This window comes from Astatotilapia calliptera, chromosome 23 (genome assembly GCF_964374335.1).
Source record: "Astatotilapia calliptera chromosome 23, fAstCal68.1, whole genome shotgun sequence".
Taxonomy (NCBI): Eukaryota; Metazoa; Chordata; class Actinopteri; order Cichliformes; family Cichlidae; genus Astatotilapia; species Astatotilapia calliptera.
Window position 1 is genome coordinate 44,362,342 of NC_137443.1, and position 112,798 is coordinate 44,475,139.

Sequence of the window (112,798 nt, forward strand, 5' to 3'; positions counted from 1 at the left end):
CACTATCAGCTCCTTTGTCTTACTGATGTTTAGAAGGAGGTTGTTCCTCTGGCACCAGTTCTCCAGATTCCTAATCTCCTTCAGGTAGGCCGTCTCGTTGTTATCAGAGATCAGGCCCACCACGACGGTGTCGTCAGCAAACTTGATGATGGTGGTGGAGCTGGTAGTGGCCACACAGTCATATGTGTACAGAGAGTACAGCAGGGGGCTCAGAACACACCCCTGGGGGGCTCCAGTGCTGAGAGTGGTGGAGGCTGAGACATGTCGGCCCATCCTTACTGCCTGTGGTCTGCCAGTTAGGAAGTTGGAGATCCACTGACACATAGATGAGCTGAGTCCCAGATGCTCCAGCTTGGTGGTGAGTGTGGAGGGAATTATGGTGTTAAATGCAGAGCTGTAGTCTATAATAATAATAATAATAATAATGGATACTTTATTGATCCCCATGAGGAAATTACTTGTTTTTCTCTGCATTTGACCCATTCACTCAGTGAAGCAGTGGGCAGCCCACTAAGCAGGCGCCCGGGGAGCAGTGTGTAGGGACGGTACCTTGCTCAGGGGTACCTCAGGGTAGCCGTTAAGTGGATTCGAACCGCCGACCTTCCGATCATGGGGTGCCCACTTTACCTACTGAGCTATCCCTGCCCCCTATGAAGAGCATTTTAACATAATTCCCCCTTCTAGTGTCCAAGTGAGTAAGTGATGTGTGGAGGAGATGAGAGATGGCATCGTCTGTGGAACGATTTGGACGGTAAGCGAACTGTAGTGGGTCCAGTGTGTCTGGTGGTGAAGAAATGATGAAGTCTCTGACCAGGCGTTCAAAACACTTCATCACTACTGAGGTGAGGGCTACAGGGCGATAGTCATTGAGAGAAGCAGGGTGGGGTTTCTTCGGGACAGGAACAATGATGGACTCTTTGAAGCATGTGGGGATCACCGACTGAGATAAAGAGATGTTGAATATCTCAGTGAACACAGGAGCTAGCTGGTATGCGCAGTCTCTTAGGATACGACCTGGGATGCCGTCTGGTCCTGCTGCTTTCCTGGTGTTCACTCTCTTGAAGGCTCTCCTTACTTCATGCTCGGAGATGACGAGCACGTTTCCGGTGCTGGCAGTATCTTCCTGTCTGCAGCCGTTAGCGCCGCTAGCACTAGCATTGTTGGAGTCCTTAGCTGCAGCCTCAAAGCGAGCATAGAAAGTTACTGGAGCAGCCTTCCTGAAGACAGCAGTGTGTTTTCATGCTTTTAAAGCCAAACTCACCTTTCAGACCTGGCTTTCATTTATTATCTATTTTTATTTGTTTATTATATATTTATTTCTACTGTTTAACTACTGCTCACATCTTTTATCCTCCTTTTTAATTGTTCATTTCTTTTTACCCAGTGTTTCTATATTGCACTTTGTATTTGTCATCTATATTTATCATGCACTACTTTGCTCATTTATTGTTTGGTTTTAATGTTATTAAATTCCGGTTCTTTTGGTATTCGTTGTGGCCAAAAAGACACGGCTCAAAAGTGGTCTTTTTACTTTAAAAGATTATCTTTATTTTACATATCCGGATATGGAGACCTGAACACACAACCCCAGGTCTGAAGCACAAAACAGCAAGCCTAGTCATTTATATAGACATCACACACACTTTAAGTTTCGACCAAACACTCTGCTTAGTTTCACTTTTCGCCTGCAAAAGCATGTAATTTCCTGTCAGTCCTGTCGGCACAGAGTGTACTCAGATTTGGGCCTTTCTTATAAAGCAATATAATCAGCATATAAGTATTTAAGATTATAAATTTAAACCTCAACAATGTTCTTACCTGGGGTCCGTTCTTCGTACCTCGCTTACTACATCCAAGATCAAATCATCGCGCCAACTTTGAGCTTGCTATTCCGGTACTCCGAACACACCTGTTGTTGACGATTAGTATAGCTGGATGAAGTAATGTGAGATCACTGGGTGGCTTAACAGGGGCTACGCATCGATAGTAGAAACATTGATCGGCAACCCTTTGTTTGTTTATTGATTTCACACAGATACATACAGGTCATTTCCTAAAAAAGGGAAATGTACTATTAACATTCTATTACATGTATGTGATTATTACAGATGTAATTCATATTTCAGAGTAGTAATTGCAAATTACTTTGTGTAATCAAGATGAGAGACCACGGCTATAAAAGCGAAGGTGGATTTGGGAAGTCTGTCGCAGCCATGTCCTGTCCGTATACGCGAGCCACCCATTGCGGAAGGTGCAAGATTGATAAGGAGAGTCCTCAGAATCCAGCGTATATTGCGGGACAGACAGGATCCTTTAGCTCAGCGCGACAGTGTGCTCATAGAGAGATATCGATATTCCCGTGAGGGTATTATTTACTTAACCAACTTGTTGACGAGGGGGTGCAGGACCACCACCTGTCTTTTTTGCTCTGCCCTTTTCTTGGTTGCTGTTATGAACAAACAGATTATTCCAGGGTCTCTTTCCAAGAGACGAAAAGCAATATAAGTGATAAATATTACCATTCTGTAGAATATTCTTATATTTCACTTTTGCTTGTTCCCATGTTCTAGTGGGTCCTGTTGTGGCTCTAATGTGAAAGGGGATATAATGTAATATAATATAATATAATGTAATATAATATTGGATAATATAGTGTAATATGATAAATCTACCCTACCGCCTACTGGTGTTGGCCAGAGGGGCCGATGGTGCGATATGGCAGCCTGGCTTCTGTCAGTCTGCCCCAGGGCAGCTGTGGCTACAACTGATTAAACTCTGAAACTCCTGAAATCCCTCACTCAAGAGTTCTTGCTCTGCTGCCGAAAAATACCGAGTGCGCTCCTTCGACATTTCCGCCGACCAATCAGAGGGTTGCCGATCAATGTTTCTGCTATCGATGTGTAGCCCCTTTTACGACACCCAGTGATCTCACATTACTTCATCCAGCTGTACTAATCGTCAACAGCAGGTGTGTTCGGAGAACCGGATTAGCGAGCTCACCGTTAGCGCGATGATTTGGTCTTGGATGTGTCATTTGATCTTGGATGTAGTAAGCGACGTACGAAGAACGGGCCCCAGGTCTCTGGTTTGTTTGTTTGTTTGTTTGTTTGTTTTGCTCAGTTCTGTTTTTCTGAGGTTTTTTAAGTTATTAAATTTGTAACTCTAGTGATTTGTGTGTGTGACAGAGAGGCACTGCTAGGGATTTTTTGACACAAGTTGTTCTTGTAAAATCAGTCTGTGGAGGTTCTCAGACATCCAGGTCACCGTAGTCTAAGGAGCTTGGAAAGAAAAGCGTCTTCTTTAAGTTTCCTTGAAGATGTTTCACCTCTTATGAGAGGGTCAAATGGTGGAGTAGGGCAGTCAGTGAAAGGGCAATGGTGGTGGCTCAGGGTTTGTATGTTTGGGGGGTTCAGAGGGAAAAGATGAATGCAGGTCTGGAGTTGGTGTGTGAGAGCAGGGAGTGAATTCAGCATCCTGACAACCTGGATGAAGCTGTCTCTCAGTCTCCTGGTTCTGGCCCGGAGGCTCTTCAGTCTCCTCCCTGATGGCAGCAGGTCCTGACAAGCATGTTGATAGTGTCACCACCCGATCGTTGGGGGGTGGAGTCTTCTGTGCTGGGGTGTCGTTCTGTGTCTCAAAGCAAGAGAAAATTTCACTTAGCTCTTACGGTAATGTGGTGGACCCGACAGCGGTCTGAGGAGTGGGCTTGTAGTCTGTGATGGTCTGTATCCCTTGCCACAGCCTCTGAGTATCTCTGCTGTCACTGAAGCTTTGCAAAATCCTCCTGGAGCACTGCATTTCCACCTCTCTGATGCACGTGACAGGTTTGCCCTTGCTGTTGTTAGGCTCACCTCATCCCCAGCTTTCAAGGCTGCATTTCTCACCCTCAGGAGCCTGTAGACCTCACCTGTGAGCCATGGTTTCTGATTGGCCTGGACAGTGGTCTCTATGACCTCATCGATGCCTTTTGAGATGTAGCCAATGACAGTTTCTGTATATTCCTGCAGGTCTGTGGTGTTGTCATGTGTGGCGGCCTGTTTAAGGATCTCCCAGTCTGTGGTGGAAAAGCAGTATTGCAGGTCCTTCTGGCCACACACGTACCTGCTTACGAACTGGTTTAGTGACTTTGACCAGGGGCCTGTATGCTGGCATTAGCATAACAGTGATGTGATCAGAGGCACCAAAGTGGGTGGGGGGCTTTGTAATCTCCTCTCTTGGTGGTGAAAACATTATCCAAAAAGTCGTTTCCTTGTGTTGGAAATTCAATGTGTCTATGCAGTAGTAAACATAGGGGGTGTCCAAATTCATGGGCTGCATCCTCCTGAGGACGCATTTGTAGACCGATTACGTCACAGCGACACGATGAAGGCTGTCCAAATTCATAGACTCCTCTGAATGCAGCCGACCAATGCGTCCTCTTTTTCCCCCAAATTAAAGGATGGGTCGGGTGTGTCCTTCGTGGCCCACCATATCCCAGAATTCATAGCGTGGCCCATCCAATTCCACTTTCCGGCAATGGCGGTCGCTACTAAGTTTTCAATATTACTCTTATTACTCTTTCTGGGTCACAAAATAAACTTTTAACATATTTTCAGGTGAGAATGTAGCTGTGTAAACTTTAAATATCTGCTCAGTTTATCAAGATATCGCATATTTGCAAAAGTGCTCCGACGTTTCTGAGACGTCTGTTACCCACCAGCTCGATAGCTAGCCGAGAGCTCGAGGGTCAGTAGAGCCGCCGAGAACAGCAAACTCCCGGCACATCATGTTCAGATCACCGCGGTCTTTCGCTACTCAGGTTAAACGTAATATATAAGTGACTTAGACAACCTAAAAATGTTATTGTTTGACTTTTTTCAGTGTTTTATTTGTTCCTGAGTAAATCAGTTTGGCTGAGATTAAAGTTATTAGATTAGATTAGACAAAATAAACCTTTACAGTGGCAAAAGTATTCGGTCCCCTTGAACTTTCCCACATTTTGTCACGTTACAGCCACAAACATGAATCAATTTTATTGGAATTCCACGTGAAAGACCAACACAAACTGGTGTACACATGAGAAGTGGAATGAAAATCATACATGACTCCAAACATTTTTTACAAATAAATAACTGCAAAGTGGGGTGTGTGTAATTATTCAGTCCCCTTTGGTCTGAGTGCAGTCAGTTGCCCATAGACGTTGCCTGATGAGTGCTAATGACTAAATAGAGTGCACCTGTGTGTAATCTAATGTCAGTACAAATACAGCTGCTCTGCGACGGCCTCAGAGGTTGTCTAAGAGAATATTGAGAGCAACAACACTATGAAGTCCAAAGAACACAGCAGACAGGTCAGGGATAAAGTTATTGAGAAATTTAAAGCAGGCTTAGGCTACAAAAAGATTTCCCAAGCCTTGAACATCCCACGGAGCACTGTTCAATAGTGATGGGCAGATGAAGCCTCATGAAGCACTGAAGCTTTTCATCCAATTGGTTCACCCCAACGCGAAGCTTCTTGAAGCTTCATTTGCTCTAGCAGGACACCTACTGGACGTAAAAATATTAGTTGGCATGAATTTGAAGAGTGTGGCATTTTGCACACAGCCTGTGAATGTCAACAACAAAAGGAGTGTGTAAAACATCTATATTGTAGTGATGGCAGTATACTGTGTATATTTATGCTGGCAGTATGGAAAATGATTATTTGGAAATGCCTAAAATGGAAATGATCATATACTGTGAGGTGAGGTGTGGACAGTGGTTGTGCTTTTGTAACATTGAGGCAAGGACAGTGATTAGTAGGGGTGCAACGATACACAAAATTCACGGTTCGGTTCGGTTCGATACTTTGGTGTCACGGTTCGATATTTTTTCGATACAAATAAAATGTTCATGCCTTTTTAATTTGTCATTTATTAAAATTATAAATATATATTTTAACTCAAAAGTACAGTTTTTAAATTTAACCCTAACCCTTGTGCGTGTTTTTTATTTTGACAGCGAATGCGAACCACTTATGTGCACCCCTGGTTATTTAGCTCGTCATATTGCAGCCACAGAAATTCTTTTGTCCATGAAACCATAAAGCTGCACTTTCTTTTTACCTTATAGTCTGATTTGTCATAACTTCTCCGTTTTGTGGTAAGCTTTTCTTTGGCTGTCACTTCTTCACCCTGACCTGTCTTATTTGGCTCAGCAGAACTAAAATATATATTCTGCTGCTTTTACACACACACACACATAACGCTCAGCGATTCTCTGCGCGATCAACTTCTCACATGTTTAAGCTTGCTGCGGGAGATTTCACTTGTCATGTTTGCATAGTAAGCTAACAATTAATAAGACAATGTCAGAGGAATTGGTGCACAAATTATCATCACTCACAGATCAGTGCTGTCGCTCTCTATACACAGTTCGCACGATTGCAAAGTGAAAGCAAAAAAACAAGCGCAAATTCAAACGCGATTTCAATATGTCACATATTGACAGTGGCTCACCGATGCCAATGACATAATTACCCAGCTACATTTCCGAAAGAATGCAAAAGCATTGACATATATTTTTCCTTCCTACAATAGCCCGACGGGCAGGGCAGAGATAGATTTTGGTAGCCCGACTGAAAAAAATCGCTAGCCCCGGGACGTCGGGCTAGCGATATTGCGAGCCCTGTATCTGATTGAGGAATCACTCATCTTTGTCTTTGCACTAGGATAATGTCGGTGTAAATGTGCAGTCATATTCGTTGTGTTCCCACTAGTGCTTTCAGGTTAATCTTGTTGAAATGACCTTAACGCCACAACACGGCAAATCTCCGTTAACGAGCTACCGCCGATCGCCCCGTGCATGGGGCTAGACGGCCAACACGTTAACGAGCTAACTGCGCTAACACACTAGCTCCCACCCATGTAATTGAGCATTGCATGGCACATACAACATACTGTTTTACTTTAGTCCATGACTCGCTTACCTTCAGGGTCATACGTCACATGAAAACCAAAATAATTCCAAATGCCAGATCTGAATGAGGGTGGGCGAGGTCCAAGTTGCAAGGAGTGCTTAACTTCTGTCTCGCTAGCTTGCCCTGCGCTCTTCCTTCTGATGATGCTGTCTGTGTTGAGCGCTCAGTGGATCTGCGCTGGACAGTACAGCCTAGGCGGAGTAGTCGAACGCAGATTCACTGAGCGCTCAACACAGACAGCATCGTCAGAAGGAAAGTTGATAAAATAAATTACAAATTTTGTATTGTTCGATACATATGCGTACCGAACCGAAAGCACTGTATCGAACGGTTCAATATCGATACGAATATCATTGCACCCCTAGTGATTAGTGTTTAGGGGACACATCATTGGTTTTTATTTAAAAACAACAGTTTCTCCACTGTGGCAGGTCGTAGGCGATTTCTTTTTTTTCCAAACTGTCTCTAACTCTCACTAACCGCAACTCTCCATCAAACGCCCACATTTTGAATGGGGTCTGAGGGGTTTATATCGCTGTCATAGCTCGCGGCAAAGTTTGAACCGCTTCCTGAACCAGTCACGTGGTACAGCCGGACAGCGAGGCTTCGGACGTCATCATTTTCAGCTCCTCCCATAAATGAAGCAAGCCTCGATACGCGCTTCGCGGAAACGCCCCCTCCATTACTCGACACACGCTTCGAAGCCTCGATACAGAACGTCACATCACTACTGTTCAAGCCATCATTCAGAAATGGAAGAAGTATGGAACAACTGTAAACCTACCAAGACAAGGCTGTCCACCTAAACTCACAGGCCGAACAAGGAGAGCGCTGATCAGAAATGCAGCCAAGAGGCCCATGGTGACTCTGGATGAGCTGCAGAGATCTACAGCTCAGGTGGGGAATCTGTCCATAGGACAACTATTAGTCGTGCACTGCACAAAGTTGGCCTTTATGGAAGAGTGGCAAGAAGAAAGCCATTGTTAACAGAAAACCATAAGAAGTGCCGTTTGCAGTTTGCCACAAGCCATGTGGGGGACACAGCAAACATGTGGAAGAAGCTGCTCTGGTCAGATGAGACCAAAATGGAACTTTTTGTTCAAAATGCTCTGTGTGGAAAACTAACACTGCACATCACTCTGAACACACCATCCCCACTGTCAAATATGGTGGCAGCATCATGCTCTGGGGGTGCTTCTCTTCAGCAGGGACAGGGAAGCTGGTCAGAGTTGATGGGAAGATGGATGGAGCCAAATACAGGGCAATCTTGGAAGAAAACCTCTTGGAGTCTGCAAAAGACTTGAGACTGGGGCGGAGCTTCACCTTCCAGCAGGACAACGACCCTAAACATAAAGCCAGGGCAACAATGGAGTGGTTTAAAACAAAACATGTCCATGTGTTAGAACGGCCCAGTCAAAGTCCAGATCTAAATCCAATCAGGAGTCTGTGGCAAGATCTGAAAACTGCTGTTCACAAACGCTGCCCATCTAATCTGACTGAGCTGGAGCTGTTTTGCAAAGAAGAATGGGCAAAGATTTCAGTCTGTAGATGTGCAAAGCTGGTAGAGACAGACCCTAAAAGACTGGCAGCTGTAATTGCAGCAAAAGCTGGTTCTACAAAGTATTGACTCAGGGGGCTGAATAATTACACACACCCCACTTTGCAGTTATTTATTTGTACAAAATGTTTGGAATGATGTATGATTTTCGTTCCACTTCTCACGTGTGCACCACTTTGTGTTGGTCTTTCACCTGGAAGTCCAATAAAAAATGATTCGTGTTTGTGGCTGTAATGTGACAAAATGGGGAAAAGTTCAAGGGGACCGAATACTTTTGCAAGCCACTTTATTAATCCCCCGGGTGGTTTTCACACAGCTGAATAAACGTCAAACAGAAAACTGATTAAGCAGAAGTGTGAGATGGTCGAGAGTTTACTCCAGTGTCCTGTTATATTTTAGATAGCAAGGAGCAGACAGCTTAGTTTATTAAACTCCATCGAGACAGCGGTGATGCTAATCTGAAGGCTAGACCGTCCCATTTCATAGCCGTTTACTTCTGGCCTACCCGACCTTTGGAGGTATAGTTCTCATCACGCTGATTTATGTCCAAGTTTGATTCTAATTCCGACAGCGGTGATGTTAAAATGGGGTGTAACGTCATCATAGCAGCTTTGACTCAGAGTGATGCTGAAAAACTAGTTCATGCATTTATTACGTCCAGGCTGGACGACTGTAATTCATTATTATCAGGATGTCCAAAAAACTCGCTGAAAAGCCTTCAGCTAATCCAAAATGCTGCAGCAAGAGTCCTGACAGGGACTAGAAAGAGAGAGCAGATTTCTCCTGTTTTGGCTTCCCTTCATTGGCTTCCTGTTAAATCCAGAATTGAATTCAAAATCCTGCTCCTCACATACAAGGTCTTAAATAATCAGGCCCCATCTTATCTTAATGACCTTGTAGTACCATATCACCCTATTAGAGCACTTCGCTCTCGCTCTGCAAGCCTACTTGTTGTTCCTAGAGTATTTAAAAGTAGAATGGGAGGCAGAGCCTTCAGTTTTCAGGCCCCTCTTCTGTGGAACCAGCTTCCAGTTTGGATTCGGGAGACAGACACTATCTCTACTTTTAAGATTAGGCTTCAAACTTTCCTTTTTGCTAAAGCATATAGTTAGGGCCAGAGGTGTGGACTCGAGTCACATGACTTGGACTCGAGTCAGACTCGAGTCATTAATTTTATGACTTTAGACTTGACTTGAAAAAATGTTCTAAGACTTGTGACTTGACTTGGACTTTTACACCAATGACTTGGGACTTGAATTGGACTTGAACCGGTTTACTTGAAAAGACTTGATATTTTACCCCAAATATAAAATTTAACATGCATATTATATAGAGATTGAAAATGTGACGTCATTCACGGGTAGAACCGCAAAGGATTCTGGGAACTCGTGGCAAGCGGTACTAGCGCACGCAGGCTTTCAATTGAAACCAGTCACACAGCGATAAAAAGAAACACAAAAATGTCAAGAAGCTGTTGTGTTATTAACTGCAATAGCCGGTCGCATGACAGCCACGGGAAGCCGACGGGTAAAGAGATCGGTTTTTATCGGATTACGTCGTTGAAGAGAAATTGTTCGAGCCATGTTTCCGAAGTAACAAAGATGCGACTGGATTGCAGCCATTCAAAGACCAATTATAACGTCCCAGAACCCTCCAGCTCACAGGTTAGTCTGCTCCAAGCATTTCCACAAAGGTCAGTCTGCTGTTGTAGTTAAGGCGTCATTTTTCTTAACATAATTGGTGATATAGGTTACAAGCAAGTCTGGCGCTGAACAGAAATTGTCGCGCTATGCTCCTTTGTTTATTGTGCATAAATAGTGAATTGTCCTGACACAATATTGTGTTTCGCTTCTGTTATTATGGTACATTGACAAAAACATATACTTTTATTCACAGGGTAAAACTGTTGTTTTGTATCACTAATTGTCCAGTGCGATTACAGCATACAATATTATTGTCACTGCTACATTTCTGTGATGCTACCAGAAATTATTTCCACTGCTAATTAACTACCGTTGAGCTCAAAGGTCCTATTAATAAACGGTTAACGAATGTGTATTTATGACGACGATTTGTGAGACTGGTAAACTTATGATACGTACGATGGTCTTTCGTTCTACACGGTGCGTTTCAAGGTCCTGCACCCATCCGTCGGTAAACTGTACCTGGGCTTGTTGCAGTGACCGGAAGTTACTAAACTTCATGAGTGTGTGCACTCACTCCAAGAAGCGTATAATTATAAATATGCATATAAATATGCTACGATGAGATAGCTGACTTCATCTAACTAGCAAATGTTTTCCAGGCTACGTTGGTGATGCAGTTTTTTTTTAAATTATATTTTTTTTAAAATATCATTTATTTATGTATGATATTTTTGTCATGCGATTTTAAAGTCGGTCCTACAACCGCATCCAAGAATAACATGCAGCTTATCTCAGAACTGTCGGTGAAAATTATTCTTGGAGCTAGGTTTAATTGAGCTGCATTTTAAAGAGGTGCAATTTCACAATTTGTGTATATTTTCTAAGTTCACTATTTTGTCATGTGTTGAGAAAAACACAGATTTAAAAATTACATGGTCTAATATTTACATTTAGCATATAACTGCAACATGCTTTTTTTTCGTTTTTTTTTTAAAGACTAGAAAGGACTTGAAATTCAAAATTTCAGACTTGTGACTTTACTTGGACTTTTACACCAGTGACTTGAGACTCGACTCTGACTTGCCTGACATTACTTGAGACTTGACTTGAGACTTGAAGATAAAGACTTGAGACTTACTTGAGACTTGCAAAACAATGACTTGGTCCCACCTCTGGTTAGGGCTGGACCAGGTGACCCTGAATACTCCCTTAGTTCTGTCATGTTTCGGCCGTGTGGCAGGCAGGATGAGGACCCAAATTGCAAACTCACACACACGGGGGATAAACTCAAAATGCAGCTTTATTGCTGATAAGTGATAAACAATAACGATGATACAAAAAGCAATACAAAACTACACTAAACTGGGAAAAGCTAAAGTAACATATACTGGAAGACACGGGGAGAACCACACACGGCATGAGGGAGAACACGACGCCGAACAGAGGGAGACTCAGACAGAAATACACAGAGGGTAAACGAGGAAAGTGGGCACACACGGGGAACACAGGTGATACTGATAATCATAACAAGACACGGCAGGAGTGAACATAACACTGATGGGAGATGGGCAAAGTAAAGCGGGACGTACACAAAGGTTCAAATAGGAGGAGGGAGAGCACGGGGAGAACGCAGACATAACGGGCTGGGGAAAACATAGAATAAAGCACAAAGGGAGACGAGGGCTCATAAATACATAGAGGACACACAGGGGGGAAGAGCCATGAAGGGAAAACACTTAGGGAACAACACAACAGGGCAACTCAGAAAACATGGCCTAAATAAGGAACAAAATACAAAAATGCATGAAAACTAAGAATACTGGGCCCACATGGCCCAGGACCATGACAAGTTATGCTGCAATAGATGTAGGCTGCCGGGGGATTCCCATGATGCATTGAGTTTTTCCTTTCCAGTCACCTTTCTCACTCACTATGTATTAATAGACCTCTCTGCATTGAATCATATCTGTTATTAACCTCTGTCTCTCTTCCACAGCATGTCTTTTATCCTGTCTTCGTTCTCTCACCCCAACCAGCAGATGGCCGCCCCTCCCTGAGCCTGGTTCTGGGAGGTTTCTTCCTGTTAAAAGGGAGTTTTTCCTTTCCACTGTCGCCAAAGTGCTTGCTCATAGGGGGTCATATGATTGTTGGGTTTTTCTCTGTATCTATGAAGCACCTTGAGACGACTTTTGTTGTGATTTGGCGCTATATAAATAAAATTGAATTGAATTGAATTGAATTGAATTGAATTGAATTGACTGGCAGCTGCAGTCACGGAGAAACTTGCGTATCTCTGTTCGGGAATAGCAGATAGAGGTAGGCTCTGAGAGGACGGCCAGCGTTTACGCTACGAAGACACGACCGAGTGTTTTAACCTGACAGCCTGAGGTGTTCTTCAGTAAACTGGACTACCCGACAGAAGGACCCGAGGCCCCGCTGCACTTTTTCGGTAAGTTAAACGTGTTTGTAAGCTACTCCGTAACTACCGTCCTTAGCTCGGTCCTGAGACCTAGCTAGCTAAGATGAGCACTCGGCCGTCAGGGTTTGTTTAGCTAACCCGTGCAGGTGAATGAATTTACCCTGACTAAAGAAATCAAGAGAAACGCCCCGGGCTGCTCAGTCACTAATTACCGTTACTGTACTTTTATTACAAGTATTATACTGTAAAGGCAACAGGCTGCACCCCGCTGCAGCTCCTGTGCAGAGCTGAATATTAAATATCTTATTAACACTAGGAAGGCCCAGGCTTCTACCTTTCTACCTTTAAAACCCGGAGAGCAGCCAAATGGCTGGTAGGCTTTTAGCTAAGCTTTAGCTTCAGGCAAGTGGAAGCTAAATTGGCTAGTCATTCATATGTAAATTGGGTTGTTACCTGGGAATTCTGGAGGGAGGGGAGTGGGGGTGTGTGGATGAGGGGGTGGGGGAGCTGCTAAAAGCGGTGAGCTTCCTTTTGTTTCATCTTGATGCATTCTCAATCATCCAGGGAAACAAATCTCCAAAAGTCACCAACTTGGAGTGTTTCAGTTTGCCATCTTAGGGAGAAATCAACACACATGGGTGTATGTCCTTTGTTGCTGAGATTTATTGATAAAAACAGTACAAAAAATCAACCATTTGTACACATTTTTACAAATAATTATAAAAAGTGAGTGAGTACATTTCAACATTTTCAGCAATCACTCACAATCCTGGCACTGCCATGGTATCTGTAGTCTGCATTTACCTTGGCTTGGCTTCCTGATCAATTGTCCACTACCAAAAGGAAGCCAAGCCCTGTGATCACACCTTGTTTTGTTGTAAAGGGTGGCAGGGCTTGGCTTCCTTTTGGTAGTGGAGCATTGATCAGTCGTCCATTGTGGCATCAATGTGATCACACCTTGTTTTGTTGTAAAGGGTGGCAGGGCTTGGCTTCCTTTTGGTAGTGGAGCATTGATCAGTCGTCCATTGTGGCATCAATGTGATCACACCTTGTTTTGTTGTAAAGGGTGGCAGGGCTTGGCTTCCTTTTGGTAGTGGAGCATTGATCAGTCGTCCATTGTGGCATCAATGTGATCACACCTTGTTTTGTTGTAAAGGGTGGCAGGGCTTGGCTTCCTTTTGGTAGTGGAGCATTGATCAGTCGTCCATTGTGGCATCAATGTGATCACACCTACAAAGTTACAAAGTTTTCAAAGAAGAACTCAAGCCACTTCTTCTATCTTGCTTCAACTGGACTCTGAATCAGGGAATAGCTCCACCATCATGGGGAGAAGCTATTATAACAATCTTACCCAAAGAAGGAAAAAACAAAGAATACTGCAAGTATTGTAGAGGATATCTCAGAGATGGAAAAAATAACACTCAACATTAGACTGATGGGAGGTAAATACGACAGACTATGGAGGAAGTGGAAAACATTCAGAAGTGACACAAATGAAATAACATAATAGGTTTTCTTTTTTTTTCTGCAATGTGATAAATGGAGAAAGATATGTAAACTCCAGACTCTGTTTGTTTATATGTATGTCTGTTTGTTATTTTCTTTACTGTATGTCCACAATGATAAAATAACCTAATAAAAATCAAAGTAAAAAAAAAAAAAAAAAGGTAGTGGAGCATTGATCAGTCGTCCATTGTGGCATCAATGTGATCACACCTTGTTTTGTTGTAAAGGGTGGCAGGGCTTGGCTTCCTTTTGGTAGTGGAGCATTGATCAGTCGTCCATTGTGGCATCAATGTGATCACACCTACAAAGTTACAAAGTTTTCAAAGAAGAACTCAAGCCACTTCTTCTATCTTGCTTCAACTGGACTCTGAATCAGGGAATAGCTCCACCATCATGGGGAGAAGCTATTATAACAATCTTACCCAAAGAAGGAAAAAACAAAGAATACTGCAAGAATTATAGACCCATTTGTATGTCTGTTTGTTATTTTCTTTACTGTATGTCCACAATGATAAAATAACCTAATAAAAATCAAAGTAAAAAAAAAAAAAAAAAAGGTAGTGGAGCATTGATCAGTCGTCCATTGTGGCATCAATGTGATCACACCTTGTTTTGTTGTAAAGGGTGGCAGGGCTTGGCTTCCTTTTGGTAGTGGAGCATTGATCAGTCGTCCATTGTGGCATCAATGTGATCACACCTTGTTTTGTTGTAAAGGGTGGCAGGGCTTGGCTTCCTTTTGGTAGTGGAGCATTGATCAGTCGTCCATTGTGGCATCAATGTGATCACACCTTGTTTTGTTGTAAAGGGTGGCAGGGCTTGGCTTCCTTTTGGTAGTGGAGCATTGATCAGTCGTCCATTGTGGCATCAATGTGATCACACCTACAAAGTTACAAAGTTTTCAAAGAAGAACTCAAGCCACTTCTTCTATCTTGCTTCAACTGGACTCTGAATCAGGGAATAGCTCCACCATCATGGGGAGAAGCTATTATAACAATCTTACCCAAAGAAGGAAAAAACAAAGAATACTGCAAGAATTATAGACCCATTTGTATGTCTGTTTGTTATTTTCTTTACTGTATGTCCACAATGATAAAATAACCTAATAAAAATCAAAGTAAAAAAAAAAAAAAAAAAGGTAGTGGAGCATTGATCAGTCGTCCATTGTGGCATCAATGTGATCACACCTTGTTTTGTTGTAAAGGGTGGCAGGGCTTGGCTTCCTTTTGGTAGTGGAGCATTGATCAGTCGTCCATTGTGGCATCAATGTGATCACACCTTGTTTTGTTGTAAAGGGTGGCAGGGCTTGGCTTCCTTTTGGTAGTGGAGCATTGATCAGTCGTCCATTGTGGCATCAATGTGATCACACCTTGTTTTGTTGTAAAGGGTGGCAGGGCTTGGCTTCCTTTTGGTAGTGGAGCATTGATCAGTCGTCCATTGTGGCATCAATGTGATCACACCTTGTTTTGTTGTAAAGGGTGGCAGGGCTTGGCTTCCTTTTGGTAGTGGAGCATTGATCAGGAAGCCAAGCCCTATATATATGATACAATCTCACTACACTTAGCCTAATCCTTCATTGCCCTGAAGAATTCTGTGGTGTACGGACCTCCTCTCCAAGGAAAGAAAATGCAGAGAAGACTCACCACTCAGCAGGCCTTGGAAATGATCCTGAGGGAAGTCGACCCTTGTGACTCGGATGGAGAAGACCTACAAGTTCAGCCGGATTCGGACTCAGAGCTGTCTGATCAGTCTTCCGGTTAGTTGCATTTCATGTTATTTCCTATTTCATTTCAAATAAGTAAGTGGATGTAGTTTGTAAGTAAGATATTTCAGACATTATTCTGATACAGAGGAGGAGATACTGGACCTTCCCATTGCTCACAATTTGAATTTGTTCACACTGCAGATGAGGAGACTGCTTCTGCACCTAAAAAGAGAGCTTGTTTGGGGACTGAGACAGCGAAAGATGGCACAGTGTGGCGTGAAGAACAGGTGGGGACCTGTCTCCCTTTCACCCCAATAGAAGCGTACGCTGCAGATGGAGAGCCAACGGCTAAGGCCAGGAGAAATATCACGAGTCGCCTTCGGAGCTTCCTGTGTTTCATCACTCTTGACATGCTTCGTAGCATTCAAGAATGGACTGTTCAACATGCACAGCAAACGGAGCATGTTCATTGGTTCATGGACCTCCCTGAACTAATGGCATTTATTGCAATTGTCATCTTGCGGGGGGTTACCAGGGTTCCATCTCTAAATGACTGCTGGTCAGCAAACCTGGGAAACCCACAGATAATTGGAACTATGGCACGAAACCGCTTCAAAGAAATCATGCAACACCTACGCTTTGATGACAAGTCCACCCGCAGTGATCGAGCAAAGACTGATAAGTTCGCTGCAATTTCCAGTTTGTGGGGATCATTTGTCACCAACTGCATCACGTGCTACAACCCTGGTCTACATATCACCGTTGATGAACAGCTTTTCCCATCAAAGACTCGGTGCAGTTTCCTGCAGTATATTGCAAGTAAGCCGGACAAGTTTGGGATCAAGTTTTGGGTGGCTTGCGACCTAAAATCCAAGTACATTTGCAATGTCTTCCCATATCTTGGCAAGGACCCCAGTCGTCCCACTGGGGAGAGACTTTCTGAAAATGTAGTAATGAGGCTGATGGAACCATTCCTAGACAAGGGCAGAAATGTTACCACGGACAATTTTTTCACATCGCTTTCACTTGCGCAAAAACTTCTTAGACGGAAAACCACCATCCTCGGCACAGTCAACAAGATTCGCAGGGAAATTCCTCAATCCACTAGACAGACAGATCGCAATGAATTCACCACTCAGGTATGTTGCAGGTCTTTTCTGGTTCTATGTTTATGTGTTTCATTGTGTGTAAAAGTGCTATGGAAATAACAATTTATCTTATTTCTTAGGTGTTTTCAACCTCTGCTGCCACGCTGACGGCGTATGCGGCCAAACGGAAGAAGACAGTCTATATTCTTAGCAGCATGCACGGCGTGGTTCAGACTGATAACACTACCAAAAGGAAGCCAAACACTGTCACCCTTTACAACAAAACAAAGTGTGGCGTGGATGTGATGGACCAGATGGTTCGGGAGTACACTGTCCGCAGAGGAACACGGCGCTGGCCAGTTGCCGTGTTTTATAACATGATTGACATGGCAGCACTGAATGCACATGTGCTGTATCAAGCATGCTCCGGGACGAAGGAAAGACGGGTGGACTTCCTGGTGGAGCTTGCAAGGGAGTTAGCTCACTCTCATGTAGCTGCGAAGAAGGCAAGAAAAGAACAGTTGCCTTTGACACAACCCTCCACACCGAGCCCTGGAAAAAGAGCCATGTGTCAGGTCAAACACAATTGCAAGAACAATCATGCCACTGTGCGATGTGTTCACTGCAACAGATACACATGTGGTAAATGCAGACTACAGATACCATGGCAGTGCCAGGATTGTGAGTGATTGCTGAAAATGTTGAAATGTACTCACTCACTTTTTATAATTATTTGTAAAAATGTGTACAAATGGTTGATTTTTTGTACTGTTTTTATCAATAAATCTCAGCAACAAAGGACATACACCCATGTGTGTTGATTTCTCCCTAAGATGGCAAACTGAAACACTCCAAGTTGGTGACTTTTGGAGATTTGTTTCCCTGGATGATTGAGAATGCATCAAGATGAAACAAAAGGAAGCTCACCGCTTTTAGCAGCTCCCCCACCCCCTCATCCACACACCCCCACTCCCCTCCCTCCAGAATTCCCAGGTAACAACCCAATTTACATATGAATGACTAGCCAATTTAGCTTCCACTTGCCTGAAGCTAAAGCTTAGCTAAAAGCCTACCAGCCATTTGGCTGCTCTCCGGGTTTTAAAGGTAGAAAAGCCAAATGGCTGGGCTCTGGGCCTTCCTAGTGTTAAACAGCACCATGTTTTCAGTCTCCACATGTGTAGAGACAGTAACACCAACTTTAAAAACCTGGCACCTCAGTAACTCCTCATTAATCTGTAAAAACCGATCAAATAGCAAAGCCTGATATTTACTGAAACCAACGACTTCCTCTTGGCAGCTTAAGTTAAAATTTTAATTTTTCGACTGATTAATTTTTTAGCACTGACTGTATTTTTTATACTGAGTTTGTTGCAAATATTCAGGTTAAAAACTGTCTGAAATATTGTTAATGAGGTATGTTCACAAAGACACATGTGCAGAACTCTGTACAGCTTCCATCCTTTAAGACAAATAGTTTGAAGCATTAATATTTCTTCTTCAATACCAGTGCTGATACCAGTGCTGATACCAGTGCTGATACCAGTGCTGATACCACCTCCGTATGTTGTGACCAGGATGCAGCAGCACTGAAACCTGCTCCATCATCACATCTTTGCAGATGTCCATTTATAAAGCTCCAACAACTCAAAGGTGACCATGATATAGGAACATCTGTTCGTATATAAGGCTTTTTTAAAATAAACAGCTCATATGTCAGCTGTCAGCAGAACTGTAGGACTGAAAAAATGTAAGAGAAGAGAAGAACACTCCCGAGTGTGTGAGGACAGAAGGATCAGCTTTATTTCAGATTTGAGAGATAAACTTTATTTATTTATTTATTTATTTATTTATTTATTTATTTATTTATTTAGGACAGTGCATGTTAATGAACATAAATGTAAAAAAAAAAAATTACATGAATGTAAACATACCAGATTATAGCCAAGGACTAATTTCCATCTGTTGTCCTTAAGCATAAAAAATAGACATAATAATTCATAAAAATTCATCATTCATTCATAATAAAAACTCCGTCACCAAACTTACACACACACACCATTCTGTTCCCAAATAAAACATTAAAACTGTACAATTCATACATGATCGCACACTTGATTTGTCCATAACCAGTTTTTCACCTTTGCCTTAAACAAACTGAGTGTAGAGCATTCTCTAATGGGTTGAGGAAGACTGTTCCACAGATGGCCTCCCTGGACAGAGAGGACGTTCTGCCCAAATGCTGTCCGTCTGTGGGGTATAAACAAGTCTCCTCGGATTGTAGCTCGAGTGGTCCTGTCTCAGCTTTCTTTATGCCTAATGAACTGCTTTAATGGTGGTGGAGCAAGGGAGTGTAAGACTTTATATATTAAACTCACTCTTTTAAGTTTCACCTAGTTATTGAAGTTCAGTAATTTATGTTTTTTTAACACATGACAGTGGTGGTGGGAAGTCGGTTTTTTGTCAAGTAGTTTTAAACTTCTTTTATAAATGTTTTCAATAGTTTTAAGTGTTGTTGGACAAGCAAGTGACCAGGACGTCAAACAATAGTCCATATGAGAGATGATCATTGAGTAAAAATAAGTTTTTGCAACATTCATATTTAAATTATTACGTATATGATTAAAATTTCGATTATTAAATTTAAGTACCTGGGACACTTTATTTATGTGACTCTTGAAGGATAATGTTGGGTCTAGAATGACCCCAAGATATTTAAATTCTGGAGCTAATTCAAGCTCTACTCCATCATATTTATATTTCAGTTTGTGATGATTGTGTTCTTGTTGTGACTACAGGAGCCGTCCTCAGATTCAGACCTCAGCACCACCCAGTGACAGCAGACAGATCATCCTATAGTTTCACTCTTTGTAGTAACTCCATAATTAACTGATGAAAACAGTCCAAAGGTTAAAGTACCACATGCGCTGTCAGTGACAGCTGCAGCTGTTTAAAGATAAAGTTAAAAGGATGAATCACCCATGTAACTGTGTCACTGTATATCAGCATCAACAGGACCTGAGTTTGGTGTTTCAGAGAGCTGTTGTCTACGTCTGTGTGCTGTCATTGCTCAGTCTGACCGAACGATGGACAGACTCAAGTTTGACTTTGAAACAAACTGTGTTGTTAAACAGTTTCATGGTTCAAAAAACAAAACAATCAAAAACACTTTTTTCATACTTGTGTTAAGTTTTGTATAGAAATGAGACCAAATTGATTGTGAGGTTAAATGTGATAGAAACAGCTCACACTGACATCCATCCTGATCAAACATGAGTGTCATGAAGCCTGTTTGCAGTTGTTTGCACTGTTTTCCACTCTGGATGTTGTTTCTGTTCAGCTGTGAGTATAAAAGGCTCCATTCTACAACCTGTTTGTGTTAGTTGTTCAATAGAAACATTATTTTGTGCTGATGTTGCACTTCTTTTATTCACAACCAAAGAGTTTTTGACGTCCGCATCAAAATACAAAGATCAGTATTGTCTAATGTTTTGGCTGCAGTGTGTTTTTGCAGACAGGTATAACTGAACAGCTTTAGTGTTTAGATTTTTTAAACTTGAGTATGAACTTATACAAAATGCAGCAAGATATTAAAAAACGTTTGATTATAAAATCGACTATATTGGATTCATATCGATATCAGACATAAAAAGTGGCATTGTTCCATCTCTGCTTTGACTAGAGACACAGCTCTAATCAAAGAGGTGGTCCGCTTGCCTCCGCCCCAGAGAGAAGGGTTACATCTCCTGGGTTTAGGTGCGGCTTGCCCCTCTGAGGGCGGGGGTACCTGGACTTGGGATATAGAGTATGTTTGGGGAGTGCGACGGTCTGTGCAGTTTCTATTTGTGTCTGTCTACACGTTGGGTGAGTGCCGAGTATTTGGTTGTGCATATGGGGTGGGAATGCACGTTTGTGTCCGCGTGCGCCTGTCTATGTGTCAGGTTGGGTCTTAGACTCAACCTCTCTGGGTACATCTCAGGCCCTCCAAAGTACGGAGGCCTATCTCCCCTCACCACACTCCCTGCCGGTGGCTGATGCCCTCAGACGTTGGTGTGTTGGTGGTCCTTGTCGTCTGGGGCTGGGCGCTCATGTATGTACCGGCTCACTCCTGGTGGCCGATTGGCGATTCCCCCCCTTTTGGTGGTCCTCCTCGGGTCCTTGTACTCTGGGGCCTCTGGATATCTGGGGCCTGGATCTCCTCCATACCTGCTTCATACCCTGGTGGACGGGGCTATGGCTCCCCACACTCCCTAGCAGATCGTTACATGGAGAAACCTTTGGAATACAAGCATGCTGATCCACACAGGTGTGCACACAGGTGTACACACGGGTGTTCACAGATGCGGACTACACCTTTATGGCTGCTGCCTCTAAGCACATTGTGCGCTGTCTATCTTGCATGCTGCACAATATCGTTTATTATTTAGTATCTACTGTTATCTACTACTAGCTAGTTTATTGTGATGGTGCTGTTTTTATTATGTTGCTTGCTTTCTCTTCTGTTTTTTTTTCTCCATACAGGTGATCCAGGTGTTTTGTTTGTTTTTCTTTTTTTCTTCCCCCTTTCTCACCGTCTCTTCTCCCCTTTGGTTTTCTTTCTCTCCCTCTCTTTCTTTCATTCTCTCTCCCTGTCCTGTCCCCCAGTCATGTCTGTCCCGTTTGTAGCAACAGAAAATAAAATAAATTCATAATTATAATAAAGGTCAATCAAATGGACCAATATGGAAAGGCCATGATGATCCACTTGGTAAAATAAATCCGCTTGGCTTCTTTCTTGGCGTTAAGACAACAATTCTGATGGCTAAAGATCCAAACGGGACACACACAAAAAAAGAGACACAGCTCTGTGTTTTCCAATTTGTCATCGTTTTGAAAGTTTACATTTCTTCAGTGTTGAGCAGCAGAAATGAGACTTTCCTGTCAGAGGTCATTTTTAAAAAAATGAGGTGAATCAACCATGAAGCAACATGTGAACATGAGCTGATGCTGCTGAAGTGAAGCAAAGTTACAGAGCTTTGATTAATATTGAGTAAGAACTGGACTCTCATACAGCGAGACTCAAATGCCTTTAAACATCAGCTTATCCTGCTGATCCAAGTCCAACACTGAGTTTGTAAAAACATGTTTGTCAATCATTTTGTTTGGTTTCTGAGGAAAAAGATTCAATAAGTTGCTGCTAATACACAACATTTCATCATATTTCCTCATAACCCTCTTTTGTCTGACCATTTGATCCCATTTGAATTTGCAATAAAGGATCCACAGAGTTTGGTGACAATAATGACAGTAGATGTTTGTGTGAAAGTGCTGGAAGCAAATGAGTGTGTGATGTTCTTTCAGTGTTGCACTTTGTAGACGCTCCCTGAGCACTGGTCTCACAGCCAGCTGCACATAGAGACCAGTGTTGTTAGTCCAGGTCAGAAGATGACTTGTTGGAATGAAAATGAGCTTGTAGTTTGTCTGCTTTAATAATGTGACTGGAAAAAGGTGTTGGACTTCAAATATGTCCATTTCTGTCACACTTCACCTTTAAAAGTGAAGCCATGTGGTTCCTGGAAGGAAAAACACGACTTTTTCAAGTCTTTGTCCTGTTTTTATGAGAAATGTACGACTTTAATGTGAAACATTCAGAGTTTTTTCTCTTGTTGTGTTTGTTTGAAGCTGCTTCCTGTTGGCTTCAGCTGTTTGGAGTTTCCATTTTCTAAACTTCTACATTCTGAAGCTTCTTCAGCTCTGAACAGATGATGAAACACTGAATGATTTCAAGCACTTTGTCTAATAAACTTACATCTTTCATTCTTTATACAGATTGAGGGGCTGTGGTTTGTCAGAGATCAGCTGTGATTATCTGGCAGCAGCACTGAAGTCCAACCCCTCCCATCTGAGACAGCTGGACCTGAGTAATGACTCCTTGTCTTTGAATAAGAACAAGCTGCAGGATCCAGGAGTGAAGCATCTGTGTGGTTTCCTGCAGAGTCCAGGATGTAAACTTGAAACTCTGAGGTCAGTCAGCATGTTTTAGTTGTGCTGAGATGAATATGATGTGAAAGTTGTGCTGACACTAAACTGCAGACATCAGGCTGATATTATACTGATCCACACTGAGGATCTTCATGGTAAAGTCTGTTTTCTTCTTCTCTGGTTTAGTCCATTGACTGCAGCAGAACAATGTTCACATTTCAAACAGTGATACTCAACGTATGGCCCGCGGCCCACACGCGGCCTGCCCACCTTTCCTGATTCAGAGAGAGGGGACCCTGATTAACTGTGTAGCTTCTTCCTCACAGTTCTAAGTATCAGACACAACAATGAATAATCCACAGCTGACTGTCTTTAGCAGGTCAAAGGTCACGGCACACAGCAGACAGTCAGAAATATTCTAACTCTGATCATTTATCAGTTGTGACACTGTGAGACTTGATCAGAGGTGTGATCATCACAGCAGAGGCCTTTGTGTCAAAGTCACTGAGGATCAAACAGAAACACATGAAGCAGATTTTCCTCTTCTGGCTTTTTATAGCAGATAACCTTCAAAATATTCTGCAGTCGATCAAAAACTGAAGCAAACCATGAAGCAACATGTGAACATGAGCTGATGCTGCTGAAGTGAAGCAAAGTTACAGAGGTTTGATTACAGACACAGCTGAGAGTTTGTAATCTGTCATCATTTTAAAAAGTTTCCATGGAACAGCAGAAATGAGGCTTTACTGTCAGAGGCCGACAGCACTGAACACAACAGCAGACTGGTGGCTAATAAACAGTGAATGATGCAGAAACAGATGTTTGAAGCTGTTCTTGGAGTACACTGAGAGAGAGAGAGCTGTGCAGGCAGGAACAGCCAAAGTCAGAGAGAATTCATGAGCATATTGATCAAACGTGAAGCAGAGTTTGGATCTTCTTTTGCTGCTGCTTCACTCAGTTTTGGTTGGAGACAGATGAAACCTGCAGCTTCAGGATCTGTGAGCTGTCCACTTTCAGCCCCGACGGCGTGTCCGTGTACGTGCCGTCGAGTGAACGATCCACGCTCTGTGTTTCCATCTTTGTGTGTTTAGCTGCTCTCATTTACTGTTTTATCTGTTTGCTGCTTGTTGAAATAGTTTGTGAGCTTTAACCTGAGATTCTGGCAAAATACATTTATATTAAACATCGATTCAGGATTGAATGAATCAACATCGTTTTATTCAAATTAAAACCATTTAAATGGGAACATGAATTTTTTACAGCCGCCTCTAATGCTGGGTAATGTCAGCTGGTCCATGTGCAGCTGGCTGTGAGGCTCAGGGAGCGTCGACAAAGTGCAACACTGAAAGAACATCATCCATAAATATTGAGTAAGAACTGGACTCTCATACAGCGAGACTCAAATGCCTTTAAACATCAGCTTATCCTGCTGATCCAAGTCCAACACTGAGTTTGTAAAAACATGTTTGTCAATCATTTTGTTTGGTTTCTGAGGAAAATGATTCAATAACTTGCTGCTAATACACAACATTTCATCATATTTCCTCATAACCCTCTTTTGTCTGACCATTTGATCCCATTTGAATTTGCAATAAAGGATCCACAGAGTTTGGTGACAATAATGACAGTAGATGTTTGTGTGAAAGTGCTGGAAGCAAATGAGTGTGTGATGTTCTTTCAGTGTTGCACTTTGTAGACGCTCCCTGAGCACTGGTCTCACAGCCAGCTGCACATAGAGACCAGTGTTGTTAGTCCAGGTCAGAAGATGACTTGTTGGAATGAAAATGAGCTTGTAGTTTGTCTGCTTTAATAATGTGACTGGAAAAAGGTGTTGGACTTCAAATATGTCCATTTCTGTCACACTTCACCTTTAAAAGTGAAGCCATGTGGTTCCTGGAAGGAAAAACACGACTTTTTCAAGTCTTTGTCCTGTTTTTATGAGAAATGTACGACTTTAATGTGAAACATTCAGAGTTTTTTCTCTTGTTGTGTTTGTTTGAAGCTGCTTCCTGTTGGCTTCAGCTGTTTGGAGTTTCCATTTTCTAAACTTCTACATTCTGAAGCTTCTTCAGCTCTGAACAGATGATGAAACACTGAATGATTTCAAGCACTTTGTCTAATAAACTTACATCTTTCATTCTTTATACAGATTGTGGCTCTGTGGTTTGTCAGAGATCAGCTGTGATTATCTGGCAGCAGCACTGAAGTCCAACCCCTCCCATCTGAGAGAGCTGGACCTGTTCTACAACTACAACCTGCAGGATCCAGGAGTGAAGCATCTGTGTGGTTTCCTGGAGAGTCCAGGATGTAAACTTGAAACTCTGGGGTCAGTCAGCATGTTTTAGTTGTGCTGAGATGAATATGATGTGAAAGTTGTGCTGACACTAAACTGCAGACATCAGGCTGATATTATACTGATCCACACTGAGGATCTTCATGGTAAAGTCTGTTTTCTTCTTCTCTGGTTTAGTCCATTGACTGCAGCAGAACAATGTTCACATTTCAAACCTTCAAAGAAGAAGAAAAATCCTCCAGTGGAAAATTCACTGTGAAACTCTCAAACTCTTCATTGCACCTTAAAGTCTGTGTGACACTGAAATCCAAAGCAAAATGTGCGTTTGCTTTACAGACAGCAGTCCAACACAAACATACACACATCATCCAAAACACAGTCCAACATCCAAATCTCCTCCACTGCCAGCATGAATGATGGGAAAGAGAAGCAGGAACACTCTGACATTCAGGGTTAGAATGAGTTTCATCAAGCAGACTGTGAAGATCAAAGCTGCATTAGAAAGCTTACATGAATGAATGAGTGGACAGAAGTGGACAGAGATCATCTGAAGCACTTCAAAGGCTTTAAATCAGCACATTTCTCTTTATTCTTTATCAACTCTGTTAGTTTCTCTCAGTTTTCTGTGGAATGAAGCTAACAGCAGGCTAATAAGATGCTGACCAATAGGTTTCTATTAAAGGTTGTAATTTGTATATGAAAAAGTGCTTTGGCTCAGCAGGGATCAGCTTACAGGTAGAATACAGCTGCTGGATGGGATTAGCATGTCATAGCTATCTACCAAACTGCTAACTGGGGGATTTCAGGCCATCTATGGATCATTTTTGCTAACTGTTTATTCAGCTTAGGCTCACAGGGCTGCAGCCTGTGCCCTAGCTGTCATAGGGCAAGAGGCGTGGTCCACCTGCACAGGTGAGCAGTCCATCACAGGGCCAACAGAGAGACAGAGAAGCACTCCCTCACATCCACACCTACAGCCAATGTAGAAGCACCAATGAACCTAAGCAGCATTTCATTGGACTGTGGGAGAACATCCAACCTCCACAGAAAGGCCCAGCTGACCAACAAGCTTCAACCTACAACCTTCTTGCTCTAAGGCACTAGTGCTAACCACTTTTGCCCATTTCAGCCCAAATCCTGCATCTTCCTGTTTCTGACTCCAGGCCAGCTCCACTAACACTTTCTCATCAGACACTGCCACCTAGTGGAGGAAGTCTTAGTTCCATTTGAAGCTTCAGATTACAGTTAGTTCCTTTACAAAGAGGTGGAGGTGGTGGGGCCACAGCACCATCATCACTGAGTGCCATAGGACACTTAACCTTTGTTTCCATATGCTGGGAACTTCCTGTTGTTCCAAGGAGGACTGGAAAATGTGTGAAAATCTCCCAGTCACTTCCTCACAGCACACTTCAATCATTTCCCTCCCACAGCATCAGGACCAGGGCTTTTTCTCTCTTTGGTCCCACTAAGAGATTTCCACACAAACACCTCATCAGTGGGACTCTCAGAGCTACCAGCCCTTTGCTACAATCACAAAGCTCTTCATTGAAATCAATGATATCAAAGCTGGAATCAAATGAGTCCAAGTCTTCTGCTGATTCAGCATCACATTCATCTTTGCTCCTTGTTCTGCATCCCCACCATGGACTTCATTCCTTTCCAAGCCAGCCTTGAGTGTCCTTTATTCAGCTCATCCTCTGCTTTACTTTTACACCTGATTTTAGCTGCTTTATCTCTCTTTCAACAGGTTTCTGTGCCTCAATCTTTTTCTTCTCTCCCTCATAACAAGACAGCTTCTTCTGCCTGAGAACATGTTGGAGTGATTTACTAATCCAGGGCTGCTTATTGGGGAAAATACTTCCTGTTTCCAAAGTAATCCCCATTTTTCCCAGAAAGAAATGTCAGTAGAAATCGATGATCTAAGTGAGAACATGAGCCTTTAAAAAGTCCCAGTGGGTGCAGTCAAAGCAGTCCCTCAGTCCCAGTATAGAGTCTTTGGTCCAGACTGGAACAGCTGTGTGCCCAGTTTGAGCTCTCTTCAGTGCTGTGACCTGACAGACCCAGAGGGGCCATCACATCACATTTAGAAGCTCCCCTGATGGAGCCACAACACATGTCCAATACTTAGTCTGTCTTGTTGGACCAACTGGAAGAAATGATTCAAGGACTTAGTCACAGAACAGAGATTCAAATCTCCAAAATCCAACTGGCTGCATCAGGACATATAGTCTGAAACTCTGCACAGTTTCCTGTTTGAAGCTGCTTCCTGTTGGCTTCAGCTGTTTGGAGTTTCCATTTTCTAAACTTCTACATTCTGAACCTTCTTCAGCTCTGAACAGATGATGAAACACTGAATGATTTCAAGCACTTTGTCTAATAAACTTACATCTTTCATTCTTTATACAGATTGAAGAGCTGTGGTTTGTCAGAGATCAGCTGTGATTATCTGGCAGCAGCACTGAAGTCCAACCCCTCCCATCTGAGAGAGCTGGACCTGGACTTTAACAACCTGAAGGATCCAGATGTGAAGCAGCTGTCTGATCTTAAGAAGAGTCCAGACTACAGACTGGAGACTCTGGAGTAAGTAGAGTGATGGAGTGAGTGGGTGGTGCTGTCAGCAGTATTGTACTAAACACAGTCAGTATGAAACAAAGATCCAGTGTTTCCTGTAAAGCTGCAGCTTCTCAGTGAAGCTGTGAGAGGAGAACGGTGACAGGCTTCAGGATTGGACACAAACACTTCCTGTTTCTCACCTTTATGGTCACCATAGTAACGGCTGACACGCTCTGATCAAACACTGTCAACAGCCAATCAGCTCTCTGAACAAAGCAGCACGCAGACCAATGACTGCATTGATTTCCAAGTTTAAAGCAGTGAAGAACACAGTCTGTAGGTGAGGAAGAATTTAGTGAGAGCAGATGTTTGGATGGAATTCCTCCAGTTAACAGCTGGAACCGTCCATCTGGATTGTTGGGCTTGTTGTTGGGGTTCCTACAGAGCTCAGAGTGGACACACCAAGGTTCTTCTAATGAATGAAAGTCCAAACTCAAACTAGGAAGGAAAAACATTTTCAGCAACTTCAATAAAAATCCAAAGATTAGAAAAAGTGAAGCAACAATGAGTCCTAGTACAGTCCCAGCACTGACGTCCCTGCTGCTCTTTATACTGGATGTGCTGCATCACTGACTGACAGCTGATGAAGAGTCTCTGGAAACACTCGTTTATCTCCTCTGCTCTTCCTCCTTCTCTCTGCAGGTGGAGGTGATGATGGTAAACAGGACGGTGTGTGTGCTGAGAGAGGAGCAGCTGTGTCCTGATGATCCAGAGAGGTTGAAGCAGCAGCAGCTTGTGTGTAGAGACGCTCTGACTGGGCCATGTTACTGGGAGGTGGAGAGGAGAGCTTCATCCAGCAGTGACTGACAGAGGAATGAAGTGCAGATGACTGTCAGTGCTGCAGAGTGAACTGCTCTGAGAACAGCTCCACTGTCAGACACAATGTAGAGTCCAGCATCAGCCCTGTGTGTCCCTCTGGATCTGACAGAGGATCATCAGTGTATCTGGACTGCTCTGCTGCTGCTCTGTCCTTCTACAGTCTCTGCACAGTCTCTGTCTCACTCTGGAAAGATTTTACAACTTGTTGTAATTACAGAACGTTAATATAATATTCAAACATGTGATCTTCTCTTTATTTCTGAATCTTTACCAAATAAAGAAAAACCAAACGAACAAACAGAAGCTGTCGTGTCCTTTTTCACCACATCTGTGAATCTTTTCTGTGTTTTTCCTCTTTTCCTCCTTCCTGCAGCTCCATCTTCATCATTCTGTGTCCAGTATATGTGAACACGTCCAAAGCATCTGAGCCTCATGTTACCCGTTTGTGTGAGTTACGCCTGTCGTTGTGTTGTGGTGTATAAATAAGGGGCAGGAGACAGCGCTGGATCTCTGAGTTCTTTACTCTCAATTTCTGCAACATCTGCAATATATAGAAATGCAAACCTGTGAGCTGTGTGTGTTGTGCGTCTGCTCGGCCACCTCTCCTCCGGCCGTGCTGGAAGCAGCTGTGCGTTTGACAGTTTTATCGACTCGACAATAATCGAACAAATTAAATGTTCAAAAATATCAACTTAAGCACTTCAAAGTCAACAAAAAGCTTAAAACAATGAAATAATATTTCACTGACAAAACAACAGCTCATAAGAACGATACACAAAATAATACAGAAACAAACAAATAAAAGTTATTAACCAGGATCCATGTTTTTGTCACAAACACTGAATCAGCTGATTCACTCTTTATGTTTCTGAGTTTGTTTTGTGATTATAGTTCTGGTTTCTGTTTCTGTGTCTTCACTGTGTCCCACGTCTCCTTACTTTGGACTCTGTGTTATATTTCCTGTTTTACTTTGACAGTCCTGTGTTACTGTTTCCTGTCTCGTGTGTGTAATTGGTCCCAGCTGTGTTTCCCTCCTGTCTCCCGTTCCCTGATTACTAAACTGCGTCCACGCCGCTGGCGCTCCTCTCCACAGCTGGATTCCAGGATTTCAGAGCATCCAGCTGTGGTGAGTGATGGAGACACTTTCTCTGCTCCCTCAGTAATCAGGACAGTTTATTGAACATCAGAGGACATAAAGGACTGTTTTTCACCTGCCCGTTCTGAACCTGGACATTAAAGACTGCTGGCTTCAAGGACATTAATCCCAGTGTCAGCCAGCCAATAACAGCCTGTGTTTTTCAGCTCTTTAGGAGTCAGAAATGAGAAAGACACAGACTGCTAACCGCTCCCTGCAGGAAATAAGCTCCGCCTCTTCCTTTCCTGTATATGAGTGATTCTGACATGAGACACAATGAGTTTCCTGTTTATTGTGACTTAAAGCGAGCAGCAAAGACACTAAACTGTGTGTTTCCAGCTGAAGCTGCTTTTTGTGTTGCTCCCACAATCCTGTCTAAAACAGTCAGTGAGGAAAACTCAATGTGACTTCAGAGTGACAGAGATAAGCGACTCATGTTGTAACTGACGTCAGACGCCGGAGATTTTGGCGTAAAATTAAAGTGAATGGTAGTTTAGAATTGAACAAATTCCTTTAAGCTTCAGTATTACCAAAAACACTTATCAATAGTCTTCTAACTAACAATATTTGTCTAAATCATCTCCAACACCCTGGAGAACAACGGGGAGAGTTTAGAGGCTCTCCAAGATTACATTGATCAGTGCTTCCAGGATCTTGTGATGAAGAAGGCTCAGAGTGCAAAACCTTCATCAAAACCCACCTGAAGCTGCTGGAGGACACGGTGAAGAACATCGCCTTTGATAGAGTGCATCGCATCGGCCCCATGCGGGCTGCGACCGGGAGACCACGTCCTACTGTGGCCAAGTTCGGCCACTTCAAACAAAAGGAACAGGTGAAAAGTCTCCGTGTCCATCGGTGTTTCTCCACGTCTCTCTGTCTTCTTCGTGTCATCTCTGTGTTTCCCTGCTGCCCTCATGTTTTCTGCTTTGTCTGTTAGTTTGTCCCAGTTTAGGTTGATGTTCGCTTCTTCCCTCACCTTTGTTATTTTCACTGTAAATAAATCTCCACTCGCATCTCCACCGCCGTCTGCATCTTGGTCCTCATTCACTCCACCACACGACTGCTGCCCCAGCCGTGACAACTTTTGATGTTTCCTCTACATTCACTTTTAAAAATTATTTACTTTGCCTTGTTTGGTATCATTTGGTATCAGATGGCCGACTTCTAAATGGTCACCATGGTCACCACCAAACTTGAGGAGTTTGCCCCCTCACATATACTAATGTGCCACAAACAGGACTTTAACATCACCAACCATTCCTATGTTATTACGGTGTATCCATATAACTGGCCCACCCTGTACAGTTATGCTTTCATGTTGACATACTGTATTAACACAATTCAGGGAGGATTCTAGGATCAGAGCTTTGGGGGGCTGAGCACCCAGAGAGCTGCCCAGCCAGCCAAGATACACTTTACTCGTCACAATGAGACTTCTTCCCCGTCTCTGTCCCTGCATCCTCCCTGTCCTCATCGTCTGTTGTCTTCGCCTCCTTTATCAGTCATCATAATTTTACCATCTCTGTGCAAGTCTGCAAATTTCTTTATTAAATCAAAAGATTCTTAAATTCATCAAGTCTCTCTGTGCCTGGGTCCTCGTCACAAAACATGACATCACTGTTTTGTACTTTTTAACAATTTAATCCCACATTTGTGAAAGAAAAGCAAAACACTTTTTTGAAAAGTCTGTAACAAAACCATCAAATCTGATCAAGGTTATTTAAATGCTGCCAAAGAAGAATGGATTGGAATAAAAAAAATACATATCCTAACCTTAATTACTGGAGGAGAATAATGAATGATGCTCATAGTGAGTAAGAAGTAAACTGAGTGCATATTTTGGACAGAGATTCACTTTTAATGTGTTTGTATAATATAATACAGATGCATAAAAACACTCCTGAAACAGAATAAATTATTACAAATAAATTATTACAAAATATTAAAAAATATTATGGATACTTTTGTTGTTAAAATGTTACCTCTCAACCAAGTTCTGCCTTTTATATTTTTAGTAGTGTGTCACACAAACAGGAAATATTGTCAAAAAAAAGTAAGTAATTGCTGAAGCACCCCCAAAAATGAACCAAAGCACCCCAAAAATGAACCAAAGCACCCCAAAAATGGGCTAAAATCGCCCCTGTTAACAAATAATAGCCCAACAGTCACTTTTATGCTTACTGTAGCTGTTAGCTAAAAACACTAATTTAGCCTAGTTTGCCATGAATTAAGCTTTGACAGACATGATCGACTGTTTCCAGTAGAATTCCTCGTTGTCATCTTGTTCCCTCTCAGAGCCCCGTATGCTTGCAGAGACCCCTACAGTAGGGAAATGTGCCAAAGAACGTCCAAAACATTGCATTTTAGGTTTATTTATGCCTTACACACAATCCCAACTCTTTAGCTAACTTAACAACTTTGGCTAAAGTCTATAGTTAGTCTTACTCGTTTGTACAACATTTCTGGATCGCCACTGTTTGAAATGATATGACATATGACTCTCACTGAAACAGCAAACTTTGTAGAAAACACAACACTTCTGATTCTCTATCTAGCTGTTTGGTCACAGCTGTAGATTACATTATAAGTGGTTGTTCACTCTTGTCAATAATTACATTTCTAAATTCTATTTGTGCAGTTACATGTAGACAAAGTCCAATATTGTATCTAAATGATTGTGTTATGGTGGGACAGTTTCCAGTTTTGTTGTATTATTGCACTAGGTATGACTGTGCAAGAGTTATCTTATCTTCCTTGCTTGCACCACACTCTTTGCAGAAATGGTGCACAGCAGCACTGCATCATGTTATTGTGTTGTATAATATACCAGAACTAATACAAAGCAACATCCATGTACACTATAGGTCCATACCAATGTGCCCAAATGGGACCTCCATAAATGGTAAGGGACGTTAATATTTTTCTCTTTTTTCAGTGCAAAACAAACTAACAGTACACATGATGCTGGCAAGTTAAAATGTCAGTGTCTTTTATAGATAGCATGTCTAGCATCATAGTTTTATAGATCACGTAGTCAGGGTAAAAACTCCATCTCTGATTATTATTGTACATGACTGTGACATGCAGTGGCCTCAGCATCATGATGAAGGCGACCGGAGGAGATAGTTTGGTAGACATCGATGTTTTGCCGATGAAGGCTCATGTAGCGGTCCTCTTTGTCCTAAACAACAATTTACACTGTCATTTACATTTAATTAAAGTGCAGCTTAAAACACAGACATAATGCACTGCAGCCTCGGCACAATTAAGTGTAAAACAGAACTATGGAAAACTCACAAACATCTGGCGAGTTTCAGATCCTGTTAAGTTAGTTAGACCTGATCTGTTTTCTCTGTTAGGATAAAAACATCAGAGGTCATGGGGTGAAAAATACCTCAAAAACAAGACCAGCTATGTCTACAACTAATGTGTGGTGTTTGAAAAGAACCTATGAGATACTTTGAACACCACAGTGGCTGCTGTATGCAGTAATGTGCTCAAGTGATTTCAAAGGGTCATTTCATGAGTTTAAGTGCGTCAGTAAAAGTTTTCACCTGCGAGGATTTCTCCTCAGGCTGTAACCACAGGTTATCACAGCCACACTGATGAGTGAAGCAGCAGCAGAAATGATGGGAACTGTAGCCATGAACTTCATGCCAGAAGAATCTCCATCGTCTGTTGAATGTTGCCACACACACACAAAAAAACTTCATTTTGAAAACATGAAAAGTCACAAAATTTGCATTAACCTGTTATATTAAAGTGGAAAACATGTTTATCTTTTCATTACATTAGAGTTACAATTGCATCATTCAAACACTTCACTGATGAAATAACACCAAAGTTGTGATTGGAGCAGTTTTATAATGAAATTTTAAAAAATTAGCCAGAAGAAGAGCTTAAAAACATTCCAGATGTTCATCTCCTGACTGAAACCTTTCATTAATCCGCTGCAGGCGGGAATGACGACCTCAAACCATGTATGACAGAAAAGAAAGTGTTAACGCAGTTCCAAACATCCACCTTGAATCTGCGGTGTGGGTATAAATAGAAAATGTTTTTACCTCTCACAGTCACACTGAGATGGAGAACATACAATCCACCACGAAATCCACACTCACAGGTGTAGTTCCCACTGTCTTCAGATGTTAAGTTGAGCAGGTGGAGAAACACAGTCTCATTTTCTTTGATCAGTGTGAACCTGGAGTCACAGCCATGAATAAAGCCTCGGTCGTAACGATAGAGCAGACGACGCTGTTCTCCTCGGCTCCTCTCTGTGCTGATCTCACACAGTATCATCACAGTAATATTCAGAGTTGTTTTGCTGCATATTTGAGTGGAATCGGGTTTCTTTCCAATTGTCTTCACAAGAGTCTCTATAAATTGTTCCAGTTAAAATGAAACAAAATCGGGATTATAGTTTCTATATATTTGTTGTTGTGGGAAAATCAATCACATATATTATTTCACTAACCTAACTAAAGCTTTCTTCTTAAACACCTGGCTTTACAGCTTTTCTTTTTTAATTATATATATTTACCTTCACTGCTAAAAACCACAAGCAGAAGCAGGAGAAAGCAGAGTTTCCGTGCAGTCATGCTGGTGAGGAAGTAACTGTGGCTGACAGTGTGAGGTAGACTATAGTGAAAGCAGGAAGACTTGCACCCTCCTTATTTCACCTCTTGTGTCTACACTGAAACTTTTACTATGTCTAAAATAGAAGTGCATAAAAGTGGAAGGACAGTAGAAGGTAAACCACCAACATTGTTTAAGCCAGACTGATCTCTCTGTTTATCTGGATGGACATTGTGTTCAAATTATGATGAGATGTTTGTTCAAAAACAAAACTAGTCTGATACAAAGAGTCATGTTTGCCACAGTTTATTGTGTTTGTATTGTATTAAATCTGAGAGCCTGAGTTGGAGTATTATGACTGAATGGTCTCCATTACTGGGAAACAAATATCCAGTGTGAAAAGATGGACGTTTATTATAATATATGAATATTATTATATTAGTATGTCACCTAAAGTTTTATATACTTTAAAATGTTTCATAGAGCTTTATTATCCACTCCCACAGTTCCTGCGCTTCTTGCTGAGCGTGTCTTGTTGTCGTGTTGATGGTTCACTGAGATGAGAGTCTGGTAGGAATCACTCGATGGCTGCTGAAGGTTTGTATAGGGCTGATCTGGCTCATCGTCATCCTTTAGAAAAGTGAAATATTTTAGGTATTAATCAAGTTCAACCCGGTCTACCCACACACTCTATTGATCTTTAAATCTCTCCATCTGTTGCCTGGATTATTTAATGTTTCTGCTCATTTCTGTAAGAGCTTCTTCACAAAATAAAGGACACTGAAGTTGGCACTAATAGTATTATAACACTAATCTGTAATTATCTATATAAGTAGTTAACATCCTAAAACATAAATGTACATGTTTTATGTTTACTGGCAAACTTTTAACTAGCTGCTGTAGATCGTAGCAATAAATTGCTCACCAAACCGTTGGGATTTTCAGGTACAGACACTCCAGATGTTCCTGACCTTAAGCAGCCACGTTGATAAGAAAGGATGTCAGCATTAGTGTAACACTATTCACATTCAAACAGAGAAAAATCAAGTAAGAACATCTACATTTATATTATCTTCTCTCTTAATAATGATAATTATTTTTGGAAGGATAAAAAGTGTTCATTCTAGACATGATGTTTAACATACACCGAATTCTCATTTATTGAAATGTGAATTTTCCTTTTACTTTCTCTACATCTATATCATCTTTGAATTACTGCAGCAAAAATAGTCTCACCCATTACTTTTCCTCCAGTAGATAAATCCCACGATAACTCCAGTTATAAAGATGATCACAACACCGGGCAGATAAACGGAAAAAGATTTGTCTGCTGAAGTGTGGGCCTCGTTTGTGTCTAAATCATTGAAAAGATGCATTTGTCAGTAAAATCATTTACTTTCATTTCCTGGAAATCAAAACACAAATCAAACACAGTTTACGTCTACTGAAACTCTGAGTGAAGTAATGAAACCCCAGTTTTATAACCACAGAGCTTTAAATATTGTCACTGTGCTCTTTTCTTTTGTCTTCTTCTTCTTCTTTTGCAGTCTTTTCTGAATATTACTATGAACTGAAATTGGTCCAACTGCTTATATACATTCACTGGCCACTTTATGAGGTATACTTGTTCAGGGTGTAACACAAATATTTCAGTGTTCATTTCATTTGTCAATCACATGTCAGCTTCATCTTCCTGGTTAAATAAAGGTTAATAAAATAATAAAATGTCAGCAAATCAATGCTCAAACAGAGCAACATGGCACATGTTACTGGTCCCAGTGCTTCACAAACTGCTGATCTGCTGGGATTTTCCCACACAATCATCTCTGTTCACAGACAATGGTCTGAAAAATAGAAAATATCCAGTGAGCTGTGATTCTCTGGGTAAAAATGCTGTTTACACATCAAACCTTGAGGCAGAGCGGACCACACTGGATATCACTGCTGTCCTCTAACAACAGCAAGCTGAGGCTACAGTTTGCAAGTCTGGACAACAGAAGACTAAAAAAACGATGCCTTGCCCGATGAGTTGATTTCTAACAGTTCAGACTGCTGGTGGTGTAATGCTCTGTGAAGGATTTTCTTTGCAAACTTTGGACCCTGTAGTAACCACTGAGCATCATTTAAACACCACAGCCTGCCTGAAGGTTGTTGCTGACCACATTCATGTCTTTATGCCCAAAAAATACCCATCGTCTGATGGCTGCTTCCAGCAGGATACCACACCATGTCACGGCGCTCAAATCATGTACGGCCTGCGCAGTCACCAGATCTCAATCCAGCAGAGCACCTTTGGGATGTGGTGGAACGGAAAGTTTGCTTCAAGTAAGAGCAGCTGACGAATCTGCAGCAACTGTGTGATGATGTAATTTCAATATGTCTTGAGAATCTTTGAGGAGTGTTTTTAGCGCCTTGTTGTGCCACAAAAAATGAAGACATGTTTGATGGCTGAAGGTGGTCCAACTCGGTTCAAAGATGTACCTGATAAATGAGTCAGTGAGAGTATTTAAACTGCTGTAAGTGAAAATAAGAAGAAAAGAAATGAACAAATTACAAGAATAAAAAACACATAAGCAGGTCAATACAATGCTAACACAGTGCTGAATAACTGTGTCAGATAAAGAAACCAAAATGCATTTACCTTCCACAGTGACACTGATATGGACAATATATGTCCCTTCAGTGTTTGTACACTCACAGGTGAAGTTCCCACTATCAGCTGGTGTTAAACTGGTCAGCTCCAGAAAGGCAGTCTGATTTTCTTTTGTTATTGAGAACCTGGGGTCACATTCCTGAGTAACGTTCTCTCCGTGTCGATACAGCAGATGACACTCTCCTCCTGTGTCCCTCTGTCTTTTGATCTTACAGATAATCAAAACAATAGTAGTCTGACTTTCCTTGTTGCAAATCCGAGTGACATCGTGTTCTCTCCTGACTGTCTTCACAACAGTCTCTGTAAACAGGGACAGCAAAATACGGTAAATACAAGATTCAGCCTGTGTCAGAGAGGACTTTAGTTTCTATATTTTGTGAATGTTAAACCATCTTTTTAATCCCATAATAATGTGTTTAGTTTAAACTAAAAGCAAGGAGGTTATAAATTTAAAAATATTAATAATGCATAATGAAAATAGTTTCCTTGTATTACCTTCAGCATCATGGGACACAGCTAGTGGTAACAGCAAAATCAAGCAAAGTTTTGATACGTCCATGCTTGTTAACATGTCTGTGAGCCACCGACAGTGAAGAGGAAGATGTGCGGAAAGAAACAAGCTGAAGCTTTCCTGGCTAAGCAGACGTCAGACTGTTGCCCTTCACGGGGCAAGTGTGAAATGATGTAAAAAGGAAGTGTACTGACAGGACTTTCATATTAAAAGGCTGTAAAGTTGAAACACTGTGCGAGCTCCCACACAAAAAGAAAACAAGCTAATTTTTCTTTATCACAGAGGAATTATTACACTGCTAACTGTCATGTTCGCTGAAACTGAAGGATGGATAATATTGTAAAAGTAACAACAAAACTACCATTTATCATAACATTATAAGCATTTTAAACTAAAATAGCGTGTTACGTCATCAAACCGCTTCATCCAATCACTCAGATACTTACAAAGTTTTGACTGCATTACCTTTAAAATTTGTACGAAGATGAGCATAAAATGAATAAAACTGACATGCTTGCATTTGTTGTGTAGTGCAACAGGTGTATGTGGCTGAGGGATTCCCATGATGCAATGCGTATTTCTTCTTCAGTCACCTTTCCTACTCACTGTGTGTTAATGCAGCTCTCTGCATTGAATCATATCTGTTATTAACCTCTGTCTCTCTTCCACAGCGTGTCTTTATCCTGTCTTCCTTCTCTCATCCCAACCAGTCGCAGCAGATGGCCCCGCCCCTCCCTGAGCCTGGTTCTGCTGGAGGTTTCTTCCTGTTAAAAGGGGGATTTTCCTTCCCACTGTCTCCAGACTGCTCACTCATAGGGAGTCATATGATTGTTGGGCTTTTACTCTGTATGCATTATTGTAGGGTCTGCCTTATAATATTGTTGTGATTTGTCGCTGTGCAAATAAAATTGAATTGAAAATTGAATTGTGAAGGCCACACCAGAAGCCACACAATTGGGAAGTCAGTAACGTCAGACACCAGCATCTTTATTTTAATTTAATGCACATTTCCACAAACATAAATAACGACACATGTCCCATAAACTATTTCTGGTTAATGTTTTACTGGTGCTGGAGGTCTGTTGGACTGCTGAGGGTAACTGGAGAGAAAATGATGTGTTGTTTTCACTGGACGTTAAGGCGTCTGGGAAGGGATCTCAGACCATTTACATCCTGGGCCATCTGACCTCAGGAAATCACATGATAAAGTGGGGCCAGGTTTCACAATGAGCTCACCCAAAACCCTGGCTGATTAGGACCCACATCCGCTTTCACACCTTGGCTCATGTGATTAGGTAGAGGATCATCAGGGGGTCCTTTGTCCCTCTTTGGGGGGAAACTCCCACTGGTTTTAAGTCTGGGACTCCCCACCATTGACCCTTAGAACTGAAGAAGCTTCTCGGATGAGAGGTGAAACGTCTTCAAGCAACTCAAGAAGTCCAGACGCTTTTCTTTCCAAGCTCCTTAGACTACGATGACCTGGATGACTGAGAACCTTCACAGACTTAAGTATTAAATTAATAGTTGGTTTTCATTCTTTGTTTTTAGATATTTTATTTTCTATTCTTATCCCCTCGTGTATTTAACTGGCCAGTTCAGTCCAATTTACTTTGGGAAATATTTAATCTGAGGTAGGGTTGCACCGATACCGGTATCTGGTATCGGCCTCGATACCACATTTTCTAAAGTACTCGTGAAAAGTTCCCCGATACCGAGGACCGATACCACGGTCTGAGACCTGTCTATGTTTGAGCGGCATGTAAGGGGTTAATCACAGGCGCCGAGTGCCCGCCCCCAGGCCCCGGCTGCATCTCAGAGCGGGGAGAAGGCGAGGCGAGACAAGTCAGCCGTGTGGAACTATTTCAAAGTGAACGAAGACACGAAAACAAAGGCGGACTGCAAATTGTGCTCATCGAAATTGTCCAGAGGAGGCTCTAAAGGTAGCGCATTTAACACAAGTAATTTAATCAAGCACCTAAAATCCCAACACGACAACGAGTACAAAGAGTTTGCCCACGCTTATTTACCCACACTTATTAGCACAGAGGAGCATAGCTGATGCTAAAGCAGTGGGACGGAAAATAGTTGGGCATTTTAAACATTCCGCCTTAGCCTACTCCCGCCTCGAGGACATTCAGGGACAGCTCAACCAGCCAATAAAGAGACTGCAGCAGGACATACAGACACGCTGGAAGAGCACGTATTACATGACATCAGTCCTATTTTTCCACATATTAATACATTTATGAATTTTGTGCAGGTATAAAGAGCGCTTCTTCTCCAACAACACTGCTCCAGAGGCCAAGCTGCACCTGAAGCAGGAGCTTCTAGAGGTGAGGCAGAGGGGAGTCGGGCAGAAGCTGCAGAACCTCCTGCTAAACTGTTCCTCAAGGCCCAGGCTGCCGCTGGCAGCAGGTGCTGCCATTGAGCTCGACACATACCTCGGAGAGGCCCCAAGCCCTCGTGAAGACAGTCCTCTGAAGTACTGGGGTGTCAACAAAATCAGGTTCCCCACTTTGGCTAAAATAGCCTGTAAATAGCTCTCAGCCCCATGTAGCAGTGTGGACAGTGAAAGGCTTTTTAGCTCAGTGTCACACATTATAGATGAAAACAGAAACAGTCTGACTGCTGATGATGCAGAAAAGCTACTTTTCTTAAAAAACCCTGCCACTCACTGTTTCTCTCCATTTAGTGAGTCATCTTAGACTTGATGTTAATACCTACCTCAGTTGCACTGACTGCCACAGTTCTATGTCAGTGGATGTTGTTAGTTTATTCACATATTGTGCACTAAATGGCAAAGATGTTTATTAATGCCCCTTGTGTTGTCCAAAGCGGCAGAGTTTAAAATAAACTGAAAAATACTTGAGTTGCACTGTCACTGTTTACATTTTTTTTATAATTATTTATTCTGTAATATGTTGCATACAACATGCTTTTATTTTAAATAAATGTTCTTAATTCCAAACCAGTCCCTTGTTTTTTTGTTGTTAAATTATAGGACTAAAGCTGTTACCTGTAAATTTAAATCATGTTTTTATTAAGTACTCGGTATCGGTGAGTACTGAAATGCAAGTACTCGTACTCGTACTCGTTTCCAAAAAAGTGGTATCGGTGCATCCCTAATCTGAGGTAAACATTTTGCTTTTCATTTGACCCCTGACCTGTCTGCTGTAATGCAGGAGGCAGGTTTATGACCTATACTGCAGCCAGACACCACAGGAAGCCTTCCTCCATGTTTTCTTTACAGTAATTGATTCAGCCAGTTTAAGTCTCCTTTGTTTTTGTGCATTAGATCACTGTGTGGGTTGTGTTGAGTGCTTATGTATTTGTAAGTAGCCATTATGACTTGACTAGTGGTGTTTATCTCTTTTAAGGGTCTAGTATCATCAGTTAATTAGTTTTTACACTTTGCAGGCACTTTGCTGTAAATACAACAACACTGCTGAAAACTCTAATTTAAATAATTACTACTGATGCACCTATCAAATAAACTAACATTTGCACAGGTGTTGAAATGCTGGACTCTTCCTCTCCTAAATCTGTGGCAGAGAAAAAATGCTGCAGGAGTGTTTTTTTACATGATATGTAAGAAAAATAAGAAAAAGAAAGAAACCCTGTGATTTTAATGTGAATGCATTACTGACATCTTATGCAAACACACATTGTGCACACCACTTTATCCCCTATTACAACTGCAGCTTTTATTAGTGCATGTTCACGGGACTTCTGATTCTATAGGGTCTTGACAAAAGTCTCTGCAATCAATTGATTACAATCAAGTGATTCAATTGAAACATGGAAATCAGCATTTCACCATTTTATACTATACATACATGTTTTGCTTTCAAGACTGGACAGGAGTGGCATGTGGGCGGCATTGTAGAGTGTGTTGACAGGAGGAAAACTTACACGCTCAGTAAATCACCCCCGTCACTACCTAAACCTCAAAGTCTGTAAACAGGAAGTGCATCTGCATGAAAGCTTCTGTTTTATATGCAGACAGATGACCTTTTGATGTAAAACCTTTCTCTGTATCTAGAGAAACACTTTAACTATATATTCAACTATATAGTTTAACATTTGGTCCGTAACTATCATTTAAAAACAATAAAAAGGTTTAAAAGAATATACATAGGCGGCTATAAAGACTGCAGGTCAAACATCGTGCAGATACAGAAGGACCTCCTGGGGTCCAAAATGTCGCACTATTACAGAGCAATGCTTACAATAGTCTTGCATGGTTAGCCAGTTAGACAGATGCAAATGTTAAAGTGCTAAAACAGACATGTAAATAAAATACAACATCATGTTAGCAGCTTATTGGTATTAATGTCTCTTAAAGCTCTCCATGACCTAGCTGCATCTTAACTCTCTGAGCTGCCACAGTCTTATAAACCCACCCGCTGTCTCAGGTCAGCTGATCAGCTGTTCCTGAATGTTCCCAGGACTGAGCGTAAACTTAGAGGACATCGTGCTTTTGCTGCAGCATCTCTGAAACTGTGACACGATCTGCCTTTAGAGATTAGACAGGCTTCTTCTCTGCCTGTTCTTAAATCACTCCTGAAAACTCATCTCTTCACCCTGACCTTTGACACCTTGTAAGATGTTGGTTTTTAGTTTGAGTTTTTTAGTTTATTTTTGCTGTTTTATCTCCAAAAGTCACCAACTTGGAGTGGTTAGTTTCCTGAGCCACGAGGAAACTTGTGTTTCAGTTTGCCATCTTAGGGAGAAATCAACACACATGGCTGTATTTCCTTTGTTGCTGAGATTTATTGATAAAAACAGTACAAAAAAAACCCAACCATTTGTACACATATTTACAAATAATAATAAAAAGCGAGTGAGTACATTTCAACATTTTCAGCAATCACTCACAATCCTGGCACTGCCATGGTATCTGTAGTCTGCATTTACCACATGTGTATCTGTAGCAGTGAACACATCGCACAGTGGCATGATTGTTCTTGCATTTGTGTTTGACCTGACACATGGCTCTTTTTCCAGGGCTAGGTGTGGAGGGTTGTGTCCGAAGCAACTGTTCTTTTCTTGCCTTCTTCCCAGCTACATGAGAGTGAGCCAGCTCTCTTGCAAGCTCCACCAGGAAGTCCACCCGTCTTTCCTTCGTCCCAGTGCATGCTTGATACAGCACATCCTGCGGGGCTCCATAGGATAATTCTTTTTTTTTTTTTTCTTTATTTAGGGCAATTGATTTGCCCAACAAACAGGTTGAATGTTAGTGTTATTTGGGTGTGCTTCATGGAGCTAAGCATTATGTTAGCATTTGTTGTGTTTGTGCATATCTGTTGGTTTTTTAGTTTATTTTTGCTGTTTTATCTTGTTTTGAAATATAGGGCTGTTTACATTTTTTATGTATTATGTGTTTTATTTTTTTACTGTTATGTTTTATTCTATTGTTCTTAACTCATTTACTGTACAGCACTTTGGTTTTGTCCTGGGTATTTTAAAGTGCTTTCTCAATAAAGATGGATTGGATTGGACTGGAAGATAAACACTTTAGTTTGCAGTACTGTGGTGAGTTCACAGTAAAGCACTGTGTTGGACTGGCACACAGTGATTGTGGCGTTCATGGTCAGTGTTAGGTTACCTCAAGTACAGTGGATTCATTTGCATTTAAGCTGATGATGCTTCGATTAAGTCATCAAATTTCACCTTTATATCAGCTCTATAAGCCAATTCTCAGGATACTGTTAGTGTAGGAAATGGAAAGACAACCAAGATATCTGTGAAACGTCTGCTTACATCTTGAATTCAGCTCCGGCGTATGTGGTAAGTTGTTAATGAGTGACTTTAATTGATTCTTTCTTCAGATGTGGCTATACACTCTACTGAGAATAAGCATACTGTCATGATATGAGTGGATCTTCAAAATAGACATCAAAATAGGTCATGGAGAAAATAAGTAGAAAAAGTAAAGATCTTATTAGGAATAATACTGTTTGGATAATTATAACCATCATAATCAACCAAATCATCTCAACATGTATTTGCTCAAAAATGTATTTATTACCACAAACATGTATTTAATTATCAACAAAAGGAAAATCAACAGTTTCTAGAACTCCAACAGGGGCAGGACTTGGAGGTACTGGGATTTCAGGAGGCAGCAGAATGGTACACTGGTCAGTGTCATTATTATTGACCTGTGATGGTGGATGGCCTTGGAGGGAGCTGAGAGGTAACTCAGACCTCTTGTCTTCAGGACACGTAAAGCAAACATACTCCTTCTCAGCAGCTGGAGACTTAGAGACATCCCAACTCATCAGCCTCATGCGTTTGGGCATCAAGTGTTCCTCTTCATCATTAACAGAAAAAGCAGTAGAATACCTGCGCTTTCTGCAGAGACCTAACTCTGCAGTGGGTGGAGGTCTCGGAGGCAGAGGAACATCGCTAGGACACATGAAAAACATCACTTCATCATCTAGGGATGAACGATCGTTTTTCAAATCTGGATGAATGATCTTGTCAGTGTCCTTTGCATGAAAGCTGGCATCAGCAGGTGGAGGATTTGAAGAAACTGGTACATCAGAACTCATCAGCCTCATGCGTTTGGGCATCAAATGTTCCTCTTCATCATTAACAGAAAAAGCAGTAGAATATCTGCGCTTTCTGCAGAGACCTACCTCTGCAGTGGGTGGAGGCACTGGGATTTCAGGAGGCAGCAGAATGGTACACTGGTCAGTGTCATTATTATTGACCTGTGATGGTGGATGGCCTTGGAGGGAGCTGAGAGGTAACTCAGACCTCTTGTCTTCAGGACACGTAAAGCAAACATACTCCTTCTCAGCAGCTGGAGACTTAGAGACATCCCAACTCATCAGCCTCATGCGTTTGGGCATCAAATGTTCCTCTTCATCATTAACAGAAAAAGCAGTAGAATATCTGCGCTTTCTGCAGAGACCTAACTCTGCAGTGGGTGGAGGTCTCGGAGGCAGAGGAACATCTCTAGGACACATGAAAAACATCACTTCATCATCCAGGGATGTATGATCATTTTTCAAATCTGGATGAATGATCTTGTCAGTGTCCTTTGCATGAAAGCTGGCATCAGCAGGTGGAGGATTTGAAGAAACTGGTACATCAGAACTCATCAGCCTCATGCGTTTGGGCATCAAATGTTCCTCTTCATCATTAACAGAAAAAGCAGTAGAATATCTGCGCTTTCTGCAGAGACCTACCTCTGCAGTGGGTGGAGGTCTCGGAGGCAGAGGAACATCAGTAGGACACATGAAAAACGTCACGTCATCATCCAGGGATGAACGATCGTTTTTCAAATCTGGATACATGATCTTGTCTGTGTCCTTCGACTGAAAGCTGGCATCAGCAGGTGTTGGACTTAGGAGCTCACATGCAGGTGCGCTGATAGGTCGGAACATGAAAGCGGGAACTTCATTGTCCAGAGCACAACGGTCTGCACTGGATGAGCGTGGGAGCTTCTCCTTTGCCTGTGGAGGAGGCAGACTTTGACTTTGTGTTGCAGAGGAACATTTAAGTCATCTGACGTTTTGCTCTGTTACATATTATTATTGTTGTTGTTGGATTTTTCTTTAAAAATTCACACGATTTAATGTTTAGAAACAGACACAGTGAAGGGTAACTTACCACAGCTCGAGCCATTTTAGGCGTCTGTCAAGGCAAAGACGCAGGATTTGGTTTCTCTGTGTAAGATTACAGGACAGTTGTCAGTTTCAGTTTCAAGTCAGTTGGATAAATTCATATCAAACTTCTCAAACTGTATCATTAAAGCATTGTTTAGGTGGACAAATATGAAAGATATGAAGATAAAAACAGTAACAGCTGGCAATCAAGGGAAAACAACCTTACGAAAAAGGTCTTAATCATTATTGTTTTAAAGTAAATCTTTCAGTCCTTACTTCAGTGATTGTTTGAAGTCTCTGTGCTTGTTGTCAGTCGCAGATTTGTGTAAAATATTTGCAGTTTGTTAATAAAGTTTGCAGGAGCTCCAAAGTTTGTCTGTTCAATACCAAAGTAATGAGGAGACTGAGTGAAGGTTTGGAATCCTCAGTGACAGAAGAATGCAGCAATGTTTGAATTTGAATTTGTTATTGTTTTATTAACAACAACTACCAGGATCATACCATAGCAACACAGTGATGCCCAATCAAATGTCAGGTACAAGGGATAGCCCACATACACATCCAACAGCACAGTAAAGCAATGGGCACCAATGCCACCAGTCAGGCCTTAAAAATACCTGAGTTATATAACAGCACACTGACAGTGTCTCATCCAAAAATATAAAATGTATAAATACAGTTAATATCATTTTTATTTAAATTTTATTTAATTCTCTTCATATAGTGCCAAACAGATGTCTCAAGTCGTCACTGTTACAACATAGATAAACATGAACATGAAATCCATTATTTAATTCTCTTCCATTCACTCCAGTTCAATTCAATAGCTATATAGATGGATAGACAGATACTGTATTATATACTATATTGATTCCAAATGGATAATTAATGTGTTATATCACCAGGATAATGAATTCAAGTAGTACAATCTCCAATAAACAGACAACACAGTTCAAGTTCAAAGTGCAATATGTGCAGGATCCAGGCTTTATATTGTAAGATGCAAAATGTTTATATATACATAATATTGTTGAAAAAATAAAGAAAGTTAAAAATCAAAATAAGTTTATTGTCACTGTGGCTGATGTGATTGCAATATGAACCTGGAAGCAGACAAGGGAGAGATGGAACTGAATCTTAACAAAAAAACAAACCATTTATTAGGTTGAAAAACACGAACACAAAACAAGGCCCAGCAAACAGGGGCGGAAACTAAAACTAAAACCTATCCTGGGAATAACTCGGTATGACTATGACAACTATGACAAGAAAAACATGAACATGAATCCGAGGAGGTGCATGCGAGAAACTCTGATGAAAAAACATGAACATGAACATGGACCTAAACAGAATCAGGAGATAACCTGAAACCCGGAATAACATGAAAGGAGGAAAACGCACCAACACTGCCCAGAGGAAGACAGCGGACTTAAATACACAGAAGAGAAAGGAGGGAAGTGGAAACACAGCTGACACAAATGAACCTGACACCACAGGGGAAGCAAAATGAAACACACTGAACATGGAAACACAACCCTTTCATAATAAAAGACGAAACAAGGAGAGACGTGGACGTGTGATGGGCTGAGTTGCCAAATGGCTGGTAGGCTTTTAGCTAGGCTTTAGCTTCAGCCAAGTGGAAGCTAAATTGGCTAGTCATTCATATGTAAATTAGGTTGTTACCTGAGAATTCTGGAGGGGAGTGGGGGTGTGTGAATGATTGCTGATTTCTAACTGCCAACTGCCTCTTTGTTTGTCTGGGGGGGAGCTGCTAAAAGCGGTGAACTTCCTTTTGTGTTCGTCTTGATGCATTCTCAATCATCCAGGAAAATAAATCTCCAAAAGTCACCAACTTGGAGTGGTTAGTTTCCTGAGCCACGAGGAAACTTGTGTTTCAGTTTGCCATCTTAGGGAGAAATCAACACACATGGCTGTATTTCCTTTGTTGCTGAGATTTATTGATAAAAACAGTACAAAAAAACCAACCATTTGTACACATATTTACAAATAATAATAAAAAGCGAGTGAGTACATTTCAACATTTTCAGCAATCACTCACAATCCTGGCACTGCCATGGTATCTGTAGTCTGCATTTACCACATGTGTATCTGTAGCAGTGAACACATCGCACAGTGGCATGATTGTTCTTGCATTTGTGTTTGACCTGACACATGGCTCTTTTTCCAGGGCTAGGTGTGGAGGGTTGTGTCCGAAGCAACTGTTCTTTTCTTGCCTTCTTCCCAGCTACATGAGAGTGAGCCAGCTCTCTTGCAAGCTCCACCAGGAAGTCCACCCGTCTTTCCTTCGTCCCAGTGCATGCTTGATACAGCACATCCTGCGGGGCTCCATAGGATAATTCTTTTTTTTTTTTTTTCTTTATTTAGGGCAATTGATTTGCCCAACAAACAGGTTGAATGTTAGTGTTATTTGGGTGTGCTTCATGGAGCTAAGCATTATGTTAGCATTTGTTGTGTTTGTGCATATCTGTTGGTTTTTGGGTGACGTGGGGGCAGGAATTGGACAAAGTGAGACATACTAAGGTAGAAAGACCAAGAGAGAGACAGAAAGAGAGAGAGGGTGTCGGCACTCCAAAAGAAAAAAAAATGGTAGTTTTCTGACAAGCTAAGCTGACTTAAAATGCTTACCAAGGGCCATATTGAATAAAGATGATGGGCTTAGCTAGGTGGAGGAGGAGGTAGGGGGCTGAACTGGAGGCTGTGTGGGAAAAGGGTTACACTAGGGACAAGGAGAAAATAGTGGTGTATACAAAAACAGACATTCTTGAAGTCAGTTAATAATATTAGAAATGCAAGTAGACCTCATGATACTTAATTTAAGTTTGTTTACACTGAAGGAGATTCCACAGTCTGTAAGTAGATCATCTGAGAGCTATTATTATCACCATTTAATTGAAGTCAGTTTTTTTTTTTTTTTTTTTTTTTGCCTGTCCCATTTGGTTCTTTATTCATCAGAATTGTTGTCTGAAGACCAACAAGGATACCCAATGGATTTACTTTGCCAAATGGATCATCGTGGCATTGCCGTATTGGTCCATTTGGTCGATCTTTGTTTTTATTATTTATTATATTTTATTTTCAGATGTTACAGACGGGACAGACATGAGTGAGGGATAGGAAAGGGAGAAAGAAAGAGGAAGGAAAGGAAAAACAGAAGGGGAGAGGGACAGTGAGAAAGGGGGGGAGAAAAAAAATAAAAATCTCCTGGATCACCTGTTGAGAGAAGAATAGAAAACAAGCAAAAAAACAAAAAAAACAAAGCAACATACTAAACACAACACCATCGCATTAATCTAGCTAAGTGTAAACAGCAGTAAATACTAAATATTCAATGTTGTTGTGCAGCACGCAGGACAGATGTGCTTCGAAGTAGCAGCCAAGAAAGGTGTAATTTAAGTCTACGAGCAGTGAACACCCGTGTGCATACCTGTGTGGATCAGCGTGCTTGTATTCCAAAGGTTTCTCCATGTAACGATCTGCTAGGGAGTGTGGGGGGGCCACAGCCCCGTCCTCCAGGGTATGAAGCAGGTATGGAGGAGATCAAAACTCCAGACATCCAGAGGCCCCCAGAACACAAGAGACCATGGAAGACCAACAGAGGGGCAGCCGCACCACTGTCCCAGTAAGAGCTGAGGAGAGTCCCAGATGAGGGTTCACTCAGCAGCCGCGGAGCAGAAGCCAGGGGGAGTTGCAGTGACGCGCCGGTGAGCTCCGCCGGCAGCCAGCTGAGCCTGAGTGACCGAGCCCCAGGCCGAGAGGCCGGGGGCACCCCACCTCCGAAGTGGACCGAGCGAGCCCCAGGTTCCAGGCCCCGATAAGCGCCCGCCAAGGAGTGAGCCGGTGTGTACCTGGACGCCCACCCCCAGACACAAAGAACCACCAACGCACCGACACCTGAGGGAGTCCGCCACCGGCAGGGGAAGTGGTGGTGGGTGGAGATAGGCCTCCAAACCTTGGAGGGCCTGAGGTGTCCCCAGAGAGGTGGTGTCTGATACCCAACCTGACATATAGACACAGACATACAGGCACACACAGATACAAACATCCATTCCCCCCCTCATGCTCTCATATGCACTCACTCCACACTCAACCAACGTGGAGACAGACATAAAGAGACGCTGTACACACGATCACACTCCCCAAGCGTACTCTACAAACCGGGTCTAGGTACCCTTGCCCCTGGAGGGGGGAACTGCACCCAGACCCAGGTGGTGTTACCCTTTTCCCTGCGGTGGGGAGAGGCAGACCACCCCGACTCCGTAGCAGCAGGGAGGCCCCACACTCCAGACCGCAGTCGGACGGCCAACTCCTCCTAGCCCTCCCGCTCCAGCAGGCCGCAGAGAATGGGGGTGGGAGAAGACTCCAAACCTCCCTCCACCCGCTCATTGTAGTGTTGATGCATGTGTGTTCTAAGGTGCATTTAAAACCCAGGAGGGCATGGAGCTACCTGCCAAGGAGCAGCAGGTAAGCGCATTGTCCCTCCTGATAGCCCTCAATGTCTACGTGTATTTAAAATTGAGAGGTGGGCAACGACGCCAGGGGTGATGTGTACACCCTGATGGTAATATGGACTCTGTGATTGTGCCCACCCCCAAGATCCTATATGTATGTGTAATGAGAGTGTGAATAATGTGAATGTCTAAGATTTATTGATAAAAACAGTACAAAATATTTACAAATAATAATAAAAAGTGAGTGAGTACATTTCAACATTTTCAGCAATCACTCACAATCCTGGCACTGCCATGGTATCTGTAGTCTGCATTTACCACATGTGTATCTGTAGCAGTGAACACATCGCACAGTGGCATGATTGTTCTTGCATTTGTGTTTGACCTGACACATGGCTCTTTTTCCAGGGCTAGGTGTGGAGGGTTGTGTCCGAAGCAACTGTTCTTTTCTTGCCTTCTTCCCAGCTACATGAGAGTGAGCCAGCTCTCTTGCAAGCTCCACCAGGAAGTCCACCCGTCTTTCCTTCGTCCCGGTGCATGCTTGATACAGCACATCCTGCGGGGCTCCATAGGGTAATTCTAAAAAATGCTTTAGTTCCTCACATTTTAATGCAACCCACTGAATTAAAGCTGAAACTACATCTGAGTTGTATCATTTCAAATTCATTGTTGTAATTTACAGAACCAAAGTTAGAGAAAGTTGTTTCTGTCCAAAGTCTTATAGACATAACTGTATGATTTTCAATGATTTCAAGGACAGCTGAAGATAAAAAGTATTCAACAAGGAGAGACAATGTTAAAAACAATGTTAAAAACATTCATAACACAGTTTGAATGTCCAGAATTGGGTCTTCATCAGGGTCACAAAAATCTTTGAGATTCTGTCTCTGACACACAATCCTGTCGCTGCGCTCGATTTGTAAACACTAACAGCTCTTTGACTCCAGAACCCAGTTTGTGTTGGTGCGAGGCATTAGTGGATCTCTCTCTTAGAGTAGAGTTAGAGTTACTACAGTTTCTTAGGAAACTGAAGAAGGCCCGTCTCCCTCCTCCAGGTTCCCGTGCAAATGTCAGACAATTCAAAATCCTGTTTGACTTTATAAAGGAGACACAAATGTGCAAAAATCTTGACAGAGTGCTACAGTGTCACAGACAGTTGCACTGCCTTTGATGAGAAACACTGAGTGATAGTAAAACTAAACAATCACTGCAACACACTGATACAGGAGAAGTTGTGATTGTTCTTTTCATTTGTCCTGTTGTGTAGTTTGGCTGTAGTGTGCCCCCCACCCACCCCCCTTTCAAGAAGCCAGCTGTATGATCGTCCACATTAAGAGAAGGAGTTAAAAGTGGGAGTCAGAACCTCCAACTTAAAGTGGAACATTAATGTCACACAAATGCAGACACAGACTCAGTGCCATTTTTATATTGTTAGATTCAGAGATTTTATTGAAGTTCTCAGTTATATTAGGGACATACAGAATGCTTTCTAATGGAATAAGAGGAGAGAGTGAAGCAACTGTGCCACCCTAAGGACCATGGAGTGGGATTAATGATGAGTTGTGCTCATTTGATACCAACTAATGTGTGTTGGGTGCATTGTGAGCGCCGTCCAGGAGCGAACCAAACCCCAAGACTGGCAATTGGGACATTGAATGTCACCTCTCTGGTGGGGAAGGAGCCTGAGTTAGTGCGTGAGGTTGAGAGGAACCGGCTAGATATAGTCAGGCTCACCTCAACACACGGCTTGGGCTCTGGAACCAGCCTCCTGGAGAGGGGCTGGACTCTGTCTCAGTCTGGAGTTGCCCCTGGTGAGAGGCCTGGGGTGGGTATCCTGGTGTCCCTTCAGCTTGCTGCCTGTATGTTGGGGTTTCTCCCAGTGGATGAGAGGGTTTGTTATCTGTGCCTCCGGGTTGGGGTTCAGAGTACCCAGCCTTCTTGGAGTCCCTGGGTGGGACACTGGAGGGTCCTACTGGGAGACTTAAATGCTCATGTGGGCAACAACATTGAAACCTGGAGGGGCGTGATTGGGAGGAATGGACCCCAGGACCTGAACCCGAGTGGTGTTTTGTTATTGAACTTCTGTGCAAACCACAGCTTGGCCATAACGAACACCATGTTCGAACATAAGAGTGTCCATAAGTGCACGTGGCACCAGGACACTCTAGGCCACAGGTTGGTGATTTGTTGAGTCTTCTCAGTTTGTGCTAAATCATTGAGTTGATTCTCAGTACTGTTCATTAGAGTTCCTGACCTGTTCTTTCCTGTACCTAGATTTCCTGGACGCGTCCCTGACCCTGTGTGGATTGCCTGTTGCTGGATTGGCATGAGAGTGTAACGGTGTGAGGGTGAGTGGCTGAAGAGGAGTGAGCGTGCGAGCCTGGAAGAGGTGAGTGTAACACAGACGATGCGACGAGGAGCACAGGCAGACAGGAGGGGACACAGCTGGAACTAATGGGCATAACGAGACACAAACCTACAAAGTAAAACAGGAAACTCACAGGCTGTTTCACAATACCAACTTGGGGACACGAACAGAACACAGAGGAAAGACACAGGTAGGGACAATAGAAACACTAAACACACAACTCAAACCCTAAGAACAAATACAAAACAGCAGAAACTGGAAAATAATACCAACAAACTCAAAACACTGGGTCAATGACTCAGGACCATGACAGATCTGCCCTGTTTCACACTTAACACTTTGTGCCCACAGAAATTGGGCGCACCCACAGAAACGCAAAGCAGGAGATGAAGCATCGCTGAATATATGTCCAAACCAACTTCATTCTAAGCCAAAGACTAGAAAATATGGTGAAGCATATTTTACATGTAGTTGTTTTTTCCTGTGTAATAATATTCAACATTGCTATCAATACCTACCTCGGCACTTGTGCAGGTGAAACCAAAGGGAAGATAATCACACCGTGACGCCTCTTCCTTTGTAAATGGAGGGACAGTAACTGCATGTGTGTATGTAAGCGTGTAAAACCTGCAGATAGTCAGATTAACAGTATTTTGTCTCTATCTGCCATTCTGCAATTCATCTCATGTAAACAATAATGTGCGCACAGCGTGACGTGAAAAAAAGGCACATATCTTTGACGTTGCGTGACCAACTCTGTATTCCTCGTCCACAGGTAAACGCAAAAAAGGAGTTTTAAAAAATCTCAGTTTTCGGTGATTCGAAACGCCGTTTACATGTGGACGAATAACACGTTCTCACTCCCAACTCGTCAAACGTGTGACGCATGGTCAGGCTCCCTGTGCTTCACTTATGGACGCGCAGGGTACCCCCCTCGCGTCGGGAATTGACGTGAAGGGCCCTCCGATTCAAGAGATTGCCGCGGAAGTGCCTGTTGTCGGTATATTTAGACATTTTCCAAATCACATTGTAGTGACGTATACAGAACACAATAAATTATATAATGTAAACAACTACCTGGAAAACAGGTAGAACGATACTTTTGTATCGTTTATTGCATTTACGGAGGGAGTGATGTATGCTGGGTAATGGCACAGCTAGCTACTGGGTGACTTTATTCACCCGCTTCGGCTGTTATCAGTCCATACAATGGGCGTTATTAGCACAAATCAGTCCCATAGATATGGGCCATCTCCTGCTAGATTGTTCAGAAGGTTGTTCTCATCCATCCAGATGGAGGATCACTAACAGGAGCGTGGAAGACTCCAGAATCCACTCTGGCTAGAATCCAGTGGATATGCAGTGTGTACAGGTAAGACCGTTTAAACGGACAGCATTTATTGAATGACTATTAAAAGTCAGCGAGTGTCAGTAATGTTAATGTGGTTATGTTAGTAATACACAGAGTGCTAATATAACAGCTTTAAGATGCATTTGTAGATATTATTACGTGTTTTACCGTCTTTATGGTGCTAGCTTAAAGTTACAGTGTAAACGTTAGCTTATATTGGAGTAAAGCTGTTACTGTTTAAATGATGTTAGCACAGAAATATTAGCTTCTGTTATGACTGATGAAGTTACTAGTTAATAAAGTTTCCAGTAAAGTGTTTAATCGCAGCCACAGATTGACAGCAAATATCTCGATTAGCTTCAGTGCATCTGTAATAAATATGTGCAAGTTTCAGTGCTTCGTTTAAACTGTATGATACTTATACTGACCCAGGGTCAGTGTAAAATACAATCCTAGCTGTGTGAACAAAGCCTGGCTCCTTTAATCCTGCATGAAAAACCTCAGGATGCAGGTTATTATTATTCTTTCCTGCTGGCACACCTGTCACACCTGAGAGTCAGCTAGAAACTCACAGTGACGTGGACATCATGCAAAGACTGCCAGACTCTGTAATACTGCAAATGATCAGTGACTCAGGTTAACACTAAACTTTAAACGGCACCTCTGTGTCTCTGTGTGCTGAACATCTAGGATTGAGTCAGGCTGCATTGACTGTGGGACTTTAATGTGTTAAAAGCAGGTTGAAACGGCTCAGAAACATTTGAAGATTAAAATTTAGCATTATGGCTGCTGGTGGTTTGTAAAGCCTCTACTCAGCTGTATTTTTGTTACTAATTTATGTTTGTTGTTGTTTAACACAGATTTCAGAAGAGCAAAGATGCTTAATAGTTTAACTAGATTTCATTTGTCAGTGTGGGACTGCTGAGTCACCTGAAGAACTCATTTCATTCATTCTCCACATGATGTTCATTTACAGAAATGTTTCACAGGAACTGATTCCTCCCAAAGGGTGAACTAGTGTGTTTCCATAGATTACCTCTGTATGAATGTACTTCTTAAATGAAGGCAAGTGTTTGTCCTTTTTTGTTCCTCAGGTACAGTACGTGATATCAAGGGCAGGCGGTCAACACTGGGGGTAGACAAGAAGCAGACGTACTTCCAAGAGGGAGCTGCAGTGAGGTCAGAGGTCAGAATCTGAAACAGCTCAGGTTTATATTTTAGAGGTTATAAAAAATCAAAATGTATTTATAAAGAAACCTTTAAATAATAGTCATAATTATGATTATTATAAGAAATATCAAACATTTAAGTGGATTTTCTGTTACACATATTGTGTTAGCCCTGCAATAAACTGGCAGCCTGTCTTTGTCCTGTATCAGCTGGGATAGGCTTCATCCTCCCGCAACCCTGAATTGGATACATTGTATTCCAATTATGTAATCTGATCATTTACAAACTCAAGGTATCTAATCAAAATGTAAGTAATAATTATAAAATGGGAAAGCAGAAATAAGTGTGACATAAATGTAAATGTGTGAGCTGACATAGAGGACAGCTACATGCAGTCTGAAAAACCTTTGTTGTCAAGTTTGCAGGTATATCAGCACGAGACATTCTTACATAGAAGAGACATTAAAGTCTCTAACTCAGTGAAGCATTATTGGTCCCGTCTGTTTGGATAAATATAATAACCCGATGTATGTCCATTTATTGACACATTTTCTTAAGTGCTTATCCAGTTCAGGATCACAGTGGAGCTGCAGCTGGATATGTTCAGTAAATAAACCTTACAAAAGTTAACAATAAACCTGCATCCATGTACGTTGTTGTCCACAGGATGAGAAAATCAAACTGGAAGACTGTGGAACATGTTAATAAATGTTTGTGTGTTTGTCCCTGTGTCTTTCACAGGAGGCGCTGGAAGGTTTCCCTAATAGTTCCTGGTGAATCAAAGCAGAACCATAAAGATTGCTGGACTGCATGATGGCCTTACCCCTGAGCCGTCATCCTGTTAAAGGAGGAACCAGTTAGAAGCTGTTTTCAAAGTAGCTGAGCAGATTTCTTACTTGAGGTAAGCGATTAACTGTTTGTTCATCTGTTCTGCCACTTAAAGAGCATTTAAGGACGTCTTTTGAGTGTCCAGTTGAATTAATTCTACTGGCTCTCATGGTCATTTGTTATTATAGACATATTTTTCATGTTCATCCAGCTATTTAGTAAATTCTATCTATTTAGTAATATCCGTCAGCTATAAAATGTAATATAAATATAAAAATATCTAAATATCTCCTGTCCTTTATGTTTTAATGATGTAAGTCTGTTTACATTAGCATTCCTCACATATCAATGAGATGCTGTACAGTACAATCCTACTGACACAGCAGAAGGATAACGACGGCTATTCAACATCGTTACACGACAGATTCGAGCTGCATGACGCAGACAAAGTGACTAAATCATCTTTTTTGTGGTTTATTGTCTTCAAACCAGCAGACAAAGCTGATGGCAGAAGATGTCAGAGAAGAACTTCAGGCCGTGGACTGAAAAGGTATTTTTTTCTTGTTATCAAAAGACATTTGGAGTGGCAGCTTCTACAACTGGTTGTGCTGAAGTAAAGCTTACAGTCTAAGAAATCACAGTGTTGATATTCAGCACAAAGAGAAAAGCTCACTTGTTTGAATTTATTTACAATCATAGTTTTATAAATTCTGACTGTAAACAGCTTTTACAGCTTTGATATTGTTTGACACTCGATATCAGGTGATGGGGTTTAATTTAAAGGTTTCTGTGTCCCAATGAGCCATTTACACTGACCAGTGTTTCACTTTAACTGTAACACATTCATTATTTAGATTCAACAAAGAAATAACTGAATGTAAAAAATGGCAGCCCTCAGGCAGGTTTATAGAGATATATGCATGCATTATGAAATTTATGTATCCCAGATAATTGTTATTCATCTAGTCATGGCAGACCCACCCCTTCCTCACAAGTTAACTGCAACCCAAAAGAACTAGTGGGGCTATTTACACACTCAAACCAGTGTGGGGTAAAAAGAGCCACCAAAAAGCTGTCAGCCACAGATGTGCTAGAAGAGTTAGAAGCTCTGCTTATGGAGAAACTTTCTAAGTCTAACAGAGGACAGGTACTCCTGCCCAAATAACATGATATAACCCCACATACAGCCCAGCCATAAAGTGAACCAAGTCATTTAGTTAAAGACAGCATGGGACCAAATGCATGTAACCAGCCTGCATCAACCTGACATTTCTTCCTCCTGAATTAAATGAATGAATGGATGAAAGTTAAATGACTACAAACGTAAAGCCACTAGTTCCCACACTGGAGCTCCCTGACACTGTGTGTTAACCGTATTTAGCTTGTATCAACAGTTGTAACAGGCTAAGCCACCTGAGAGACTGCATTGAATGATTGTTCCTGTCTTAATGGTTTCAGCTCAGATGTTCTGCTTTTTCCTTTCAGTAGATCAAAGCAGCTCGTGCTCCTTCTGCTTCCAATTTAGAAGAAGAAGAAGAAGAAGAAGAAGAAGAAGAAGAAGGCGAAGGCTTCAGCGAAGTGGCGTTCATGGTCTCAGTGAACAGTCACGGTCACACACTGCATGTGGTTTTAAAAGCAACATGTCTGTTCACCACAACAATGGAGATGTGTAATATTAGTGCAGCTACGGTTTGTTCTTGAACATCAGTTCTGTTTTCTACTTTGATCACTTAGACCAAAAAAGTGTTGTTTTCAGATTCTTTCTTTTACATCTATAAAGCACCTGCTCATTTTTTTTATTACAGTTAGTTTCACATGAATGTTAGTGTTTCCTTTATGATCTTTTAATGCTTACACTACACTGTACATGTCTACATTAGAGACATTTCTGTTTCCTGTTTCTGTTGACTTAGAATTGTGAAATGTTCTTTTATTTGATGCACAATATGAAGTTCATAATTTTCTTACAAATAAAACTCTAATGACAAACATGAACAGCTGTGCTTATTTCTGAGACATGAGTTTTTGAATGTGTTCATATTTAGACAGTGTGCATCTGTCTGCTGAAACTGTGATGGTGAACCTGAGGTGATGGTCAACAGAAGGCAAATATACATCAATATAAAACAATATTGAAGTAATGTCTTTACCCTCTGCAGCGTGTGGACACTGTGCACGCAATCACCTTATTCACTGTAGTAAACATGCACCGCTAGCTCACGTGACTGACTGTCTCCATGGTTACATCGTATATTATTAGCTATGTAAACAGCTTCCAAAGATACCGCCATAGCTCTCTGCAGCTGTAACACTTTCACACTTTGCAAATCATTTCACGTGTTTGATAGTTATGAAGACAGAATGTGTTTTTAAGGTCATGCTAGGCGGTTGCTATGGTGGTTGCTGTGGACTTGGGTGGACCGCGTCCGATTCCTGTTATTAGCTGTCCGCCACAGGAAGGCTGCGTTCCATTTACAAGTAGTGACAGTCTGCCGCAACTCGAACTCAAACCCCACTTTGTTCTTTAATTATAGGCCTTTTATAGCCGTTCATGACACGCACACACACACATAAAGCACTTTGCCTCACCATGAGAATGCAACTTCACCTAACCTAACCTTAAAGTATCTGATATAGGATAGAAAAATGAAGCAACCAGAGATTTAATGATGAAGACTCTGGGTTCTGTAGTTCACGTTTTACAGTCCTGAATGACTCTTTGAATATGATTTATTGAAGAGGAGTTTAGAATGCACTTTACATTTAGACTGTTGCTGTTTCATTTTTTACATTGTTGCCGTGTTATGTCATGAATAAGGTTCACCTGCTGGGGGTTTGATGGATCAGCTGGACAATACAGTCAAAGACAGACTTCATTCATCATATGCAAGAATCCTAGTTGGATTTTTGTTGTCACTCATGTTTTTGAACCAAATATTGAAAACAATTCTGACAGACTGGATACCTGGTCAGGGTGTACATTACCTTGTACTCAAGCATCCCAGGACAGAGCCCTGCCCCACCATGAGCCTGGGTGGATACGTGGTTATTAATATAAAAGGACCGATACTGAATATGAATATTTCATGAAAATTGAATTATAATACAAATTAGTAATAAGGGTTTCTCTGCGCCCTTATCTACCCCATACTCAAAGAGCTGCGGGCAGAGAGGGTGACAGGCGAGGATGGCACTGAAGAGAAGATGCTCGGTTTCTGGAGTCTCCTGGTCCTGTCAGTATTAGTAGGATGCATCTGCTGTGTCTTCTCGTGGATGCTCACCTACCTTGACTCGTTCCAGCCTGGTATGGATTTCCCAACACTGCAGACAGTGGCCCACGTCAGAGACGTTTAATATTGATTACATATGTCTGAATTGCTAACCCTAACCCTAGCTCAACAGACCACAATGCCCTGGACTGTCAGTATTATTACATGCTGTGAACATAAGTACCTTTGATCACAGTTTATGTTGTAAAAGAGAAGGAATATTGAAAGAAAGATCAACATTGTGATATTATTTCTTCCAAACTGACCAGAAACATGCTTGTCAGACTCTCACAGCAAAGGATCAGACTCACTGTGCATGACAGCTCAGGCCAATGATGTCTGTTAGATTGTCAGTTGTTTAGTGCTTCTGTACAGTTAGGGTCACCGTCTCTATTTCAGAATAATTAATATGCGGAAAACACTAAAAGTTGATTGTCTTCCAATATTCTAGCATAATTAAAAAACTTTGACTTTGTAAGTACATATTATTAGTCCTAATGCCAGCATAATTCTTCATAACTCCTGCTTTGAAATACTGAACTTTAAAATTGACCTGATGAAAGATCATTTACAGTGGCACTCTGTCAGGATCATTCTGACTGTAAGATCACTGTATTAATCTGAATCCTTCTGAAATGTGCTGTGAATGAATGCTGATGCAACTCACTGTGGGAAAGCTGTTAATAAAAGGAATCTGTGACACATGCAGCACATTCACAGAGGAAGAGGACACAAAGGGAGGACACGCAGAGGCTGTGTTGAAGTCAGAAATCCAAATCTTTATTAAAAAACAGGCGGCGGTAACAAACAGGAAGACAAGCAGTCCATCAAACAGTCTACAGGGTCAAACATACAGAGAATTCAAACAGCAGTAAAAAATAACTGGACACTGAAAAACTTAAAGCAATGTGTGACGCAATAAAAGGAAGCAGCGCAGTATATTCACTGAATTATCATCAATTACAAAAGAGAAAAACGACGATTTCTAAGGATTATTTTCTTAAATGCAGTTAGAGTGTGGCTGGTAAAGATGGAAACATACAGAATGTAAACTGTGTGAGTTTGTGAACTTTGTTAGAAACAAATGAGGTAAAAAAAACAACCCCAAAACAGACAAAACACAGAAAGAGGCTCTCAGTATTCATTCATAATTAGAAAGAAACATTCTGGTCGTGGATTTTTACAGTCTTAGTTCCGCTCGCTGTCATCATTATAATCATCATGATCAATGGCGAGGTCCTGAGGTGGGCGGGGCTGTCTCTGGTGATGTCACCATGAAGGAACAGCATCTGGCACGTGTTGGTGAAACATCCCAGTACACTGGTGTAGTTTCCTCTCCAGCTGTTGGACATGTGACACTTGAACATTAAGGGGAAGAAGAAGAAACAGTGTTAGGTCAGGTGACCACATGGTTTCTAAAGTAACTGACAGGAAGTAACCAGGCCGTCAGAAATGGATGGCATGTGTTTAGAGTTACTGGAGTTGGGTAACTCTACTTACCAAAAGCAGAAGCACACAGATGAAGGATCAGATGCTGAATGTTGCAGGAACATGCTCGTGTGTGGTGGTCATTCAGTGCTGCTCCGGCAGGTTACACAGTCCAAGACTGATATGCTGCCCATCTGAGAGTTTGAAAACACACATGCAAAGATTTATTTTGTATTACAGTCAAAGTTGGATGTTCATTTTTGTCCTTTAAAAATGTTTGTGTATTTGAAAGCACTAACATTTAAGGATGACTTGGATCGTCTCCTTTAAAGGGGAGACAAGTGTATCCACTGATCTACGTCACTTTACCTGGATGATGACTCCTCCGCCCTCACTCAGAAACACTCCTAATATAACCAAGCAAATAAATAATATTGAAGATTTACATCATTACAAAAACAGCAAAAACATCTCCCTTTGATTCTATTTCTCCATTCCTGCTGAACATCAGGCAACAAATATCTCAATAAATCACAGTAAAATGTAAAGCACATGTTTTCTCTGCTTTGTCTAACCTCTGCAGAGCCTCTGTCAAGAAAATCATAACTGTAAGCATAAAACCAAAATATACATTTCATAACACGTCACTGGACAAACCTCGGTCAGTTGATTTCCTCTGTGCAGTGCAGACGAACATCAGTCAGCAAGTGACTCTGCTGGTTCTTCTGAGGAAACACCACCGTCTCTCCACACCGTCACCATCTGTGAGCACAAACTGCCGCTCTGCTCTGCCAGCATGTAGGAATCACATATCACACACACAGGGGTGAAGAAACATCAGAGCTCAACTTTGGATACTTTAGATCTTAACAGATCAAAGCAGCTCTTAGTTTCAGCAATCAGACAAACAATGATACCAAACTGATTCTGTATGAATACAATATGGTATTTTCAATACAGCTGTCAAATTAATTTATTAAAACTAATACAGATATATGTATATTTTTTTTGATAAATTAGTTTGCTAAATTATAAGAATATATTTTTATTTTTTTTTCATTTAACAATTGCAACTGAAAGAAATTAAATATTGAACAAAAATATATTGTCACATTCTGAGCATGCTCAGCACGCTGACAGACTTGAAGTTGCTACAGATTTTAAGAACTGATAATTATGGGGAAGAAACTTCTCTTGTTCATCCGTTTAATCAAACATTTGATGCCTCAGCTGTCTCAGTCCTATAGCGTTCTGCAACTACAACTAACCTGAAGCTTGGATTTGGCTGCAGGTGCCCCTGTACATCCTTCTCAGATGTGGGTACCAGTTAATCCCACTTCTTCCTGAGCTTTGCTTCATCACAAGACCAAAGGTGGCATCCCGTGTCACAGTCTTATCATCATCCAGAATCAGAATCAGAATCAGAAAGGGTTTTATTGCCAAATGTTGAGTTTACAACATTAGGAAATTGCTGCGGTGCTTCAGTGCAAACATACTGTTATAAATTACACTTAAATAGACATGAAAATAAAAATAAGAATAAGAATTAAAAGTGCTAAGTGGATAGATATATACATGATATATACATGAGTGCAGGTGGTGATCAGTGCCAAACATGGAATGATGCAGTGAACACAGCGTAGGGTGTTAGTGGTGGGAACAGTCATACGGTTATTGTTCATGTGTCCGACAGCAGAGGGGAAGAAACTGTTCTTATGGCGAGAGGTTCTGGTGCGAATGGACCGGAGCCTCCTGCCTGAGGGGAGCAGGTCAAACAGACTGTGTCCAGGGTGAGAAGGGTCAGCTGAGATCCGAACTGCACGCCCCAGTGTCCTGGAGGTGTACAGGTCCTGCAGAGATGGGAGTCTGCAGCCAATCACCTTCTCAGCAGAGCGCACAACACGCTGCAGTCTCTGTTTGTCCCTGATAGTGGCTCCAGCGTACCACACGGTGATGGAGGAGGTGAGGATGGACTCGATGATTGCAGTGTAGAATTGCGTCATCGTCCGTGTTGGCAGGTTGAATTTCTTCAGCTGCCTCAGGAAGTACATCCTCTGCTGGGCTTTCTTAATGACGGAGGTGATGGTGGGCTCCCACTTCAGGTCCTGGGTGATGGTGGTACCCAGGAAGCGGAATGAGTCCACAGAGGTGATGGGGGTGTCAGTCAGGATGATGGGGGGGAGTGGAGCTGTGTGCTTCCTGAAGTCCACAATAATCTCCACTGTCTTCTGGGCATTCAGCACCAGGTTGTTGTGGCTGCACCAGGACACCAGACGTTCAACCTCCCTCCTGTAGGCAGACTCATCCCCGTCCGAGATGAGTCCAATAATGGTGGTGTCATCTGCAAACTTGATTAGCTTGACAGACTGGTGGGCGGAGGTGCAGCAGTTGGTGTACAGGGAGAAAAGCAGAGGAGAAAGAACACAGCCCTGAGGGGAGCCGGTGCTGATGGTCCGGGAGTCCGAGACATTCTTTCCCAGCCTCACATGCTGCTTCCTGTCCGTCAGGAAGTCAGTGATCCACCGGCAGATGGGATCAGGCACATTCATCTGGGAAAGCTTGCCTTGGAGATGGTCTGGAAGGATGGTGTTGAAGGCAGAGCTGAAGTCCACAAACAGGATCCTGGCGTAGGTTCCTGGGGAGTCCAGATGCTGCAGGATGAAATGTAGGGCCATGTTGATGGTGTCATCTACAGACCTGTTGGCTCTGTATGCAAACTGCAGGGGGTCCAGGAGGGGGGCCGTGAGGGTCCAGAATGTTTCCAGAAGAAACATTTGAAGAAACATCATGGAGAAGAAACATTTATGCGCCTCCTGGTTTTGTTTTCTGATCCTGCGAAAAGACTGAGGACAACAAAGCCCAGAGAACACGAGATACACAACATCCAACATTCAGACTCAACAGCCTCCATAAATGAAGACCACCGCGTTTGTTCAGTTATAGTAGATATGAGCATACTTCACATTACTGGGTATGAATAATAATGAGGAGGCAAACTTTGAAGATGCAGAGCATGATGTCCCATCATCAGACTGTAAACAAACATCCACCAGGCTTCTTTGTTGCCAAAATTGATGATTCTCCTATCAGGGATCAGTAGCGTGTATTAACCTGTGGTATAAGCAGCAGTCACTGAAATATTACTGTTTCAAATAAGAAATCTAGCACATAAAAGCCAGGGTGGGAGGGATCTCTGCAAACTGACTTACCTCTGCAAGTGTGAAGCTCAACAAAAATCTGACTCTCCAGTCACAGACAAACAAAAACTCCAGCTGGGAGATAGAAAACGCTGTCTGGGTCTTGCTGGATGTTGCTGGTCAGAGTCCACACATTAGCAGAGTGCTTCTTGGTCCCACTGACCCATGTGGACAGCGACTGTGGAGAACTGTTCTGGAAAACAGAGAAGAGAATTAAAATAACAAAAAGCCAAACAGGATTTCCACAAAGACTCTCTTGGAATCAGCAATCAAAAAAATCACTGGTTCATATTTCAATCAAATATGAACAGGTTCCTTAACTGTACGCAGTTCAGATCTGATTTAATTTAATTTCCTTCACACAGCACATTCGTCCAGGCCGACAGGTAAACATAGAATTAATCTCAGGTAACATGACTCATAGTAGAGATTCAGTAAGAAAGATTGCAGGCTCTAATATTATTACCACACAATCCAAGGACACACCAACAGCTCAGATTTGTAGAACTATTTAAACAAATGTCTTCTGAATATTCAATTCATGTTCACAGTGGGAGGGTGGGGGGTGTCGTGGAATTTTTAAAATAAAGTCTGCAACACAGAAAGAGCTGTGATCAAGCTATTTATTACTGCGCCAACACACATCAAACATCACAGTTCAGTCATGTCAGCGCTGCCACAGAAGTGGTGCTCCTCCTCCTTTATGCATTCCAAGGAAGAGGAAGTTACAAACTGATCCTACCACACTTCAACGGATCAATGGTTATGCTGTTTTGTGCCCTTGGCCTTATCAGCACCTGTAAAGGGAGTTGTTTTCTCAAACTGCTGAAGTAAGTTCATCTAGTTTTAGAAACTTTCACTGAACAGTAACAGTGTCACAACTAAGCATATGCATAAGCACTTAAATACTTTAAATGAGAATAACAGAAAATTTCTATTAAAAAGGCTAGAGCCTGTCCCAGTAGTCATAGGTAGAGCACACCTGGACAGGTCACCAGTCTGTCAGAGGACTAACACAGAGACAGACATCAGAGTAACAAATCTATTTAAAATTAATGTAAGTTTGCTGCAGCTGTATGTATGAACATATGTTTCTGTGCTCACAGTCCACCTCTCAGGAACCTGCAGTTCACTTTTAGTCAACTTTAAACAGACCTCACAACAGGCTGATGTGGCTGGATCAGTAGTCTGATTTAAGTACGATACCTTTGGCCAGGGATTCATCTGGTGCATCGCTTCACTGCAGTCTTACATATTTTCCCCACACCTGAATAAAAAATTACTGATATATACAAATAACAGCTTCAGCTGATGCAGCCTGACTCAATCCTAGATGTTCAGCACACAGAGACACAGAGGTGCCGTTTAAAGTTTAGTGTTAACCTGAGTCACTGATCATTTGCAGTATTACAGAGTCTGGCAGTCTTTGCATGATGCACACTACACTGTACGTTTCTAGCTGACTCTCAGGTGTGACAGGTGTGCCAGCAGGAAAGAGTAATAATAACCTGCATCCTGAGGTTTGTCATGCAGGACAATACTTGTATTTGCTTAATTGTTTACTAAATGTTTGAGGTGTGAAATAAACCGCAATGGAGCAAAATATGGGCGTGTGTGGTTGGAGGATGTGTTTGTGTCTATGCGTGCGAGCGTGCGCGCGCGAGAAGGGGAGGGGGGTGCGAACATTTTTCTTGTAAAACAAGAGGGGCCCAGCAAAAAAAGTTTGGGAACCACTGCTTTAGGGTTTCCTGACCGCCATGCGCCAGGAGACGACACCTGTCCAGGGGCTGGGCCTTGGACATGGTCACCCTTAGCAACGATGTCACCAAGATGATGAGGGAGGTCGTCTAAGCTCCGCCCCCTGGAGATGTGGGTGGAGTCTATATCTATGGTCTTTTTCTGGATGGAGCGGGATGGGACAGACATGGCGCCAAACTCGCTGAGGCTCCGCCCAAAGTTTGTCTTTTTAAAATCAGTGTTTTTTTAACTTAGATTAAAATAATAAACTGAAGCTTTAAAAAAAAGAAAACTTCAGTGTTCAAAAGTCCAACGTTTTACTGTTTCTGTATTTTTTTGTAAATTAACATAAAAACATTTTTAAAAAACATCTTAAAGATTAATTTAATGAAAAATTATGAAATAATAATTAATTTGTCAGCAATTTAGGAACTAAATGAAATCAAAGTATTTTTGTTTTTGCTCAGTAATAATAAGTTTGTCTCGGCCCCTCAGGTCCTCTTCACCCCCCTCCCTGTGGTCCACGTCTTCGCCGTCAGCTCAGCCAATATGGCCGACAGTAAGCGTCCCCCTGGCGGCGGGGGGGCGGTCAGCCTGTACTCGTGTCCCGTCTACAAGAAGCCTCGACGCACCGACCCGAACTTCATCTTCTCCCTGCAGCTGAGGAGCGTGCAGCCGCCCGAGCACTGGACACTGCGAGGCGCCGCACTGCTCTGCGACTGCAAGTGATCCAAACGTTGTTGTTCCACAGACACGGACAGACACTCACCGTGGGGCTCTGCTGTGTCTCACTCAGACCTCCCCACAGGTTTCACTTTGAGCTTTTCTTTTTTATTCTGATGTTCTGATAATTTCCATTTTTCTTCAGCACCAAACATGTTTGTAGGTTTTTAGTCTGTTAAATTTATGAAAATCAAAATGTTTCCACCTCTTCTCTCTGCAAGTCTCTAATAATAATAATAATAATAATAATAATAATAATAATAATAATAATAATAGTAACATTAATGATCGTGTATGTGACCTCACACAGTAAAGCTGATGTGAGGATCATCACAGTTTTGGTGGTTGTATGAACTTAGAATGCATAAAATAATAATTTGTTTTAATTAAAAAACTTTCCCTCTGTCATTTCCTGAGTGTTTCAAAATAAAAGTCCTCTCTTTCATGTTTTGAATGTGAGGCTGTTCCTGTGATGCCTTCAAATCTGTTTCAGTCTGCAGTTTTTTACAGTTCAGACCCAAAGTGACTCAAACATTTACTTAAAAGAGGTTTTTGTTCGTCTGGGTTTTCCTGCTCAGCAGCTCTAAACAGGCAAAAGCAGAAACACACAAACAGAAAGAAACAGGAAAATATGTGTTTCTGTGAACAATGCAGCAGCAAAATGAAAGACCAGGATTTATTTTTAATGACTGACAAAAACATTAAATGATCATGTTTATTTTCACATAAATGTTCCATCGGTCCTTCTTTTACAATAAGTTTAGAAATGAAAAATAATAATAACACACCAGGAAAAAGCCAACAGCACGAGTCCTGAAAGGCTTAAAGAGAAAATAAACGCACAAAGAATGAAACAAAAAGGCACAAAACCTCAAAACAAGAGTGAATTAAATCTGAGCGACACACAAAGATGCTAAAAGCCCCAAACATGAACCTGTGAGGTCATTAATACCTGTGTGTGTGCATGTTTACATGTCTTTGTGGGGACCAAAATGCCCGTCCCCACAAGTTTGAAGACATTTGTGAGACTCAGAATGTGGTTTTAGTGTCAGGGACAGTCAGGTCAGGGTTAGGCATTCAGTCTTAATGGTTAGAGTAAAAGGCTGAGGAGAGCATGATGTCAAATAGATGTCCCCACAAGGATATGAAAACACAACCGTGTGTGTGTTACTGTGAATTTGTGAAACAAGTGAAGATTTCAGAATCAGTGAGAAATGTTTCACTTCCTGTTGGTGAAGAAGAGCAGACTCCTCTTCAGCCACAGAAATGAAGAAGCTTTTATTTTGTCAGCCTGACAAACACGAGCTGAGCCACGAGCAGAGGCGACCCTGCAGAGGTGAAGGTCACAGTCAGAATCAGCGCCAGAGAACCGCACAAGGACGGCCTCATTGGTCACGGCTGAGTTCATTATGTGATGGTAACAAGCTGATTATTACAGAACAGGAAACACACGTCTGCTCATCAAACACCAGCTGCTGCTGCTTTTATCAGTCTGACAACAAAACCTCACAAGAAAGAAGTTTTTGTGAGTTTGCAGCGTTCCTCTAAACTGAAAACTAAAACAGACTGAAAATGGGAACACGCACCCACACTCGAGAGTCAGGCAGCTTAAATGTGTTTGTCTTCATCTGTAGTTACGTTTCATTGGCTGGAAATGTGCTAACTGGAATCCTTCATGAGTCCAGATGAACAAAAACAAGTGTTTACTGCTCCACGCTGCACGAATCTGAATCAAAATCACTCAGACGCGCCCACGTAGGCATTCCACTAAAACCATGTGACCACCTTCACCTTTAAACCTGTCGTGAATATAATTTTGACTCTTCCCTTTATTTTGAAAGAACAGATTTGCAGGAAGTGCGGCTGCTGCAGAAACTCTTCACTTTTCACTGGCTTTAATCTTGAAGGTTTCTCCAGATGTGGAACTTTCATGCTAAACATTCAACATCTGACGACCGTCTCCGTGTAAAACACTGACAAACTCAAACTTTATACGGTAACTGACAGATTTATTCCTCCATTTTCAGGCATTTCACAATGAACTTGGATTAGTTTGATGATTTTATTCACGTTGGTGAATAAAACCAGCCAAGAGGCTGATTCCTGCAGAGGAGGAGGCAGAGTGGAGGAATCTGCAGGTTCTGTCTCTAACACACAACCAGAGCTTCAATCATAACGAGCACATAATAAAACCATGATCCCCCTGATCGACTCTTTTAGCCTGTTTCCTCTGGATCGAACAGGATCTAACAAACCCCAGCTTCTGCTGGGACACTGGTCATCATGGGAGGAAAAAGATGGCTGCCATGTTGCCGTTTCCTGTCTTACACCAGGGTTATACTTCCTGTATCTGTGGGTCTGAGTTTTTAATCAGAGGATGAACTTAAAGCTTTCAGTCTGCTCTACAACCCACCACCTATCCACACGTCTGCTAAGTGGACTGGAAATCAGTAAAACTTCTACCAGACTTTAGTAAATATTGCATTAAGATGAGCAGACAGATTTTAATCTCAGCATCGTGCACACAGATTTTTCAGGACACTGGAAGAGTTCCTGCCGTGGATTTAGATGTTAGTGTTGTGTGGATGATCCCATTCTGTCATCTTTGTGTTACTAACACTGATGCTTTTACACCTTAGGACCCTCGAGACCTCTGCTGCTCAGCTGTCCTGATCGCTGCCTCCACTTTAACCAGAGGCTGTAACCTCTGATCATTTCACCTGCACCGACAGTAAAACTCTTCTCCAGAACCAAACGTGCCATAAACCCGTCACAGCTTCATCATCAGCTCAGTCTCAGCAACATGCAGACGACCGAGCAGCAGAAACTCTGCAGGGAACGTCTGAAGTCTGTTCTTCAGTTTTCCCAGCTCACTGTTTATTGAACATGAGACAGAAAAATAATTTCACCTTTAATGTGAAACTTTTATCGCCTGTGACATGTTTGCAGGAAGTTTACATGCTGTGATTTAGTGTCACAGCCATAAATATCACACAAGCATCCTGTGTCCCATGTGTCCCAGCATCCTCTGTTGTCAGGGTTCCTGGGTCTGAGCGACCCAGGATCCCTGAGCAGTTATGAATTATATTATTATTATTGTATGTATATTTGGTGTTGCTGTCTTTCTCCCTGTTTGCGTGTGTGTATATGTGTTTCGGCGGGCGCCTTCAGGCCTGGTGGGTGTGGCCCTGCTGACGGTCTGGCCACACCCGAAGCCACAGACCTGCTGCTGATCAGGCCACGTCGGGGGAGCTACTTAGGAGAGTCTTGGAGCTCCCACCGACGCGGGATCATTCCGTGAGACTCCATGTTAGTCATCCTGTTGAACTGAGTTAGTGTGTGTATGCCCGCGGTTATATGTGTCCTGACGGCTGCGTCTATTGTGTCCCCAGGAGAAGTCTGGAGCGCCAGACGGCAGCCAGCACGAGGGGTGCTGAGACACGGGAGCGGAGAGCACTGAGACACGGACTGGTCACGGAGAGACACGACACGGGAGTCAGGGAAAGCACGGGGATTTATTGTTACACTGTAAATAAACGCACTGTTTGTACATAGAGCACCGCGCCTGGGTCCTGCTTCCCCACACCTCCCACGGTTTGCCATGCCGAGCCGTGACATCTGTGTTTAGGGAGGAGCAGTGAAAGTGAAAGTGTTGATCCTCCGTTCAGAGTAGTGATGGGATTTCCGGCTCTTTTTAGAGAACCGGCTCTTTCGGCTCCAAACCGGCTCTTCAGGTTGTTTTGTTGCTTTAATTAATTTATTATTAACAATAATATAAAATTATGCACAAAAGGAATTACTGACGTAAAAAAAAGTGGTTATGGTAGATATATGCGGTGGCCCCTAGAGACAAAACACGTACAAACTCCAAAACACATTTCTAGCATGAACTGAACTTCCAAAGCAGAGCTACTAGATCACTTAAATTACACAATTGAAAGCATGTGTGTATTGTTTGTGTATTTATACACAGGCACTCATATATATTCAAATAATTTAAAAAAAATTTCATTTACCTGTTACTACCACACACCAAATCCGGTCATTGGTACTTGCTGGCTTGTGTAGCCACTAGGTAACAAAAGCTCAACACTGCGCCCAGCATCCTGGAGCACTTCTGTTGTCTTTTGTACGTGTTTTGAGTTTTTATGTGCTTCTGAGTTTTTATGTGCTTCGGAGTTTTTATGTGCTTCGGAGTTTTTACGTGTTTTGGAGTTTGTACGTGATTTGAAGTTTGTATGTGCTTTGTCTCTAGGGGCCACCGTAAATATACTTTTATTTATTCACTCCACATAAAATGTAATAAATAATATAATATATCACATTATAATAATAATGAAATAATGAAATAATAATAATAATTATATAATACAAAAATCAACTATTCACATTTCAACTTTTAACTGTTTAAATTTTCAGCTTTTTCCTTTTACAAATTTAAAGTGAAACAACACAAAACACTGCAAACCACAACACAATTAAATATAAATTAAAATATGAAAACAAAAAGAACATGCATATTCTCTGTCATATGGACCTGCATGAATAAACTTTCTGAATCCTTTATCATCTCCAACTGAAAATAGTTGTGGATGATTACTATACCTTTCTAATGTGACGTTGTTGGCCCTGCCTCTTTCTCTCTCTCTGCCTCTGTTCCTGTGCTACTGAGTGTAACTACCGCCCCTCCCCCCTCTGCCCAGCGTAAAGCACAAGGCTCGTGTGCAGAGTGAAGCAGGAAAAAAAGTGCAAGAGAGAGAGAGGGAGAGCGAGAGAGAGGCTGAGAGAAAGAAAAAAAAAACATGTGACGGCTCGTGATAAGAAGGCGGCTGCGTTGTTCACGTCTAAGATCCGGCTCTAAGAGCCATTTCGTTCGCGAACGACCCATCACTAGTTCAGAGCAGCAGGAGGAGGAAGGTGGAGCTGAGGCAGGTGAGTGTTAACATGAATATGTTTCTTCTTATGACATAAAATAATTCCACACTGTTCGTGTCTGTGGATGAAACGTCAGGCCGGTCGGCTCCTCTGAGCGCTGGTTTCCTGTAAGTAGAGAGGAAGTGAGTTTAGCTGAGAGAGCAGGAGGAGAGTGAGAGCTGTGCTGAGGCAGGTGAGTGTTAACACCGCTCTGACATTACTGTGTCTCTGTGGCGGGAACAACAGGCTCCGTCAGTGGAGGCAAAAATAATCAGACTTTGGTTTTTCAAAGGAAACTACTTTATGTTGGGAGAAGCCGCACTAATTGGATAACGGCTTGTCAATCTCAAGTTATTAGCCAATGAGCGCGCAGGTTCACAGTAAGACCCGCCCTTATCACGACATTTTTAAAACCTAAAATGGCGACAGAAACTTTTTTTTTTTTTAATTAAACTTTATTTATAAACAACAGTATAACATACAAGGCACCATCATTAATCCGATTATGTTACATTCTCGGTTGAGCATTATAGCAAAACAAACAAACAAACAAACAAACAAACAAAACGAACAAAAAAAAAAAACAACAACAATAAGCACAAAGCTAAAAGAGTTAGCACAAAAAGAAAGAACAATCATTGAAGGATTTGAACCAAAGGCAAAAAATAACGTGCAAAAAAAGGGCAGTCGTGATTATAAAATAGGGAGTTTTTTTTTTTTTAACATAGGTTAAACTCTTTAAATAAAACAACAAGTTTAAGGACTTTCTTGTTATTCACAAGTTTAAGCGATTTAGCCCAGAGTTTAAAGTCATTCAGCCATCTGTTTATACATAGTTTAGCTTTAAAGTATCTGCATTTGTGAATAAAAATTTTTCCCATTAACAAAATCGTCCTAATCAACAGGTCAAAATCTGCATTCTCAGCAAGTATTCCAAACTTTATTACTGTCACCGTCAAATGTGGTAACTGAATTCTCCTGGACTGTAGCCAGCTCCACATGTCAGTCCAGAAGGAGTGCACTGATTCACAGTAGAAAAACAAGTGATCCAGACTTTCAATATCATTTTCACAAAATGTGCAGGCGTTCACATCTAAGTTAAATTTCCGTCTTAAGAATTCATTGGTTGGATAAACCTCATTAATGATTTTAAAGTGAACCTCTTTTACTTTATGGGAAAGAGGAAGTGAAATACAGTGGGGCAAAAAAGTATTTAGTCAGCCACCGATTGTGCAAGTTCCCCAACTTAAAATGATGACAGAGGTCAGTAATTTGCACCAGAGGTACACTTCAACTGTGAGAGACAGAATGTGAAAAAAAAATCCATGAATTCACATGGTAGGATTTGTAAAGAATTTATTCGTAAATCAGGGTGGAAAATAAGTATTTGGTCAATAACAAAAATACAACTCAATACTTTGTAACATAACCTTTGTTGGCAATAACAGAGGTCAAACGTTTACTATAGGTCTTTACCAGGTTTGCACACACAGTAGCTGGTATTTTGGCCCATTCCTCCATGCAGATCTTCTCGAGAGCAGTGGTGTTTTGGGGCTGTCGCCGAGCAACACGGACTTTCAACTCCCGCCACAGATTTTCTATGGGGTTGAGGTCTGGAGACTGGCTAGGCCACTCCAGGACTTTCAAATGCTTCTTACGGAGCCACTCCTTTGTTGCCCGGGCGGTGTGTTTTGGATCATGTTGGAAGACCCAGCCGCGTTTCATCTTCAAAGTTTTCACTGATGGAAGGAGGTTTTGGCTCAAAATCTCACGATACATGGCCCCATTCATTCTGTCCTTAACACGGATCAGTCGTCCTGTCCCCTTGGCAGAAAAACAGCCCCATAGCATGATGTTTCCACCCCCATGCTTCACAGTAGGTATGGTGTTCTTGGGATGCAACTCAGTATTCTTCGTCCTCCAAACACAACGAGTTGAGTTTATACCAAAAAGTTCTACTTTGGTTTCATCTGACCACATGACATTCTCCCAATCCTCTGCTGTATCATCCATGTGCTCTCTGGCAAACTTCAGACGGGCCTGGACATGCACTGGCTTCAGCAGCGGAACACGTCTGGCACTGCGGGATTTGATTCCCTGCCGTTGTAGTGTGTTACTGATGGTGACCTTTGTTACTTTGGTCCCAGCTCTCTGCAGGTCATTCACCAGGTCCCACCGTGTGGTTCTGGGATCTTTGCTCACCATTCTCATGATCATTTTGACCCCACGGGATGAGATCTTGCGTGGAGCCCCAGATCGTGGGAGATTATCAGTGGTCTTGTATGTCTTCCATTTTCTGATGATTGCTCCCACAGTTGATTTCTTCACACCAAGCTGCTTGCCTATTGTAGATTCACTCTTCCCAGTCTGGTGCAGGTCTACAATACTTTTCCTGGTGTCCTTCGAAAGCTCTTTGGTCTTGGCCATGGCGGAGTTTGGAGTCTGACTGTTTGAGGCTGTGGACAGGTGTCTTTTATACAGATGATGAGTTCAAACAGGTGCCATTCATACAGGTAACGAGTGGGGGACAGAAAAGCTTCTTACAGAAGACGTTACAGGTCTGTGAGAGCCAGAGATTTTCCTTGTTTGAGGTGACCAAATACTTATTTTCCACCCTAATTTACGAATAAATTCTTTACAAATCCTACCATGTGAATTCATGGATTTTTTTTCACATTCTGTCTCTCACAGTTGAAGTGTACCTCTGGTGCAAATTACTGACCTCTGTCATCATTTTAAGTTGGGGAACTTGCACAATCGGTGGCTGACTAAATACTTTTTTGCCCCACTGTATACTTTTTTCTTATCGCCTTAACCTCCATGGTCTCAAATTCTTTAAGAATATAATTTCTTTTAACCGGATTAGGGCAAATTTAGTTTATCAAAATATTCCTGATCACTTTGTTTGTAAACCTGCTGTCACCAAATTCAGCTCCAGCTATGCAGAGCTGCCTCAGTCCAGGAGAAATTTTAGCGTGCACAATATCTTCTTTTATCATTGATCTCAAAGGGACTGGGATGGCTTTCACTAGGGATTGATATCTCTTAACAGTACATCTTACATCAAATTTCTCACAAAACGTATCATGTTTTAATAAGACCCCATTATCATCCATAAAATGAGCTACAGCCCAAATCCCTTTAGATCTCCATTCATCCATGTACACAGATTTCCTACACAAACGGATATACCTGTTGTTCCATATAGGGGTATTGTGAGGAGTAAAGTTATGTTTGTAGATTAATTTCCAGTAGAGAAGGACCTGCTGATGGAAAGCTGAGAGTTTAACAGGTAACGAACTGCAATCAAAGTCACAACGTAACAAAAAGTCTATTCCACCCATTTTGCCAAAAATCACATTGGGAATAATGTTCCAAAAGGAATTTTTGTTCCTAATGAAAGATCTTAACCATTTCAGTTTCAGTACACCATTCATAACATCATAGTCAATGGCATTAGCCCCACCCTCTTCATAATTCTTAATCATATCATTTTTCTTTATTTAATGACATTTGTTCCTCCATATGAACCTAAAATTAAGATTATTTATAGATTTAATTAGTTTTGGAGATATGGGCAGAGAAAAGGCTGGATAGATTAGTCTGGACAGACTGTCCATTTTGGTTAGCAAGATTCTCCCAAACAGAGTTATGTCCCTTTGCAGCCACCTGTTTAATATAGACTTACACTTTTCTATATTGGTACAGATATTCTTATTTTCAGTTGATGTCTTATCCTTGCAAATTACAATGCCCAGATACTTCACCTCTTTTTTGATCTGTATATTATCTATTGCTTGCAGGGTACACTCATGCAGAGCTAGAATTTCGCATTTATTAATATTCAGCTGTAGGCCAGAAGCTTTGGAGAAGTGGTTGATCGCCTGTAAGGCTAAAGGAATCTGGTCCTCATTTTTTAGAAACAGGGTGGTATCATCTGCGAGCTGACTGATTATTATCTGTTCACCCATCACAGTTAACCCCTCAATGTGACTGTTTATAATCAAAATAGACAACAGCTCAGCAACCATGATGAACAGAAGTGGTGACCTGCTACATCCCTGCCTTATCCCTCTATTAACCTCAAACCTTGAACATGTACCATGTTCTAGCAAAACAGAGCTGTTAATGTCATTATATAGCATCTCTATAACATTGATAAATTCCTCTCCAAAACCAAAAGACTGCAGAGTTTTGAATATGAACGTATGTTCAACTGAGTCAAATGCTTTGTAAAAATCCAAGAACAGGATGTATCCTCTCTCTTGGATTAATTCACTGTACTCAAGGAGGTCCAAAACCAGCCTAATATTGTTATGAATTAGTCTTCCTTTCAAAAAACCTGATTGTGTTTCACTGATAATGTTTGAGATGCCTTTCTTTATCCTCTCAGCTACAGCTCCAGACAGGATCTTATAGTCAGTGTTTAGTAAGGTGATGGGTCTTAAATTGTCTAAAATTCTTTTATCCTTACCTGATTTAGGAATCAGGGTTATCAACCCTTGTTTCATGCTTGGCATCAGTTCTTTTTTCTCTATCGATTCCTTTAATGCATCAAACAATAAAGTTCTTAGGTCCTTCCAGAAGAATTGATAAAAATTAGTAGTGAGTCCATCTGTCCCTGGGGACTTGTTTAATGCCATTTTCATGACCACCAAATCCAGTTCCTCAATTTGGCGGCCGCTACTAAGTTTTAAAATTACTCATACTAATCTTTCTGGGTCACAAAATAAACTTTTAACATATTTTCAGGCGAGAAAGTAGCTGTGTAAACATCAAATATCTGCTCGGTTTATCAAGATACCGCATATTTGCAAAAGTGCTTCGACGTTTTTTTGAGACGTCTGCTACCCACCAGCACTATAGCCAGCCGGGAGCTCGAGGGTCACTGAAGCCACCGAGAACGGCACAACTCCCGGCACATCATTTTCAGATCACCGCGGACTTTCGCTACTCAGGTTAAACGTGATATATAAGTCACTTAGACAACCTAAAAATGTTATTGTTTGGCTTTTTTCAGTGTTTTGTTTGTTCGTGAGTAAATCGGTTTGGCTGAGATTAAAGTTATTAGATTAGGTTAGATAAAATAAAACTTTATTAATCCCCCGGGTGGGTTCCTCCTTGGTTTTTACACAGCTGAATAAACATCAAACAGAAAACTGATTAAACAGAAGTATGAGACGGTCGAGAATTTACTCCAGTGTCCTGTTATATTGCAGATAGCAAGGAGGGGTTGCAGATAGCACGGCCAGTACCTTGGGTTGACTCTACTGTCAGGAGAGCTCTCAAAGCACGGACCACTGCCTATAAAAATGGGCTCACATCGGGTGATATGACCAGCTACAAAGCAGCTTCTTATGGTTTAAGGAAGACTGTGAAAGCGGCTAAGAGGCGCTATAAGGACAATGTGGAGTCGCATTTCCAACACGGTGACTCCCGACGTATATGGGACGGGCTACGAAAAATCACAGATTATAAACCCAGCACTGTGAGATGTATGAAACCAGAATTAGCTGACGACCTCAATGCCTTTTTTGCGCGTTTCGAGGTGCCTGCTGTGGCAGCAATTCAGAGCTCCGCACCTGCCCCCGCTGCTGAACCAGCACCATTGATACTCTCTGAGCATGATGTGAGGAGAGCTCTGAGGGCAACAAACTGCAGGAAGGCAGCGGGACCAGATAGCATACCGGGACGTGTGCTAAGAGTATGTGCAGATCAGTTGACCACAGTTTTCACTAGCCTCTTCAATGCCTCTCTGGCTCAGCAGGTAGTCCCCACCTGCTTTAAAACATCAGTGATTGTTCCGATCCCGAAGAACACCCGCCCAGCCAGCCTAAATGATTATCGCCCAGTAGCCCTAACATCTGTAGTGATGAAGTGTTTTGAGAGGCTCATGAAACCCTTCATCAGTTCCCTCCTTCCTCCCGACTTCGACTCACTGCAGTTTGCATACCGGACAAACAGATCTACCGGAGATGCTGTAGCACAGGTCCTGCATACCACACTGAGCCATCTAGATGAGGGATGTGGGAACTATGTGAGAATGCTGTTTATAGATTACAGCTCAGCATTCAACACCATAGTTCCCCACACCCTCTCGGGTAAGCTCCAAGATCTGGGATTCAGTACATCTTTGTGCAGGTGGATTTATAGCTTCCTGACCACGAGACCACAGTCAGTGAGAATAGGGGATGTGTACTCCCATACACTCTCATTGAACATAGGGGCCCCCCAGGGATGTGTACTGAGCCCCCTTCTCTACTCCCTCTACACCGCGGACTGCACGGCCAGACACCCCACTAATTCCATTGTGAAGTTTGCTGACGACACAGTGGTGGTGGGACTCATCTCTGGGAACGACGAGACGGCCTACCAGAGTGAGGTGGATGGACTAGCAAAGTGGTGTGTGGCAAATCACCTCTCCATGAACATCAGTAAAACAAAGGAGATGGTGATTGACTTCAGAAAACAGAGAGGTGAGAAAACTCACACCCCAATTCAGATCTATGGAACCCCTGTGGAGAGAGTCTCCAACTTCAAATACCTCGGTGTCCACATCAACGAGGACCTCACTTGGAGTACACACACGGACTTCCTCATTAGTAAAGGCAGACAGCGCCTCTATCACCTGAGGCGTCTAAAGAGGTTTAAGATCTCCAAGAATATACAGAGGAGATTCTACACTGGTGTCATTGAGAGCATCCTGTGCAACAACATCATGGTGTGGTACGGGAACTGCACAGTACAGCAACAGAAAGCCCTGCAGAGGGTTGTGCGCACAGCTGAACGCACTATGGGAACATCTCTACCAGCACTGCAGGACATCTATGCTGAAAGGTGCAGATCCAGGGCCATCAGGATCATTAGGGATTCTAGCCATCCCGCCCACAAACTGTTCAGGCCACTGAGGTCAGGGAAGCGCCTCTGTAGCCTGAAAACAAGAACAGAAAGGTTCAGGAGGAGTTTTTACCCACAAACTGTGAGACTCCTCAACCAAAACACAAACCGGACAACATGATGGACTGTCAAGGCGCGGCTGTGTGGCAGGCAGGAGGAGGACCCAAACGCAAAACTCACAGACACGGGGATGAACTCAAAATCACAGCTTTAATGCTGGAATGGCAGAACATAGGAAATACAAAACTAAACTGGGAAAAGTAAACTAACATACGCAGAGAGACACAGGGAGATCCACACAACATGAGGGACGACGTCACACTGAACAGAGGGAGACGCAGACAGAAATACACAGAGGGTTAACGAGGGAAGTGGGAACACAGGTGACACTGATAATCATAACGAGACAGGGCGGGGTGAACTGAACACTGACGGGAGAGGTGAAACAGGAAGTACAGGAGGAGAGAGAGCACGAGTAGAACACCAACGTAACAGGCAGGGGAGACATGGAATAAACACGAAAGGGGACGAGGGCTCATAAATACATAGAGGGCACACAGGGGGAAGAGAGAGCACGGGGAGAACTTAGACATAATGGGCAGGGGAAGCATGGAATAAAACATAAGGAGAGACGAGGGCTCACAGATACACAGAGGGGCACACAGGGAGACATGAAGGGCAAGGGATCAAAACTAGAAGCCATAGAATAAATCACACACAAGTACAATAATACGAAAATCACAAAGAACTAAAAACGCTGGGTCAGGAGACCCAGGACCGTGACATGGACAATCTCACACACAGTACATAATTTGCACTTTATCTTTCTTCTCTGAACCTTATCCGTACCTTATTATATACATCTGTACTATGTAAATATGTATATTTTTATAGTCTTCTCATTCAACTCATTACAGTGCAATATCTTGCACGTCATGGATATATATTTATAAGCACAAACATATGGACTTTTACATTGTTTTTTTATATATGTTTTTACTTTTAACTTTTGTTTCTTTTCCTTTTTTTCTTAGCTTATGTAAAATCCTTTTTAGCATGTTTGCACAGTCGGGGGGAGTACTTTTTTAGCCAGAAAAAACATTTCACTGTATGTTGTACCAGCTATAATTACATGTGACAAATAAATAAAGAATTGAATTGAATTGAGCAGACAGCCGAGTTTATTAAACTCCACCGAGACAGCGGTGACGCTAATCAGAAGGCTAGACCGTCCAATTTCCCCAGCCGTTTACTTCCAGCATATCCAACCTTCTGAGGACCCAGCTTACGTACGCCGCGAAGGCCGGGTCCTCAGGAGGATACAGCCGATGAATTTGGACACTGTCACTACCCGATCGGGGGGGTGCCAAGATGGCGGAGTGAGTAGACGCTCTCTACCGAGTTCTGCACAGAAAGTTCGTGAACAACGGTAAAACCTCAACTTTATGCTGCTAACACTAACAATTCACTAAATAAGAGAAGATACAGCAATCGTAGGGCAAGAAGCAGCAGAATGCCGAATCAGAAAGGAGCGAAAAGGGGACTGGAAAGTTCCAAGTCTAAGATAGCGCCTGAGAATGCTAACGAGGAGAGTGATACGCCCAGCAACGTGCTAATGGATAGCTTCCATAACTACGCAGCTACTACTGGCGGAGCGCTGCTGACGTCGAGTGAGAAAATTGTCAGGCGGTGGAAGGAATACTTCGAGGACCTCCTTAATCCCACTGACACGTCTTCCGAGGAGGAAGCAGAGTCTGGGGATGAGGGAAATGACCCGCCAATTTCCGGGGGCGAGGTCACTGAGGCAGTTAAACAACTCCTTGGTGGCAGAGCCCCTGGTGTTGATGAGGTCCGCCCCGAGTTCCTGAAGGCTCTGGACGTTGTAGGGCTGTCCTGGTTGACACGCCTCTGCAATGTTGCGTGGAGATCAGGGGCAGTACCTGTGGACTGGCAGACCGGGGTGGTGGTCCCCATCTTTAAGAAGGGGGACCGGAGGGTGTGTTCCAACTTCAGGGGGATCACACTCCTCAGCCTCCCTGGGAAAGTCTATGCCAGGGTGCTGGAAAGGAGAGTTCGTCCGCTAGTCGAACCTCGGATACAGGAGGAACAATGCGGTTTTCGTCCTGGTCGCGGAACACTGGACCAGCTCTTTATCCTCTCGAGGATACTTGAGGGTGCATGGGAGTTTGCCCAACCAGTCTACATGTGTTTTGTGGACTTGGAGAAGGCATTCGACCGTGTCCCTCGGGGTGTCCTGTGGGAGGTGTTGCGGGAGTATGGGGTGTCTGGCCCATTGCTACGGGCCATTCGATCCCTATACAACCGTTGTAAGAGCTTGGTTCGCATTGCCGGCAATAAGTCGGACTCGTTCCCGGTGGGTGATGGGCTCCGCCAGGGCTGCCCTTTGTCTCCGGTTCTGTTCATAATTTTTATGGACAGGATTTCTAGGCGCAGCCAAGTGGCAGAGGGCTTTTGCTTTGGTGGCCTCAGAATCTCATCTCTGCTTTTTGCGGATGATGTGGTTCTGTTGGCTTCATCGGGTGAGGGCCTCCAGCTCGCACTGGAACGGTTCGCAGCCGAGTGTGAAGCAGCGGGAATGAGGATCAGCACCTCCAAATCTGAGGCCATGGTTCTCAGCCGGAAAAGGGTGGAGTGCCCACTCCGGGTCGGGGATGAGTTCCTGCCCCAAGTGGAGGAGTTCAAGTATCTCGGGGTCTTGTTCGCGAGTGATGGGAGAAGGGAGCCGGAGATCGACAGACGGATTGGGGCTGCGGCTGCAGTAATGCAGACGCTGCACCGGTCCGTCGTGGTGAAGAGGGAGCTGAGTGTAAAAGCGAAGCTCTCAATTTACCGGTCAATCTACGTCCCTACCCTCACCTATGGCCACGAGCTGTGGGTAGTGACCGAAAGAACGAGATCGCGGATACAAGCGGCAGAAATGAGCTTCCTCCGAAGGGTGGCTGGCCTCTCCCTTAGAGATAGGGTGAGAAGTTCGGCCATCCGGGAGGGGCTCAGAGTAGAGCCGCTGCTGCTTCACATCGAAAGGAGCCAGCTGAGGTGGTTCGGGCATCTGACAAGGATGCCCCCTGGGCGCCTCCTGGGTGAGGTGTTCCAGGCATGTCCCACCGGGAGGAGGCCCCGGGGCAGACCCAGGACACGCTGGAGAGATTATATCTCTCGGCTGGCCTGGGAACACCTTGGTGTTCCCCCGGATAAGCTGGAGGAGGTGGCTGGGGAGAGGGAGGTCTGGGCCTCTTTGCTTAGGCTGCTGTCCCCGCGACCCGGCCTCGGATAAAGCGGATGAAGATGGATGGATGGATGGAGAGATAAAACTAACAGCTTTAGAATCAGCGTAAAAAGGACGTAAACACAAAGCTCGGAGCCGCCGAAACATCAGAATCAGCGAGCTGTCGGCTTTCAGCCCGACAGTCCGTGCCATCGGGTGAGAAAGGCGACATCTCACTGATTCTGATGCGTCGGCGGCTCCGAGCTTTGTGTTTACGTCTTTGTGCAGAATCCGTGTTCCTGCTCTCATTTACTGTTTTAGCTGTTTGGTGGTTGTTAAAGTTTTGTGAGGTTTAACCTGAGATTCTGGCGTTGGTGCAAAATGCAGCTGCTCGCATTTTAACAAGAACTGGGAAATTTGAGCACATTACCCCTGTTCTGAGATGTCTTCACTGGCTACCTTGTCAGGTTCGAGCAGATTTTAAGGTCCTGCTGCTCACCTACAAGGCTTTAAACGGATTGGCACCTTCATACCTCTCCGACCTTTTACACCTTTATGTTCCATCTCGTGCTCTCCGATCTCAGGACTCTGGTCTTCTAAAAGTTCTTCGAGCCAGAAAAAAGACAATTGGAGAGCTTTTTCTTTTCATGCCCCATTTCTGCGGAACAACCTCCCACAAGATATTCGGCAGGCTGCTCTGTGGAGGTTTTTAAAACCAAGTTGAAGACACATTTGTTCACCCGATCCTACATGTCTTAATTCTATGGCTTTTAGTTTTTACATTTTTATTGTTTTTAACTTGTATTGTGTCTTTTACCTGTATTGCTATGTATCGCTTTTATTTAATTTATCTCTTTAGTTGTACAGCACTTTGTTTGAAAGCGCTTTATAAATAAAGTTGTTATTATTATTATTATTATTATTACAAGGTCCACGTTTACGGGAACATCTGCTACAGATATGGGAGACTATTTGATTTCTATTGTAGACAGAAGCCACGGGTGTGTTCAGTCAAACGTTTAGAATAAACTTTGGTCTATAAATGTGTTTCATGATTTATTTTTAACTCCAACTGCTTATTTGTACTATGCTTTCATTTCAGAGTGCAATGAGAAATAAAAAGGATATTTTCAATAAAACTGTCACGATCCTGGGTCTGTGACTCAGTGTTTTCTGTTTTGTATTGTTAATCTTTGATTTCATGATGTATCTTTGTTTATTCTTACGTTTTGGTTCTGTGTTTTGTTGTACCTCTAAGTTCAGTCTATGTATTTCCTGCTTTGTTGTGAAGGTCCGTGTCTCATGTCAGTGTGTTTAGTTTGCGTTTCCTCTGTCTCGTCTTGTCAATCACTCCCAGATGTGTCTTCCTTCTGTGTCTTATTCCCTCGTTATCCCTCTGTGTATTTAAACCTTGTGTTTGCCTCTGTTAGTTGCTGGTTCGTCTGCGTATCTGTCAGGGTCCTGGGTCTCCTGATCTAGTGGTTTCAGTTCTTTGTGATTTTTGTGTTATGCCAGTTTAGTTTGTGAGTTATTCTATATTTCCTAGGTTTTGATTCCCTGCCCCCCTTGTTTCTCTGTGCACTCTGTTCTGTGTTTAGTCTTCTCTGTCCATTTGTTCCGCCCTGTGTTGTTGCCTTCTGTGTCTCCCTCTGTGTAACTGTCTATATAGTGATGTGTTGTGGTGCTTTGCTCCCACCCCTTGTGTTCCGTGTTTTCGTCTTCCCTTCGTGTACTTCTTCATATTCGTGTACTATTAGTTTTTAGGTTTTTGCTTAGTTTCCATGCTCACCTTCTCCATTTCTGTTTGTATCACCATGTGATGAATAAACTCACTTGCATCTGAGCTGCCTGCATAAAGGGTCCTTTGATAATTTACACACGGCTCGCAAACCGTGACAAAAACACTGGAAAAATTGGGCTGTTCTAAAACGTTTGACGGGTAGTGTATATATTTAGTTTATATATTTTCTTTATTTATAATAGTTTGTTTTATATTGTAGCAAAGTGTTACTTGGATACTTCTCTATGTGCTTCTTTATATGCAATTTTGTTGCATTCTGAGCCTTAGAAATTTATTGGTGGTAGTGATGAACTGCTGTTAGAATCAAGTTAAATTCCGATAAATCAGACAATTACCTCTCCAGCTGTTGTTACAGTCTTTGTTTATCGGGTCCTTACAGGGTAAAAGATGACGACACCTAAAGAAATCCTTCTGGGGACTTTGAAGGATTTGGGACGTGATGACTTTGAAGAATTTAAGTGGCATCTGAAGAATGGGTCTGTAGAAGGTTTACCAGCAATCCCAGAGAGTGAACTGGAGAATGCAGAGAGGACGAACATAGTGGATCTGATGTTTGATACCTACTCTATCAACACTTTTGAAGTTGCTAAAAATCTTTTGGGGAGGTTAAACAGGAATGATCTGTTGGAGAATTTAAATAAAACCATCCCAGAACCCACAGGTAAGTCAGGGAATGACTAAACAAAAAACACATAAACAATAAAAACATTAGGTGACATTACACAGGTGCCATAAGCATCCATATAAATAATAAATCCAAAACACTTGCCAACACTTTCAGGAGTGAGAGACTGCAGAAAGCCAACAGTTTGTGTTTTATGTATCTGCACAAATAACCTCCTGTGTACACACATGAATATCTGCTCTCTGGGTTGGTTTGATTAAAATGGGAGCAGCAGCAGGTTTTCAGCCCATTTTACAGATTTGTATTGTCAGATTGGTTTTAGAGCTGTTTTATCAACATAAATGAGGCGACAACAACAGTTTGGGACACGTCACAAATATGATCAAAGTGATAGGGTTTCCGAAAGAGACTCAGGCGCAGGCCAGGGTATTCCTTTAAGCGAAGAACAGTGCGTTTATTTACAGTGAACACATTCACCAAGTGGCTACATACAACGTGCAGGGGAAACGGGTCCGGGTCGCCAGGGTCCGTGGGAAACAGGGTTGGGAGAAGGGTGCTCCACACTTTCTGTACAAATGTTCCTCCTCAATCACTTCTCTCAGAATCGGGTTCCAAAAAAAACGATACTGATAGCTCAACGATCCAGCGAAGACTAGTGCAGACTCGCCATCTAAGTAGTGCAGTAATCAGCTGGGATCAGCGGCCGGTGCGGTGATGAGCAGGTGTGCAGGCCAGCAGCGGGAGCCCGCAATGAGCGTCGCCGCGGCGAGAGAGAGAGTGAGAGAGAGCAAACAAACCACAAACATATTGCACAATAGAGGATCGACCAGCGGGGCACAGGGACCATGACACAAAGTGCTTTTTCTTAAATCTATTTACTAGTTGAAGGTAAAGTTAAAAAAAATGGCTGCCATTTCTTTCTGCTGTTTGGAGACCCAAACAAAAAAATGCCCAGACAGTAAATGCTTTTTATTATGGTTGATAAACAGGACACTAAGGTGATTGGTCAAAAGTTTGAGGAAAGCCACAGTTCTCCTTGTTTGACTGAAATCCACCATTTCAGCTCACGTTTTTTCTTCTGCAGCTTTCTGGGAGATTCCACTTCAGCCTTCTGCTGGCAACGCTCCCATTACCATGCTTCCCTTAGGCAGCATCATTAGAAAACATAGCATACATTTACACTGCTATGCAGATGACACCCAGCTCTATCTGTCCATGAAGCCAGATAACACACACCAATTAGTTAAACTCCAGGAATGTCTTAAAGACATAAAGACCTGGATGGCCGCTAACTTTCTGCTTCTTAATTCACATCAAACTGAGGTTATTGTACTCGGCCCTGAAAATCTTAGAAATATGGTATCTAACCAGATTCTTACTCTGGATGGCATTACCTTGGCCTCCAGTAACGCTGTGAGGAACCTTGGAGTCATTTTTGACCAGGACATGTCCTTCAACGCACATATTAAACAAATATGTAAGACTGCTTTCTTCCATTTGTGCAACATCTCTAAATTTAGAAATATCCTGTCTCAGAGTGACGCTGAAAAACTAGTTCATGCATTTATTACTTCCAGGCTGGACTACTGTAATTCATTATTATCAGGATGTCCAAAAAACTCGCTGAAAAGCCTTCAGCTAATCCAAAATGCTGCAGCAAGAGTCCTGACAGGGACTAGAAAGAGAGAGCAGATTTCTCCTGTTTTGGCTTCCCTTCATTGGCTTCCTGTTAAATCCAGAATTGAATTCAAAATCCTGCTCCTCACATACAAGGTCTTAAATAATCAGGCCCCATCTTATCTTAATGACCTTGTAGTACCATATCACCCTATTAGAGCACTTCGCTCTCGCTCTGCAGGCCTACTTGTTGTTCACAGAGTATTTAAAAGTAGAATGGGAGGCAGAGCCTTCAGTTTTCAGGCCCCAAAAAGATAGTTGGGTTTTTTTTCTGTTGTATTATTGTAGGTTCTTTACCTTACAATATAAAGCACATTGGGGTGACTGTTGTTGTTATTTGGAGGAATTTAAAAAAAACTTTTTTACTTGAAATTCTTTCATTTATTCTACATATTTATTCATTACTGGCTCCATAGTGTTGTTTATGTAATATGTGAAATGTTGCTAGTATTGATTTGGTGCTGTATAAATAAACACAATTAAATCAAATGTGTCTCTATAAAACCTGCCCTCACTTATAACCCAAGTGTCAGGGCTCAATGGCTCATGAAAAGGAATGGAGTCAAGCACAGAACCAAAAAACGGAGGCTGAGTGACTTTTAACAGAAATGTATTTTACTAGATTTCTTGACAGAGAAAGCTGAATCACGGCTAAATTCAACAGCAAGCGAGGTATTATGAGAAGTGCAGAGCTGAGGCCAGAACATAAGCTGAGGCAGGTCAAAGGAACAACAGGGGCAGAATCGGGCGAATAGAAACTATCCAGGATCACTGGAACAAAGGAGATAATAATCAGAGTGGTCCACAGTGTAGTGAATGAGTCCAAGATTTAAAAACTAAGAGGTGTTACGTGGCTGCAGGTGGAGATCAGCTGGAGGAGGAGATGAATTAAATCTGGGTACAGAGTGAGATGTAGGTGCACATGGAGGCAGGCAGCTGAGGATGGCAGTTTGCAAGAGTGAGTTTTCCCAGCAGTGGCAGGGCAGAATCCTGAGGCGTGACTTATGGCGAGAGTTGGAAGATGTATCCAGGTGCCGACTAGGGAACAGGAAAAGAGGGTTACGCGAAACAAGCTGAGGAGCACAAGACAAAATGTGAGGCAGAGAACTGACTGTGGTAAGCAGACAATCTGGAGAAGGTTCATTGTGAGTGCTGCTCATAGATACTGCCGGAGTAATTGGCAACAGGTGAGGAGCAGGGAGGAGTGAGGAGGGCTACACCCAGGCGAGGAGAGCTGATGCTGTGGAAAGTTACTCAGACTCACTCGGATCATGACACCAAGAGTCCAGTGAACTGAACACATAATAACCACAGTAACCAGAATGCAGTTTTCTCATTTGTGTCATTTGCTGTTTATTCATGCAGAGATTCTCACTGAGTGTCAGCTCAAACTCAAGTCAGACCTGAAGCAGAAGTTCCAGTGTGTGCTCGAGGGGATTTCTACAACAGAAAACCCGACCCTCCTGAGTCAGATCTACACAGAGCTCTATATCACAGGGGGAGGGACTGCAGAGGTCAATGATGAACATGAGGTCAGACAGATTGAAACAGCAACCAGGAAACCAGACAGACCAGAAACAACCATCAGACAAGAAGACATCTTTAAACTCCCACCTGGAAGAGATAAACCAATCAGAACAGTGCTGACAATGGGAGTGGCTGGCATTGGGAAAACAGTCCTAACACAGAAGTTCACTCTGGACTGGGCTGAAGACAAAGCCAACCAGGACATCCAGTTCATGTTTCCATTCACTTTCAGAGAGCTGAATCTGCTGAAAGAGGAAAAGTTCAGCTTGGTGGAACTTGTTCATCACATCTTTACTGAAACCAAAAAAGCAGGAATCTACATCTTTGAAGACTTCCAGGTTGTGTTCATCTTTGATGGTTTGGATGAGTGTCGACCTCCTCTGGACTTCCACAAAACTACAATCCTGACTGACCCTAGAAAGTCCACCTCAGTGGATGTGCTGCTGATAAACCTCATCAGGGGGAAACTGCTTCCCTCTGCTCGCCTCTGGATAACCACACGACCTGCAGCAGCCAATCAGATCCCTCCTGACTGTGTTGGCGTGGTGACAGAGGTCAGAGGGTTCACTGACCCACAGAAGGAGGAGTACTTCAGGAAGAGATTCAGAGATGAGGAGCAGGCCAGCAGCATCATCTCCCACATCAAGACATCACGAAGCCTCCACATCATGTGCCACATCCCAGTCTTCTGCTGGATCACTGCTACAGTTCTGGAGTTTGTCATGAAGAACAAAGAGAGCAAAGATCTGCCTAAGACTCTCACAGAGCTCTACCTACGTCTTGTGCTATTTCACCTAAAAACGAAGGACATCAAGTATGATGGAGGAGCTGAGACAGAGTCGTGCAGGAAGATCATTGAGTCTCTGGGAAAACTGGCCTTTGATCAGCTGCAGAAAGGAAACCTGATCTTCTATGAATCAGACCTGACAGAGTGTGGCATCGATATCAGAGCAGCCTCAGTGTACTCAGGAGTGTTCACACAGATCTTTAAAGCTGATGAGTGCCACATGTTCAACAACGTTGTTTACTGTTTCGTCCATCTGAGCATTCAGGAGTTCTTTGCTGCTCTTCATGTCTATCTGACCTTCATCAACTCTGGAGTCAACCTGCTTAAGAAACAATCTCCTCGCTTTAAAATCTTCCAGAAAACACTTACTGTAAAAGACTTCTACCAGAGTGCTGTGGACAAAGCCTTAGAGAGTCCAAATGGCCACCTGGACTTGTTCCTCCGCTTCCTCCTGGGTCTTTCACTGCAGACCAATCAGGATCTCCTATGCATGCTGACACAGACAGGAAGTAGCTCACAGACCAATCAGGAAACAGTTCACTACATCAAGAAGAAGCTCAGTGGGAAACTGTCTGCAGAGAAAAGCATCAACCTGTTCCACTGTCTGAATGAACTGGATGATCGTTCTCTAGTGGAGGAGATCCAACAGTCCCTGAGATCAGGACGTCTCTCCACAGATCAACTGTCTCCTGCTCAGTGGTCGGCTCTGGTCTTCATCTTACTGTCATCAGATCTGGATGAGTTCGACCTGGAGAAATACTCCCGTTCAGAGAAGGCATTTTTGAAGCTGCTGCCAGTGGTCAAAGCATCCAAGAAAGTGCTGTAAGTGAATCTATGAACAAATATGTTTAATAATGCTAGATGAATAAAAGAATATGTCTCCATTGGTATTCTTCCTCAGGCTGAGAGATTGTAAACTCTCAAAAAGAAGCTTTGAAGCTTTGTCTGAAATTCTCAGCTCCCCATCCAATCATCTGAGAGAGCTGGACCTGAGCTCGAACCAACTGCAGGATTCAGAATTGGATTTGCTGTGTGTTGGACTAAAGAGTCCTGACTGTAAACTTGAAACTCTCAGGTAAGGATACAGACTTTTTGACACTTTTTGACTCTTAAATCTGTAAGTTTATCTTGATGCGGACGTTCAAAGTCAGCACAATTTTCCTTTTAAGTTCCTGAGTTTATATTTTTGACTGTCAGGTTGTCTGGACAGATGTTTTTATTTTATTTTGTTTTTTTTACTTGTCCCTAAAGTCAGAACTAAACCCACATGTAGATGACTTTCTGTTACTGGAGCAGCCTTCCTGAAGACAGCAGTGTGTTTTCATGCTTTTAAAGCCAAACTCACCTTTCAGACCTGGCTTTCATTTATTATCTATTTTTGTTTGTTTATTATATATTTATTTCTACTGTTTAACTACTGCTCACATCTGTTATCCTCCTTTTTAATTGTTCATTTCTTTTTACCCAGTGTTTCTATATTGCACTTTGTATTTGTCTATATTTATCATGCACTACTTTGCTCATTTATTGTTTGGTTTTAATGTTATTAAATTCCGGTTCTTTTGGTATTTGTTATGGCCAAAAAGACACGGCTCAAAAGTGGTCTTTTTACTTTTTAAGTTATTAAATTTGTAACTGTAGTGATTTGTGTGTGTGACAGAGAGGCACTGCCAGGGATTTTTGACACAAGTTGTTCTTGTAAAAACAGTCTGTGAAGGTTCTCAGACATCCAGGTCATCGTAGTCTAAGAAGCTTGGAAAGAAAAGCGTCTGGACTTCTTCAAGTTTCCTTGAAGATGTTTCACCTCTTATGAGAGAAGCGTCTTCAGTTCTAAGAGTCAAATGGTGGAGTGGGGCAGTCAGTGAAAGGGCAATGGTGGTGGCTCAGGGTTTGTATGTTTGGGGGGTTCAGAGGGAAAAGATGAATGCAGGTCTGGAGTTGGTGTGTGAGAGCAGGGAGTGAATCTGATCAAACATGAGTGTCATGAAGCCTGTTTGCAGTTATTTGCACTGTTTTCGACTCTGGATGTTGTTTCTGTTCAGCTGTGAGTAGAAAAGGCTCCATTCTACAACCTGTTTGTGTTAGTTGTTCAATAGAAACATTATTTGGTGCTGATGTTGCACTTCTTTTATTCACAACCAAAGAGTTTTTGAAGTCTGCATCAGACTGATTTAAATGACTTTTGAATATTACTTTAAATACTTAGATTTAAAGTTCTGAAAAAAGTTTAAATACAAAGATCAGTATTGTCTAATGTTTTGGCTGCAGTGTGTTTTTGCAGACAGGTATAACAGAACAGCTTTAGTGTTTAGATTTTTTAAACTTGAGTATGAATTTATACAAAATGCAGCAAGAGATTAAAAAAAACGTTTGATTATAAAATCGACTATATTGGATTCATATCGATATCGGACATAAAACGTGGCATCGTTCCATCTCTGCTTTGATTAGAGACACAGCTCTAATCAAAGAGATGGTCCGCTTGCCTCCGCCCCAGAGAGAAGGGTTACATCTCCTGGGTTTAGGTGTTTTCCAATTTGTCATCATTTTGAAAAGTTTACATTTCTTCAGTGTTGAGCAGCAGAAATGAGGCTTTACTGTCAGAGGCCGACAGCACTGAACACAACAGCAGACTGGTGGCTAATAAACAGTGAATGATGCAGAAACAGATGTTTGAAGCTGTTCTTGGAGTACACTGAGAGAGAGAGAGCTGTGCAGGCAGGAACAGCCAAAGTCAGAGAGAATTCATGAGCATATTGATCAAACGTGAAGCAGAGTTTGGATCTTCTTTTGCTGCTGCTTCACTCAGTTTTGGTTGGAGACAGATGAAACCTGCAGCTTCAGGATCTGTGAGCTGTCCACTTTCAGCCCCGACGGCGTGTCCGTGTACGTGCCGTCGAGTGAACGATCCACGCTCTGTGTTTCCATCTTTGTGTGTTTAGCTGCTCTCATTTACTGTTTTAGCTGTTTGCTGCTTGTTGAAATAGTTTGTGAGCTTTAACCTGAGATTCTGGCAAAATACATTTATATTAAACATCGATTCAGGATTGAATGAATCAACATCGTTTTATTCAAATTAAAACCATTTAAATGGGAACATGAATTTTTTACAGCCGCCTCTAATGCTGGGTAATGTCAGCTGGTCCATGTGCAGCTGGCTGTGAGGCTCAGGGAGCGTCTACAAAGTGCAACACTGAAAGAACATCATCCATAAATATTGAGTAAGAACTGGACTCTCATACAGCGAGACTCAAATGCCTTTAAACATCAGCTTATCCTGCTGATCCAAGTCCAACACTGAGTTTGTAAAAACATGTTTGTCAATCATTTTGTTTGGTTTCTGAGGAAAATGTATATTTTATATATTTTATTATTATTATTATTTTATTTTATTTTTTTACTATTTAATTTGTAAAAATGTGTATACACACACACACACACACACACACACACACACACACACACACACACACACACACGTAGGAAAATATTTAGTATACACATCCAGAAATGCATACACTATTATATATTGTACATATATTTATTAGTTTCAGGTTGGCCATTCTTGTATTTTGCTCGTTTGTGTTGTTGTGTTTGCACATCTCTGTTGCTTGTGGGGCTCGCACACAAGAATTTCACTCGCATGTGCTGTGCCAGTGTGCCTGCACATGTGATGTGACAATAAAAAGTGATTTGATTTGATTTGATTTGATTTGAAATGATTCAATAAGTTGCTGCTAATACACAACATTTCATCATATTTCCTCATAACCCTCTTTTGTCTGACCATTTGATCCCATTTGAATTTGCAATAAAGGATCCACAGAGTTTGGTGACAATAATGACAGTAGATGTTTGTGTGAAAGTGCTGGAAGCAAATGAGTGTGTGATGTTCTTTCAGTGTTGCACTTTGTAGACGCTCCCTGAGCACTGGTCTCACAGCCAGCTGCACATAGAGACCAGTGTTGTTAGTCCAGGTCAGAAGATGACTTGTTGGAATGAAAATGAGCTTGTAGTTTGTCTGCTTTAATAATGTGACTGGAAAAAGGTGTTGGACTTCAAATATGTCCATTTCTGTCACACTTCACCTTTAAAAGTGAAGCCATGTGGTTCCTGGAAGGAAAAACACGACTTTTTCAAGTCTTTGTCCTGTTTTTATGAGAAATGTACGACTTTAATGTTCTTTTTTCTATACTCAATTTTTATTATAATTTACAACATTGCAACTTGTACTTGTCAATGTTCACAAGTAGGACAGTTACAGGAACCGCAATGCAGAAATCTAGATTAAAATAAGAATTGCAATTAGGAAGCACAAAACAAAACCCAAGCAAACAAACAAACAGACAACAACATAACAAAAAGAAAACAAAACAAAAACTTTATGTAATATTAAATAACATGTGACAAACTTAGCCGTAAATGGACAAAACGAAACAGACCTATGCTAAATTATTGAAACAGTAAAGCATGTATGGGTCGCCAATGCTCAGGAAACAATTCTCTCTGAATCCGCAGAGCAGATGTTATTTCCTCCATCTGGTAAATTTCTCTTGCTTTATCAATCCACATATTATATGAAGGTGGGTCAAGATTCAGCCATTTAATAGTGATACACTTTAGTGCTGCTGTAAGATTCTTAAGAGATACGTTTTATTGTTTCCCGCAAAACCCTTTGGTAAGACTCCTAAAATGGCTAACTGTTGGTCTTTTGTTAATGGTTGTTGGAAAACTGTACTGAGAACTTTAAATATGTCATTCCAAAGTGAGCAGAGTTTTGGGCATGACCAGAATATATGTGAGTGGGTTCCTAAAGAAGTACCACAATTTCGCCAGCAGGTGTCAGGATTTGTAGGCTTCATTTTGGCCATTATCTCTGGGGTTCTAAAATATCTCATGACCACCTTCCATTTAAATTCTCTCCACAGCCCAGAATTAGTCACCAGATGGGCTTCACCGAACACCTCTTCCCAGGTGTCCTCTGAGATTTGAGTGCCAGTCTCAGCTTCCCACCTTGCCTTAATATCCAAAGTTGCATTTGTATTGAAACTCATAAATGCGTTATAAAAATGACTGATTAATTTTGGGGAGGAATTACTTTGAAATATTTTTAGAAATATTTCCTCAATGGGTGAGGCCTCCAAAACTTGCCTCCATTCTTTATGTTTTGTCAAAAAGCTTCTTAGCTGCAGAAATCTAAAAAAGTCAGAAGAAGGAAGCCGAAACTGACCTCAACTGTTCAAATGAGCTCAGGTGCCCATTCCTCACAACATGACAAAGTTTATGAAGCCCGCTATGTGACCATGCTCTGAAGCCAGAGTCTTCCACAACAGGAGAAAAACCCTGCAGGGAGGAGAGCCTTGATAACATTGAAATTTCTTTTGGAAGACCAAATGATTGTTTGATTCTACGCCAAATCTTTAGTGTGACCCTCGTCCGTTCCCCCATATGCACATTTTTAATTGAAATGTTAGAACAAAGCAGGGATTCCAATGATCTTTCGCACATTGTCTTCTCAATGTTTAGCCACTGAGTTTCAGACAAATCCCGCACCCATACAGTCAGGGGTCTCATCTGAGCTGCCCAGAAATAATATTTCAGGTTTGGAACAGCCAATCCCCCCTGCAGGTTTGACAGTTTTAATGTTTGGAACTTGATCATCCCTCATGTGTATTTAGTCTCTGTGTCGCGTCATCTGTGTTCCCACCCTCCATATTTTCATGCCCAGTCTTTTGTATTCTTAGCCATAGCTTTCTGTGTCTTCATGATTTATTATAGTATTAGTTCCCCAGTTTAGTTCTCTTCACTGTGATTCTGCCTTGTTTGATGTCTTCAGCCGAAATAAAGGCTCGCTTTTCGTTCAAAACTCAGTTTCATGTCTGCGCCAGTGTCTGCGCCTGAGTCCTCCACACACTCTCCATACGGTCAGCCACTGTGACCGTGACACTAAACTACATGCTGTGTGCAGCCACTCTCCTGAGCCTGTATTATATACACAGCGGTTACAATGACAAACTGAATACAATCTCATATCTACAAAACAAGCTGAGTCAAAGTTGCAGCTACGCTTATGAACATGGAGAAAAAACAGGCGAGTTATCAGCTCACCAGCTACGACTAAGAACAGCTAACCAACTATCCTTGAGATCTACAATGACCAGGGAATAAGGTCTACAGACAACCAAACTATCCTTGAGATCCACAATGATTTCAATAAGGTGTTTGATATTCCCTCCTTGGGAGAAGATGCGATCGCTAGTCTGGAGGAACCTGTCTCTAATGTTGGAATTGAAACGGCCGTACGGAGCACGCAGTCTGGAAAATCTGCTGCCCCGACGGGTATCCATCTGATTTTTTCATAAAGTTTTCTGACCGACTGAATTCACTGTTAAAATCAACTTTTGAAGAATCCTTCCTCTCACAGTCGTTGCCTCCAACAATGCATCAAGCAGTGATGTGTTTAATTGTAAAACAGGAAAAAGACCATTTAGATTGTCGTTCATGTCGTTTAATATCTTTGTTCAACACAGACACCAAGATCCTGGCTCAAGTGTTGGCCCGTCGCTTACACAAGTATTTGTCCTCCATTATTTCACCAGACGGGCTTTATTAGGCACTCTTTTTTGAACATTAGAGCTCTATTAAATATCATTTATACCCATGTTAAAGGTGATACATTGGAAACCGTAATTTGGCTTGACGCAGAAACGGCGTTGGATCGGGTGAGATGGGATTTTTTTTTATACGCTTAAAAAATGTGTCTTTAATTTTGTATCTTGGATAAAAGTATTGTATTGCTCCCCTCTAACAGCCGTCCGGACTAACAATAATCTGCCCCCCAGGACAGGGATGCCCTCTGTCTCCTTTTTGCCATTGAACCGCTAGCTGTTGCTCTGAGACAATGTGTTGGTGTTGAGGGAAAACATCGAGGGGGTATCGAACATGAAGTCTCTCTTTATGCCGACGACAGGATTTTATTTATTTCCAACCCATCGAACAGCCTCCGCAAACTTTTGGATAGACTTACAATAATAATAATAATACGTTTTATTTATAGGCGCCTTTAAGAGCCTCAAGGTCACCTTAATGCATACTTAAGGAATTTGGGACAATTTCTGGATATAAAGTGAATTTTGGGAAGAGCGAGGCAAAGTCTATCTGTACGACAACTGGGGAGTTTTGTGTATTTTAGCCCCTTTTAAACCCAGCTATAACAAGTTTAAGTACTCGGGCATCTGGGTGACAAGAAAACCACAAAGACTTGTATAAAACTATCTTCCTTTATTGTCGAAGCTTAAAGAGGATTTTGGAAAATGTGAGTTTTGCCTCTTTATATTTATGGTGGGGATGCAGAACAAGGAGCAAAGATGAATGTGATGCTGAATCAGCAGAAGACTTGGACTCATTTGATTCCAGCTTTGATATCATTGATTTCAATATGTCCATTTCTGTCACACTTCACCTTTAAAAGTGAAGCCATGTGGTTCCTGGAAGGAAAAACACGACTTTTTCAAGTCTTTGTCCTGTTTTTATGAGAAATGTACGACTTTAATGTGAAACATTCAGAGTTTTTTCTCTTGTTGTGTTTGTTTGAAGCTGCTTCCTGTTGGCTTCAGCTGTTTGGAGTTTCCATTTTCTAAACTTCTACATTCTGAACCTTCTTCAGCTCTGAACAGATGATGAAACACTGAATGATTTCAAGCACTTTGTCTAATAAACTTACATCTTTCATTCTTTATACAGATTGCAGAGCTGTGGTTTGTCAGAGATCAGCTGTGATTATCTGGCAGCAGCACTGAAGTCCAACCCCTCCCATCTGAGAGTGCTGGTGCTGAGCGACAACAACAAGCTGCAGGATCCAGGAGTGAAGCATCTGTGTGGTTTCCTGGAGAGTCCAGGATGTAAACTTGAAACTCTGAGGTCAGTCAGCATGTTTTAGTTGTGCTGAGATGAATATGATGTGAAAGTTGTGCTGACACTAAACTGCAGACATCAGGCTGATATTATACTGATCCACACTGAGGATCTTCATGGTAAAGTCTGTTTTCTTCTTCTCTGGTTTAGTCCATTGACTGCAGCAGAACAATGTTCACATTTCAAACAGTGATACTCAACGTATGGCCCGCGGCCCACACGCAGGCCGCGTGTGGGCCGCGGGCCATACGTTGAGTATCACTGCCTGCCCACCTTTCCTGATTCAGAGAGAGGGGACCCTGATTAACTGTGTAGCTTCTTCCTCACAGTTCTAAGTATCAGACACAACAATGAATAATCCACAGCTGACTGTCTTTAGCAGGTCAAAGGTCACGGCACACAGCAGACAGTCAGAAATATTCTAACTCTGATCATTTATCAGTTGTGACACTGTGAGACTTGATCAGAGGTGTGATCATCACAGCAGAGGCCTTTGTGTCAAAGTCACTGAGGATCAAACAGAAACACATGAAGCAGATTTTCCTCTTCTGGCTTTTTATAGCAGATAACCTTCAAAATATTCTGCAGTCGATCAAAAACTGAAGCAAACCATGAAGCAACATGTGAACATGAGCTGATGCTGCTGAAGTGAAGCAAAGTTACAGAGGTTTGATTACAGACACAGCTGAGAGTTTGTAATCTGTCATCATTTTAAAAAGTTTCCATGGAACAGCAGAAATGAGGCTTTACTGTCAGAGGCCGACAGCACTGAACACAACAGCAGACTGGTGGCTAATAAACAGTGAATGATGCAGAAACAGATGTTTGAAGCTGTTCTTGGAGTACACTGAGAGAGAGAGAGCTGTGCAGGCAGGAACAGCCAAAGTCAGAGAGAATTCATGAGCATATTGATCAAACGTGAAGCAGAGTTTGGATCTTCTTTTGCTGCTGCTTCACTCAGTTTTGGTTGGAGACAGATGAAACCTGCAGCTTCAGGATCTGTGAGCTGTCCACTTTCAGCCCCGACGGCGTGTCCGTGTACGTGCCGTCGAGTGAACGATCCACGCTCTGTGTTTCCATCTTTGTGTGTTTAGCTGCTCTCATTTACTGTTTTAGCTGTTTGCTGCTTGTTGAAATAGTTTGTGAGCTTTAACCTGAGATTCTGGCAAAATACATTTATATTAAACATCGATTCAGGATTGAATGAATCAACATCGTTTTATTCAAATTAAAACCATTTAAATGGGAACATGAATTTTTTACAGCCGCCTCTAATGCTGGGTAATGTCAGCTGGTCCATGTGCAGCTGGCTGTGAGGCTCAGGGAGCGTCTACAAAGTGCAACACTGAAAGAACATCATCCATAAATATTGAGTAAGAACTGGACTCTCATACAGCGAGACTCAAATGCCTTTAAACATCAGCTTATCCTGCTGATCCAAGTCCAACACTGAGTTTGTAAAAACATGTTTGTCAATCATTTTGTTTGGTTTCTGAGGAAAATGATTCAATAAGTTGCTGCTAATACACAACATTTCATCATATTTCCTCATAACCCTCTTTTGTCTGACCATTTGATCCCATTTGAATTTGCAATAAAGGATCCACAGAGTTTGGTGACAATAATGACAGTAGATGTTTGTGTGAAAGTGCTGGAAGCAAATGAGTGTGTGATGTTCTTTCAGTGTTGCACTTTGTAGACGCTCCCTGAGCACTGGTCTCACAGCCAGCTGCACATAGAGACCAGTGTTGTTAGTCCAGGTCAGAAGATGACTTGTTGGAATGAAAATGAGCTTGTAGTTTGTCTGCTTTAATAATGTGACTGGAAAAAGGTGTTGGACTTCAAATATGTCCATTTCTGTCACACTTCACCTTTAAAAGTGAAGCCATGTGGTTCCTGGAAGGAAAAACACGACTTTTTCAAGTCTTTGTCCTGTTTTTATGAGAAATGTACGACTTTAATGTGAAACATTCAGAGTTTTTTCTCTTGTTGTGTTTGTTTGAAGCTGCTTCCTGTTGGCTTCAGCTGTTTGGAGTTTCCATTTTCTAAACTTCTACATTCTGAACCTTCTTCAGCTCTGAACAGATGATGAAACACTGAATGATTTCAAGCACTTTGTCTAATAAACTTACATCTTTCATTCTTTATACAGATTGAAGAACTGTGGTTTGTCAGATATCAGCTGTGATTATCTGGCAGCAGCACTGAAGTCCAACCCCTCCCATCTGAGAGAGCTGGACCTGAGTAATGACTCCTCCTCTTCTTCAACTAAGAACAACCTGCAGGATCCAGGAGTGAAGCATCTGTGTGGTTTCCTGGAGAGTCCAGGATGTAAACTTGAAACTCTGAGGTCAGTCAGCATGTTTTAGTTGTGCTGAGATGAATATGATGTGAAAGTTGTGCTGACACTAAACTGCAGACATCAGGCTGATATTATACTGATCCACACTGAGGATCTTCATGGTAAAGTCTGTTTTCTTCTTCTCTGGTTTAGTCCATTGACTGCAGCAGAACAATGTTCACATTTCAAACAGTGATACTCAACGTATGGCCCGCGGCCCACACGCGGCCTGCCCACCTTTCCTGATTCAGAGAGAGGGGACCCTGATTAACTGTGTAGCTTCTTCCTCACAGTTCTAAGTATCAGACACAACAATGAATAATCCACAGCTGACTGTCTTTAGCAGGTCAAAGGTCACGGCACACAGCAGACAGTCAGAAATATTCTAACTCTGATCATTTATCAGTTGTGACACTGTGAGACTTGATCAGAGGTGTGATCATCACAGCAGAGGCCTTTGTGTCAAAGTCACTGAGGATCAAACAGAAACACATGAAGCAGATTTTCCTCTTCTGGCTTTTTATAGCAGATAACCTTCAAAATATTCTGCAGTCGATCAAAAACTGAAGCAAACCATGAAGCAACATGTGAACATGAGCTGATGCTGCTGAAGTGAAGCAAAGTTACAGAGGTTTGATTACAGACACAGCTGAGAGTTTGTAATCTGTCATCATTTTAAAAAGTTTCCATGGAACAGCAGAAATGAGGCTTTACTGTCAGAGGCCGACAGCACTGAACACAACAGCAGACTGGTGGCTAATAAACAGTGAATGATGCAGAAACAGATGTTTGAAGCTGTTCTTGGAGTACACTGAGAGAGAGAGAGCTGTGCAGGCAGGAACAGCCAAAGTCAGAGAGAATTCATGAGCATATTGATCAAACGTGAAGCAGAGTTTGGATCTTCTTTTGCTGCTGCTTCACTCAGTTTTGGTTGGAGACAGATGAAACCTGCAGCTTCAGGATCTGTGAGCTGTCCACTTTCAGCCCCGACGGCGTGTCCGTGTACGTGCCGTCGAGTGAACGATCCACGCTCTGTGTTTCCATCTTTGTGTGTTTAGCTGCTCTCATTTACTGTTTTAGCTGTTTGCTGCTTGTTGAAATAGTTTGTGAGCTTTAACCTGAGATTCTGGCAAAATACATTTATATTAAACATCGATTCAGGATTGAATGAATCAACATCGTTTTATTCAAATTAAAACCATTTAAATGGGAACATGAATTTTTTACAGCCGCCTCTAATGCTGGGTAATGTCAGCTGGTCCATGTGCAGCTGGCTGTGAGGCTCAGGGAGCGTCTACAAAGTGCAACACTGAAAGAACATCATCCATAAATATTGAGTAAGAACTGGACTCTCATACAGCGAGACTCAAATGCCTTTAAACATCAGCTTATCCTGCTGATCCAAGTCCAACACTGAGTTTGTAAAAACATGTTTGTCAATCATTTTGTTTGGTTTCTGAGGAAAATGATTCAATAAGTTGCTGCTAATACACAACATTTCATCATATTTCCTCATAACCCTCTTTTGTCTGACCATTTGATCCCATTTGAATTTGCAATAAAGGATCCACAGAGTTTGGTGACAATAATGACAGTAGATGTTTGCGTGAAAGTGCTGGAAGCAAATGAGTGTGTGATGTTCTTTCAGTGTTGCACTTTGTAGACGCTCCCTGAGCACTGGTCTCACAGCCAGCTGCACATAGAGACCAGTGTTGTTAGTCCAGGTCAGAAGATGACTTGTTGGAATGAAAATGAGCTTGTAGTTTGTCTGCTTTAATAATGTGACTGGAAAAAGGTGTTGGACTTCAAATATGTCCATTTCTGTCACACTTCACCTTTAAAAGTGAAGCCATGTGGTTCCTGGAAGGAAAAACACGACTTTTTCAAGTCTTTGTCCTGTTTTTATGAGAAATGTTCGACTTTAATGTGAAACATTCAGAGTTTTTTCTCTTGTTGTGTTTGTTTGAAGCTGCTTCCTGTTGGCTTCAGCTGTTTGGAGTTTCCATTTTCTAAACTTCTACATTCTGAACCTTCTTCAGCTCTGAACAGATGATGAAACACTGAATGATTTCAAGCACTTTGTCTAATAAACTTACATCTTTCATTCTTTATACAGATTGAAGAGCTGTTATTTGTCAGATATTGGCCTTGATTATCTGGCAGCAGCACTGAAGTCCAACCCCTCGTATCCCACAGAGGTGGACCTGAGTGGAACCTACAGCAACCTGAAGGATACAGGAGTGAAGCATCTGTGTGATTTCCTGGAGAATCCACGATGTCGATTTGAAACTCTGAGGTCAGTCAGCATGTTTTAGTTGTGCTGAGATGAATATGATGTGAAAGTTGTGCTGACACTAAACTGCAGACATCAGGCTGATATTATACTGATCCACACTGAGGATCTTCATGGTAAAGTCTGTTTTCTTCTTCTCTGGTTTAGTCCATTGACTGCAGCAGAACTATGTTCACATTTCAAACAGTGATACTCAACGTATGGCCCGCGGCCCACACGCGGCCTGCCCACCTTTCCTGATTCAGAGAGAGGGGACCCTGATTAACTGTGTAGCTTCTTCCTCACAGTTCTAAGTATCAGACACAACAATGACTAATCCACAGCTGACTGTCTTTAGCAGGTCAAAGGTCACGGCACACAGCACTCTGGGAAACAGTTTGGAGCAGGAATTCTTGCACATTTACAAACTGACACTGCTGCACGGCATGCTGGGTAATGCTAGCTGCTCAGGTATGGGCGTGCTAATGGCTGTGAGACTCTGTGGCTGCAGAACACTGAAGAAGAGAAAAGAGAGGTGGAGGATGAAGAAAAGAGGCGGAGATGAAGCAGAAGTTTAACTCTAGAGAGGAGCTGTGTCTGTGTGGGTGGGGCTCAGGCAGCTCCGCCCACACAGTGACAGTGAAGCAGGTGAAGAGTAATAAATGAAGACAGCAGACAGGATTTGATAAGCTGATGTACAAACATGTAGTATGATGGTGGCAGCTACAGAAACAGGTCCATACAGACTCAAGCGTGTCTCAGTCTGAATGTACACTGCTGTTATAAGAGCTGTGGAAACTCAGGTCAAAAGGACGTAACCACACTGCTGACAGTTCCAGGATAGTCCCAGAGTTACAGCATCATTTGTGAACATAAAGACAGAAAGCTCATCCAAATCCTGGGATTAAAAGTCTGTCCTGGTGGTGTCCAGTCAAACACGTCTCTGTGAAAGCTTCAATCCAACAGGCTCCAAAGTCCTTCTGCTCATTTCCTCGCCGGGTTCTTGATGCTCCTGTACCATCTCTCTGTCATCCTCCTCGCTCCCTCTTTGTACTCACAGTCTTTGTGCATCATTAACACTCACATGAGGAAAACCAAAGTTTTACTGGGCAGAAGATGATCATCAGTGACGCTGTCTTTAAAACACTCTTGTTAGAAATGTTCGACTTTAATGTGAAACATTCAGAGTTTTTTCTCTTGTTGTGTTTGTTTGAAGCTGCTTCCTGTTGGCTTCAGCTGTTTGGAGTTTCCATTTTCTAAACTTCTACATTCTGAACCTTCTTCAGCTCTGAACAGATGATGAAACACTGAATGATTTCAAGCTCTTTGTCTAATAAACTTACATCTTTCATTCTTTATACAGATTGAAGAGCTGTGGTTTGTCAGAGATCAGCTGTGATTATCTGGAAGCAGTGCTGAAGTCCAACCCCTCCCATCTGAGAGAGCTGGACCTGAGCTCCAACAATAAGCTGCAGGATCCAGGAGTGAAGCATCTGTGTGGTTTCCTGGAGAGTCCAGGATGTAAACTTGAAACTCTGAGGTCAGTCAGCATGTTTTAGTTGTGCTGAGATGAATATGATGTGAAAGTTGTGCTGACACTAAACTGCAGACATCAGGCTGATATTATACTGATCCACACTGAGGATCTTCATGGTAAAGTCTGTTTTCTTCTTCTCTGGTTTAGTCCATTGACTGCAGCAGAACAATGTTCACATTTCAAACAGTGATGCTCAACGTATGGCCCGCGGCCCACACGCGGCCTGCCCACCTTTCCTGATTCAGAGAGAGGGGACCCTGATTAACTGTGTAGCTTCTTCCTCACAGTTCTAAGTATCAGACACAACAATGAATAATCCACAGCTGACTGTCTTTAGCAGGTCAAAGGTCACGGCACACAGCAATCTGTGAAACAGTTTGGAGCAGGAATTCTTGCACATTTACAAACTGACACTGCTGCACGGCATGCTGGGTAATGCTAGCTGCTCAGGTATGGGCGTGCTAATGGCTGTGAGGCTCCGTGGCTGCAGAACACTGAAGAAGAGAAAAGAGAGGTGGAGGATGAAGAAAAGAGGCGGAGATGAAGCAGAAGTTTAGCTCCAGAGAGGAGCTGTGTCTGTGTGGGTGGGGCTCAGGCAGCTCCGCCCACTCAGTTTGTTCCCTCCTGATTCATCTGCATGTGTTCTGCTTCACACTGCTCACCTCCACCAAAGACTTCACAAACATCTTCTTTCTTTGAGTCCAGTTTGTCCCACAAACACTTCCAAATCTCCTCCTCTGAGATTCTGCAGCTTCTTGCAGTGTGACTCAGCTGACTTCTGACAGACCACAGACTGGCACAGCATCCACATGTGTCTCCTTTCAAACAGGCTCTTGATGTTTCCTCCCACATCATTCTGGCCTCTCAGTCTCCTTTGTTCTCCAGCTCTGTAGCTCCAGCTGGTGAAGCTTCAGTTTTCCATGTTGGTAACAGTAAACTACAGCCTCTGCTGTCAGCTGGGTAACTAAACAGAGCTGCAGCACGTCTCTGCGGTGGTGCTACATCCAGCCTGCAGACGGCCGTCTACATGTTGTAGTGGTTTACAGTCACCAGGGGGCGCTGTCCCAGCCATGCAGGCAGTGGGCTGCTCTGCTTGTGCTGTTGTTGGTGAAGCTGAAGTGAAAACGAGAGTTAAAACCCTGAACAGTGTCCACTGAGCTTCTCATGCTCTTCTCATGCTCAAAGAAGTTTAACAGGAAGGACGACTCGTCCATCAGGCGTCCAGCTGTCCGTGACCGTGTCCACAGCAGAGTGTGACCGAGGCTTCATGCTAACACGCACACATGAAGCTAATACCACCACGAGCAGCTGCTCAGTGGATTTGGAGGACAAATGTCTGCAGCTTCTCACAGGCAGTATGCAGAATGTGGATCTCCACAAAGACTGTGGAGAGCTCGTCCCACACTCTAAATCCAAACTTGTCTGCACAAAACTTCTCACACGTTCCCGTCACAAGTGTCTTCTAAGTGAAGCTACCAGGTTCAGGTCCAGCTTGTTTATCTGGAGCTGCAGGAGATGATCCATCCTCACAAAGCAACACAGACAGCAGATATGCAAACACACAACACAACCAAAGGATTCTCTCTGCATGTCTGTGGCTGATGCTGCTGGAACGAAGCTGTTTGAAACCTTGTTGTTCTGCACTTTGGGACCAGAAGAGGAACCTGAAGCTCTGTGCAGAGGGTCCAATGGAAGCAGCCAAGCGCTGTAAGTGTCTGCTGTACAGGGATGCTGGTTCAGCTGTGGCTCAGTTTCACAGTGTGACTCAATAAAAGCAGCAGGAAATCAAAGCTTGATGCTTTCATCAGTGTGGAAATAAGAAAGTTTCCTGTGACAGACGCTGGAGCTCTTTCACTCTCAGCTTCACAGTTTCAGCTTCAAACTTCTTCCAACATGTTTCTAACACGGCCACATTCCACCTTAATGGAGCTGATATCTTGTGCATCAGCACATTTTCTAAAGGCAGCGATCACATCTTTAGTTTTGGATGTTTAACTGCAGATTGTTTATGTGTTTCTAGCACATTAATTACAGCAGCAGCGTTGACCACAGTGCTGTACAAGAATCCAAAATAACTATTAAAATAACTCCTAATATTAATATCACACATCAAATATCAAATAACTCTCATGCTGTATTAAAAGCCAGTGAATACAAATGTGTTTTCAGAGCAGATTTACAGAGACTGACAGCAGGAGCTGGGGCTGTTCGATAGAACGATGTATATATGATGACCATATGAAAACGTCTATCGTTTCATATCACGCTCTTTGTTTCCTGCTTATGTGTTTGTGTTTTCCAGATAAAGCTTTCAAAATAAATCTGAAGATCCTGTTGAGACTTTTCAAAATAAACACAATACAGTACTGCGGTCGCTCGTTTATCGAGTTACGTTCTAAAAATAAGTCTCAGAATGAAGTAGCAGCTTTATGTTTTACAAGTATTATAGAAGTTTTAAGGCAGTTAAACCCTCACTGCACACTTTCTACACTTTTCTCAGACAGGCATGAACATTTTCACACTTTTCTCTCTTGTTTAAACAAAGTTCAAACCTTCATAGAAAAAAAAGTTCATTATTAAAGAGTGAAAGCAAAGTGTTTCTGGAACGTGTCAAATCAGCCTTTGCTGGCATTAAATGAGCTTCTGTGTGAGGAGCACTCGTCCATGGCCTGGGCTCCTCGCTGTCAGGTAAAGTTTCATAAAGCTTTTGAGTTTTTCTGCAGATAATGTTGGTGTCCAGCACGATGTTCTTTTTCCTGCGGTCACTGAGCCACAAAGCCAAAGCTGACTCCATCCTTACGATGTTCTTGTTGTGGACAGTTACAACCTTTTTGCCTCCTTGTTGAAACTATGATGGTCAGCATCTTCCTCTGCCTTTGGCTGCTACCACAGGTGCAAAACGTCTCGTCATCATTGTTGTTTGTTGGGACAAAACGTACAAACATACAGTGCAGCACTGCAGAGTCACACTGCTGTAAATTTGAACACATTCTGTACTGTACAGGAGACACGGCACGAGATTGGCTGACAATGGTCTACAGCCAATCAGGACGCAGAACACAACGCGCTGTAAAAAACAAAAGCATGCAAAATTGCACAAAAAAGATCAGCGAAACAGCGAGGCCGCCAAAGGTGAACTGTGTTACAGCGAGGGACCAGCGTATATGTGGTTGTTGGGACGATAAATGTCTTTGAGCTTGTGTCAGAAGACGAGCTGCAGCTTTCTGGACCAGCTGCAGTCTTGCCAGGCAGGTCCCACTAACTCCAACATATAAGGAGTTACAATAATCCAGCTGGGACGTCATGAAAACGTGGATCGCCCGTTCAAGGTTTTTAAAAGATATAAATGATCTCACCTTAGATAAAAGCCTCAGTTTGAAGAAAGACCGCTGTACAACTGAGCTCAGCTGTTTTTCAAATTGCCGTCAAATATAAGCCCCAAATGTAATAATGCGATTTAATAAAAGAGCTGAACCAGTCTAATAGAGCGCCCTTGATGCCGCCATGCTCCAATGGTGAGGTCAAGATGCTGTGGTCAAGGCAGCGGTCAGATCCAAAAGCACAGCGGAGTCTCCTGATCAGTGGCTGATAAAAGATCATTAAGAACTTTTCAAAGTGCAGTTTCAGTGCTGTGAAGAGCTTTAAAACCAGACTGAAACCTTTACAACAGATTGCAGCTGAACAAATATAATCTTTTACAAAATCTTCGACAGGAAGGGAAGCTTTGAAATAGGCCTGAAATTTGAGCGCACAGAGGATCCAGATCAGGTTTTTAGTACAGGCTGTACAACAGCATGTTTAAAACAGGCTGTACAACACCTGAACTAAGACTGCTGTTAAAAATCGCTAAGATGTCGGAACCGACAACCTTTAAAATCTTTTTAAACACGTGTTGGAACAACATCATTTGGACAAGATGATGTCTTTATAGCATCACATCGTTCCTCCACCTGATCAAACCACACAGGCTCAAACTGATCAAAAACAGCTGAGCAGGTGAATATTTTAGCCCCGGTGCGATCTCGGGCGAGAGTATCGATGATGGCCAAAGGGCAGCGTCCAGCTCTACGGCCGCTGAAGAGCAGACTCAACAGACGCGCGTGATGTGGATCCTACTGCTCTAAAACTGGAGCTTCTTCAATCCATTAAAGAGGACATTAGTACGCTGTTAAAAGAAGAAGTCAGAAATGCATTGAAAGAAGATTTTGACAATATAAGGGCTGACGTGCAAGGACTGAGAAATGAGATCGCTAACAGCATGGCGGCGACGTGCGGCAAAGTTGATGGAGTAAAGGTTAGAGTGAAAGAAGCTGAGGATGGGCTGTCAATGTGGAGCGATGAGGTGACCACCCTGCAGTCTACAGTAGAGAGTATGAAGGAGGAGCTGTCTGACCTGAAGGATAAATGTGATGAAGGCAGGAAGCGAAGAGCTAACATCCACATCATAGGGATCCCAGAGGGCCTGGACTCGAGCTCCTCCACGGCCGTATCCGTGCTACTACGTGAAGTGCTGGGTATGGATAAAGACGTTATTGTCGACCGCTCACACAGGAGCCCTATCCTGAGAAAGCCAGCTGGTAACCCGCACGCCGTCATAGCCGAGCGTCACTACTACCAGGATTGTGTGGCTACGCCGTGCCAGGGCCCAAGCCCCGCTTGAGTTTAACGGACAACCTATTGCAATATTACGACTGGGCGATATGACCCAAAGTTCATATCTCGATATTCTTTAGCTGGATGGCGATATACGATATATATCTCGATATTTTTGAAGCCAGAAAGTACGAACAAAAAGAGAGTTCTTAGTCAAAGCTGTGTCCCAAATCTCACACAGGCACATTTATTAACATACAGCGTAGATGTACATGAAACAATTACTCAGAAATAAATGATCAGCATTTATTAAATAATAATGCTCCATAAATAAAAGAAAACAATGTTGTTTTTGTGCATAACAAAAAGCTCACAATCGTGCAGTCAAAATGTAAACAGACGCTGAGCATAATAACAAGCAGCTGCTCTGTTCCCAGGTTCTACTGCGTGACTGACAGCCTGGAGTTTGAAACCCTCTTTGTAACCGTGTCTCTTACAGGTGCCATTTATGGTCCTTATACACACTCAATACAGTAATATTACGTTGAAGCAGAGTACGTATCACTCCGCGAGGCTCCTCGTAGCTGTAATGCTCCAACAATCCATCAAGCGGTGCGACCTCGTAGCTTAGTAAAGTCGTACCAAAACATCTTTTGAAAGGTTTCTGAGCGCCGTGTAGCACATAAAATCGGTTCGAGGTCAGTAAGCACAACCAGAATTCATCCATAAGGCGCACTGTCGATTTATGAGAAAATTACAGGATTTTAAGTGCAGAAAATATAGTTTATGGTTTTCCTTTGATCTTAGCAAATATCTACGCCTCTAATTGGGACGACCACAGATTTTTCACTAATGTCTTTGCGCGGCTCCCCAATATGTCATCACACAATATCATCTTTGAGGGAGACCTAAACTGCTCATTATCTGCTATGGACCACAGTTCACACAAAAGTACACTTAGTCCAAACTCAGCATGCGTCATTCAGAGCTTTCTTGATAATTATGGGCTGGCTGATGTATGGAGATTTCATAATCCTGCTTCACGTCAATACTCTTTTTTTTCTAATGTCCATGAAACATATATTTGTATAGAAAAACGTCTCCCTTTAGTTACAGAATGTGATTATAAGACTCTGGTGATTTCTCCTCTTGTTTTTTCAATGTGTATTCCTGATGCCTGCTCCAACTATCAGCCATGGAGATTCAACTCAGTGTTGTTAGCAGATGAAGAGTTTGTCAGTTACAAAAGGTCTCAAAGACATTTTTTCTATTAATCAGACCACAGAGATGTCATCATCAGTTTGTCTGCTTTAATAATGTGACTGGAAAAAGGTGTTGGACTTCAAATATGTCCATTTCTTTCACACTTCACCTTTAAAAGTGAAGCCATGTGGTTCCTGGAAGGAAAAACACAACTTTTTCAAGTCTTTGTCCTGTTTTTATGAGAAATGTACGACTTTAATGTGAAACAGTCAGAGTTTTTTCTCTTGTTGTGTTTGTTTGAAGCTGCTTCCTGTTGGCTTCAGCTGTTTGGAGTTTCCATTTTCTAAACTTCTACATTCTGAAGCTTCTTCAGCTCTGAACAGATGATGAAACACTGAATGATTTCAAGCACTTTGTCTAATAAACTTACATCTTTCATTCTTTATACAGATTGCAGAGCTGTGGTTTGTCAGAGATCAGCTGTGATTATCTGGCAGCAGCACTGAAGTCCAACCCCTCCCATCTGAGAGAGCTGGACCTGTGGGGAAACAACCTGCAGGATTCAGGAGTGAAGCATCTGTGTGGTTTCCTGGAGAGTCCAGGATGTAAACTTGAAACTCTGAGGTCAGTCAGCATGTTTTAGTTGTGCTGAGATGAATATGATGTGAAAGTTGTGCTGACACTAAACTGCAGACATCAGGCTGATATTATACTGATCCACACTGAGGATCTTCATGGTAAAGTCTGTTTTCTTCTTCTCTGGTTTAGTCCATTGACTGCAGCAGAACAATGTTCACATTTCAAACCTTCAAAGAAGAAGAAAAATCCTCCACTGGAAAATTCACTGTGAAACTCTCAAACTCTTCATTGCACCTTAAAGTCTGTCTGACACTGAAATCCAAAGCAAAATGTGCGTTTGCTTTACAGACAGCAGTCCAACACAAACATACACACATCATCCAAAACACAGTCCAACATCCAAATCTCCTCCACTGCCAGCATGAATGATGGGAAAGAGAAGGAGGAACACTCTGACATTCAGGGTTAGAATGAGTTTCATCAAGCAGACTGTGAAGATCAAAGCTGCATTAGAAAGCTTACATGAATGAATGAGTGGACAGAAGTGGACAGAGATCATCTGAAGCACTTCAAAGGCTTTAAATCAGCACATTTCTCTTTATTCTTTATCAACTCTGTTAGTTTCTCTCAGTTTTCTGTGGAATGAAGCTAACAGCAGGCTAATAAGATGCTGACCAATAGGTTTCTATTAAAGGTTGTAATTTGTATATGAAAAAGTGCTTTGGCTCAGCAGGGATCAGCTTACAGGTAGAATACAGCTGCTGGATGGGATTAGCATGTCATAGCTATCTACCAAACTGCTAACTGGGGGATTTCAGGCCATCTATGGATCATTTTTGCTAACTGTTTATTCAGCTTAGGCTCACAGGGCTGCAGCCTGTGCCCTAGCTGTCATAGGGCAAGAGGCGTGGTCCACCTGCACAGGTGAGCAGTCCATCACAGGGCCAACAGAGAGCGACAGAGAAGCACTCCCTCACATCCACACCTACAGCCAATGTAGAAGCACCAATGAACCTAAGCAGCATTTCATTGGACTGTGGGAGAACATCCAACCTCCACAGAAAGGCCCAGCTGACCAACAAGCTTCAACCTACAACCTTCTTGCTCTAAGGCACTAGTGCTAACCACTTTTGCCCATTTCAGCCCAAATCCTGCATCTTCCTGTTTCTGACTCCAGGCCAGCTCCACTAACACTTTCTCATCAGACACTGCCACCTAGTGGAGGAAGTCTTAGTTCCATTTGAAGCTTCAGATTACAGTTAGTTCCTTTACAAAGAGGTGGAGGTGGTGGGGCCACAGCACCATCATCACTGAGTGCCATAGGACACTTAACCTTTGTTTCCATATGCTGGGAACTTCCTGTTGTTCCAAGGAGGACTGGAAAATGTGTGAAAATCTCCCAGTCACTTCCTCACAGCACACTTCAATCATTTCCCTCCCACAGCATCAGGACCAGGGCTTTTTCTCTCTTTGGTCCCACTAAGAGATTTCCACACAAACACCTCATCAGTGGGACTCTCAGAGCTACCAGCCCTTTGCTACAATCACAAAGCTCTTCATTGAAATCAATGATATCAAAGCTGGAATCAAATGAGTCCAAGTCTTCTGCTGATTCAGCATCACATTCATCTTTGCTCCTTGTTCTGCATCCCCACCATGGACTTCATTCCTTTCCAAGCCAGCCTTGAGTGTCCTTTATTCAGCTCATCCTCTGCTTTACTTTTACACCTGATTTTAGCTGCTTTATCTCTCTTTCAACAGGTTTCTGTGCCTCAATCTTTTTCTTCTCTCCCTCATAACAAGACAGCTTCTTCTGCCTGAGAACATGTTGGAGTGATTTACTAATCCAGGGCTGCTTATTGGGGAAAATACTTCCTGTTTCCAAAGTAATCCCCATTTTTCCCAGAAAGAAATGTCAGTAGAAATCGATGATCTAAGTGAGAACATGAGCCTTTCAAAAGTCCCAGTGGGTGCAGTCAAAGCAGTCCCTCAGTCCCAGTATAGAGTCTTTGGTCCAGACTGGAACAACTGTGTGCCCAGTTTGAGCTCTCTTCAGTGCTATGACCTGACAGACCCAGAGGGGCCATCACATCACATTTAGAAGCTCCCCTGATGGAGCCACAACACATGTCCAATACTTAGTCTGTCTTGTTGGACCAACTGGAAGAAATGATTCAAGGACTTAGTCACAGAACAGAGATTCAAATCTCCAAAATCCAACTGGCTGCATCAGGACATATAGTCTGAAACTCTGCACAGTTTCCTGTTTGAAGCTGCTTCCTGTTGGCTTCAGCTGTTTGGAGTTTCCATTTTCTAAACTTCTACATTCTGAACCTTCTTCAGCTCTGAACAGATGATGAAACACTGAATGATTTCAAGCACTTTGTCTAATAAACTTACATTTTCATTCTTTATACAGATTGAGCTGGTGTGGTTTGTCAAAGATCAGCTGTGATTATCTGGCAGCAGCACTGAAGTCCAACCCCTCCCATCTGAGAGAGCTGGACCTGTATGGAAACAACCTGAAGGATCCAGATGTGAAGCAGCTGTCTGATCTTCAGCAGAGTCCAGACTACAGACTGGAGACTCTGGAGTAAGTAGAGTGATGGAGTGAGTGGGTGGTGCTGTCAGCAGTATTGTACTAAACACAGTCAGTATAAAACAAAGATCCAGTGTTTCCTGTAAAGCTGCAGCTTCTCAGTGAAGCTGTGAGAGGAGAACGGTGACAGGCTTCAGGATTGGACACAAACACTTCCTGTTTCTCACCTTTATGGTCACCATAGTAACGGCTGACACGCTCTGATCAAACACTGTCAACAGCCAATCAGCTCTCTGAACAAAGCAGCACGCAGACCAATGACTGCATTGATTTCCAAGTTTAAAGCAGTGAAGAACACAGTCTGTAGGTGAGGAAGAATTTAGTGAGAGCAGATGTTTGGATGGAATTCCTCCAGTTAACAGCTGGAACCGTCCATCTGGATTGTTGGGCTTGTTGTTGGGGTTCCTACAGAGCTCAGAGTGGACACACCAAGGTTCTTCTAATGAATGAAAGTCCAAACTCAAACTAGGAGGGAAAAACATTTTCAGCAACTTCAATAAAAATCCAAAGATTAGAAAAAGTGAAGCAACAATGAGTCCTAGTACAGTCCCAGCACTGACGTCCCTGCTGCTCTTTATACTGGATGTGCTGCATCACTGACTGACAGCTGATGAAGAGTCTCTGGAAACACTCGTTTATCTCCTCTGCTCTTCCTCCTTCTCTCTGCAGGTGGAGCTGATGATGGTAAACAGGACGGTGTGTGTGCTGAGAGAGGAGCAGCTGTGTCCTGATGATCCAGAGAGGTTGAAGCAGCAGCAGCTTGTGTGTAGAGACGCTCTGACTGGGCCATGTTACTGGGAGGTGGAGAGGAGAGCTTCATCCAGCAGTGACTGACAGAGGAATGAAGTGCAGATGACTGTCAGTGCTGCAGAGTGAACTGCTCTGAGAACAGCTCCACTGTCAGACACAATGTAGAGTCCAGCATCAGCCCTGTGTGTCCCTCTGGATCTGACAGAGGATCATCAGTGTATCTGGACTGCTCTGCTGCTGCTCTGTCCTTCTACAGTCTCTGCACAGTCTCTGTCTCACTCTGGAAAGATTTTACAACTTGTTGTAATTACAGAACGTTAATATAATATTCAAACATGTGATCTTCTCTTTATTTCTGAATCTTTACCAAATAAAGAAAAACCAAACTAACAAACAGAAGCTGTCGTGTCCTTTTTCACCACATCTGTGAATCTTTTCTGTGTTTTTCCTCTTTTCCTCCTTCCTGCAGCTCCATCTTCATCATTCTGTGTCCAGTATATGTGAACACGTCCAAAGCATCTGAGCCTCATGTTACCCGTTTGTGTGAGTTACGCCTGTCGTTGTGTTGTGGTGTATAAATAAGGGGCAGGAGACAGCGCTGGATCTCTGAGTTCTTTACTCTCAATTTCTGCAACATCTGCAATATCTAGAAATGCAAACCTGTGAGCTGTGTGTGTTGTGCGTCTGCTCGGCCACCTCTCCTCCGGCCATGCTGGAAGCAGCTGTGCGTTTGACAGTTTTATCGACTCGACAATAATCGAACAAATTAAATGTTCAAAAATATCAACTTAAGCACTTCAAAGTCAACAAAAAGCTTAAAACAATGAAATAATATTTCACTGACAAAACAACAGCTCATAAGAACGATACACAAAATAATACAGAAACAAACAAATAAAAGTTATTAACCAGGATCCATGTTTTTGTCACAAACACTGAATCAGCTGATTCACTCTTTATGTTTCTGAGTTTGTTTTGTGATTATAGTTCTGGTTTCTGTTTCTGTGTCTTCACTGTGTCCCACGTCTCCTTACTTTGGACTGTCTGTCCTGTCACTGAAGGTGTCTGCCCAACAAGGACGTGGTGCTGAATGCATCCAGACCCCTGCTGGCTGTCTTTGCAGCTTCGGTCAAAGGTACAGTGTCCACTGTGACCCTGAGAGCAGGACACAGCCAGAGGTGAGTCAGCAGTTACAAACTAAATGCTGCTGACATGAATCAAACTGCTGGATAACCCACTGCTCATGAAAATGGCACCTTTCTGTTGCTTTTTGAGATTACTGAGAATATTTGAATTGTGACTCAGATGGCAGATCCAGGCTCTCAGCCTCCAGCTGAAACTTCCAGTCCTCCCCCAGCCAGAAGCTCTGATGCTGGGCTGAGAGACTTTGATCCTTCCCTGGATCCAGAAATCCAGGAGGGAGAAGGAGAACAGGACCTCCTTCCTGATCTGGAGAGGCCTGAGGGAAAGAAAGATGGAGCAGACAGAGCTTTGAACAAATCCAAACCTCCTGAGCTTCACCTCCACAAAGGTGCAGACACTGATGCACAGATTCACATGTGACACCTGCAGCGTCCAGCTTGTGCCGCTGACATTATCTCCACTCTGATACAAGCCTCATTCACTCGCTCACACACGTTCATACAATCACCTTTTCCTCACAGTCACACACATGAATGTAATGAGGGGAACTCGGGGTTCACTGTCATTCCTCAGGATCCTTTGATATGCAGACTGGAGGCTCTGTGGATGAAACACCGACTGTCTGAACCACTCTGAAGTCTTCATGATGGACTTCATCCTGATTAACACTACAATACTTGTTAGAGGCCTTTTATATGTAATAATATTCTTTTCCATTAAAGCTCTGAACATTCTCACTCTTTCTTGACCAGGTGTGACAGGTGAAGGACACCGGCGAATAGGAGGACAGAAGCTGAGAGCCATTAGTCACATGACTTCAGCTGCTGCTGCCTCACCAACCA

General features: G+C 42.5%; 1 protein-coding gene and 5 long non-coding RNA genes across 7 annotated transcripts; 4 read left to right on the forward strand and 2 right to left on the reverse strand.

The window, feature by feature from the left end:
• The first annotated feature begins 19,056 nt into the window (after nucleotides 1-19,056).
• Nucleotides 19,057-111,207, forward strand: LOC145424441 (ribonuclease inhibitor-like). Its single transcript, XM_080297778.1, has 4 exons — nucleotides 19,057-19,109; nucleotides 24,963-25,139; nucleotides 109,884-110,057; nucleotides 110,733-111,207. The coding sequence occupies exons 1-4, from the start codon at nucleotides 19,057-19,059 to the stop codon at nucleotides 110,740-110,742; spliced, it is 414 nt and encodes a 137-aa protein (XP_080153904.1). The 3' UTR covers nucleotides 110,743-111,207.
• LOC145424014 (uncharacterized) lies at nucleotides 32,636-34,662 on the reverse strand. Its single transcript, XR_013904965.1, has 2 exons — nucleotides 33,738-34,662; nucleotides 32,636-33,348 (listed from the first exon to the last, which is right to left on the reverse strand). It is a non-coding gene; the product is annotated as an uncharacterized LOC145424014 (long non-coding RNA).
• On the forward strand, nucleotides 38,294-40,380 carry LOC145424038 (uncharacterized). The gene is made up of 2 exons (XR_013904993.1): nucleotides 38,294-39,352; nucleotides 39,673-40,380. It is a non-coding gene; the product is annotated as an uncharacterized LOC145424038 (long non-coding RNA).
• LOC145424005 (uncharacterized) lies at nucleotides 52,983-55,275 on the forward strand. Its single transcript, XR_013904955.1, has 3 exons — nucleotides 52,983-53,240; nucleotides 54,314-54,405; nucleotides 55,131-55,275. It is a non-coding gene; the product is annotated as an uncharacterized LOC145424005 (long non-coding RNA).
• LOC113018490 (uncharacterized) lies at nucleotides 55,308-57,212 on the forward strand. Its single transcript, XR_003271804.2, has 2 exons — nucleotides 55,308-55,767; nucleotides 56,703-57,212. It is a non-coding gene; the product is annotated as an uncharacterized LOC113018490 (long non-coding RNA).
• On the reverse strand, nucleotides 59,245-61,321 carry LOC113017779 (uncharacterized). Of its 2 annotated transcripts, none has more exons than XR_013904932.1 (4): nucleotides 61,183-61,321; nucleotides 60,572-60,702; nucleotides 59,987-60,321; nucleotides 59,245-59,844 (listed from the first exon to the last, which is right to left on the reverse strand). It is a non-coding gene; the product is annotated as an uncharacterized LOC113017779 (long non-coding RNA). The 2 variants fall into 2 exon arrangements; XR_013904933.1 differs by having other exon boundaries at nucleotides 60,572-60,697; nucleotides 61,183-61,319.
• Nucleotides 111,208-112,798: the final 1,591 nt, after the last annotated feature.

Excerpts from the sequence above, each read along its gene's own strand:
- LOC145424441 (XM_080297778.1), top strand. The coding sequence starts at position 19,057 with ATGGCCTCCCTGGACAGAGAGGACGTTCTGCCCAAATGCTGTCCGTCT. Across the intron at positions 19,110-24,962 it reads AAATGCTGTCCGTCTGTGGG|ATTGTGGCTCTGTGGTTTGT; the intron begins GTATAAACAAGT and ends TTCTTTATACAG. Across the intron at positions 25,140-109,883 it reads TGTAAACTTGAAACTCTGGG|ATTGAGCTGGTGTGGTTTGT; the intron begins GTCAGTCAGCAT and ends TTCTTTATACAG.